We start from the raw sequence: 142,272 nt of genomic DNA on the forward strand, positions 1-142,272 counted from the left end.
ATATATCATAACATAAACTACGTCAACTGCATATAACAATATAAGCTAAAAGCTATTTAGAATGGAAATATATTGGTTTTTTGATCATACTCTAAACACTGTTAATACTGAATACGACCAACCAAATCTCATCCAATTTTGTACCTAAAACACAAACAAACTAAAACTACCTACTTAACATAATTGTCAGGATAATCAGTGGAGAAAGGGGAATTTTAGTAATTGCGTGTTGTTCTTGCAATTTCGGTACGGAACACTAAAAACAGTCATTATTGGCGCCTTATGTTGCAACAGTACTGAATGGAGGCAATCAGTGTTCCGAGAGATTGGATCCTTTGCTAACGAGAGTAAACAAATTCAGTTCTTATCCCATTCAAAATAGGGTCTAGCTGATAATAAAGGTGCTGTCCTGGATTAAAAAAAAACAAAGCAAATGTTTTATTCCAACCAGGAATTTTGGAATACTAATTTTGAAATACCTAATATTCTTAAAAGAGAATAAGGATACCGAACCAGAGCAATCAATATCAAATCGAATCAAAACTTTATTTATTAAAATCAGAATTAAATAAACCTACCCAAGGCTCTTTTGATACTTCTTAACTTTTCATTGTAGTGACATTATGGTGAAAACGAATCTTACATTCTCAAACTTAAAACATGCGGAATGCATACTGTACACCCAGAGGACTCACTACTATCGCTTGAAGTTGTTTATTATAATATTGCTGACGTTTTGTTACAGAAATTAAATTTATTTTAATATGACATCAAGATATGTCCACAGAACTGTAATATTTAGGCATAAGTACTGTTTTAAGCAAGTTCTATAGATGGTACAAGTTGGTGACCTCATCGTATTACTTAGTTCTAAAATATAAAGATATGGCTTCACAAATTGTCCAAAAACCCCTATTCGTAGACATCTACGCCGTGGCTGCTACGGCATCTACGCCTTCGTATCGTTTCTTAGTGTATGCCAAAAAAGTAAATTTCAGTCATGATAAGTATGATAAGTAATCCTTTCGGAAAAATATTTTCTTGCCCAATTATCTTTTTAATTAAATCAAGTTTAAAGTTACTTACCACCGTGTATATTCCATGTATATATTATAGGTACTAGCGGTTCCCCGCAACTTCGTCCGAAATTGATAAATAATTATAGGCAAAGCAATCGGGGCACGGAAGAACCCTTACTGCCCTCAGTAGTAAGGCACATACGGAGCCTCTGTACTCTATCGAAAGCATGTGTAGATTTAGTATCTCTTTTTTGTTTAAAATCCCTCAGGCATGTTTTCTATTCCCGGTATAAAATGTATCCTACTGTAGTCTCCCGGACACTTATTATATACTAGCTATTGCCCGCGACTTCGTCTGCGTTTGATTTTGTTTTTTGACGTGGCATTAAATTTATTTGTAGATCTAAAAAACTTTAAAGTATTCAGTATCGCTAAGCCTTAAATGAGGGGTTTGCTGCTGTCCGCTGAGGAGTTCTGTCCTCTATCTCCAATCACAGTTTGGGCAAAATTAAACACATATAACCTCTATAGTACAAAAATAATTATTAAAATCGGTTTTAATTTGTCGGAGTTATGGTGTAAAATCGTCAAACACTTTCATCCCCTCTCCCAAAGGAACCGAGCTTAATGTCGGGATAAAAAGTATCCTATATTACTTCTAACACTTCCAAGAATATTTGTATAAAGTTTCATGAGGATCGGTTACGTAGTTTTTGCGTGAAAGCGTAACAAACAAACCTACATTGACATTTATAATATTAGTAAGGATAAGATAAGGATATGCAAAATGAAACTAAGATCTGTTAAGTGTTAAAGCCTATGCATAAGGAACAAAACATCATCATCATATCAACTCATTACCGGCCCAATACAGTGCACGGGTCTCCTCCCACAATGAGAAAGGAGGGTTTAGGCCGTAGTCCACCACGCTGGCCTTGTTTACCTTAGAGTTCTCCATAATGTTCTCAAAGGTGTGTGAAGTCTCCCAAGCCGTACTGGGCCTGTGTAGTGGACTACGTCTTTAACTCCTTCTCGTTGTGGGAGGAGACCTGTGCCCTGTGGTATACCGGTAATGGGTAGATAAATAATAAATAATAATAAATATACTACAAAGTAAGCGTAGCTTGTGTTATGGGTACTAAGATGACAGTTGAATATTTTTATGAATAATATACATAAATACTTATAATATACAGATAACACCCAGACACTGAAAAACATTCATGTTCATCACACAAACATTTTCCTGTTGTGGGAATCGAACCAACGGCCTTGGACTCAGAAATCAGGGTTGCTGTACACTGCGCCACTCAGCCGTCAAATATATATGATGATGATGTAGATGATCCTATTTAAACCGACAACCCCTTACTTTCATAGTACACTATCTAAGCATATTGCTCAAAGAATTGAACAAAAAATGCCTTTTTAACACAAAACGTGAAATGTAGAACTAACTTTTTCCTAAAGCCAAACTCTGTCCATGACATATTGACATAGACGTAGCGTTTCGGCGCAAAGGATGTTATCGATGTTATCCGACCAAACAACAGACGATGCTAGACTAGAGTATTTTAAAAGTTTTCTATTCTAATTTAAACTGACAGCTCTGTTTGCGCACTTTCCGTCCGTCACAGACTCTGTTGGCCATGTATTTCGTCTGTTTTTTAGATTTTTTGCTAAAATTACTCGCCACACTTCTAAATCTTCCCTAGACTTACTAATATGTCCGAATTTTGTCTGTTTGTTTGTTTGTTACCTTTGTTCGGCTCAAAAGCATGCACAGTTATTGATGCAATTGGGTACATATTGAATAGGATGTGATCCTAGAGATAGACATAGGATACTTTTAGTCCCGACAAAACATTAAAACATAGGGAAGCATTTATGGCATTAAGAAGCGAGGCGAAATTTGAAATAAAGATAGCTTAAATTCTTGACACGGGCTTAGCATATTTTTACTATGAATGAAATACCGGGAATGTTAAAGGACTTTTTAACTCCAAAAAGCACACCATTATGTTACCGGTGGATTTAAAAATAAAGATTAAATATGCATCCTGGAGGATGGTTCCCGCAGGATTTGTGAAAACCAAAAAAATGAAGTCACGAGCAACAGTAATATAAATTTTGTCAACGAATTTTTTCATTTCATTTCTAATTATTGGTGTATTTGAATGTCGGGCATAAAAAGGTGGATTGTTCAATTTTCAATTTCAATATCAATTATTATTTTATACTGCTGGGAAATCAGAACTTACGGATATCTGTATCTTCTTGTTAAAACTTAGAGACTTAGGTACCTTAGGTAGGTAACGATTATCGTCAATTCCATCCATGATATAATATCGTTTGTATGTGTTTAGTTTACATTCACTTTAAACAATTTTACACTCAAACAAATCAGATACGATGGTTTAAAATGTGTAACCTTTTGTTGAATCCCAATTCAGGTACTAGCGTTCACATGTCATGATGTCGTAACATCCTTTCAAAATCATATACTTTCCACTTAAACCTGTTTACTTTGTAAGGACTGGTACTGGTTTGATGTCATAAAACTCTTTAGTACCAGCTTGGACAAAAATAGTCGTTTTCTACACCAAAATCTGGGAAATACATATCTGTATCAGTTTGGAGCAGCATGTATCATCTTGAAGGGTCTACGTCAATTAGGTTTAAATAGAGGTATGGATAATACGATACTAGATCTCATTTTAGCACGTCGTCATTTTAATATATTATCCTTTGCATTAATATAAATTTATAAATCTTTTTTAATGGTAAGTAGTAGTTTTTTGTGACAGAGTTCGTTCGGGATATTACTTCCGCTGTCAAAAAGCATTACTGAGCATTCGGTCTGAAGAGCGCTGCCACCAATGTAAATTTATACCCTACTCCGCACGACACCAGGGGAGCACTTTCTAGGACGTATTCCTTGGATGCCCAGCTAAATTTTTCTCGGTTAATAGGCGATGGTTTTTCAATTGCTCAATTCTTACTTTAAAAATGCCCTCTAGCATCTGACAAAATAAAATTTTAAGTTGGTTATGAAGCAGGCTTCACACTAAACCGCAAAACACGGCCAAAGGTGGTCCGTGAAAGAAAGAATTTTGGGAACCTTTACCATCCGCTATGTTGATGTACCTTGTCCGGTAGGATATTAAAAGTATTTTAATTTTAATGGTAAGTATAACGATTAAGCGCTGATTTACTATAGCAAAACTTAACTTTAATAACATTCAAAAAGTGAGTCATGATTACATGTTAGATTTAAAACAATCCACGCTATCGCATAAGTCACTGATTTACATCCACATAACATGAACTCGACTCGCATATAAATCAGAGATAATAACGTCTTGGGACATGTCAGAACTCAAATCTGCCGAGAGCGTTCCCTTTATCTTCACAAAGTTCGCAATTAGCTTAGTCAAAGAGACAGTCACTATTTTATTTTTGGGTTTCAAACAAGCAAAATATATCCCTCTGTATACGTTTTCTTGCTTATTTCTGCCGAAAAGCAGTATTGGTTCGCCAAGACGCATTGCTGTGTTCCGTTCTAAAGTGTTGCCGTTGTAATTGCAGGCACATGGGGCTTAACATATTCTGTGCCTAATATTCATGGACACAGGGTAGCTCTTTTCAGGACGTGTCCATCGCATACCTTGCGATGTGTTGCACTGTTAATAGGCGATGGATTTTCACTTATCATTAGGTGGGCATCTATTTTACCCATCAACTTTAACTACAAAAAAATGTTAAATTAACTTGTATAACTAATCCCCTATCGTCTCTTTTTTGTTGTACAGAAGAAGGCGGATTTTAGACGAAGGTCAGCAGTGCCCGCTGGTTTTTTAAAAACCAAAACAAACGCAGGCCAAGTTGTGGCCAACAGCTAATAAATTATACAATACAATTTATTCACATAAGAACGTGCCTGTTTCTTGTTAATTTACATTAAGCACTCTCGACATGAACTCGAAACATAAATAAAACACCATCTTGAAGCATGTCAGCTCAACCGTGAACGTTCGCTTTGTCGCAATTCATCATAACACAATTACTCATAGTCAAAGAGACGGCTGCAAGATTTTGTTTAGCTTCAAAACATAATTAGATTTGATTGATGTAATAAATGTATTTATGACTTTTAGTAAAAATATCTTTTGATGCACTTGCTTTTGCACAAAAATCCTTTAATAGAATAGCGCGTCCATTAGGCCTCGATATCCCACTTTTAGGGTTCAATCCCCCGATTTTTACACCGTTCAAATAAAAACGAAAGTAATGATCGTTTTCACAAACAACGAACAATGCAATAACTAAATAAGTAACGCCTAATCTAAGGAAATTCGATGTGGGTTCGATTCCCATAACTGGAAAATGCTTATCTGTATTTAATAAGTATTTATGTATATTATTCAGAAAAATATTCATCAGTCGTCTTAGTATCTACGAGTATAACACAAGCTACGCTTACATTGGGGTTAGATGGCCATGTGTGTACTATAGTATATTGCCAGTGAAACCAGGAAATCTGTGCGGTGCAAATATAAATTTCTTTAATCTTTATACTCCGCACCTAACAGATCTTGCAAAATGTACTCTCTATGCACGTTTCACTCCGACGCCGAGTTGCCACATGAGCATGCTCAGATTTCCGCGGAAATGAAGCTCAATGTTCTTCTTCTAATGTTGTTCTTCTTCTTTTTTTCTAATTCAAAGGTTGCCTAGCAGAGTTCGCTATTAAGGGATAGGCCGCCTCTTGTATTCTACTTTTTTCTTCTTGTTCCTGTTTTTTTTGTTTGTATAATAAAGAGTTAACTAATAATAATAATAATTTTTATTGTAGCTAGTGAAATAAAGAGCTTTGACAAATTCGAACCATAATGTTTCCATTTTGGTACGGAACCCTTAAATCTACACTCAGAAATAGTAATATAAGAAGGATCTGCTTTGAAACACTGCAGTTCTAAGATTAGACGAGGGATGAAAATCTACATTTACTCCGGCTATAAATGTACCTATCATAGTAGGGAACAGGAGAACAGCGGCTGTCGTGAAATTAAACGGAAATCGAAGGCTACGGTTTGCGGCGTCAACCTATCTATAGATCACTGTAGATAGGTCTCAGGAATCACGATGTCTGTTATTGCTATCGATTTTGTAACACAAATCTTTAAACTAAACTGAATTAACAAATCTTTAAAGTTGTGCTTTCCTTTTCACACTGGACAGCGCTATCTTTAGACGTGACAATATAGTTTTAATACACAAATGGTTGTAAACTTCGTATGTAAAATGTTGCCGCCTCGTTTATTTATTCCACTACAAGTTAGCCCTTGACTGCAATGTATGCTAGTGTTAGGAGATTATCTAGTTAAAGATGGTAGCGGGCTAACCTGCTAAGCGTTTATGTTAAACACCTATGGTTTCTCCGCGGCATCGTACCAGAACGCTAGATCGCTTGGCAACACATCTTTGTCTGTGGCAACTAGCCAAGACCAGAGCAGACTAGAGAAATACAGTAATTATAAATACCTGAAACTTCCCCGCCGGGTATCGAATCCGGACTCTCTCTCATACGACCACAGCACTCAGCACTGCATCGCTAGGTATATTTGACTACGGATCCCAAGATCCTGGGTTTGTTTTCTGGGTTAGACCAAGAGTCAAGCTGCATAGTGCTCTGGAGAGTAGAATTTATATTTTTTCTGAATATTCTCTAGAGTCTTGAAATAACAGGCTAGCCCACTACCATCTTAAACTCCATAATCACCTACCACCAGGTGAATTTGCAGTCAAGGGCTTAATCGCATTAGATTAATTTAGTCTTTCTTTCTTGATGGACTTTTTGAGGTTTGACATGGCTTGCAAATTCCCAGAAAGTTTTAATAATGGTGCCAGCAGCGTCTCGTACGGCTCATCACTAATCATTTATTCAAGCGTTAATAGTATGTTTATAATCCAAATTGGTATAAATGTACCGCAAACCGTTAGCTATCATATTTAATTTGATTTAAGGTAAATAAACCATGGGCCGCAAATACACGCAAATTTCGACTTCATTAACAGCGGTGATTTAAACAACCCATATAACTATTATTACTTAATCAGTGGTTAGAACAGGAGTTTTTAGAATTCCTATCTAATCCAATATGCTAAGTCCATATTAATAAAATTCTCCTGTGCTTATGCATAATTGTGAGCAATAACAATATGTATTTATATATGACATATCGATCTATCAGTAGTAAGTACACACGGAAATGACAGTTGCAGCAAAATGAAACGGAAATCGAAGGATGCGGCTTGCGGTAGCGTCCTGGCTATAGACAACTGTAGATCGCTTCGATATCTGAATATCTGACAGTTTATGGCTTTCCGTAACCAGTGTACGGTGGATTGTAGATTTTAACGATTTCTGTGGTTATTTTTGTCGGAAGCGACCCGTAAACCATTGCCCTGTGGTGACTGATCAGAATTTTTCATTTTTTACCGCCCCTCCTGTGCCACGGGTGTCGTGCCAGGTGACTAAGGGAATATAAAGGAGAACGGACAGCAGTATCCTCAGTGCTACTAATACCACCAACTGCAATCACCAACGTCTGCCCAGCGTAGTGATTAAAGCTATTCCTATCGTGCCAGGTGATAAAGGGAATATAAAGGAGAACGGACATCAGTATCCTCAGTGCTACTAATACTTGATAGCGCCAACTGCAATCACCAACGTCTGCCCAGCGTAGTGATTTAAGCTATTCCTATCGTGCCAGGTGATTAAGGGAATATAAAGGAGAACGGACAGCAGTATCCTCAGTGCTACTAATACTTGATAGCGCCGACTGCAATCACCAACGTCTGCCCAGCGTAGTGATTTAAGCTATTCCTATCGTGCCAGGTGATTAAGGGAATATAAAGGAGAACGGACAGCAGTATCCTCAGTGCTACTAATACTTGATAGCGCCAACTGCAATCACCAACGTCTGCCCAGCGTAGTGATTTAAGCTATTCCTATCGTGCCAGGTGATTAAGGGAATATAAAGGAGAACGGACAGCAGTATCCTCAGTGCTACTAATACTTGATAGCGCCAACTGCAATCACCAACGTCTGCCCAGCGTAGTGATTTAAGCTATTCCTATCGTGCCAGGTGATTAAGGGAATATAAAGGAGAACGGACAGCAGTATCCTCAGTGCTACTAATACTTGATAGCACCAACTGCAATCACCAACCCGTCTGCCCAGTGTAGTGATTAAAGCTATTCCTATCGTGCTAGGTGATTAAGGGAATATAAAGGAGAACGGACAGCAATATCCTCAGTGCTACTAATACTTAACAGCACCAACTGCAATCACCAACCCGTAGTGATTAAAGCTATTCCTATCGTACCAGGTGACTAAGGGAATATAAAGGAGTCGGAGAACGGACAGCAGTATCCTCAGTGCTACTAATACCACCAACTGCAATCACCAACCCGTCTGCCCAGCGTAGTGATTAAAGCTATTCCTATCGTACCAGGTGACTTAGAGAAAATAAGGGACAGTGCTACTATCACCTACTGCGATCAACGCCCGTCTTCACAACATATTGATTGATGCCGATCCTCCCATATGAAATGGCCCATAGTCAAGCAGTGGATTGCTTAAAGGCTATTGATGACCCGAACACCCAAGGTCTTCTTCCACCAGAAGGTGCAAAGGTTAAATATAAATAATTACGATACCTTGTATCGATCAATAAATGCGCGATATTAAAATTTACACAGATAACACTAAGATTGATTACGTTATTAGATTAGGTACACGCGCCTTACTCAAATGATCATCAACAAAATGGTATCTACGGCGTCGTACGGTCAAATTGGTGAGGCGAGATTCAGTAAGTGGGAATAAGAAAATAAATCTAATGGAGTCGTTAGGTCTACGACTTCGATGACGAGGTCCTATCTTGCTGTACTATTACATAACCCGAACAAGTTGTTCTATTGTCAAGGCTATAATCGTGAAATATGTTGAAGATCTTTAACAGGCATTTCGAGGACAGTACAAGTTACTACGTTTTTTTATTGGTAGGACTTCGTTTTATGGATTCGTTGAGCATTTCTGACTCTTTTGGAATGTTGTCCACCGACCTACGGATTCAAAAAAATACCTCTTGAACTTCGCTTGATATTCCATGTATTTATTTCATCAAGAAGAAGAATCGAAAAATGAGTTTAGCATAAAAAGCTAGTGGTTACTGATTGTGATGTCTATCAAGTTCAAAGCAAAGTTTTCTCTTATTTTTAGCATGAATAAAAAGATTGATCCCTTTGAAAATATATTTAGAAATCAAAAATAAAAACTAAAATTTCCAGGCTACGGTAAATGATATTTGTTTGCACATATTATCAAATATCAACGCTACACAGATTTTATCTTCAAAGTAGGGGATAAAACAATTTGTAAAACACTTTATAGGAAACTCTGTAGGTAAGGATTTGGTGTAGTAAATGCTATTAGACCCGACCCTCGGCATTTGGCCCATTCTTCCCTTAACGTCTCCCTCAGGATTCAAATAACTATTGAGTAACTTAAGTAAAAGCCTTGACCTCCTTTTGTAGTAAAATTCACTTCCAAACAAGAACTTATTTTGCAGGGAAAACTTGTCCAGAACTTTAATAGAATATTTCATACTTATATAATATGTCATAGAGGAATGAGGATATCAGTGAATATACGAATGGTTTAATATGAATTTTATAGGTATATATTTTCAAGAAAAAATGGCTAAGCCGGCAGTATTTTTCATTTCTTCCTTTTTGAGCTCTCTTTTTCAAACTAACTAAAGGCTGATTTTTAATTTTATTGTCTAGTGAAATGTCGTATTATTATCGGATAGAACTTGATTTCTGATCACAGAGATTTAACAAAAACCCCTGTTATCTTCATTTCCTTGTGACGTATATACTCTGCAATAGTTGATTTTTTAAAGTTTTAAAAATAACTTCGGGCTATTACTTGAAATTTTATTTAAAGTAAGTAACAAGTAAAGAAAAACAAGGTTAGTTTATGGTTGAAGTTGATTATATTCTGAAAATAAATGCTTAATACATCAGAAAATTAAGGGATCTGAAGATAGATTGGATCCAAGAGCCTGTCGAATTTGCTTTCGTTTTGAATGTGCGACAATGCATTTCTCTTTTATTCTTTTTTTATTTTGTTATAAATTATATTTTATATTTTTGTTATAGTGTTTTTACCTACACACAAAATATTCAATAATGTCTAAACTTATCTTAACTTTTTTTGTATGAAAGGTGAATCAGTCCGGAGTGTTCCTAGCTATGTTTGGCGAAAATCGGTCCAAAATAGTGGCTTTAAAATTTTTCACAACTCATAAGAATAATGCAAACAATATTAAAATCGCGAGTTTTTTAATTTTTTATTTCGTTGCGAAGGAGTACTTATATGGATTAGTTTTTCCAACCCCATTTAGCAATAATCAGCAAGTAAATTAAAATCAATTTAAATTAGAGCCCTGGTTGACAACGCTTGTACAACTTCTAACACAATGTCTATTTACAGCAGTACGTGCAACACCAGAGCCCCGCAGTCCGCCAACCATCACAGAGCCACCGCACCACGTCGAGTTCACCAACGACACAGGCGCGATACTGTCGTGTTCCACCAAAGGACAATACCAGGTATCAAAGTTTACTCTATCTGTATATTTTTATGTAATAATAAAAACACACAAATAAATATAAAAATAACAGAGAGAAAAAAGAAAAAAACAAAAAAACCTTACTTATTTTATTTAATGTAGTCAATGGTTCCCCTCCTCAGATCTGTCTTGCAGCCCGTGGCAGTAGGCCAAGGAATACTACAACGCTGATTTTCAGTAGGCACAATATCAAAGGGATTCTAATATCATAACTCACAAATTACCAAAGAGGATAAGGTCTTTTAATTATTCCGACCATGATTCCGAAAGGGTCTGTAATGATATCATGTAGATTCTCAGGGAGACAGACTGATTAAAAAGGAGTGACAACCTGCTTTGAACCAAAATATGGTTATTCCACCAACAAAAAGATTCCCAAAGAATGATGACGTCCAACATTCGATGTATTTTTTACGTTTGTTTAACATTTTGTCTTCCAATTTGTGACCAATTTTGAGGTCATTAGCAAACAAATCGGGATAGTCTCGGTGTCATGTTAGAACATAGGATCCCATGGAAATTGAGAAAAAGGCTCAAATTATATCTATATCTCAAATTCTACGAAATTCATGTAAAAAGTATTCGTTGAACTCTATGAAATGGAAACATTAATAATAAACTAACCAAATGGACAGGTCTGAAAGAAGGGCTATTCCATTCACACTGCTCCCTGTAGAAAAGGCCTTTGGTCTAAAGCATCAGACTTTTAGAATTTCGTTTAGATAAGAGATTAGTGTACAACGTATTCGGCACCAGTTCGCGGAGTATAGCTAATTGAGCTTAATTTTCATAATATACCAGTATATAGCTTGGTTAAGGATCTAAAGAATATTTACTAACAATAGAATGATCGGTAGGTGTATAATGTACGGACTTAAAGTACACACACAGCAGCTGGAGGGAGGGTGATACCGAGCAGTGGCCCGTCGGGAATTTTAGTATACTAAGGAACAATACTGCGGGCTTCGGCATTCTGCATGATATCGTCCGCTAAAGCACCGGATCGCCATATCCGGGCCTTTGTGTTTTATACTATTATTTGTACTATTTGTCTGTATAATTTAGTCTAGTATATCTATGATTCACGAAGATACTTTATTTAGTTTAATTTTATGATATTGTCATGACCTACGTCGGTGTTCCAGTGGTAAAGAAGGCGAATAAAGTACTGTATTGCGTCCAAAACATCGAGGAAACAGTGAGAATAGATAAGGAAAAAAAACTGCAGGCAGGTCCTATTTCTGCAATCAATCGTTTTCCGGTAATCTTTTATAAGAGGACTTACATCAAGACTATATGTCAAGATACTCATTAATATATTTGGAATCTCAGGTCAGTGGACGAAAGACAGAGATATACTATCAACGAGGAGATTAGAGTACTTAAAATCGAACGAAGCTGAAGTGGCAATATCCAAGATACTTGGAAAACTAATGGGCACACATCTAGGTGGGCATTTGACGCTGGACGCATGGGCTCCCTACAAAATACCTATGTCCAGCAGTAGACGTGCACCGGTTTATATGGTGATGATAGATTATAAGAATCGTGTTTTCTCTGGCACGCATATACCTTGTTCAACATTACAAATGCCTAAACAAAAAAAAACTACTTACGGAAAGAAAGTACTGCATAAATCTTGCAACAAACGGTCTTATTTCAGACAGCACTATATCATGTCCTATTAAGGTAAGAAAGAAACAGGCGAAAACAGGGCAAATAAGACGAATGTATGTACGCCTGTCCTTAGCCTGTCCTAGTGAGCTTGCGAGAGGATGTGACCTCATTTATTTAAGTTCCGCCTGGGACAAAGACAATACGCGACTCTTATTGTTGGTACACAAAGTTAAGCATTCAAACAACAGCTTTTTGTCAGGCCGAGTTACATTTTAGAACACAATATGTGTATTATTCAGTAATGAAAACCTTACATGTCGAAAAATTAAGAGACAGTAGGGATTTCCTCCTTTCTTAGTGCATGAGGACAATATTCACAATATTCTGTAAATGTTTCCAGTGACTTGTGGCACCAAAGCATGAGAGGGCAATGCTGAGGTGATGCGATAAAATCAGATATGAGAAGTTCCACAAAAGAACCGATAAAGCTCAACGATTAGCGATGCTGAAGTGAACTAATAGAATATATTCAACAAGGATTTATCGAGGCACAACTTCAGAGGCATAACAATGTAGAATGGATCTTCAATAAAGTTGACATTACTTTGCTGAAAAATGATAGACCCATCTCGCTTCTGAACCACATCTACATATTGTTCTCGGAGCCATTCCGAAACAGGCCGGAATTCCATATTCAAAATTTTTCTGATATTACCCAATAATGTCACCATACAAACGCTACGTCAGTATATTTTTACAGAAAACCGAAGAGTATTACCGGTTGCTTTGCTTAGCGTGTACATTTTTCAAATCTAAGATGGCTTAAACCACAAAATGTCGTATTAAACTTTTTTTACGCAACTCAATGTCATATCAAATGAAATTCGGGGGTTTTTAAAATGTATATACTTATATTTCATCTCCCGACCCTGTCAGTCATGCAAAACGAATAGGTAGATAGATAGATACCTACCTGCGTAGAGCGCAAACAATGAATGGAATAGTCCCGTATGCCATCTGATTTTATATTCACAGACCAAACTACATACTGCTTCGACAAAGTTTTTCATACATGTTTAGCCGAATTGTAGGCAGATTCCGGTGGGAAATAAGTAAATGTACAGAATTCTCATACGTAGGAATTTACAAGACATAAAAGCCCATACAGACTGCAGACTTTCTATATGCCTATAGTCTCATAGGTTTCTTAATCTAAACGAAGTTTACCCGTCACAATACCCTTTGGTTCAACACAGTTTTTTTTTTAATTCTATTTAGCCCTTAATTGCAATCTTACCTGGTGATCAATGGTGCGCATAGAGGGTATGCACAGGGTATGCAGATGATATAAAATGAAGAAAATCTCCAGTACGAGTTATAAATACTTAAGGGTAGGCTTTTTATAACTCTTATAATCTATATCTATATCGTGCAAGTGATGATGCAGTATAAGGTGGTTTCTAACCTGTTAGAGAGTTTATCAGTTTTATTAAACAGATACCCCTAATAAGTTACTACGCGACGTCACGGCACGTCTTTGTCGGTAACTAACCACGACCGAAACCTCCCACTAAACCAACAAGACAGAAAAAAATCAGAAAATATAAAAATACAGATATTTTAATTCCCAATTTTCCCCTGTCTAACCTCAAAACCAATTCGCTTTCCACTGCGCCAGAGAGGTCTTCAAAACCTGGTTTGTAACGATAATATTTACCATTATTTTTATATTCATGTTGTTTTCATATCACGTATAAATTACATACGCTGGGACGCTCCTTTCCAGCTGTCACGAGTGTAGCGGGCGGAATGTCATGGAAGTGTATGCAGCACAGAGCTCACTAGTACACGCACTAGCGAATATCTTGCGCCCAAGGGGGGTGAACGAACTCCACCATTGCAGGCATACGGTATGACGGAAAAGTCACTACGAACAGGAATATAGGCCTTAGTACACAATATCGATTCACCACCAACTCGACTATAATTATTTCTGCATTGTATACCTAGCTTATAATGTATTAAATCGTTGCATTGAATTGTAACTATGTATATTATGGGACTACTTGTACTTTTGTTATTCAAAGTTTGCTGAAGCTTATATTATTTTATTTTTATTTTTTATTAAAGCTCAAATCGCTTTAAAAAGAAGAATTAACGCGCAGAAAATTACAAACACTAAGCAAGTAGCCGATAGTAACCATAATCCTATAAATACGCTAAAAGACATGGCAAACGTAATCATTTATCAACAAATATAATCATTTATCTATGTATATATCAATACATATATACACTTATGTACTTTCCAATAAAGGCAGACATAGGCAGAGCAGAATAAAGGCCTTAGTACACGATATGAATTCAACACCGATTCGATTCAAATCTAAGTATTGAAATGGGAAAAGTCCATATTTATTTTGAGAAAGTATAATAAGAGGTATGGACCGCGACTTACGCAAATGCATACATAGACATGGCAAAAAGTCAAAAAGCGCGAAATTTCCTTCGATGTTTGTATATACCTGCAATCTGTCGCTTGCGATGTCAATTGCGATGGTCGCAAGGCGACGGATTGCCTCGCGTATTTATCGGCCAGTTTTGTGTAAATAGAATCATTTGCTTGTAATGACAAAGTCGTTTTGGAGTTTCGAAACATTATAGTTAAATTGAACTTTTTGTACTTGTATTAAATGAAGCTCAAAATGGTCTCCGATTCCACAGCTAGAGCTTTGACAGAAAGTTTGTAAAATAAAAATAAGCAGTAACAAAACAGCGAGTGATACCTTCATTTTATTATAAAGGTATAGTGTTTCGTAATGCGAAAGCGTCTCCACGTTTTTGAACGTAATAGTCGATGCTGAGTTGTAGACACGTAAATGCCGCGCGGTCGACTTGTAAGTGCGGATCCACTCTCTGGTTGAAGCGGAATCGAAAATTTGAGTTGAGGCGATGTAGAGTTGATACGATGTGCTAAGGCTTTAATAGTCATAAGCAATTTCTCACGTAACTCGATACATGGAAGTCTCATCCTACGGAATTACCCAAGCCTCTTATTGGTCTATATTGCCGACAAAAAGCGACAAGCACCTATTAGCATAACTACCTTTGTAATCCGAGCATCCGCGGGTATGACACTTATTTCGCTGAAAATAAAGACTAAATTGCTGCAAACAGTACTTGTTCGCGCTGTTGACCTCTTTGCAGAAGTTTTGGTCGGTGAAAACGATACCTGAGGGAAATTGTCCTGTATCGTACAAAATGTCGCAGTTAATTTTATAACTTCTACAACAAAGCATTTTTGTTTCGAAATTACCTTTTTTTGAAGCTTTTCTTTTTACTGCGACTCAGACTATATACATGGTATATATAGTATGGTATAATATACTTTTTCTTAATTTATGTATGTTTGGACACGCTTAGATATCGTATCCAGAGCGGCTGGGCCTTGATTGTATATGGCAGAGGTCTCCAAACTTTATTTCGTCTGTTTTGAGTAAACACTTCCTTACATTCTGCTTTACAATTCGAATTTCAAAATTAATCAACTTCTTAATGTGTCCATGACAGTTTGTTGACCCTCATTGCCGTCTTATAAACCCCGATTTCTTACTGACACGCACCGCTCAGAACTATGTGCATTTTAAGAAAAAAAATATCACTTTCTTTTTACCGGTTAAGAAGGTTACCGGTTTTTTGATGACCTCCCTGGCGCATCGGTGAGCGTTGTAAATTTAAGTAGGAGGTCCCGGGTTCCATTTCCGCAGGGGCAATTTGGGAATTTACTTATTTATTTATAAATTCTTAATTTTGTTGTGGCTAGTTACCATCCTACCGACAAAGAAAGATTTAGTGATCCGGTTCCATGTCGCGTAGAAACCGAGTAGGGGTATGACTACCATACTGCCTGACAGGTTAGCCCGCTACTATCTTAGACTGCATCGTCACTTACCATCAGTGAGATTGCAGCCAAGGTCTAACTTGCAGGAAAATAAAAAAAATGAAGTCCACTAAATTGCACTGGGCCAACGTGGCGGATTGCGACCTAAACCTTTCTTATTCAGAGATGAGACCCGTTCCTAAAATGGGCCGTTAATAGGGTACTTTTACGCTATAACTATCGCATTTATGATAATAGGGCAGAGTTTATTCCTAATAACTGTGTTACAAAAATTATTTTGTTTTGGGTCCGTCACAGTGGTAAATATTAGTCTCAAAAGAAAAGACTAAAGACCAGAAAAATAAACTTAAACGCATCTGTACAGACTAGGTTTATTTTAGTCCACTAAACTTCAATGACGGGCAACAATATCTTTCCAGAGGCGCCATGCTGCGTCCTAGTTTATTCCTTAAAAGGTCGCAAAAAATTGCTAAACAAAAGCGAAAGGGGTCACATTACCGGGGCTAAAGCAAAGCCCGGCAAAGCGAGAGCTTCAGACAATACTGAATGCAGGGCGTGTCAAAGAAAAACTAATGAAGTGCTGCTTTTAGGAAATTGAATATTACCGCATCTGAACAAAGGGGGTGAATGTCTTTTGTTACGAACTTTATAATAACATTGAATTGTACAAATTTCTCCAACGCATTTCGCTTTAAAAGTTAATAAATAATAATCATCCAAAAGCTTGGAAATGTAATCCTTACTTATATTATAAATGCGAAGTTGTTTGTTATTTGTTTGTTTGTCCTTCCTTTACGCCCTAATTTAGCAACCAACTTGATTTTTGGCGCAGAGTTATCTGAAAGGGAGAAGAGTAAGTTTAGTTTACAGGTTAGTAGTTTACAGATCCAACATGGCCTAGCACAGCTAGCTATACGTGGCATTTTCTCGTGTGTCCACATGCCTTAAAAAGTGCACTGCTTTGTATTAATGGTTAGTTATTTTATTTCTCCCGGCATAGCCTTAAGAATTGCCACGCGAACAAAGCCGCAGAAAAAGCTAGTTATTATATAAAAAAACATAAATAACGATTATGTATAAACATAATTAATCCATACTAAGGTTGTAAATTCTTAACTTAGTTTGTCTCTTACCAGACAGACAGACAGGATGCGCGAACCGACAAAACAAAATCTGTTTCGGGTTCTCTATTGATATTTAAACCTCTCGTGATAAATTTTATAAATAATATTAAATGTCGTCCGACTCGGACTCTGTCAAATGTTAACCGATTTTAATAAATCTTTTTTAGTTCAAATATTATATAATCAGTTTCAGCTCTACATAAATTTCGTTAACATACACCACATTTTTTTTTTTTTTTTAATAACCCCTGACCTTGTGGTAAGTGGTGATGCAGTCTGACTGTGTAGCGGGCTAATCTGTTACGGGTCTGACAGTTTTGTTTTTTAGAGAAATCGTAACGCTAAATCGCTGGCTCTTCTTTTTCGATAGCACAGGTACTTGCGTAGGTATAGGTATTACCTTTTATCAGAATAAACTAAGTTAGCTCTTGAGAAATACTTATTATAATTCATTTACATCCTTAATATTTATTACGGTAATTTTATTAAGGACCTTCAAGCATTATTAAAGCGAGCTCGTAAATTTACAAATACCCACTTCTTTACAAAAGGCTTAATTTCAATAATAAAGTTAAAACAAAGCACTAAGAATCGACCCACTTTGTTTTATGATTTCTATTAAACTGACTGTAAAGCAACGGAATTATGATCAAAGCAAACGATGTTCATTATAGATTGTGCCAAAATTAAATAATAAAAATAATAATCATTTAATTCAGACGTTTCCATCCATACATTGTTAGTATATTAGTTACAATTTTTCCTTAACCACTTAGTTAGTATTGATTAGTTTAAATAATAAAAATAAGTAAAATAAGTACAAAATTACACTCGCCCGATTGCTACTTTCATACAGTGGCACAGTATAGGCCATTTCTAAAGGTATTTGCTGCCAGTCGAATCTGGCAGCGAATGCCGTTGTCACTGATACGTAAACGCTGTAGGAGAGAGGCTGCTTTCAAATCAAATCAAATCAAATCCTTTTATTTGCATAAAACATTGTAGGTATACATGTTTAGTCATAATATTTCATATTTATATTTATTATCTTTGTTACGCATTATAAAAAAGCCTTATATTATAAGTGCTCATACTTTCTGAGCAGTTACATAATAAGTTCGTATACACAAACTTATTAAATGGATGGAGTCAGTAGGTATTTTTCTTTATTCCACTACATGATAACCCTTGACTGCCATCTCCCTTTGTGGTAAGAGATGATACGGCCTTATACGATAACTGTCTTACCAGTGGCGTGCACAGGATTTTGAAACAGCGTAAGCATAAAGAAGTAAAATGGCATAAAATGTCAAAATCCTCCTCTATTGCCAGCTTTATGAAAATTTTAGTGTATGCAGCGCTTTTGTGCATGTATAAAGTGCACGCCACTGTGTCTAACCTATTAGGAGCATGGCAGTTATATCAAACCCAAACCCCTAATCGGCTTCGACGCGGGATCATAACTTAATGCTAAATCGCTGAAAGGCGCGCCATTGTTGCCTAGGGCGGTAACTAGTCACTGCCTCAACACAAGAAGCCTCCCAACAGACCAGACCATAGAAAATTCGGAAATTATAAATTTTCAAATTAGTCGTGGAACGTACCCGGACCTCCAACTAAAAACCACAGCACTAACCGCTATGCCTGGGACGTCGTCAAAATAACATAAATTGAATATAAATAATAGTATAAAATCTCCTTTACAGAAGTGGGTTAAAACTAAAACTTGTAATAAATAAGATCGGAAAGAAACACATTTCAAGATTGTAAAACAAAATATTTCAAACGGAGAAAATGTCTCCTGTTTTAAGTTTCAAGATATTGGGGCGCGACATTTCTCACGAGAATCTCCACACAATATTGTGAAACTTTAATATAAATTACACCTAGAAAGATGACAAAGCGTATGCGGGCTCAGATTTACATTACGAAATAAAATCTTTTGTACTAAAGTAAAATTTTACCCACTAGAATCTAGTGGTTAACATGGTCGACAACGAATCATGAGGCCTAGCGTTCGATTCTCGAGTAGAACCAATAGTAACGATAACAGTAACAAAAAATCTCTTACAATAAGCGTTGCATTTATCTAATGCTATACGATTTATTTATTAGGAAAAACGTAAATATCAGTTTAGTGTTATCAATGCCAAAATCAATAAGCTTTAGCTATGGAGCTAGGAATTACTAAGGCAGGTATAATGTGCCTTTGACGTCACAAGTGCTGCCATAACATCCGCCGACCTGTTTATAATTCTTTTTTAATTTCCAATTGATATCAATAAACCAGTATTTTCTGCAAAAATGAGATATTAATTGGGGATAGTTTATAGGTACTTTAGAACATTATTTTATTTATTTATACTCTTTATTTGCCAACAAAAGAAACAGGAGAAGAATAATAAAAACGCAGACAGAAGCAGTATACAAGAGGCGGACTTATCGCTTAGTAGCGATCTCTGCCAGGCAACCTTAGAATAAGGAAAACAAGAGGATCAGACTGCACGTTAACTAATAACTACATACTAATACTTGAACATAATAAAATAATACATGATATAACAAATATTTACAAAAACTAATATATACTTTACATCATGTACCAGCCTCGTCTTAGGGAATCGGCGTTGTCTAAACCTGCGCCTCGAGGAGCACGCTACACCACCGGTCCCGACTACTATCCCTATGCGCTTATATTTAAATTTGATAATTATTATGAAATGAAAAGATCAGTGCAACCAAGTTGTACAAAAAGTAAATTTCCTCGGTAGATACCTACTTCACGTTGAGGCTTAAGAGCGTTGACGCAATGCGTGCTGGCCTGTTCTTGTTAGACATTTAAAACTCAGGATAAGAGGTATCAAAGTAATATTTTAAGAAAAGTTTTTTGACGTGACAACGTCTTATAATTCGATGGAGCCGGCTGCACGCACGAAAAAATATGACGTATGCGGCGTTACCTCGCTCTGAGGCGTTCCAATAAAGGCTTGAAGTGCAAGCGAGAGCGCGGAACGAGCGACAAAGAGGCACAGTCGGCCTCCGCGTTCGACATCATTCTCTCTCCTACTTGAGTGAGCGATGCGTCCGCGTGGACAGCTTCTATACAATAATACATATACATGTTTTCGGCAAGGATGAAGTTCAGTGAAAAGTGAATGTGGTGTCAATTGTTTATAGCAACGATAATATCTATCAAACAAATAAAATTAAAATTTTCTTTTGAAAAATGCAACCATTCCATCAGTATTTTCTTATGACGTTGTCACGTTCAACTATCGTCAGTAAGCCGACTTTACAGACAACCAATTTTTTTATAATCTCTCTACCAGTCTGCCTGTGAAAGTAACTGCATAATATTTAGCAGATGCTAAATAATAGGATAAGTATAATAAGCGGTATCATCATGCAATGCTCATTAATCAAACCCAGTCACAGTAAACGAGATTAATTTAACAAGAATATTGTTTGCTTAATTACAATGCAATAATACAATTCTATTTTCTGCTTAATTAAATTACGATCTAGATCTAATTACTCTATTATTAATCATGCACGAAACCTTATTGGTTTTGTGCACCGTATACTACTATAACCGTGTACTATTGATTAATTGTATAGAACGGTCATACGCATGGGATAGGCTATACAGATTTTCAGATGAAATTTAGAGTCCAGATATCAAACATAATGCGATGCATGTTTTGAAGAATCAGTTTGTCTCTAGCTTTTGAAGAGGAAGGTATGATTCCCTTTTTCTATTCAAATTATCAGTTCTCCGAGACTTATTTTGTGTACAACTTTTGATAAGTATTCAACCTTTCACCCGGCATGTCGACATTTACCATGAGATCAAAAGCGTAGCGTCATTTTCTTTATAACGTGCTATAGCGACCCGTTATTGGTCGCGTCTACCACCTGTTATGTTGTAAATTTATCGTTTTTAATAGACGGTAGTTGTAACTATTTCCAAAATTAGACGAACCCACAAGTTTCCATAACTTTCTATACCGTCGTCATAATATCTATCATTATTATTTTCAACTGCTCCAGCGGTCAAAAATCCTTGAGCAGTTGAGAAATGTAAAGTTGACTATCAGAAATGAAACCTCTGAGCTACTATATAATGAAATATCCAAGCCGTCTGCCTAGCGTGGTAATTATGGGCCAACCCTCTCGTTGGTAGAATACTTTAGTCAACCAGTGGGCCGTTAGACAAAGAAAGAAACTAAGAGTATCTGGGTCGTATGCTTCATGGATGGTCGTAACTCGTATGTTAGGAGTATCTGTGTGCGATCAAATGGGGAGATCTGTAGAAGAACTAGAGTTAACGACATAACTCAGTGAGTCGACATAACGCAGCGTAGGTCGACCCCCAACGGAGGTGGACAGACACTATCAGGCGAGCCCTGGGAGCCGCTGGAAACAAGCGGCCCAGAACCGTGGATTTTGGAACTCCCTACAAAAGACATATGTACAGCAATGGACGACAATTGGTCGAATTGATGACAATGATGATGATACTTTATGGTGTCCAAGTATAATCTCCTATAATTGATCCGGGCAAGAAAGTAATAAAGGGCGTGAGAATGAGAACACCCTGGCTACAAAACCCACGCCAATTGTTTAATAAACTTCTAAAGCAGCTGTGTCTAACGTTCAGGTTGTAAGAATGATCATCAACTTTCTTTAGGAGAGTAATATTAACTCTTTAATTTTATTTTTATTCACTTATATAGACGGTTGGCCAGTGATATATATATCATTCGGGTATGTTAAATCGCTTAAATAAATTATAAGTACTATAGAGACTGCACGAGCGTACGCAAAACAGCATAAACAAATATAAATAATATTTACACCCCCACGCTATCTGATTTAATATTCGCAAATCGAACGCTAACTCGGATAAAGTTTTCCGTGGCGGTTCCGCCGAAGTTTACGACAGACAGACCCCAATGGGAAATAAGGAAATGCGTAAATGCGCTCGGTTGTGAGCAAAGCTACCTACCAATATGAAATATGAAGGTGCAAAGAAATGTTATTCCTTTTTGTGTAATACGTAAGACCAGCTCCTGACCAGCTAAAGCTATTTTGAGCCAGAGAAAAAAAGAGACAAGTTGGCGAGTATTCCACAAATTATATACAATTAAATACCGGAGCAGGATTGTTTTTATTATGACTTTGGATTTATTATTTTTATCTTCCCGTGGTATCAATTCCGCGTCGGTAGCCCAGTGGGTAGAACTTCAACTTCATTCTCGGGGGAGCGAGTTCGAATCCCGGCACGCACCTCTAACTTTTCCAAGGTTAGTGCGTTCTAAGCAATTAAAATATCACTTGCTTCAAGGTAAAGGAAAACACAACTAAATCGCACCCGCAATCGCATTTGAGTTTAAGGATTCTAAACAACCTACCATATAAAGAAATATTACAATCATTGCAGAATTGTATAGATCTTCCATTCGCGTAATATTTGTAAAACAGGGAATCATACCTTCCGTTTCAAAATTTGTTTAAAGCTAGAGATAAACTGATTCTACAAAACATGCATCGCATTATGTTTGATATCTGGACTCTTGATTTGTTATGAAAATCTGTATAGCCTATCATGACCGTCATTATAGAACGGTCAAATAGTCCGCGGCATACACGGGCATTATGTCTAATGCTCATGCTCCGTTTCAACCAGTAATAGTTGATCACTCTTAATTGTCTTCGAATATGTATACCTACGTATGATCCTATGATCCAATTCGGACGAGCATCGTTCGGGAATAGCATGGAGCTGCTCGACCCAAGCGGCACAAGACCCGGTATTTGGAACATCGTACCGTAGACCAATGTCCAGAAATGAACGTCCATTGGTTGACATGATGATGATAATGACACTAGACAATCGTGCATACAGACCCTCCCAGCAGATCAGTCAGAGATCAGTGTGTCTCTAGCTTAAAGATGTCATTTAATCGTTAACTGAAATATCATGTGAAGCATATCTGAATTCTCCTAGATCCCGTTTATACTTGAAAATGCACATTGTGGGATAGGTCATATTAAATTAATTATTTCGACTATAAATTTCAACGAGTAGAAACATCCCTGTCCCTATCCCTATCCCTACTTCCCTACTAATATTATAAATGTCAATGTAAGTTTGTTTGTTACGCTTTCACGCAACAACTACTTAACCGATCCTCATGAAACTTTGTACACATATTCTTGGAAGTGTTAGAAGTAATATAGGATACTTTTTATACCGACATTAAGCTCGGTTCCTTTGGGAGAGGGGATGAAAGTTTTTGACGATTTTACACATAACTCCGACAAATTATAACCGATTTAAATAATTATTTTTGTACTATATAGGTTATAATGTGTTTAGTTTTCCCTAAACTTTGTGTAGATCTGAATGTGGTTGGAGATAGAGGACAGAACTCCTCATTTAAGGCTTAGAGAAGTATCTCTAAGACTTAAATGAGGAGTATTCAGTAGAATACTTTACATTTTTTTGAACTTCAACTTAATTGAATGCCACATCAAAAACCAAAATCAAACGCAGACGAAGTCGCGGGCAACAGCTAGTATAAATAAGGATAATTGAATTTATTTTTATTAGTACACGAAGGTATTTTTTACAAGTATGTCTCGAAACTTGCCACTTATAAAAGTACCAATTCAGAACCAACAGTTATCGGATTTTTTTCAAATTATATAAAATTTGCTGTATTTAATCATCATTATGTAGATACTTATCAAATTGCTTTCGTATATTGAAAGTACTGGGGTACTTGTTCAACAATCACCTTCATAAGAGCCCCGAAGTGGAGGAGAGCGGATTTTAAAACTTATTGCCGAGTCCATAATGTTCAAATTCCAATAAACGCAGATCGTCCGAGCTGTTGACCCGCTTTCAGGAATAATTATGGTCGATGAAAACTGTAACAGGGAAAAAGAATATGAAATCGTATCCTGGTAAAATTTCACGATTAATTTATAAGTGTTTAATATTGATAAATCTATTCGCGGTTTTCTCGCAGAGCATACAAAATTGCTAAATAATTAAATAAAACAGGAAATATTTTTTTATTTCATCTTTCTCTTCTTTTATTGTTGCTTATTTTAAATTCAAGTTCGCGTAAAAACTGTAATAAAACATTATTTATTACAGTTTTCTACAAATTCTTAGGCTATTTTTTTTCCTGGAATGTAAAGTAGCCTATGTTTCTCTATGAATGAATGAATGAATGAATGAATGAATGAATGAATGAATACACTTTTATTGTACACCACATAAACATAACAAATTAAAAGTAAAAATTTAACAACACGTATACAATTTGGCGGATCTCTATGTACTCTCCTTGCCTTCAACTAACTCTATACCAAAAATCGAGTCAATTGACTGCTTAGTTTGGGGGTGAAGTAAATAAACTTTCGCATTTATGTTATTAGTATGGATTATTGTAGAAATAACTAAACCCCCACTGCTTTGAATTTTTACAGTAGGTACGATTCTAAAAGTGCCGCGGAGGACAAAAGTCCACTACAGTAGCTTTTATTTATCTAAGTAACTACGAATTTTAATGTCTTCAATTTCAATTATGGCTTTCATATAATCTCCTTTTCACCCGTAAGGGAGCGAATTTCGAACTACCTCGAAATTTTAATGTAGCTTAATGTTAATAAAAACTTTGTATTTACGGACAAACATCTTCAAGATATTCTGAATCAGGAGTATATTAATTTTACGGAGCCCTGTCCCAATATTTCAGTTAATTCTGGCTTCAAATGATCAGCTTATCAAAGGCTATAATACTTGCAGAAGTATTACAAATTTGCCTGATCAATGTTTTGATTTAATGTGCCTCGAATTCAATAGAAACTCCAGTCCAAAATGCGAAATACGAATAACAAAGCAAGTTTTAAAACGTATCAAATAGCGTTCTAGTTTTATTTGTGACAGGTCGACAAAAAATTGCTAAACAAAAGCGAAGGGGGTCATATTGCCCGGGGTTAAAAGCAAGCCCGGCAAAGTGAGAGCCGCAGACAATACACAATACGGGTTGTGTCAAAGAAAAGCTAATGAACTGCTGCTTTTAGGAAATTGAATGTTGCCACAACTAAAATAAAAAAGGAATAATATTGCGCTAATTAAAATTATACGGATACATAGTTAATGATTAGGAGTATAAGAATGTTACGTGCAATAATGTTTACAGGATAAAATCATTTTGAAAAAAAACAAATTAAATTAAATTATAAAAAAATACACTGCCCAATCTCCGAAAAGCTGAATAAAAAATAAATCGTTAGGACCTAGGTACCGGTCATGAATCTAGAGTATGAATTAATGAATGAATGAATACACTTTTATTGTACATAAACATACAGAAAAATTGTATATAAAAATCTAACGAAAAGTATACAATATGGCGGTCTTATCGCTACATTGATATCTCTTCCAGGCAACATAGGGCCTATTGCGGTTGGACAAAATAAATATTTTCAAGTTATTAGTTTTGTTCATTTTGTTACTTAATATTCCTCATTCCCTTACAATACCTTAGTGATCATTATTTTACTGGCCATTTTGGGGTGGTGGCCATCTTGCAACGATTTTCGACAAACACGTAAGAACATTCCCGACTTATTCAACTTTCAAATTAAAAACTAAATCGTGGCCTTCATTCGGGAACTACGATGCTACAAACGTACCACAAGTACTCTGACACGACAAACTTATTACACCCCGTCATTTTTGCGGGAGCAAGCGTGATGTTTTGATTACCGCCACCGATGAACATCTGCACCAATTCACTTTGGTTCTCACTCCATATTTTAAGGAAACCCCGCAGTGATGGATGATTCCACAATAATTATAAAGTGCAAGCAAAACAAATATATCAGATTGGTTGATACAATCATCATCACATAAACCCATTACCGGCCCACTACAGAGCACGGGTCTCCTCCCACAATGAGAAGGGGTTGATATGGTGGAAGAAATAACTGAAAGAATAAATTGAATTGAAAATGAATGGAATTTCTTGAGTTTTCGACAACAGATACGAGTAGTTAGCTTGGCTAAGGGAGAGCAGAAGTACATAATATGCTGTGTTTAGAAGTAGGTCAGGAAACAGGGATTGTATGGTATTAATGCAAATAACTCTTCAGCACATTCCCCGCTATAAAGTCGATAGAACACACAAAGAGAGCTATTCGGACCATGCTCTCACGCCGAGTTTCAGACTTTGTAGATAAAATTCTGCAAAAAAAATATATACGGGTGATAGTGATTAAATTTATGCCCGTTTCTGAATTACTTTTAGGCATACCATGATTTGTAAATGCATTTTACTTTCACAATAATATTTTATATTTTCATTTGAAGACCATTTGATAGCATTTAAAAAATTGGTTGTCTGTAAAGTCGGCTTACTGACGATAGTTGAACGTCGTAAGAAAATACTGATGGAATGGTTGCATTTTTTAAAAGAAAATTTTAATTTTATTTGTTTGATAGATATTATCGTTGCTATAAACAATTGACACCACATTCACATTTCACTGCACTTCATCCTTGCCGAAAACATGTAAATGTATTATTGTATAGAAGCTGTCCACGCGGACGCATCGCTCACTCAAGTAGGAGAGAGACAGAAGTCGAACGCGGAGGCCGACTGTGCCTCTTTATCGCTCGTTCCTCGCTCTCGCTTCCACTTCAAGCCTTGAATGGAACGCCTCAGAGCGAGGTAACGCCGCATACGTCATGTTTTTTGTTGCGTGCTGCCGGCTCCATCGAATTATAAGACGTTGTCACGTCAAAACCAGATGTCAAGTTTTTAATGGCGGTCCATTCTTGAATGATGTACTGTGCTCAGATCGATAGGTACATATTAATATTTATATTATATAACTACAGTAAAGTGATTCCTGCACATTATAACTAACCTGTTCCACACATTTCAATAACACACTTTAAACAAGAGAAAACATACTTATTTTTACTTTAAAAATGACTTTACTTGCCGTTGCAGACACTTTGTTATTTAGAACCTTTCTCTATGTGTAGGTAAAAAAAGGTTCATAGAACGTGGGTGCCAAGCTAAGAAGAAAGCGTGGGTTTTAAATTTTCCACAAAGTATATATTTACATTTAAGAAAGCGATAGAGGTAAAATAGAATAGGTACATTATTGATTTGTAGCCATCGAGGGTCGCCATTCTCTTTTTATGTTTATAGGAGATACCAGGTTCGAATCGAGCCTGCAGAGGTCGAATATTTGAACAGGGCATTGTAGCTTCGCAGATACGTAGTTCGGGATGTGCCACGTATTTGCCGGGTATTGTATTCGCATGCAAATACTACCGATATTTCCATTCCACCTCAAGAATATTGCGGGATATTGTAACAAAAGGTTCTCTTCATGTAAATAAAAGTAATGCTAAGTTATCTCACTCACTGAAGTGGAATAAAAATGCTCCTTTTTCTATTAGTATTTTGTTGATCGTTTTCTTTTGTAAAGCCGCGACCAACCACGCAGTTTTCTTAAAATTGTTGGAACCAATATACCGTAATAGTAGTAGGTACGTTTAAAAACTGTGTCAATATCTGCTATCTTTATTAAATTCATTGAACACACTCTCTATTATACTATAATAATAATAGAGGGCAGTGATTGAAGAACTAAAAAGATAAAAACAAGATTTTTATTTGAATATTATATTTTGGTTTTGAATAATCTTAGTTGACAGTGTTCAGAAACGCAGTAGGAGGCATCTGCTCACTCCGAGATTTGTTGCTCTATCAATCTATCACCAAATTATCAGAAGATTGCTTCGCGGCACGTCTTTGTCGGTAGGGTTTATCCAGTCACGCCAAAAGCTTCCCCCACCACTCCAAACCAGACCAGATAAAAATCAGAAAATATAAATACCCATGTTGCCACCGCTGGGAATCGAACCGGTAATCCCCAATTTAAAACCACAACGCTCACGACTACGCTTAATTATCGCGCAAAAAAATCCGTATTACAAGGACAGAAGTTTAATAAAAAGATTTCATAGAACTGGAATCACGCGTGGTCGTGTTTTGGAAAAGTTGTGAATAAGGTCGCCGAACAATGCGACCGACTGAAGGGAGTACCGACCACAATAAATAATTGGTTCGCGGTAACCATAATAAATCTGAGCGCGTACATGCTTTGTCATCAACAGACTACAATTTATATTAAACTTATAAGATTCTGTGGGGCTCCCTGTGATTAGTTACGCTATTCAAGTTGGATATGAAAATAAGAACAATACTCCATCTAGTTTTCAAAAGGAAGAATAGAACAAGAAACTCTAAAAATATAGGCACTTGGTCAATGTTTTACTTTTAGTAGGTCTAGTAAAATTTAGTTCTATTTTTTTTATACATCGTGTAAATGAGAACCGAAATAATACTTCGCAGGCTTTAGAGGCACATTATGCACTGTCTCTGAGACTTATTCGTGAAACCGAAAACCTAACAGTTTTTGAGTAAACCACTGCCATAGTTTTTACTGAAATAAATCAGATACAGCCCTAACATCTCCTGTGACTCCTGTCACTTTATTAGGTACGCATCGCGTCGCGTAGGTACTATGCGCGTGTCGGTCTTTTATCTTCAATAGGGTTATCATAAGTAAACACTTAGAATGTTATGAATTCGTTTGTATGGAAAAATAAATATGCTTCTTTTGATTTAATATTTTTACAGGGTGATTCCTTATGGAATATACTTATGCATTCTTTAACATTATTTAGTAATTCGGTCACACGTTGTATAAAGCATCAATTGACGGACCAAGCAGATGACAAACCTGATGGCAAGTGGACAACCATCCCACCTTCCTGCATCGTACTGCCCAGTGTCCATCAACCTAAAGGCGTAGGTTGTACGCCTCGTGTGCCTGTAATTAAACCGACAACACACGCCCAGCGTGCCCAGCGTGGTGATTTCGGCAAACCCTTCTGTTGGAAAAGTCCAGCAGTGGACTGTTAGAGTAGTCAAAAAAATGGGTAACTAGAACGTTTATTAAAATAATGCCTATGTTTTGATTTCATTCATCATCATTTACCTCAGCATTTTCATTTCCCACTGTTGAGCACTTATTCTCTCTTGGGCGAGAGGAATTTAGAGCTTAGCTCCTCCAATCCGGGTATACAGTAATTAACGATTCACTATTTATAACCAAATTCTAGCCGTTACATGCAAGAAGCGGCAGTAGGCTGACCGCACTTCTAACTTTTCGAAATTGCTTGCCTTTTATGCAATTAAATAGTTAAAAAAACATAATGAGAAAACCTGTATGCCCGAGAGTTCTCCATAATGTTCTCAAAGACTTGTGAAGTCCACCAATCTAAACTATATCCTCATCTGCTATGATACCCGTTATCTATAGTGGACTGTAATGAACGTAAGTAATAACAACCGACCTTGCTGTACTTGCTCCTCGGCGCATAAAGGTGGACAGACCTATTTGCTAACTCCGGGGTGGTACTGACAATTTTTTGACAGAAAACTTCGATAACAGTTATTAGTCCAACTAATACCGGATTATTTAAGGGGCGGATAAACAAGTGTCTCAAAGGCAACACAAGCTAACGCCCTTTGATACTGTTTATGTTCATCGGAAGTTTTCACTTAACAACAGGTGACCCGCTTGCTCGTTTGCTCGCTATTTATTTATTTATAAATAAAAAACCGAGAAATCGATTTTGCATAAATAAATATACTAAATAAATATAAATATGTGCCTGTAATCATTTTAATAAAGAAATATTTCACTTTGCTTTGAACCCAGTACCTCGTAATAAATTTCCGAACACGCCAATAACCAAACCAACAAGGTGATTTTGAATTTGATTAAATACCTTGTTCTGTTCCTTGACAGCTCATACGGTATTTCACGTTATTTATAACCCCTAAGGGAGCACCCTAAACCGACATTACCGCCAAAATTTCCTCCCTTGTGCATCTTTTCGCATCGAACTTGTAGCTTCAGCATTTATTTATCTATACATGTGTATCTCAAATATTTACCTCGCTTTTGTATTCTATTATCTATTTTTATATAAAGTGTTTTAAATAATAAATTTCCAATGGGTACCAAACCGGATGTGGCTAGTAAATTACGTTATCATCATGATCATCATCTTATCAAGTTACTATCAGCCCACTACAGGGCACGGGTCCCCCAAATAAGAAGGGGTTAAAGCCGTAGTCCACCCAGCTGGCCCAGTTCTGATTGGTGGACTCCACACACTTTTGAGAACATTATCGAGAACTCTCAGGCATGCAGGTTTCCTCACGATGTTTTCCTTTACCGTTGAAGCAAGTGATATTTTAATTATTTAAAAAATCTTAGGAAAGTTAGAGCTGCGTGCTGGGATTCGAACTCGGCCTACCGAAAGTAAAGCCGAGCTTCTACCTACTGGGCTGTCACCGCTACCGATTATAATGACGTTATCGTTATTCATCGGTGGAAACTGAACCAAATGAACCTTTTTTTAAAATTAATAATAATAATAAAAATAAAAATAACAAAAACTTTTATTTGGAAAAAAAAACAACACATAGCAATTAACATATAAAGTACACGTTACACAAAAACTTATCATTGACAACTTAAACAATATAACAAAAAGAGAGGATCTTAAAATTATGTAACAAAATAAACATAAATAAGATCTAATTAATCTATTCAACTGCTGAGTTTCTTGCAGGCTCAACTGCTGGGTTTCTTGCCGGCTTCTTCTCGGTAGAATCTGCCTTCCGAACCGGTGGTAGAATCACTACAAACAGACAGACTTGACGTTTCAAAATTGCTTATATTAGGCCTACTTGAAATAAATGAATTTTGAATTTATTATTAACTTAATTTAATAACCTAACCTTTAATCAAACATGGAAATTTTCATTTTTGAGAGACCGTCGGTTTGTTGAATTATATCGGTAGGTACAAATAAAACGAGATCAAAGTGCAGTGAATAGCAAATTGATTATTCTAATTTATTATTTTAATGATTTCCTCAAATTAACATCAAAGCTAATATAAAGATTAACGAGGCGCGTTTTTATAAAGTCCATTGCGGCGGGATCCTAATTAATGAAACTGTATCAACTAGTACTTTTTTGTAGTCTCCTTTTTTTATTTCGGGTTACCTTTGAGTTGAATAGCTGGTTTATCAGATGAACGTAAGTATGATTTAAAAATTGATGAACCGATTTTTACAGTGGCTCAGTGGGCAGTAACCCTGTTTTCTGAGTTCAAAGCTGTGGGGTTCTATTCCCACAACTGGAAAGGCAGCCCCGCAGTAAGCGCAGCGTTGGTCGACAACCAATGAGGTGGACAGATGGCATTAAGCGCATCGCACGTAGCCACTGGATACGCGGCACAAAATACGGAACTCCCTATAAAAAACCCAAGTCCAACTCCACTGCTGGACTGATAGACGTTCACACGTCTCTCAAAGGAGACACGGTTTAAGAGCATAGACCCATCACGCTGCTCCAATGCGGTTTGGTGGGCTTTAACGACTACCATCACAAGTATGTGATAATAACCGGATCTGACGGCTTAATGTGCTCTCTGAGGCATGGGGGTTAACAATACCAATTTCCTAACTCCGGCCTGGTACAATACCTAACAATTCTTGGCCCCTGACCCGGGATTCGAACTCAGGACCTCGAGATCCGCGTTCAACATGGTAACCACTAGACCAACGTAGCCATCTAATGCGATCACCAAGCTGTTTGCGTAGCTTGGTGATTATGAGCAAAGCCTCCAGTTGAGAGAGAATTTTCGTCCTGCAGTAGACTGTTATAGGCTTAGAGGATGATGATGATGATGATCTTATTATTTTCAGAACTTTAGTGTTTTTATTTACATTTGAAGAAAAAATTTCGGAACCGACAGGATTTGAACATGCGACTCTCTGGCAATGGCCGCCTGAACATTTTAGCCACTAAGCTACGGTGCTCCTTCCGCTAAAGCCGAAATTAGTGTATGCATTTATATCAGTCTCATAGCGAAATGAAATAAATAACAAATAAATATCTAGTCCCAAACTATTGTTACCAAAGTTATGGGTAGTACCCATTACACAAGCTACGAGATAGCTGATGAATATTTTATGAATATAATACACAAAATACTTATAATATACAGAAATCCTTTCGGTTTCCGAAAATATTTATATGGATTTTAAATTTATAGAAATGATGATCTTATTAGACCCTGCGTGTTGTATTTCCAATCACATCCGGATATACATGATACATATACCCTTTGTATGAATTCAATCCGATAGCGAATGCAATAATATATCTCGAGGAACTCAAGTGTACGTCAAAGAAACACAATGCGAGCGACCCGAGACGCTGCGGCACCCGGTCTGACAATTCCTAGCACATTGAATAATTGGTTTGCTGAACCACAATAAATCTGGTCTCATCTTGTTTTGTCATCTGTCGAGCACAATTTATATTAGTCTTCGCTGGTTTCTGAGAAGGTCACTTTGATACGTTTCTAATATAATTAATAGCTTTTGTAGAACTAAGTGAATATGGTATTACCTACGCTTTTTAAAAAACAGCAAGGAATATAAAGATTCATCATAATCATATTACCAGTCCACTAGATGGCACTAGATAGCACGGGTCGCCTACCACAATGAGATGTGGTTAATCCACCACGCTGGCGCAGTGCGTATTAATGAATTCCTCATTCCACATTCCTTTGAAAATATTATGGAGAATCAGGCATGCAGGTTTCCCCACGATGTCTTCATTCACAGTTGAAGCAAGTGATATTTTAATAATTGCTTAAATTAAAATAGACGATGCTAATCCATCTCGTTTTAAAGATACCTAGGTTGTAAGTATTAGAAAACACAGAACTTGGAAGAGCGTTCCAAACGTAGAAGAAAAGACGATGCAAATCGCTTAGTGCGAGTTTTTGGGACTTAAAAGACGCAGGGATGAAAACCAGCCCGATAACCTTTAAAGCTCGCTAACCCGCATTGGAGCAGCGAGGTGGGTTTATGCTCTAAACCCTCTCTCATATGAGATAGGAGGACTGTGCTCAGCAGTAAGACATAATATACCACAGAGATCTCTAACTGCCCACTTTTGCTCAATATTTCAAAAATATACTTCGAGATGTCTATCCGACATCCCAACCCCCTCATAGTTGCGTTACGCTGTTAAAATCAGGATAGGATTTAAAAGCAATCCGAAAAATAAAATGAGATATAAATAGGCTGAAAGCAGTGACGGTGGTTTTATTCACACAGGTTCTCTACAAATTACGTGGGAACCGTTTGATTTCCTGGAATAAAAAGTAGCCTTTATTACTCTCCGACCTATCAACTAACTCATTGCCAGAAATAAAGTCGATTGGTAGAAGTCAGAGCGTAATGTCAGGAAAAACAAACAAACACACTCGCATTTATAATATTCTGTAGTACCTACAAAAATATATGACTTAGGTAAAGTGTCATACTTACCCCTTAATACGACTTCGTACCCTTTGAGTTAAAAAGTCTCTCCAGAAAAATGGTTAAGATAATCCCAAGTCACATATCTACAGAAAAAGAACTTTTAACTGACAAAGAAACTGAATCAAAGCTCCCTTGAAAGCTTTGAATTATATTCATCACTTTGATGTTATAAAACTTGCTGTGAGTGTGATATTTTATAGAGCAGGCCCGAACTTTTTTTCTACGGGATTCCAATTATAATAAATACTACTAGAGTTGCCCGCGGTTTCGTTTGCGTAAAATTTTCGATTTGGAATTAAGTAAATTTTCAAGAATTTTCAAGAAAAAAAACGCAGCGGTGTTTTCCGGGAATATTACAAAAAATCCTAATAATCATAAGCGATGGTGGTGATTTGTAGTAAAAGGTATTATCAGTGGCGTGCATAGAGGGTATACACAGGGTATGCAGATGATACAATATGCTGAAAACGTCTAGTAAGAGTTATACAAAACTTAAGGATAGGCTTTGCAAGAGTTATAACCTACCTAAACCTACCCTTAAGTACTTATAAGTTGTACTGGAGTTTTTCTTCATTTTGTACCATTTGCATACCCTGTGCATACCTTCTATGCACGCCAGTTGGTATTATGGGCTGAGTATGAAAAAGCAGTGATAACTGATTGGTTAGGACCTCAGCTTCAATTATATCGGGCCGAGTTCGAGTTTAAGCACTCATCTCTAACTTCTCTAAGGTGCGTTTATAATTAAAAATATCACTTGCTTCGACGTTGAAGAAAAACATAATAAGAAAACCTGGACGCCTGAGAGTTTTCCATAATGTTGGGCCAGTGTAGCTGACCTACCTAAACCCTTTTCATTGTGGTGGAGTCGCGTGCCTTGTAGTGAGCCGGTACTGGGTCAGTTTGATGATGATGAGTAAGCACCAATATATTACGTTATAAAAATACATTTCAGAAATCCAATGAAATCTACCCTACCATTAAATTGCAAAATATGACATACCCGAAAATATAACAGCATTAAAATAGTTTATTATTGCAAGTTCCCATCTGGCAGCCGGGAAATGCAAATGGCTCGGAAAAATGCAAATATGTGAATAGCACCGCAAACTATCGTACCCAATTTTACGTACTACAAGCTGCGGGGTTCTTCTTATTTGGTCTTTATTGAAATATATGAGAGAAAACACGTTCAAATTGGACGTTAATGTTTGTAAAGTTGGCTGACGTTAGCAAATCTGTGCCGGGTTTTGTAAAAATGTTATACAAGCTTCAAGTAACTATTTAATGCAGTGATATTGTATCTATACTTTACAGAGTTTAAGAAAGTTCTATATATACGGATTTCTATACGGTTCGGTAAAACCGAGCAGTGATAGCTTAGTTGGTAAGGCCGAGTTCGAATCCCCGCACGCACCTCAAATTTTTCTATTTTATGCTCGTGCCATTCGCGCCAAAATATCACTTGCTTTAACGTTAAGCATAACATCGTCAGGAAACCTGCATAACTAAGAGTTCTCCATATTTTTTTTATTATTATGTATTTAAACTGGGTCTTTTGCGTTTATAACTTTATTTTTATAATTTACCTACAATAGTTGTCAAGCTTTTATATTATGGTTTAGGTAAAATTTTATATACGCGATAGTTGTTTATTTATAATTCTCTTTATTTCCACACCAATACTAGTATTGTAGTATATATATATGCACCACCTACCTCTTTTCTTGAGCCTTTGTTCTACGCCATTGGTTGCATGAAGGAAACGCTATCTAGAGATAAGTACGCCAAATTGTTTCCGTGTTTGTTTTGCACTTGTGTTGTGTCATTTTTCTCTCCGTTTAAATGGTGTACATTAAAAGTGTATTCATTTATTCATTCGTAAATAACAACGATATTTTGTTTCAGCTGGACTGGCTATTCGCGGATAATAGCCCAGTGACGTCACTCGCGGGTCTCCGAAGAGTGCTCGCGAACGGCTCGCTGGAGCTACCACCCTTCCCCGGCGAGAGCTATCGGCGTGACATCCACGCAGCTACTTATAGGTGTAGACTGCGGTTGAGTAGCGGTTTTGCTATTCTGTCCAAGAACATTCATATACACGGTGGTAAGTAATCTGCGGTCGTCATAATCTTCAAATTAAAGCTAGAAGGCCTTAACACAAAATATGCTCGCTAGCAATCGAAATATACGATATATTTCGATTGCTAGCGAGATTGATTTGAGAAATGTTTTACTGTAAATACTCAAAAGATAATGTTTTCTTTAACATTTTTCTTAAACCAAACATCACAGAGGATGTGAATTAATTTACTTTTTTTTTAGGATTCCCTACTAATATTATAAATGTCAATGTAAGTTTGTTTGTTACTCTTTCACGCAATCCTCTCCTCATAAAACTTTGTACACATATTCTTGGAAGTGTTAGCTCCTCAGCGGACAGCAGCGAACCCCTCATTTAAGGCTTAGCGATACTGAATACTTTAAAATTTTTTAGAACTACAACTAAATTGAATGCAACGTCAAAAAACAAAGTCAAACGCGGACGAAATCGCGGACAACAGCTAGTAGTACATATTTTGGTTACAACTTGTTTACAAATTAAAGTTGATGCCGAATTATATTTATCTATGACACCATCCATACAACTGTCCCACAGCGTTTAAGAGAGTTTTTTAAGCGTGGCCCCAACATTATTACTATACCCGACGTTATGCTAGCGAGCTTGCGCTACATAACCACTTTTTTCACACCGAATTTGAAAGTCCCTACAAAATACCTATGTATTAACGTGCAGTTAACGTCAATCGGTTGATATGGTGATTATATTATAAGATTGTCATTCAATCTTATTCACTTTTAGTGCTAAACATGCCCTGGGAAGTGCACGTCCAAGATGAGTACGTGATGGCGGGCAACGCAGCAGTTTTGCGATGTATCGTGCCATTACACTGCGCGGAACGAGTCGACGACACCGACTGGTTCACGGATGATGACACCAGTGTGTTTCAATATTTAGGTAAGTACCCCGAACCCAACAAAGGAATTATTGCTCTAACCAGGTTGCTTCTCAAATAGTTTTAAAGGACAATGTGAGATGGTGATAACAAAACAAAAACTGGCTTAGTTTGTTGTTGGCTTCTTTTTTGACCAGGGCGCGTTTGGAACCCTCGTGGATTTAGTTTTAAGTCAACGAATTTAGTTATCGCCATAAACTCACTTCTATGTCATATTTCACATGTTATGTACGCATCAAAAAGGCCATCTATGTACCTCGTTGAATAAAGAAATATTTGACTTTGACTTTGACTTTAACGTAATACTTTGGCTACTCTGCCAAAAGCAGTTGTTAATCGTCTTGTAGACAGTTAGGAGTACCCAAGCGCTAAACAAGTAAATTTTTTGGCTTTATAACTTAGCTACTTAATACCAAGGAGTGTTGTATTCAGAAACTGAACGAATTTAACAAAGTTTGCTGAAGTGCCTATCCGGACTTTTAGGGTTCACCTTTTCTAATACTTGAAATAACGTAAATTATAAGTTACGTTTCGTATAATTTGTAATAAATAACTAGACTCAAATAATTATTTCAGAAAATAAACCCAAGACTCGCCGAATTTATTTTTGTACTCTACCTACTTATGTAGTACCAACGCTCAATAGTTAAACTACGCAACATTCAATTCGACTCATGTTTTATAAATATTACGGCACTCCTCCTAATTTAGAATGAACTATAAGTTTCCAACCCAATCTCGGAGCGCCTAAAACCTTGGGTGTGGCGTGTGATCTATTATGATTTAAAATCCTCAAATACTTTGTTGCTTTGTCGCAACACTTCATCTGGTTTCACAAAAGTAAAATATATCACAAGCGTTAATATTTGGACTCCTGAGACGAATCTATCATCGGTCCGGAAGATTGGGCTTACTGAAAGAAACCGCGAAACCGGTAAGAATATTCGTGTGCGCACAAAATATTCGGTTTTTCTTAAACACAATAAATACATAGTTCATACCTACCGTTCGCTTCATCAGCGGTGTAAATACTTTAAGTTGCTTTCTTAAATGGAGTCACGAATTACGTAGCAACATAAAAAAGATTAAGATCCAATATATTAAAGCCATAATTGAGTAACACTTTCAAATGCATACACACTTAAGATATGTGTGTATACACATGCAAAAGTGATAAGTTATTATTAACAGTTACAGTTTTTTTTCTTGAGGTAACTAATATGGGATTACTGTTATATACTTATAAGTTACTTAAAAGTATATTTAATTCTATGAATTGAGTATTGGTTATACTTCTTAAAAGTGGTGACCAAATACCACATTGCCATAATATGATCTCGTAAAGTGTTTTTTATGCGTTTAACTAAGTCGATTAATTTCCTAACCAGTCTTAAAAAGTAAACATTCTTGTCGTAAATTTGTAGGTATGTTAAATATAAAATACGTCCATCAAGGTAATCTCTATTTATTATATTTCTTTATAGTTATATTAACACAGTCATCTATTTTCGATAGTTGAATCACGATCATCATCATCACATCAACCCATTACCGGCCCATTACAGAGCACGAGTCTCCTCCCACAATGAGAAGGGGTTAAAGCCGTGGTCCGCTAGCCCAGTGCGGATTGGTGGACACCACACACCTTTGAAACAGAACTCTCAGGCATGCCGGTTTTCTCACGATATTTTCCTTCACCGCTGAATCAAGTGATACTTTAATTACTTAAAACGCACATAACTTAGAAAAGTTAGAGGTGCGTGCTCGGAGTCGAACTCGATCTCCCGAAAGTGAAGGCGAGCTCCAATCCAATGCGCTAACACCGCTTAAATCATACTTAAAACTAAAAAGTGGTGAAGACAGAATATAAATAATAAGACAGGTAGAAAAAATAAAGTTCTTTTATATATATATATATACGTATATACGCTGTTGAAACTCGGCCACACCTCCCCAGAATATATCGATGGAAGCAAATTGATATTTCTCGGGAAAAAAATCCCGCGTATTTCTAGCGTCGATCAATTTACAAATGCGAGCGACGTGAGGCGTACGTACGATCATTTGTCTTTCTTTCAATAATACGTTTTCAACGCCGCTGCCGTGTTTTAATTTTCTACTTTGTAATCTTTCACTTTTAACAGTTTAACAATGGGTCGAAACATTATAGATATATAAAAAAATCGGGGCATTCTTTGGAGACTTCCGATAGAAGAAAACTTAATCTATGTACATATACAGTATACACAAAGCACAAGCGTACGGTGACAATTACGCGAGTTTCACGCTTTTTGTTCACCCAAAAGTACACACATATACACAGTATACATCATCTCATCAGCTAATGGAGAGTGTTCGGTGACGATGACGCGAGTTCCATGATTTTTGTTCACGCAAAAAGTGATTGACGTACCTAAAGAAATTTTCACTTCAAATAACATACGTGCTTGGCCCCAGGGGAGACAGTCATGACGTAGTTTCTAAAGCTTTAACGATTTTAAAGCGGAGCTAGTAGTACCAGAGCTTTTGGTGACAGAGCTCGGCCGGGAGTACTACCGCCATGCCTATTCTTTTGCTTGCAAGCAGCGTTGCTGTATTCCGGTTTGAAGGAGTTGGTTCCGGTGTGATTACAGGCTCACGAGGCTTAATGCCTAAGACTCAGGTTGACCGTAACTAGGTAGCACTTTGTAGGCCATGTGCTTTGCTTGCCCTGCGAAGTGTTGCTCTGTCGATAGGCGATGGTTGTACACTAACCGTGAGCCGTGGTTTAGTCGGACAGTTATTACCAAAAAAAAATTTGGACCCTGGACAACTCCTGTGTCTTGGGATTGATTTTTACTGATAATCACCATATAGGTTGTAAACGCGACACTGGGGAATGGGGGCGAACGAAATGCTCAACAGGAGTTGAGCCTCTAGGACTCTAAGATATCGTGTTAGACATATTAGGACGCGTCGCAGGAAAGGCCCTAATTGCTGCGTCGTGAACCTGTTTCGAGAAAGAGGTAAACCGCCGAATCAAACTCGGATGGGCAGCGTTCGGGAAACTTCGTGACATCTTCTCGTCCAAAATCCCCCAGTGCCTCAAAACTAAAGTCTTCGAACAGTGCGTGTTGCCAGTGATGACTTACGGATCAGAGACATGGTCGCTAACTATGGGTCTCATAAGAAGGCTCAGAGTCACTCAGCGGGCGATGCAGAGAGCTATGTTAGGAGTATCTCTACGTGATCAAATCAGAAATGAGGAGATAAGTAGAAGAACTAGAGTTACCGATATAGCTCAGCGAGTCGCGAAGCTGAAGTGGCAATGGGCGGGGCACATAGCTCGGAGAGCCGATGGACGTTGGGGTCTTAAGGTGTCGGAATGGCGACCCCGCACCGGTAAACGCAGCGTAGGTCGGCCCCCAACGAGGTGGACAGATGACATCGGGCGAGTAGCTGGGAGCCGCTGGAGGCAAGCGGCCCAGGACCGTGCATTGTGGAACTCCCTACAAAAGACCTATGTCCAGCAGTGGACGTCAATTGATTGAGATGATGATGATGATGATGATGATGATGATGAACTTGTTTGACATGCCTACAAAAGGACACCTATTTAAGTAAATTGTGGAGTTATTTTTAGACCAGGGTGCATTTCTAAACTAAAGGTTTAACGTAACGGATGCAGTTGTTACGTACCATCACCTCACATTCATTAACACAATTTGTATTGTATTTTCGATCCATTGTAGTTGTGATCGACCTACTTGAAAGGTTTTTCTTTTATATTTTATTTCATATGAAACTAAAAGGCAATTAGAGATTTTTGTATGAAACATGTGACAAAGAAAACTCATTCTGTATGGCCATACAAGGGCCAAGTCAGCTAAAACAACAGACTGCACTGACGTTACTGGACTCTACTTTACTTGATCTTGACATTAATTGTATATTTGAAGTGATACATACTGATACATTATAAATCCAATAACGGAAGTGTTTCAAGATAATTTATTTTGAAAGAATAATCAACTATCAAAGTCGGTTGGCCTTCCTATAGTCCACCGAACATTTCCATAACGCGTTAGGCATGCTATGCGAGCCCCAAGTTGGGCGCCAATGGAAATGTTATATTTCACACAAACTACAATTTAGGTGGATTTCTAAAACTGTACAATCTGGCGTCCGTCGCAGTTAGTTATATATAAACAAATGCACGCACATACCCAAATTAACCTATACCGTAGGAGACCCTTAGTTTACACTCTATACTCCTGGAATATAACCTCCACAGCTTCGTGCAGTAATAAGTAATTTGATCAGTTTACAATTAATATTTAAATGGTATAATATGACAGCCTCCCTAGCGCAGCTGTGAGCACTGTTTTAAGTGAGAGGTTTCTTGTTCGATCCCCGGTAGGGGCATTTCAGGAGTTCATTATATCTGAATTTCTTTTGTTCTTCTGTTGTTTGTTCATGCTACGGCCGTGTCTATTTAACACCCTACCAACAAAGACGTGCCGCTAAGCATTTTAGCGTTTCAGTACAGTTTTGCGTAGAGACCAATTAGAGGTATGGTCTAATAGAACCCCTCACAGATTAACCTGCTAACATCTTCGACTGCATCATTACTTACCAGAAGGTGAGATTGCGACCAAGAGCTAACTCGAATTGAATTATAAAAAAAAAAAAAAGAGTTAATTATTCCACAGACTTAATCATCTTTCATACATCACAAACTATTGTTATTAGAAATAAATAACAATTTTATTCTTAGCTATCTATTTACTTTCCATTAGACAATCTAACATAAAATAGCTGTGTAAATACAACTCCATCTTTGTCAACTCATAGAATTCCTTGTCTATTGTGCTCCGAAAAGAGGCACCTACGTATACCTTATTGAAAGCAATCCCTTTTACTCTCAGTAGGGCTATTTAACAATAGATAATATATATGTATGTCCCCTTTGTTTAGGTTCAAAGTACTCTCGTCTGGACGACGGCTCTCTATACATAAGTGCCGTGAGTCCAAGCGACAGGTACACAGCATTCCGCTGCCGAGTTCGGGACCGGATCACCGGGTCTTTGTATTCTAGTAAATATTTTGGTAAGTCATTGTACAATACACCCTACTTGATGGACTTTAATATTCCGCTCAAATGAGCCTATTGAAATACAGTGGGCTTGTGAATTTACGTTTACATCGATGGTAATGCTATTTGTTTATGTTAAATTTTCGTAAACTGTTATTTACGGCTCTGGCGGATTTGATACGCTCGCTGCCCTAGGCTAATGAAAGATTCCCGCCGCCCTATTTATTTATTAAAATATATTTATTGCGTCGTACAGAGAAACTAAGAATACTCTTATTATTATTATTACTAAAAGTGATCTCTCCCAGGTTACCTAAAAGAAGGAAATTTACATTAAAGACTGCCTACTCCGTGAAAACCACGAAAAATGGAACGATAATAAGAATCAAATTAAAGTGCAAAATAACGAGTCTTTAAATTATAAAATAATGACCAGTATATTTATACACTGATGCATAGCGATATGCTATTTATTTGTGAGCAGCGGATTTGTTTATCATATCCTCGCAATCTAAATAGGTACTACAGTAACTTTGATTCGATGCAAATGATAGTCAGAACTCAGAGCATTCAACCTGTACTTGTTCATTTTGGAATACTAATAATTATAATATATGTTAATTGATATTATTATGAATATTCCAAAATAAAATACTCATAGAATCTTAGATATTATTAAAAATAAAATACTCATAGAATCTTAAAGCATAAACAAAAACCAAATTAGAAACACATTTCCGTTTTACCGGTTATATAAACGAAATCGAACCCTTAACTGAAATAATAACGTAACCATGGTTAATGATGGAGACCGCTTTGAATTTTGAACCGGTTCTCAAGCACCGGTAATCCAGGGCTTGGGAATCGGTACAAAATTAAAAAAAAAATGATTATGAGGTATTTTATTTTATTCAACTATTCTTGTTACGTTAGTTTTTCGCTCAGATTCACGGAGCTTTTTATTTCAGGTCACATCATAGTGACAGAACCAAAAGGCGGGGTGCGTCCTCGCATAGCGGTAGAGTCGCGCTCTCGCCGGGTGCAAGTCGGCCACGACGTGCGGTTACCGTGTGCAGCACATGCATGGCCAGTGCCTAGTTATAGGTAAGTAAAGGCATGGATACAATCAATAATGATCGCCATTCCGTCATTATTCGTTTAGTAATAGAAATGGAGCAAAACAAAACTGAAGAAGATGAACAAGAAATACTTTATTGCACACAAACAATACTGCGAGCAATCAGGCAAACTTTGTATGAAAACCATGAGAGTACTAATAAATATATATTGCCATATTTCTATACATATAAAACACTTTGTCCTGAATTACTGACTGACGGATCAACGCACAGTGCAAACCGCTGGTCGTAGAGACCTGAAAGTTGGAGGGTGTGTGTGTTCTTTGTTTTATGTTAGATTCAGATGAGAAAGAATTTTCAGAAATTTCGCCCCTAAGGAGTGAAAAACGGGGTTAATGTTTGCTAGGGAAAACGTGATTTCTTGGTACCATTTTACATATCATTTTAGAAAAAGCAGACCTCGAAAGTATACCTACATAATACATATTATAGTTCAAAGTTCAAATTACATTCAATTAATTATTAAGTGTAAATCGCTTGGCGGTACGTCTATGCCAAGGCTTGGTTATATAGCGGCCGCTTTCAAATTATGAGTTTTATGAATGCAACCAGTTGATATTAGCCGGACCGGCTTATAGAAATTATTAATTCCAGTATATAAGCAACTACTTTTATGTGGAATTTATTAGAATATAAACAACAATTTTTGGTCACCAGTGAAGTTTGCAGATTTAAAAAGATTATTTTACATTCTGTTGTAGATCACAATCTATTATAGAATCGAAATGGAGGAGTTTTTGTCACAATAACATTAACCTACCTGTAAAGTTATAATACATTTAGTTAGGAGGTTAGTAAAATTTAAGACTGTCTGTAATGTTTATTTGTGAACACCACTTTTATATAAGTAAGTAGGTAATATTTAGTATTTAAAAATCGTGTCAGTGAAATTCTACAATCCGTTTAAAATTTTAAATAAGTCTGAACAGTGTTTATAAATATTTTCTCTATAACATTTAAACGCAGTCCAGTTTACGTCCTCAAAGTGAAAATTTATGATCCATTTTCATAAAAGTAAACGCTCAGTATTAAAGACAAAGAGAACAGTAACATTTGCTGTGAACCTTAGTTTTAAATTTTCATTTATTTTATAGTAGTTTCTGAAAGATATACCTTAAAATATAAGCTATAATTTTTTATTTATTCATTGCTTCATGTGTATGTGTATACACACAGTATAAAGCACACGATACTGTAAATAGGCATATGAACATGAAGCCCCGTCAGGGTACTATTGCACAAGTGCCGAAATTATTTTATAATTATTCTACAATTATGTATAATTATTCCAAAACAGGTTTTTTGACCAAAGGTATTTCGTGTATGTCAGGAAAAAAAAGCTAAAAATTAATTTGATTTACAATTTAAATTCGTTTAGTAAAAGAGACGAAAATAAATGTCAGCGTGTTTATTATAATAATTAACATCTGTCAGAGTGTTTAGAGTCGAGACTTTGGAGCAGTTATAATGGTCATATATTTTACAACATCTTGTCATTCTAGTATTAAAGTTTAAAAATGGGAAATAAATAACCTTTTAATTTATATACCGAGCAGTTTTAACCGAGAAGATAGTTTTTTAACAGTTATTTTATAATTATAAATCTAATAAACTACTAAGCTTGGATCTTTAAAACTTTCATTTAAAAGTCGATTATCATATTCTTTAAACTTTTGGTATATTAATATACTCGTAAGTGGATTAAACCTAAAAAAAGTTAATTCATATTCCTAAAATTTCGGCACAAGTGAAATAAAAATTCCTCTCTTCCTGCGTGTATATCTTCTAGAATTCCTTTTCCTAGTCTCCAGAATAACGTCCCCACCATAATAGCTTCCACCTTTGCAACAGCTGGATACTGAATGTTCCAAAATTCCACGAACAGACTTTCTATTTTTCTTTGGCTGGTTGAATAAAAATTTGACATGTTGCAGATTTTCTCGTTTAAATCAGTAACCATGTTTCTATATATATTGTACAGTCCAAATATTGTATAGCCTGACATTAATTCTATATCCTCCTTCGAAAAACGTGCTTTTATAATGCACTAGTTGTGCCCTGCCACGCAGCACATTTTTTTGGAATGATTGAGAAATGAGAAACAAAACAAAGAATACATTACATATACTTAAGTTTAATTTTGCAATATTTGTGGATATAAAATATTTTTTTGTTTATTTATTAAATATAATCGACTATGTCCGATCGATTCGAAATTTGGTGCCATGATAATTCAATGATATTGAAAGTATATGGTAAGGTAACCATGACCGTTTGAAGATCATCAGCTCTTTTATAGTGAACTTTTTATGAACTTTAAAATTTTATTACTTGTTTATTAAATATACCTTACACTTAAAAAATATTGTTAAATATACATAAAAGCCTTAATAATTCTAGAACTTAAGTAGGTAAACATTAAACTCATCTATCAGTTCACAAGAAAACTATCAAAGTATATAGTTGAAGAGTGCCGAGCGGGTTTTGAATTGAAAAACTTTTGCACGTGTCGGTTACGTGTTAGAATGTATATAAACTTTGGAGACGTTTCAATAACCATCTACTACAAGATCCTAATTAAATACAAGTTTATCTCTTATCAATTTGACGGCCGACTGGCGCAGTGGGCAGCGACCCTGCTTTCTGAGTCCAAGGCCGTGGGTTCGATTCCCACAACTGGAAAATATTTATGTGATGAACATGAATGTTTTTCAGTGTCTGGGTGTTTATCTGTATATTATAAGTATTTATGTATATTATTTATAGAAATATTCATCAGTCATCTTAGTACCCATAACACAAGCTACGCTTACTTTGGGACTAGATGGCGATGTGTGTATATTTATTTAAAAAAAAAAATATTACTATAAGTACTTAAACGCTCGACTGCAATCTCAGCTGGCGGTAAGTAGTGAAGTGTTACAGTGACAGTTATACTAAACCCATATACAATCGGTTTCTTCACGGCAGTGATGCTTGTTCGCACGGTGGTAACTAGCCACGGCCAAAGAACATTGAGGAATTAAGAATTCCTAAATTTGCCCCGCCGAGGATCGAACCCGGGACCTCCCACTTATAAGACCACAGCGCTCACCACAGCGCCAGGGAAGTTTTTAAAAATTTCTTCGCGTAAATAAATATTTCTTTCTATAATTTCAGATCAACTTACTCTTATTAAATGGATAATATGATTATTTGAACAGAAACGTAAACCAAGCTAACGTTCTTTTTTTGTACTTTTGAGGTGTATAATCCTCCAAAGACCTAAGCGAGTAAAACGAGGTTTAAAAGTTGTATGAGGGTCCTTTAAACCGTATTACGAATATCAGGAAATCTGAATAGAAATCTCAGAGTCAACTATTTTAAAATAATTATATAAGCTTCACTTTTCTACATAAAATCGTGTTTATACCACTGAAAAACTAACATAGCTTCCCGGTAGGTATATATCTTACCCTAATACCGTAAACAACAAACGCAAACCGTGTTTGCAGGGTTCACTGAGTTCTGTTTACGGCTACCCGCAAGTTGTACAGAAAATTGCACGTTACTTGAACTGTGAAAATTGTTCCTTTTTTCTAACAGAATAAGTTGTATCTAAGCAACAAAGAGATAAAATACAATCACTGCTTATCCATTCGTATAAACTAACTGACTTTCAATAATAAATCTTCTAGTATTTTGTTCATAGATGTATTAGAAAGATAATATTTACAATTCTGCTGTATACATAAATCGTACTTAACTAAACTGGTAGGTTGAAAGTAGTCCTTTCCTTTTTACAAAAGTTGCGGTCAAAAATCAAATTAATTCAAAATTCATTTATATAAGCACTTTTGAAACGTCGTGTCTGTCTGTTTGTAGTGACTCTACCACCGATTCGGAAGGTAGATTCTACCGAGAAGAAGCCGGCCAGAAACTCAGCAGTTGCTCTTTTCCAACATCAACCATTTATATTCACATTTCAACATTCATTTTTCTATCTTGTGAGAGATAAAAACGGAAACTGATGCTTCCAAGCAACCTTGTCATAAACCAAGCAACCTTGTCATTAAAGTGTTATATTTCTACCAAGAAGCCGGCCAGAAACTCAACAGTTGCTCTTTTCCAACATCAACAATTTACATTCACATTTCAACATTCATTTTTCTATCTTGTTAGAAATAAAAGCGGAGCCAGATGCTTCCAAGCAACCTTGTCATAAACCAAGCAACCTTGTCATTAAAGTGTAAATCTAGTCGAATGATAAGAAGTATTTTTAAAATTGTAAACAGTTTCCGCAGGATTATTTTAAACTGAAACAAACCCGAGCGAAGACGCGGGCCAAAGCCTAGTATTATGATATATAATGAAATATTAGTAATTTAAACAACTGAGTATCCTTTTATTGCTGTGTTTTAGCAGATACCGTGATTATATGGTGTTTACGGCCCAAAAGTCCCTACATATATTAAGGAGAGGCTAACCCTTGCCTTTTGTAAAGAGGATAATACCATTGGGCGCATGCGAATTGCTTATCAGAGGAGCGCAACGATTTTCCATAATATACTAACTGCTTATGTTCCTTTTTTATACATAGCTAAATGTTGCTTGCGACTTCGTACGCGTTCATTTTTTTTTTAAAAAGCCTTTTATTGTTCCTTAAAAAAACATAATAAATATAAAAATAGATAAGCTTTTGCAAATTTGTTACGTTAGATTTTTTTTTTTTGACAAAATGAGTTATGAAACCGAGGGACCCCTTGTGGGTAAATGCCTCCTCCATTCTCTGCCACACAGTTCTGTTTAGCGCTCTTTCAAGCCAGTTCTTGCCAGCCACACTCTCAATTTCATCTGCGTCCGCGTTTATTATGGGTTTAAAAATCCTTTATTCTCTCTTCATTCTCCAGGATGCATAACTATAATAATTTCACCACGATAAGTTTAGCGGCCAAGCCATGAACGAGCTTCCCGCTTTTACGTAATAAATATCCATTTCCAAGATACATGTTGCCAAATTACATCAAGATCGGTTCAACTGTTAGCTGAACATAAGTACGAGTAACAAACAAACAGACACAATCGCGCATTTATAACATTTGGATTATATTAATCATCGGAATTAAATCTTGAGACACAATAAAGAATATGCAAAATAAAACAAACAGAGCCGAATTTTGAATTAAAAATATAATATGGATGAAACAACTTTTAAAGTAAAATCGAGCACTAAAACTGAAATAACTATAAACTTCAAAGAATATCGAAACAACTACGAAAGCGTAGACTTTGAAATAACGATGATGTAGGTATCTATATATATAAAAGGCAAAGGTGACTGACTGACTGATCTATCAACGCACAGCTCTAACCACTTGATGGATCGGGTTGAAATTTTGCACACAGATAGTTATTACAACGTAGGCTTCCGCTAAGAGAGGATTTTTGAAATTTCCATCCCTAAGATGGTTCAATGGTGGTTGAAAGTTTGAATAAAATCTAACTTGAAAAACTTGAATTTGAACTTACTTTGATTATAGGCAAAGGCATCAAATTTAGATGAAAGTTTCTGATTTTTTAAATAATTTTCGTTCATATTTTTCTATTAGCAGCAAGACTTTTTTTTAACCCTTTGTAGTTAAAATTTACCAATTCAACAATTTAACTTAACGTAAGCGAAGCCGCGGGCAAAAGCTAATTGGATAAATTACTTTAAAGAGTAAGTACCCACCTAGCTACTTAGGAACTACTTATTCTTGTGCCTTGCACCTGGGAGAAAAATGTCTCCTGCCCATTCTCAGTTTTTGAATATTCAATATTCCATTCGTTTGGAATATGATACGTTTCAAATGATAAGCTAGGAAAACTTTTCGCGGAGTAAAGCAAATTAAGCAGAATTTTCATAGTAGCACTTTAGTTTTATTAAACCGTACAGAAGTTTGTTTATATGATTAAGTGACGGTATTTATAAATCCCCTAAAGGTATTTGAACAAAGCTGTTCAGTAGCAGAGCGTGTTAGAGACAGCAAACATTGAGTTACAGCCTACTAGTCGAATGATCAAAGTAGAGTAGTCAAACACGAAATGCACGTGCGAGTCCCAGAGGCTTTTCTATTTGTGTTTAGACAGTGGTGAAGCTAGCCCTAATACCTATAATATGCATCAAGACACACGATAGTGCGTCAGCCAAGATCCAGCTGAGAATATGAACTGGCGTCGCAGTTATCGTGTGTAATATTATATGTACTAGCGGATACGTCTGCGTATTTATGATATCCTTGTGTCCAGAAACAACGATACAGGTAAAGCTAAAAGGAAATATACACAATATACCTATTACATCCGCAGCCTATTAACTTCCTACTGCTAGACAAAGGCCTTGCCTTTAATAGAAGTGACTGTTTTAGAGCATGACCCACCACGCCGCTCCAATGCGGAATGGTGGGCAATATACCTAAAGAACTAAAAAAATATTATTTTCTACAAACTTTTACTCCCTACTTGACACTTTTGGGAGTAGTATTTGTAAAACTGTAATAGTGCCCCTTCTAATCTTCCGCCTTCCAAACCGGTGGTAGAGTCACTACAAACAGACTGACTTGATGTTTTAAATGTGCTTATTTACTTGGCCTACTGGAAATAAATGTTTTTTTTTTTTAATTTAACGATGGCAGGCGGGCACTTAATTTTTAAAGACAGCAACTCTGAAATAGTGACCGGTCGGCGGTCGCTTTCATAAAACCACCGGCGTAGGTTCTTTTGCCAGGAGTTTTTTTCCTTCCTACACCCCTTTTACCGGATACTTTTACTGGATATAATCATTTGTAAATGATCATACTTTGTAACAATAAGTTTATGACCCAGACACTCTGACATCTTTTTTTTTAGTAAAAATAATCTTCCGTTGTTTTCCGACATGCTGCATTACCGTTTTATTTTTAACATTGTCTCTCCAGGATAGCATTCTTCTGTTCAACCACATCTCGAATCCTCAAGCTTCTTACTCGAAGCTTCTGTGATAGCCCTCGCTTCTGCTCTGTACAGATGAATGGAGAAACTAATACAAGGCGGTATAAACTGACAGATGAGCTTAATAACTTTCTTGAATTCAAAAATTACATCGGTTTTCAAGCTTGCGCTACAACTTTTATTATAAACCACGCTCGGAACCACTTAGAATGCAAATGGCAGCATTTCCAGTCTTTTGAAACTATTTCTTCAAGGAAACTCACTGAAACATTGAAAATGTCGACCGCACCACATTTCCTTCCTAAACATTAAAAGAATCTAAGGAGTTAAAAAAGAAAATCCTCCTAAATGGTAACTGCTCGATCTAAAATTTACCCTTAAAAATTAAATATGGAAATGTTTGTCTTCTTTTGATTATTGCAAAATACTGCTTCTAATTTTAGTTTTTCTTCTAATTCATTCATGTTTCTAAAGTGATAATATAAGGCTGATAAGACAGAACTGATGGGAAAATGTATACGTAGGTATCAATTTAATATACTTAAACATACTAAAGTATTTATTATTATAATTGATTATTTTCATTTACAAACCCAAGTTCCCAGTGATCTTTATACTACCTGAAGGAAGTCATGTATTGAAAGTAAACCGAAGTGGCAATTACCATTCAAAAGAGATTTTCGATTAGGTTTTTCCTCATTTTCTTTTCTTTTTAATTGTATTGAACAAACTGAACAAAAACAGAAGTCCATGTTATTTGAGGCATTCATTTTATCTGTATATACTTAAATATTTATAAAACAATCCGTGTATAAGGCATATAAAGCAAATAAAAAAGTTAGAAACATAGTGAAGATAATATGAGAGAGATTCAAAAAGGTACATTATATTTTTTGACATCTAGCGGATTATTTTTCTTTCATTCAACTATTTACATTTGCCTCTACTAGCAGTAGATATCTGCTCTGATTTTATAAAGAGCTCTAATTTGGGTACCTCATTGTAAAAACCTTTGGAATAAGAAGCCAAATGGTTGAAAATGTTATAACAAATTTACAATATAATAATTTACGGATGAAAAAAAATGTACCTACTTCAAACAAGAATTTTTCGTAATACGCCTATTACCACAGGGTTATTGCATAAATGAATTACGCCGCTTGAGGGTAACAAAATTGCATTAAAAGCCTTCAAGCAAATCGAATCAACTAGCGACGCTATGAAACGTTTTTTATACGCTATGAAAAGTTTATATCATATGATCAGATACATCGTATTTTATCGCTCTAATTTTAATGAAACTACAATATCAAAAGATCACACCACTTACAAGTATTATTTCTTATCAATAATCAAACGCATTTCCCAATTAATGGGGAAGGAAAACTTCGTTAGGAAATTCGCATGGCTGAGAGTTCTCTATAATGTTCTCAAAGGCGTGTGGAGTCCACCAATCCGCTCTCGACCAGCGTAGTGGGCGTACCCTGTAATGGATCGGTAATGGGTAATATAGGAAGGTATATAATTAAGTGTTTTGATTGCTAACAGCTAAAATATAACAGGCATCAGTGCACTAAGCATGCGAAATGAGTTAGTTCGAGACATATGTACTGCTAATGCTAAATGTGCCCTGGCCCGCTCAAATCGTAGATCGTCAGCTGCGACTAAGTAATTGTACAAATTAAGCTTAAAAGTACAAATACAACAACTCGGTATTAGGTAAATATATCTTGTTATTTAATAATTACCAAGCTGTTCTTGATATAAAAGTTAGACCTATTTTAGATGCATCGAACACTTTATCACTAATCCCAACTATATAACATAACTATGTAAATAATTATCTTGCATTAGCCCAAATCATATATTGATTATAAACAACGCCCACGACTCTCAGGGAAATAAAAAACGAAAGAGTAATAAAATAAAATATGTTATAGCTATAGATTTAAGTATAGGCATACAGATGAATTTAGAATTTTTCGGGATTAGATGTTACATATGTCAAGGTACAAGACTTTCCATTCGAGACGTGAAGAAGAAAAGTATTTTTTACCTGAGAAACAAACAACCTATAATATTAATATTTAAATGATCCCCTTTCTGCAGATGGTTTCGTGAACACCACGAGTTGTTAATACCGATAGAGAAGACATCGCTCTGGCCAAGAGCAACGATACTTGGAGGTCTCCTCAGCATACAGAAACTGCAACGAGAGGATGCCGGCAGGTTTATTTGCTGGTTAAACAATACTGCTGGGGGAGAATCAGCACATTTCACAATCATTGTAACAGGTTTGAAATGAAAATTACCTTCTCGCATGTATTTGTTTATGCAGCAAATGTGTCAAATAATGTAAAGTAAATATGTGATAATGGTTAATAATGTGGTTTATTTGGTGGTAAAAATAAATAAATTTCAATTCGAATATTCGAATACTTATATGTTGATGAATGATACTGGTGCTAATTCTTTTGCACACAAATTTGTAACGAGTTGCTTATTTTAAGAAAAAGATTTCCGAAAACTTTTAGATAACTTTTTACAGAATCTTAGTGCGAGTGTTTAGGCACTCGTTTTTGCATAAATGTGTCTAGTGCTTTATGGAGTTTGCTGTTGTACACCTTTTTTCGATATTTTAGAATGAATGAAAACATAGTAAATTATTTATTAATTGAATATAAAATAACTAAATTAATAGACACGTTTACTACATTATCCTACTACTAAAAATACTGTTATAGTTTTCTATTTTTGGAAAACAATAACAGTGTTTTTCCTATTCTTTGAGACCTGTAAATCATTATAATATTTGGATTTGTGTACGACAGATTTAGCGCCATATTAGGCTTAGTTGTTTCGTTACGGTAATGTTATCTTTTTTATCGGTGAAATTAACGAGCCGATACACATTAAAATATCTTATCTCAAGTGGCAAAGTCTAACGAACACTTTGTTTACAGAACGAATATCCGTCCGAATCAAGCCAGAAATATTACGAACGAAATTCAACGTAAATGTCAGTTTCGATTGTAAGGTATCGGGACACCCAGTTGAACTGGTTTACTGGATACACGATGGGAAAGTTATGAAAAACTCAGACAGAGTTAAGCTGTCGGAAGACGGTTTAAAATTACATATCAAAAACTCACAGCAAAACGACCAGGGCATTTACCAGTGTTTTGCGAGTAACACGAGAGATCAAGCCTACGGTACCGCGGAATATGTCTTTACAGGTAACAATTAATCTGTTTTTCCAAAAATTTGTCGTAATGTTATTTTTTTTCAAAACAATCACAATATGTTAACGCAAGCGAATCCGAGGGCAAAAGCTAGTTTCATATTTATTGCCATCCGTGCGCGCCACTGGTAAACAGAGTATGAATTACAATTAAATTAACCATAGTCGGTAAAATATTTAGAAACGTATTTACGTTCGTGCTTCTGAATAAAGTATTCTGTATTGTTATTATTTTCAGTCATAATAAAGCAATAGAAAATAAATAAATGAGATTCAATTGGTTAAAAGAAATAATAAAGATTTCCGACAGAAGTTTTTACTTCTTAAAGTTATTGTAAATTGGATCTCGTACAGTGGATCAAAAAATTAAACCGAGTTTGGCAAACGAAGTTAGTGTATAAACTCAAATTAAACCTTAAACAACCTTGAATAAGAATCATTTTAGACGAAGAAAACTAATGTAAATGTGGGTTATCTTTTTTTTTTACAAGAATCGAAATTATAATTTCATGGACATCTTACGTTTAGAAACATAGCGTAACATGAGAGAGAGAAAAGATTTCAGATAAGAAAAGGAGAGCTTTTATTTTATATTATGCCTAATTAATGCAAGTTTTTTTTTATTGCTCATGGCTAAGGTCTACGACGGCAATTGGAAAAAGTGTTTGCTTCTGAGTCGCTTTAGTTTAACAAGGATTGCCAGATCAAGTCTACCTGATGCCCTAAGCAATGGGCCCCTATCCAGACACAGTAGTAAACTAGTATTGCTATGTAAATAATTACTTACTTAACGTCTTGATTACAAACTCAGATCATTTTTATGACTAGGCCTTTGTTAGATCTCGCCGTAGAGCACTAATGTAAATAAGGGTGATTTTATCTTTATTTTACCTTGAACATGTAAGAAATACGAAAAAATATATGTTTATTAGGCATTACAATAAACAACAAAGAATATTTTTTTAATTTACTAAAATGCTAATCAATTCAACCAATTGACGTCCACTGATGGACATATTATTTATATGGTATTTTGTTGAGAGTTCCACAATCCATGTTCCTGGGCCACTTGCCTACAGCGGCTCCCAGCGACTTGCCTGATGTCATCTGACCACCTCGTTGGGGACCAGCCTACGCTGCGAAAAAGCTACGCTGAGTTTACCGGTGCGGGGTCGCCATTTCAGCGCCTTAAGACCCCAACGTCTATCGGTTCATCGAACTATGTGCCCTGCCCATTGCTACGTCAGCTTCGCGACTCGCTGAGCTATGCTTAAATTAATGCTATAGAAAAAAATCTTAGTGTATATATTTTGCAGTGTCAGAAAGCCGGACGCGAAGTTTGGGGAATAGGTCCCGTCGGGCGCCCTACGCACGTAGCACCCACACACATGACGCTGACTGGAACTTCACTGGCACTAGAGGTATGAACTTTTGCATATATACGAATGTCTTTAATAAAGATATATTTTGGAAATACAGACCCCAACACCCATTGAGATACACAAAATTTTCTCACTACTATCCAAACTGCGGGTGCAATAGTTCTCCCCAAATACGCGCCGACAGAGTAAAACTCGGCTACGTCACATTAGAATTAAACCTTAATTAAATCTATATATTTATAGCTACAGCGTAGTGACATGCGCTTCATAAAACTTTGTGCACGAACGCCAGTGTTTAGAATAGGTAGAGTTAGACTGGGACTGTTTCAAAATGCGAAAATAAAAACACCCTGCTCTGTATTATGCTTTAGATTTCTCAGTAAAAACCAATACAGCAACGTGGATTGGCACGTGTCTCGAATCTTACCTTCACACCCCCTCAAATTTTTCCTTATTGATTGCTTTCATATAGAATCTGCTTTCCGAACCGGTAGAGTAGACACATGACAGTTGACGTTTCAAAAGTGTTTATAAAGTAGGCGAGCTTACTTGAAATAAATGAATTTTGTTTCTTTTTTCGTATATTAAGTTCAAAAACAGGAACGCACACTTGTATATTGTAATATCCGTTAGTTATTAGTAAATGGGATCAATATGACTTTTCTATAATGATACAGTTTTTCCATCAACGGATGCTGCGACAGTACTCAAGCTCTCGAGAGCAGCGACACCAAATAGCGGGGGAGGTAATTCATAACGGAAACAAAGCGACGCATAACTAACCAAACTATATTCCAAAATACACCTTATAGTGACGTGATAAAATCTTAATTGGAAAATTCATGGTTTAGTATTTAGTCAGTCGAGACAATGCGACGTATATAATCGTGAGTGCCATACCAAACTGTACCTTAGCATTACGAGAGAAGATTGAAAATAGGGTTTACTGAATACTAGTAGTGAGTAGCGTTACGGTGGATGCGCCCGCGGCATCGTGCTCCGTCACTAAAGCTCTTTGTTTGCGCTTAAGAGCTGGCTGTAATAGCTTGCAACGGATCCATAAAAATGGACTCTTAATATTTTATGATGCAACGGGAGCGGGTAAAGCATAATATGTTTCTAGTACGATTAGTTTTGCTTAGTTTTGTTTGTAGTCAAGGTTATATTGATTCCTTCATCATCATCATTATTACCAGTCCAGCCTAAAAACGGCCTCTCAGATTGAAAAGTGGCATAATCAAACACGTGAGGTTTGCTTGACTTCACAAGCCTTTAAGAACAATATACAGAACTTTCCAGCATGCAAGTTTCGGCACGATGTCTTTCTTCACAGCTTAAGCAAGATATATTGATTTGTTTAATTCTTGATTCTTTACTACACCGTTATAGCAATAATGTAATCGTCTACTTAAAACTACCTACCGAGCCTGACGGACAATGCACAGCCATTGGGTTACGGGCTTACTCCAAGAGAGGAATCTTCGAAATTCCTTAAGTAGGTATTACTATTAAACTTGGTTGGTAAGTATTTCATCGACATTGTAATCATCACCACAACAGTTTGACGTTCACTGCTGGACAAAGGTATTTTGTGAGTTCCAAAATCCAGGGTCCTGTGCTTGTTTCTAGCGGCTCCCAGTGACTCATTTAAAACAGAATTTAGTTTTCTCCTGAATAAAAATAATAAAGTACGTGTTTCATATATTTTTTTAAATTAACGCTTATAAAAGATCGAGGATGTCATTATATAAGTGAATAACGAAGAAGTGTATCGACTAAGTTATATAGTAAAAGTAATTAGTAAGTATAACTTGCTAAATAACTTTTTGGCTACTTAAAATATTTTAGTTTCATCGAAAACAAGACATTTAACGATGATAAAATTGCGGGCTTCAGTTAATATAATCACATTAAAATTTAAGAAAGTAAATGAAAAATTGGAAACAATATTCTTTAAACAAAGTAACTAAAACGCCTTAATCTTTACAAATCCCGGAATAAGATAAAAGGGATGGCGTTAATTTATCAATGGGATTACAAGGAAAAGCATAATCAGAAACAGCTGTCAGTAGTATTCAATAAGCTTTTAAGAAAAGCCGAAGCTTTGTTGGCAAATCATTCACAAATACAATCCATTTATTATTACTTAGAATAAGTAGGTATACTATAAGTACCTTTTCTATAAAAACACGATGAAAACATAGCAAAAAGGATGTCAATGATTTTTTATGTTAAAAAATCAATTGACATGCGTGTGTCCCGCAAAAACTGGAAAATGGTTCTACCTTGCTCAAAAGATTTAAAAATTTGTCTTTTATTTCGTATGCCACAATACGGCGGTGATTATGAAAATAGGAAATTAAGAAAACCTCAAAGAAACAGCTGAGATGTCGAAGAAACCGAAATTGATAATTTTGTATGGGAATTGCTACTTAGGATTGATAGTTAGAATAATTATTTTAGTTGATATTCTAATTCAAATTCAAAATTCATTTATTTCAAGTAGGCCTAATATAAGCACTTTTGAAACGTCAAGTCTGTCTGTTTGTAGTGATTCTACCACCGGTTCGGAAGGCAGATTCTACCGAGAAGAAGCCGGCAAGAAACTCAGCAGTTGCTCTTTTCCAACATCAACAATTTACTTTTTGTATTTTAACATTCATTTTTCTATCTTGTGAGAGCTGAAAGCGGAGCCGGATGCTTCCAAGCAACCTTGTCATTAAAAAATTCATCAATTGTATAGTAACCTCGCTCTAATAAATGTGTTTTAACAAATTCTTTAAACTTGTGCATTGGCAGGTCCAAAATCACCTTAGGAATCATATTATAAAAGCGTATACTCAATCCCACAAATGATCCCTGTACCTTACGCAGACGATATGCAGATGACACTAATTTATGACCATTTCTTGTAAGTCGACTGTTTATGTCCACTTTTTGTTTATAAAGACTAATATGTTGTCTAATATGTTGTCTTACAAATACTATACTATATGATATACTAAGTTAAACGGGTGATGGGTAATCTAGTCTTTATATCGTTACTTACGAGTACTTAAATAACTTACATAGTATATATTCGTGAATTCTACTCAATCACTGATGAGTTATTCATTACTAACTAATTACTAAATCTCTAGATTATATTTAGAAGGATACAGACGCCAGGGCAGGATTGTACGATTATTATAGAGGGTTCGGTTTCTTTTAAGTCATGAATATTGGCATTTCGGTTAACATTTTCGAAAACTAGCATATGCTTTTTCGTTTTCAATAACCTTTTCAGGGTGGAAAATAGTGGATGAAAAATGTATATTTTAAGGTTAAGATTTAACGGAGACATGCTTGGAAACACCAGATAAAAACTAATTGAAAACCTTCTCTTTGGAAGTGGGCTATAAGCTGTGGGTTATATTAATTAGGGAATATTCACTTAAATTTTATAATATATTCAACTAACGTAGAAGCACAAGAGTAAATGTAACGGAGTTAGCTTCTAATTAATTTCTATTCACATTATAATTGTAAAGTTATACAATTTCATGTTATTAAAGTTTTTCAAACGAAGCGTGCTAGAGAACACGTTTTAAGGATTTTCTCCAACTCAATCATTCTGGATATTCTCTTCATTCTCCGTTTATTATTAAATGAGAATAATACCAATGCCGTATATAAATAACAATTTCACAGCTACACTATCGTTATATTAGTATGTACCTTGTTTCATTATCCTGATGATTGTTTTTACTTAAAACAAAATCAATTATTGGCAATTGTTCCTTGAAAATTACTACAAAATCTTCAAAGGGTTAAAAAATAGGCCGAAAACGTAAAGACAGATACGAACGAAGTACGTCTTAATGACAGATTAACATTTGCAAAAGTTAAGGAGCAAGTTAAGTTCAAAAATTGTCCAAATGTTTCACTGGCGAGTTCATCATTCGCATTTTGTTAACTTATGAACCGTAGTACGGTTCACCTGTATGAATTTTGTTTTCGAGGTGTAAGAGACACGCAGTGTTGAACTTGCAAATAACTCAGCGATAAATAAGAACGTGCTTCCATTTTTTCTACTTAATTGTACACTTACTACTTAACTGGCATACTGTCCAAACCACGATAAGGACTTAACTCGCTGGTTATGCAAGTCAACTCGCTTTTTAACTTATGCAAATGTAAATCAGGCTTTAGACTATTTACTAAAATTTTTAATACTACTACTAAGTTGTTTATCGCGAGGAAAAAACAGAATGCTTCTTAGAAAAATAAACTCGTATATTTGCTCGGTGGCACACGTGCCGAAACGGTGAATCGTCGGATTTGCGACCACTTATTTCTATAATACCTCTCCCACTTATCCCGATTAAAGCTTTAAATACAGAACCAATTATCAACCGTAGGTATTGAAGAGATTAAGAGACGTAGTAACATGTAACAACACACGCGAATTAGAAACATTAACAGCAACTAAAATAAATAAAATCGAATAAATGCGTGCTAGATGTTTAGATTTAATAACTGCCATACCCGTCTTAGGTGTCAGGAATAATTACTGATGCATTCTAAGAACGTGGTACGTTCTTAGAAAGCATCAGCAATTAAACGGTGAGATAGAAGTTCAGATCGCGACAATACAGACCAATAAGGGTTCAATTTCATCATAAATTTTATTTATTTTTTATAGTGTTCTTATACTCGGAGGCAACCATAATTCAACAAAAATTGTTTTATTTTTATTCTATTTAAAATTGTATCATTTAACTAAGTTAATCGTGCTTCAAATTTTCTCTATGGGTAATTATTTACTTTCTTTCTTTCGAGAAAACTTTATAGAGCAAACCGAAGAACCATTAAGTCAAGAAATACATAGATTTTTAAAAGTTTAAGTTCTTTTACCTCACATAACGGCTTACCTTTTACCTCAATACCCGTATTCACATTTCACAATTTATTATACTTGAATTAAAAAAGTTATCTAATATAGGGTTATTTAACGAACAGTTTCACTATTTAAAGGAATGTTGCCTTAAGCAAATATAATCAGCCTTGGACAATTTAACGTGATCTCATACATTTCATACCCCGAGCCCGCTTTACAAATTAAATACCATTACCTTATCTCTGCACACAAGCTATTTTTCCAGCGGAAAACAATAGACTCTGAAGTTATTGTGTTGCCCGTTGGGTATACAATTAGGATGAATAAAGATAATGGGGTATATACCTATGGTTAGTACTTATCCTTCGTTAGATCGTAGGCATAAGAATATTCATTCGCTAATTGTTTAATTTTTTTCACAGAGTCAAAACCAGAACTAGTTTATTGGTTCTCAGAGCAGACTCTACAACCTGGACCAAGTGTTTCACTTAAGTGTGTAGCCATGGGTCATCCGCCTCCACAGTTCTCCTGGCTGTTGGATGGTTTTCCCATACCTACAAATTCTAGGTAAATAGAATAAAAGTAGTTAATCATAGTGTTTAATCGAAAGAATATGAATGTAGGTATATTAATTGTATAGTAATAAATGAATATGGTTTACCGAATGTGGGACTACAAATCTTGAAAATGGCCCCTTAAGATAGAGTAGCGCGTAATTTATAAATATGTTTTTAATTATTATCACTGCAGATTAATTATTTCCAACTGTTAGCAGGTCAATCATTTAACAATGGAGAGAAAATACAGCATAATCTTTTTAAATTCAGGTTCGTCGTAGGCCAGCACGTTACACTCCAAGACGATGTTGTCAGCCATCTTAATATCAGCAGAGTAACAGAACAAGATGGCGGTGAATACGCATGTGTAGCCAGCAATACTGCGGGTAGAGCACTTCATGCAGCAAGAGTAAATGTGTACGGTCTTCCGTACATAAGGGAAATGCCTAAAGTGACAGCAGTTGCTGGCACCGATTTAAACATTAAATGTCCGGTAGCGGGGTACCCTATTGAATCGATTACCTGGGAAAGAGGTAAGTTACTTACGAGTACCTACAGTGATCTAAGGTTAGTCGTAAACTGTAAAAGAATAAAGTTATTTTGTTGTTTGATGATTTAAAAAAAACAGGTTCCCTGACCAATTTCCATATTATAGTGCACTAGTGCGTGCGAAAACACAGATCTATTCCGTCTATTTTCAGCTCTATTCCGTCACTCCCATAGTACGATGGGATAGCAGCTCCGACACGACCGGTAACCTAGTAGGTACCCCCGAGGACGTTATGTAGCCCTGTAACGACACTATGGGATATCCGAAACAAATCTATTCGAAACCGTAATCAAATCTGAAATGAAAGTTTCAAATAAGTTCATATAGGGTTCTGGCTTAAAAAAGAAGGGTAACAGGTAGCCCCATGGGTTCTTTGCCATGTTTAGATAATTTTCATTATCTCGATATTCTCGGTAAACTACATTTACATTGCATTTCATTAAATTATAATAGGCATCCGTAACTGAAACCATTAGAAACTTATTACCCGTAACCGTATTTGGAACCGGTGTTATTCATACTTGTATATCAGTTTCCATACCCTGATCCAGAATTTCATATTCATAACATGAAACATCCCTGGTATCTTTAATAAATGTAGGCATGCTTAGAAATCTTTGCGGTTTATGTTACGGATTAGTTACCACCCTTAACCGTTCATGTTGTTTCATCGTCTACAGTAATGGATACATTTTTGCGTCGTTTTGAGCCATTACGTTGGGAAATAAGATTTTCGTCTTATTACCTTTTTAATATGTGTAACAGTCGTCTCACCAAATTCTTATCAGACTGTATCTTTCTTTTTGCTGCAATGGGCTATGATTAAAATCATTATATGTCATATAACAAACAGAACGTTTCATAGTTTTAACAAAAAACATTAGGTACTACGAAACCATCAAACGCAACAGCCCAAAGAATAACGCGAACTGACGAGAAAATTCAACAATGCTGAGAAGAAAACGCAGGAATCAAATATATCTCCGATTTAACCAAGCGTTTGAAAGGACACTTTAGTGAAAGAGTATCGAATTAAACTCGAGGGAGAGTAACTTTCTCATAGCAACAGGTCGTTAAGGAAACTGGGGCAAGTAAGCGAAGGCAAAAATACACAAAGAGTGTCATGAAAGCTTCTGTGACATCATCGTTCTGGAGGATTGTTGACATTTCTACAAATGCGACAGTCTTATTGTGACCTAACAGCCTAGATTAATATTAATTTCATACGCATCTTTACTTTAGCGTAAAATATTTATATCAGAAACAGTATTTAAATTGCACTAAAAAAAATATTTTCGCGTCTTCGTTCGTCTAGAGAGTTAAAAAATATTTAATTCAAATTCATTTTTCCGCCATCCGTTGGGTTGGCGTTATAAAAGTTTTACTGAAATGTGACGTTGAATCTAGCTCGCTTTTAGCTGTATAACTTTTAATATTAAAAAAGGGACAGGTATTTGTAAAATAAGTAGGTGTTCTAACAATATGAAATTTATAATATCTTTATTATTAATATCTTATTTCACATTGCTCAAATAGTGGGTAAAAAGTGTTCTATCATCATAATATTTTATTCACTCTATCTACATGATACCAACATTCAAATGATGATTAAACATGATCTTTTAGTATAGAGATGATAGATTAATAGAAACACAACAAAGCTAAGAACCAGCTAAGTATATATCATACCATGTATAGAAGACCTTTAAAAAAAAGAATACTCGATTACGTCATATTGTTTTGTATAATTATACCACGGAATTTGTACATTGAATAGTTGCAAGCGAAGTGTTCAAATGAGAAATAATAAAGCCATTTAAAGATTCCGGCTTAATGAGATCTCCATGAAAAGATAAGATCGTTGTTGACAAGGGTCGCAAAGGAAACGGAAAATTACGGGGGAGTGACCGGCGAGTCTTAATTTGATCTTACTCGGTAATTCTGTTAAAGTGACTGAGGATTTTACGTTCTGATATTTTTTTTATATCCCTTTGATCTGTGGACGACGGTTGAGAGTTGTGGGAAAGAGTAGTTGTTCTATTTTAGTTAGGAAGGGGTTTGCGATACTGTAATATCTTCAGCCTTTTCATATCTCAATATTGAGTACTCCCTCTTATCATATTACAGAAAAGCTGAGATGTGGATATTCTTGTTTTATTAGACGTTCAAATTTGTTAGAAATGTTATAGTACATTATAATTCTTGTCGATAGATGGTCAAACGTTGCCTATAAACCGGCGACAGAAAATGTTTCCGAACGGGACTCTAATCGTTGAGCAGACGCAAAGAGGGGAAGACGCTGGCACGTATACCTGCCAAGCGGCTAATCGACAGCGCCATATCGCGCGACGGGATGTTGAAGTACAGATATTAGGTAAGTGTATCCCGGAAAGATTTTTATTAAACCTAAGCCATTTCAGGAATTTCTTTATTTACGTAGTTACATAAGTTTACAAATCATTTTTTTTTCAGTTTCACATTAAAAAGGTCACAGTCATAAAACCCATAACATTTCGGTAACATTACAACTCATATATTCATTTTTGTGGTTGTATATTACAACATTAAGCTCATTATTACACGGGCACATTGCCAGAGAACTTTATCAACTACAAACATATATCAAAAACCTAATAGTAAAGTTTTATTCTGGAGCCCGATTTCAAACATTAGTCGCTAAATTTTTACAGTAACTTTTCGAATTTAGTTAGCGAGCTTTAAAGCACCATAATAAATAGCAGCCAAAGTATTCTTCCACAATACATTACAGTGTAATATGTTATAAATGCAGTTAGGTGTATATGTAGTTTATAAATACAATTTAGGTCGTCGAGCACACGAACAACTCAACACAATTTAAACTGACATCCCCAATGTTTGCATTCTACATATTCGTACAATATAAGTAAAAGTGTGCTGCGTTCAAGGAATTCAGTCAGCGTAGCGCGATTACAATTCCCCTGGCATCTACGAAACTTTTCACGGTAAATAGGTTCATGAAATAAAAACAAAGAAAAAAGATTAAAGCGGCGCCGCAGACTACTTAAGAATTCCTAAACGGTAGCCAAAGATTTTGCACTAATTAAACGTAAAAAAGAAACGAGGCAAAAATGTTATTTTGTGGCTGCCAAAAGTTTTCAAAGCGTATTACTTTCTAAGGCTACAAAGTATTTACATACATTAAATTAACAAACGCCTCGGTTTCAAAAAAATATCACTCGTACTCTTACTCAGTATGAAAGTATTTTTTTTCTTTTCAGTGCAACCAAAGATATTGCCTATTCAGCCGCTGACGAATTTACTAAGGGAGGGTATGAGAGCGGCTATTTCCTGTCAGATATTGGAGGGTGATTTGCCGATTGCATTCCGATGGGAGAAAAATGGTCAGCCGGTGACGTCATCCCCATATGCACCGAGCGGTATAATAACTAGGCGAATGGATGAGTACAGTGCATCGCTTGTGATAGAACATATCACTTCGTTACACAGTGGAAATTATACGTGTATAGCTTCCAACGTTGCAGGATCTGAACGTTTTACTGTACCACTTACTGTTAATGGTAATAATATGCATAACTTATTAATCGTTATTTTTAATATTGCCTGTTTTCTTGGATTTAGTCTGAAGTACTTAGATACTACTTGACTTAAATTATTACTCACAGTTCCCCCTCGATGGCGTCTGGAACCCAATGACGTTGCGATTGCAGCTGGCCAAGACGTAACTCTACAGTGTCAAGCGGATGGGTACCCGAAACCTAACATTACTTGGAAAAAAGCAGTTGGTATGTGTTAACTTCCAAAGCTACTGTAGCTACTTCGCTCATTATATATTTTCTCATTTCTCTTAACTTTAATACCTCAGGGAACACGCCCGGCGAATACAAGGACTTCATGTTTGAAGGAAGCTCTCGTGTCTTGGATAATGGATCACTAGTCTTCGAAAGAGTAGCAAAGGATAGCGAGGGACATTACTTATGCGAGGCCAGAAATGATATAGGAGCAGGGCTCAGCAAACTTATCTTTTTGAAAGTTAATGGTAGGTACCTAATTTTTATTCTCGTACTTAATAACCACCAGCATATGGTTGTTCTGCTATTCCGCTTAACTTGGGTATGTATTCTGAAGTCAGAAATAGGTATGAGCTCATTAGCTCATTAGTCTTCATCTTTGTGGTAAATCTATACAAATTTTTAAGCTTTTTATTTACGATTCCAAACATCTTAACAAAGTCTTACGTCTTTGTTATACTTATTAAAATACCTAAGCGCACCAAAGCGTTAACTATACCTTTTTACCGATATAGACCAAAATAGCATTGTGTCCTTGGAAGTGACTACTGTGAAGATAGCATGTTATTTGCCATCGATATTATAAATTTTCAGTAGGTTTTTTTTATACAATTAAAATATTTGGGTCATTTGTGGTATACGCATACTTACTTACTATATTACTGCAAATGGACTGAGTCATTGAACAAAAAAAAACGAAAACGAAGCAATGGTGCTAATCGATAAAAGAGCGCCAGCTCACGTAACTTTAACTGTACAGTAAATTTAACTGTACTGTCTGTTAACCCGCAGTACATATTTTCGTATAGCCGAACAAGGCTACAAAATTTAAAAAAAATGTCTTTAAATAAGAAGAAGCGTAATTATTTTTGTAGATAGATAATAGAAGAGAAGGATGTAAAGAAAGTTAATAAAAATATAATAATAAATGGAGAATCACTAAAAATGGAAGATTCCACAGTTTTTCTGGGCATGACCTTGGATTGTAAGCTTCAGTGGGGTACCCATATAGATACACTAGCAGGTAAACTAAGCTCGGCTGCCTACGCCGTCAGGAAAATTAGACAGATTACTGACGTAGAAACAGCAAGACTTGTTTACTTCGCGTACTTTCATAGTGTGATGTCTTACGGGATCTTATTATGGGGCAAAGCTGCTGATATTGAAACTATATTCATATTGCAGAAAAGAGCTGTACGGTCAATATATAAACTTAAATCACGTGAATCCCTCCGTGAAAAATTTAAAGAAATTGGTATACTTACGGTAGCCTCACAATACATTTATAACAATATAGTATTTGTAAGACAACATATTAGTCTTTATAAACAAAAAGTGGATATAAACAGTCGACTTACAAGAAATGGTCATAAATTAGTGACATCTGCATATCGTCTGCGAAAGGTGCAGAAGTCATTTGTGGGATTGAGTATACGCTTTTATAATATGATTCCTAAGGTAATTTTGGACCTACCAATCCATAAGTTTAAAGAATGTGTTAAAACACATTTATTACAGCGAGGTTATTATACAATTGATGAGTTTCTTAATGACAAGGTTGCTTGGAAGCATCCGGCTCCGCTTTCATCTCTCACAAGATAGAAAAATGAATGTTAAAATATAAAATGTAAATTTTTGATGTTGGAAAAGAGCAACTGCTGAGTTTCTTGCCGGCTTCTTCTCGGTAGAATCTGCCTTCCGAACCGGTGGTAGAGTCACTACACACGGACAGACTTGACGTTTCAAAAGTGCTTGTATTAGGCCTACTTGAAATAAATGAATTTTTGAATTTTGGATGTTTGAGTTAGTCTTTCTTTTAATTAAATAACCAATACGTTGCGGTCGAAATGCGGAGGTTATTACAAAGGCAATTAAGACAAGTAGGTACGTATTAACTCAAAATACTATTCTGAGTTCGTTGGGTACAATCAACCCTCTGTTAAAGGTCACTGAACTCATTTACTGTAACATTATTTTATAAAATAATATAATAGTCATCAATTAATATTGAATTTATTTATTGATTCATGAATGCCACCTCTGATAATCGGTTTGTTAATTCTATCTAGAAGAACGCCTTCTGGGAATATATTTTTCACTATTAACCTAGCAAAACCAGCAGAACACAAATACAATCTTATATTTCCCTCAGTATTATCGCAAGCCATTATTTTCCTTAAGATTTTGTTCATTGTATATTGTGCTGCGTTTTATTTATAAGCGAACGCCCCTTAACGCAGCGAAAAGCTTACGCCAACGTAAATAGTAAGCATGATTACATAGATTTGACGGCAAAAATATATCGGGAAACACACACGTCTAACTTTTTACAGAATATATATTTGAGTATCTTTTCTTTTAATTGAATGGATACTATTCGTTGTTAGTAATAAAAGCTGAAACCGACGTAGGTAGGTACCTATACTAAATTCTCCAAAGTGGGTCCTATTAAATTACTGACTCCAGTTAACTTTGTTTACTAAACGCTTACTGCTACTGCCACACATCTCTCAAATAAACTATTTCATGGCATGCTTTAAAAACAAAAACAAACGCGGACGAAGTCGCGGGCAACAGCTAGTTGTAAATAAAGACGTTGGTGACTTAAAACGTTTCCGAGCACTAAACCCAATGGAGAATGCCGCAATACATCTGCCCTGCTCCTTATTGGAAAACTAGACAGTTGGCTTCAGCTAGAATAACTCCGTACACGTGTTTGTATTCCGCGATATTGGCTTTGCGACAAATATATCTTCATCCATTAGGACGGTGACATTTTACAAACTGTCTCTGCGCTATCAGTTCAATGTAGATTTCGGCTGTTTTAGACGATTGGAAATAAATAAAGTTCTATATATCCTAAGTTGTTACATGGATATAATCAATAACGAACAATTTTTCAAAATGAATCAGTCGGTTTTTAACAAAAAACCTCTGTTCCAATAGCTACTCTAATAACGTAATATGAAGCTACTAAGCTACGAAATAAGAAAGAAACTCAGACACGTGTTAACAGAAATCTAAATCAGCAATCAGGCACTCAGCAAACAAAGCAAAATTAGTTCTGCGGGGGTTCGCTTTGGCAAGTATTAGCAAATATTGGCTTTGTACACCAGAAAATAAAGCTAGATAATTTGGAAACTAAAAAGGAGATCTGCCTGCATATCGGAGCATGCAGTCTGAGATTATAAGATGATTTAATTCTACAATTAATTGTATGAACTTAATAGAAATGCTCAATATACCTACTACTTTCAGTAAGAATAGGCAAATTGGAAATGCAACAAAGAAGTCTTTTCAATTGTAACGGTCGGAACTCGGAAGGCGGCCGCGTCTGTGCATAACTGAATAGACATACCGACGTTGCAATACGTATTTCCTCTTAAAATAAAATGGAAGTAGGTTTGAATTAGAATAACGAGACATCTCGTAAAATATTAGTTTTTTTGTTTTAAATTTATATTTTATCTGTGAATTTTTCTTATCGTCTTTGATTTATTTTCTACAAACGGAATGTACACAGAAAAAGCTTCTGCAAGATTTGTTTACAATAGCGTTTCGTTTTATGAGGATTGAATCACAAACAACTACCGTAAATAATAAGGATTATTGGCGGACCCGGAGCGAAACAAGGGTTCGGTTTATGCAAAACTAACAAGTTTCTAGATGCCTCGGCACTCGCAAATAGCTTCACTGCTTACTTGGGTACGGTCACGTTCCGGCCAGTTTGTAAACATTTAAGTTTGTGAAGCTTTCAAACGAAATCGTGTTCCGCTAATTTTATTTCAGCGGATAGTATTGTATTTTATGATTAACAACTTACATTTGTTTCAATGTAAATTATCGTATTTTTCTAAAAAAGTCATTCAATGATTTTAATTAGCAGCAAGATGTTAGAAAGATAATATTTTGCAGCACCAGCTAGGTTTCCTATGAAAAGTAAAACAGTACAAGTGACCGCTGGGGAAGCCGCTCATTTGCAGTGTGCAGCATCTGGTGACGCTCCTCTGGAAGTAAGCTGGCGAAGTCCTCACCACCACACCATTGCTCATCACTTAGACCAAAGGTACTAGATTATTTGGTGAGAAAGACATAAAAGAAAGTCGATTACCTTACTTTTATATGATCTCATCCTGAAAAGTCAGAAGTGAATTAGGTACACAAAAACTAACATTTTTTAGATACACGATCCGAGAACAAGTTCTCGATGATGGTCTAGTGTCAGAATTAAGTATACTGCAGACGTATCGCCAAGACACGGGTGCTCTAACATGTCGTGCTTCAAATGCATATGGTCAGGATGAGATGCTCATACATCTCGTGGTACAAGAGGTTAGTACTTGTTTAAAAATAAGAATTTTTTGCTTAAAACTAAACTTTTTTCTTAAACTGTTCTCAATTTGAAATAACAACAACCTCTAACAAACAAAGTCAATCATCTAAAAGAAAACATTTCACAACTCGGCAGGTACCAGAAATGCCAAAGAACATACGAATAATAGACCAACAATCGCGGTCTATACAAATATCTTGGACCCAGCCGTACGCTGGGAATAGTCCAATTATCAACTACATAGTTCAATATAAAGAATCCCCTGGTAAGGTTTTTTTATATTTAAATCAATGAAAAAGACGCAGGATAAAAAATTCCCAAACTAAATCATCAGTGTTATCCTTCTAGAACCATGGCCAACAACGCCTCAAAAAGTTATAGTCCCCGGCAGTGTTACTTCAGCAAGCGTTCAAAACCTTCAACCTGCCACTTCATATCATTTAAGAATCATCGCTGAAAACCGTCTGGGACAGAGCGAACCAAGTCAACTTGTGCAAGTTACTACAACAGAAGAAGGTATTTTTTACCATTCACCACACATTTTATATCGAGATAACAATTATTAACCTGATCCTTATTTTCTAGTACCGAGTGGTCCGCCATTAGACGTACGAGTAGAAGCCAAAAGTTCAACAGAATTAACAGTTAGTTGGGATCCACCACAGCGGGATTTATGGAATGGGAACATCCTAGGATATTATGTGGGGTTTCAAGAAGTAAGTTAACATAGATGTTCCTAACAATCAAACAAAATTCTGAATCTGAATTAAAGTGGAATACAACATCAGACGAATGCCAGAACAAAAATAATTTCAAAATTTTTCTTCTACAGCTAAATAGCAATAGCACGGTCCTCAGCGCAAGTGGTCCAGGTGGAACATCGTATACCGTAAGAACTGTAGAGGGTACTGGAGTGGCGCGAGCTCGTACCACCTTGTCAGGTCTTCAAAAGCACGCGGCGTACGCCATCGTTGTTCAAGCATACAACAGCCGAGGCGCGGGACCTGCTTCACCGCCTACCACTGTTACTACTATGGAAGATGGTAAGTGTACTTATCTCAGTACTGCGCAGTTTTTGGTAACCATAATAATAATACCCCTTTTAAATGGAAGCTTTCGGTGGTACTTAGTTCTATCCTTAGCAAGCACCTCTAACTTTGCGGAGTACATTGATAGAAATATCAAAAATTTCTAGGCTTTAATGGTGAAGGAAAACGGCCGATTGGCGCAGTTTGCAGCGACCCTGCTTTCTGAGCTCAAGGCCGTGGGTTCGATTCCCACTACTGGAAAATGTTTGTGTGATGAGCATTAATGTTATTCAGTGTCTGGGTGTTTATATGTATAATGTAAGTATTTTATTTATAAAAAAAATATTCATTAGTCATCTACATATTTTGGGGCTAGATGGCGATGTGTGTATTGTCGTAGTATATTTATTATTATTATTATTATTAAATATTATGAGGAAACCTGCATGTCTAGGAGTTTTCCATACCTTTCTCCAATTCTAGTCGTGTATAGTCTACATATCCACATTTGGCCAGCGTGGTGGAATACGACCTAAACCTTTCTTATTCCCAGAGGAATCCCATGTCCTTTAGTAGGCCGGTAATGGATTGATGAGAAACCATATTTATTTATCTAATTTTTAGTGCCCAGTCTACCTCCCGGGTCGCTACAGTGTACAGCATTAAGCTCGCAATCAGTCCGTGTGACTTGGGAACCACCTCCAATGCGAGGACGTAACGGCGTATTGCAGGGATATCGAGTTACTTATGCTCCTGTCACCGACTGGTATGGTAAGTTCAAATGTTTTACCTTAAAAATGTATGTGTTCATAATGTAGCCAAACTTTATATTTTTCAATTACCTTACATTTTAAGAGTTAACAGTTCATTCAAATTTGTAGGAAGTGAAGAAGCAGTAACCAAGCAAATATCAGGATTGCACACAACACTATCAGGTCTGCGTCGCTACACAAACTATTCTGCGACCGTATGTGCATTTACTGCTGCGGGCGATGGTGTGAGGGCAGCTCCCGTCTACTGTCATACCGAAGAAGATGGTATACACACTTTTATCTTTTTCAAACAACCTTTTGTTTTAATAAAACAAAATTATTTCGGTTATTCTCATTAGGACATATTTAATTTAACAAATCTTTATTTGTAGTTCCATCGGCACCAGCAGATATAAAGGCGGTAGTATCATCACGAAACAAGATTTTGGTATCATGGCTTCCACCTGCTTCTCCCAATGGCGTTTTGGTTGGATATACTCTCTATATGAGTGTGATTGAAGATGGGAGGGAAGTGAGTACTGCACATGTGTTGCGGTCATGTGAAGTATGTTCGGTCTAGCATCTAACCATGAACTTATCATTTTTAGGAAGGCACCCACAAGCGCATGCTCTCACCCAGTACCTTATCGCACGATACATCTAGATCTCCACCTCGAGCCACCCACCAGTTCTGGGTGTCAGCTTCCACTCGTCTTGGCGAAGGAGATGCTACGAGAGTTGTTACTGTACTGCCCTCTGACTCAGGTAAATGCTTTTTAACATTGTTGTTAACTTTAATATAGCCTTTAGTTTTAAGGATTGGAAGATGGACTTATGCACTGCATTGTTTTCAGTGCCCGCAAGAATAACCTCGTTTAGCCGGAGCATAGTAACGCCTTGGAAAGAGAACATTTCCTTGGCGTGCAATAAAGTTGGTGTTCCGTCACCCTCTACGACATGGAGTATGAATGGTGCGCTTTTAGAATCAACGTTGAGAAAAAATGTATCACTCGATGGCACTCTTATAATCAGGTCAGCTTTTGATTTCTTGACTCAGTGGTATTCGAACTCTTTTACGCTGTAAATTTCACTGCACATTTAATATTATATTTTGCCTGCAGCATGACACAGTACGCAGACAGTGGTAACTACACCTGCCTAGTGGAAAACCCACACGGACGCGACGAAGTTACATACGGTGTAGAAGTTAAAGTGCCGCCTCAACCACCAGTTTTGGCGGTTGTAGATTCTTACGCAGACTCCTTGCATTTGCAGTGGAGCGACCAGGGAGATGGTGGCAGCCCCATTTTAGGTAAGTCCGTTTGTTCTCATGTAAACCTTTAAGTACTTAGACAAGCGACTGGGTTTAAGTAAATATATATTCTTTAGGCAATCATACTTCTAAATCATCATTGACTAATGATCAAAAATTCGGTTATTAACTTTATATAGTTCAGTATTTTTTTATATAACATTTTTTTTCCTATATTTCATTCATTTACATATATGCTTGCTCACGTAATATTTACGAATCATAAAAAAAAATTATTAAAAATTCCAGACTTCCCTTATTGATAGGAAAAAAAAAATCTGTACATAGAGAACTTGACAATTCTACCGTCAGTACAGTCAGTTAAATAGGTCCAGTTGTAATTTTCAGGCTACGTTATAAACTACAAGCGTGAGCACGGAGACTGGGAGGAACTGCAAGTAGAGGCCGGCACATCAGAACACGTACTTCCAAATCTTTGGTGCGGCACCCGTTACCAGCTATACATAACAGCTTTCAACCGCATCGGCACAGGGCTACCCTGTGATATTGTGCATGCCTATACTAAAGGCACAGGTATGTTTTCTTTATTAACATTGTTTTTCAACTGTCAAAAACTGAGTTATGCCCTTAAAGCAGTTCTGTATATCACAATCATACTTGATCGAACTGAAGATAGCTTTTCGAGACGTAGGCGCCGAGACGCTGGCGGATGTACAAACGTCAGCTCTGGACTACTACTGAGTTCTTAAAATCTGTAACTGTGCAGCCACAAGTGAATTATGTCAAGCCAACTTTGATCGCGCTACTGTTCTAGCCTAACACGATATTCATAATAACTTTTTGTCCAGTGCCTGTAAAGCCAAAACACTCGCAAATGATAACTCTTAACACAACAACGGTCACCGTATGGCTCGACTCATGGGGCGACGGTGGATGTGGAATTTTATACTTCGTCATAGAATACCGTGAGATCAGCCAATCGCAAGTGAGTAAACGTCGTATTAAAAAAGCTTTCTTAACTCATTTTTATCGATTCTTTTAAAATAGTCATCATCGTTAACAACCTATTACCGGCCCGCTACAGGGCACGGGTCTCCTATCAGAATCAATTTATTTACGACATAAAATTATTCCCGATTAATAACCAGGGAGTGGTTTAAAATGTAACACAAAGTGTCTTGTAACATCAGTTATCCACCTTGCCTTGTACACCTCAGTATCAGTAACTTCGTTGCATTAGTACATGAGCAATGAATGTATTTTTGTATTATTTGCATATTTGTTTTGTTTGTAACTTTCTGACCCGTTTTCAAAAAAGGAACAAGGTAATCTCCGCACGAATAGTGTAAGGATATTCGACTAACCTATTCTGTTATTTTTAGTGGCGCCTAGTCTCGAACAGTGTGCAAGCCACGGAGCGCGTTTTCAGCGTAACAGGATTATCGCCGGCCACACACTATCAGCTGCGGATTACGGCACACAATAACGCCGGACACGCTCTCGCACTTTACAACTTCACTACGCACTCGCTGAGTGGCAGTAAGTAAAAAATAACATATTGAATTATCGCTGGACAAAAAAAAAAATTATAGTATTGAATCCTCACAGCGAGAAATTTGTAGTTATGATAAATGAAAAAGGAACCCTGTACTTTATTTCTCAGTAGCAGCAACTTTTTGAACCAACCTTGCAGTACATAGTAAATAATATACTTAAAGCACGTTTTACAATGAGTTATTTTACACATCATGAGAAATTTTTAAAAAAGGTTGAAACCAAACACATTATTATTAATAAAATGGATATAAGCGATTTACTTACTAGAGTAGATACGGCAATAAGCAAAATTAGCATAGCGAATGTTGCAAATATTTTCTATCTTAATCCAGAGAACAAAGAGTATTTTAGCGTTACTAAGCAAGCATAGTGCAAAACAATAAACCAACATTGATTCATCCAAAATAAGCATCTAAATTAAAACTAAGCTGTTTCTACGGTTGTAGTGCTGGAAGGCGAAGTGTCACCCGCAGTCCCTGCAGCGGGCACGAGATCGTTTGGGGGTGCTCGTGTTTTGTTGCCCGCAGCGCTTTCTCTTCTAGTTTTAGCGGCATTGGTCGCGATTGTGCTTCTAGTACGAAGAAATAGTGAGTACCTAATTCATTATTTATGTCATATAAAAAACACAAAAATTGCGTTTAGTGTGGCAGCACAGTGCCAGATATTTTAAACGCTGCAAAAGGCATTTCATGTGTCGAATGTAGCTAATTCGAATTCAGTCGGGGTGGGGATCGGGATCTTCCAAACAAATATTCAAATTAATTTTAATAATTGCACTATACAAAATGATTCATTAATCCTCAGTTTATTTGTATATACTCAGTAATGGATAATATTTAATAAAGTTACTAGGACTGGCTGTTTTAATGTTAGCAGTAAGCTAACTAGTTCAGAATCTTTTATAGAGGATACAAGATTCCGGGTGTAGATAAAGTCTTGCATGCAACTGTTGATAATTAGGTATTATACATAAGTTGCATAAATAACTATCAAGCATTTGACCATGAATCTTGTTAGGAATATTCAATTCGCTCAATCATTCATCATAACGTTTCTTTATCGTCAGAAGCGGGTCCAACGGAAACTGCCCAACCAGAAAGCGGAGTCGGTGAATCTCCATCAGTCGCTCAGCTGCAAAACAAAGTTAATCGCGATCAGCAATACTTGGCTACCCGAGCGCAACATCCGGCACCGCAACACCATTACAAACACGCTTCAAATGGTACGCTGCTCACTAATTTAGCAACTTCCTAAAATCAATAACCGTTCTACTCAGAACTCAGTACGTGCTTAAGCATGATTTTGAATTTAGAATGATCAATTGGTTTCAGAATATATCGAAGATATTTGCCCATACGCAACGTTCCAACTCACAAAGCCTAATGCCTACAGCGAAAGCAGTTACAGTGGGAACGTTTACAGTGGACCATACCACTCCGTGCGCGGTTCCTTCGTCTACCACGACCTCAAGCAAAACGATAAATATAAAGTAGGATTTTATTTCATAATATGTATTGTAGACAATTTATATTTATTTATTTAATATATTTGTGGTAAACCACGGTATTGTTTCCGATCCTGTCTTCCTTATATCTATATTGTCGTCTTCACTAAGATTTTGTTTCTTGTCATTCACTTTTTAAAGCCATTTTTATTACTGGTATTAAGATTATAACTCTCAAAAAAAATACTACATAAAACATTTCCGTTTTACAGGGTAAAGAACCAGAATATACAAAAGTACGAAGAAAAGGAAATAGACTTAGAGATCCACATTCCGAAAGTCAAGGTACGCATTCCGTAAATAACCTAAGTCGAATAAAGCTTGTTTATAAGTAGTTAGGTACATTAGTTTTATTTTACGTAGATGCACTTTCTATAAATTAAGTTTAATTTAACCCATTTAAGTTATAAGTATTGATATTTAAATTTGACAAAATGATCGCCTTTTATGCAACCTGATGGGAGCGTAACTGGTGTTGTAATTTATAAAGGTAAGCATGCACATAATGTATTGTATTATCCTTATTAATCTGGTTTTTTTATCATTATATGTATTTATGTATATCTAGAACTCTTCTTCTCATAACCGCCATAAACTAGATCTATTGAATGTAACCGTTCATTTCCTCAGCTTTTAAATATTCAGCATTCATCCATCTGTCGTCGATGTTACATTTCCATTGACTCTAACAAAAAAATACTATCACGTCATACATCTTTTTCTACTCAGACACTCTTTACGTGCTTTTTTCGCTGTGTTAATGATATTACAAAAACGACAGCAACCGTAACTCTACATGCCATTCTCCTTTCATATTGAGCATGACAGATTAGTCACATACAATTGTGGTATCTTAAACCTCAGTTTCTGAAAGCAAGCTAAGCAAATTATCTAAAATAGCGTTTAAGATGATAAATAATTAATGTTACTGTTGATCAAACGCCAATCATCTTTACGACACCATACTGCGAAGAATTGCGTTGCAAAAAACCTTAATGACCCACTAGTGTCGGTAACCCAAAATTTGTAATGATTAACGATTAAGACTAATTCCATTAAAGATCGGCGTTTTCATAAACTGGGGGCAATTTTTTAAAATTTTGGACCCAAAAAATTATTTATTGTCGTTTACGTGATATCAACACAGCGTCATGTCCTAAAGTAATGAGCTTTTACTAATAGTATTGTTGTCGTTACGTTACAGAGTCGGACAACTTGGGATCAACGGACTCGGAGGTGAAGAAGATACTAACGCTGCACCTGCCAATTACAGAATACGAGGACGATGCGAGCGACGACGCGAGCGCTCCTCATTCTGACAGCGAGCCGGGCGCGAGGTTGCGTCCTGCACACCCTACCGCTTGTAATTGAAATTTAATCTAATAATCGCATTAAAAGCGTGTAATAATCGGATTCGAATTCGGCTTGTTGCAATCTAAAATTCACTTCCTGTGGGTGTAGTACGAGAAGTCGAATAGAGCATCCTACCCCTCTGACCAGCGTGAATGGGCAAAACTTATGCCCATTCACGCTGCCTTACTTCAGCAGTGTACTGTTTATAGGCTAACTGCTTCCTGCGTTGCTACCCAAGGCGAATAAGTCGTTCAGTTGCTATGTTAGTACGCGTAAAAATACGAATGTTCCTGTCAAGCACCCTTGGGAATTTGATGGTTTATCCAGGACCAAAAGTAGCCTATGTTACTCTCCATACTTTTAACTAACTTTGTACCAGAAATCGAGTGGCCTGGTTGCTTTGTTAGGGCGTAAAATAAGGACAAACTTACGGCCGATTGGCGCAGTGGGCAGTGAGTCCAAGGCTGTGGGTTCAATTCCCACAATTGGAAAATGGTTGTGTGATAAACATGATTTTTTTCTGTGTCTAAGTGTTTATTAGTAAATAGTATTATTAAATAGATAATAAGTATTTCAAAAAAAAGAAAAGTATTTATTTGGGAACCACAGAAATAACAAACATTTTTAAATAATAAAAAGAAAATAGTTAAATACAAGAGAAATAAATGTGTTTTGACCGAAATTGGTCTCCACTTAGCACACACTACGCCTTTGGGACCATAGGACAATGCCATAGCGCTGGCGGCATAATATAAGTACATAAAAATTTTGATCAGTCATCTTAAATAAATATATATTTACGCGACGCGTACCTAATGAAGTGACAGGAGTCACGTGATTTTAATTTTGCATGCGTATCTGATTTCTTTCAGTAAAAAACTAATAGGTTTTCGCTTACACAGATCGGTCTCAGAGACAAATCCTTTGAAGTATTATTTTGGTTATTATTTACGCTTTGTATATTTCTTTAAACACACTTACGCATTTAGCATATTGGTATGGATTGAAAATGATTATTGTAAATAAAGGCAAGCTAATATGTTGTACAGACCCGAGTGTTGAGCGGGAGGAGTCGTCGTCGTCATCAGGCGACTCGGTGGGCGGCGTGGTGCGGAAGGCTTTTCCCTCGCGTAAAGGCAAGGCGGGTGCACTTGGCAAGAGGCACGTGCGGTCCTCGAGCGGCTACAGCAGCCATAACGACGAGACAACGTTTAGGTGAATCCATTCACACTTTGAAAAATACACGTCAAAATAGTTTACACGTTATTATATGAGACATGGAATCTAGATCGAAGAGCGTTTTTACAAAACGTTACCTCATAATAAAGTATTTTATCTATTTGATATTCTTTGGAGAGCTTGTAATTTTATATGACATTTTAATTTGCGAAACAAATTGAATGGTGTATATATTCGCTAAACCATCTTTGATACTAAAGTCCCCAGCTTTAAGAAAAGTGCAAAAACATCTACAAGATTATAGGTTACTTTGTGAAAACGCTCATCAATTATTGTATATCTAGTTTAAGTTTCAAGTTCTTTGAAGATGAACAGACGCAGTTACTTTACAGATGACAATGAACGACAAGATTAATTTGCTGCAAACCACCGATAAAATCTTACAACGACAATGACTAAGTACTTTTTATTGTTTACATAAAATTAATTAAAATATCAAAGAAAATTATTTTATTAATGTGGAGTTAAGAAACAGCTACTCATATAGCAAATGCGATATTTAATCGGTTGGCAGTGTATCAATAAATTAATTGGAACCATAAGACTGCTAAATTGTATACAATGTCCTGCTATGTATTTTTAATTTATTATAAGTATAATCTTTGCATGGTGTACCTACAATAAATCTTTTCAATATGCGTGCACTGCCCGCTTTTCGACTAAAAGTAATCAAGAAAATATTAGAGATATCACCATCATACACTAATAGTATAAGCGGTGATAGCCTAGCGGTTAGGACTTCGGCTTCAATTTCGGGAAGACCGAGTTCGAGCCCCAGCAAAAACCTCTAGCATTTCTAAGCTATGTGCGTTTCAAGCAATTGAAAACCACTTATTTTAACGGTGAAGAACGATATCCAGAGGAACCTGCATGCCTGAGAGTTCTCAATAAAGTTCCCAAAGGCGTGTGAAGTCCACTAATAAGCACTTGGCCAGCGTGTAGGATTAAGGTCCAAATCCTTCTCATGTCGAAAGAAGACCCATGCTCTGTAGTGGGCTTGTGATCGATATGATGATGATGATGATTTCACTTCTATTATTCAGTGTAAGTCTGTACGGGTAGTCATATTACGGTTTGTAGCAAAGTAAACACTCGTCGTTCATTGTGTACTTTTCTAAAGTGATACTTTAACTGTCGCAAGTACCTACTCATTTAGGACATTTAAACATTGCATTTACGTTAAGCTACTTGTATCTTTTATAGGTGGATTGGTAAAAGCGACAGTGAAGTCTCATTTTTGGGCTTGGTTCCCTTTGCGCACCCCTATCTACCTTATATATCAATTTCAAAAACCAATAAAAGTTTTACTCACTTAATCAACATTTTGATAAACAAAATACACATACAAAATGAACACCTTGTACATAAAAGTGTAATTAAAATGTACCTAAGTACCCTCACTTTCAGGCAATTCGAAATACTGAAAAAATATGCACACTTCTTTTTTTGTAAAAATAATATTACGTTTTATGCACCACTTGTACATAAGTATCTCGTTGGTCTAGTTGTGAGCATGAGATCCTGGGTTTGATCCCTGGGTTGGGCATTGAATAGACATGGGTTTTTCTATCAAGAATTTCTTAGTACCAGCCCGAAATCTGGAAATTGGCGGTGATTCGCCCCCGTTTCTCGGGGAGCTCGATAGGATGTCTATCCAGCGCCTGATCTCCTTTCGGTCGTGTCGTATCTACCGTCCGATCGGAGAGTGCAAATGAGTTTGCATACATGCTTGAGCACTATAATATCTCCCGCTTAGTTGAAAAATACCGCTGGAGTTTGACCTCCGTGGCCGAAGTCGGTTAGGAAAAACTATATACATAGTCACCATTTCGAAATACTGGAAGAATATTTCACACAGTGTAACACAATTGGCTTTAGATATAGTACCAAAATAACTCCTGGTATTACACAGTAGCAAAATATTTCTCGATCCAGTATATCGAACTACCCGTCGTACACCGAGCACATCCACCCTCCGTCGCGGTTTTCAGACGACACCGAGCGAGAGGGGCTCCCCCGCCGCAAACGCGCCCACGCCCTCGCCAGCGACCCCAAGATGACACGCGAAGCCTTCCAGATTAACGTGTGAAACACCCCTAACTAAAGGTAAACCCCATATCACTGTGGAGACCTGACTCCTAGTGCCAAATTTTGTCAAACTGTTAAGCGCCTCGCAAACGGAGACACTTTTATTGGACGCTGTTTTATGTTGGATATTACCTTTATTTATTTTTATGCAATACAATATCAATTTCTACCTGTGCAGGCATATACTCAGTTATTTCCAGCGTATCTTATAATGTTAACAACGTTTTCATTTTAATGTAAAGTACCTTTGTTTAAAAATAGAAAAATTAAAAATTGGTTTACTATCTGTGTTGTATTATATAAGAACTTAACACGTTAAAGTGAGGTAAAAAATCGTTTACATTATGAGACTCATAAAATCTTTACTAACTGTCAATATCGGTTTCCAGTTTATTTCTTTTAACACAAACAACTGACCTCTTTATTACCACTAGACTACCTGTTCTTATACAAATGGCAGCTGAAATTTAGTCTCCATTTGAAGCGCCATATTTAACATACGGAGAACTGTGGGACTATTACAGTGCTTTTGGTAATTCGAATTTGTATACTCGTAATGCAGCATTACAACTTACAGCGTCATAATGGCGACAATTTGAGACGAAAAAAGTGGCAACAATCTATTAAATGATCAAAAAAGATCAAACGGATTACAAATAAAAAAATGGTTCGTGCAAGGAACTACAAACGAAATATTTTCCGTTGTAAATACATACAATATAAATAATCCATGATATTGTACTCAAACACTCTAGAAACATTGTAGTAGTATATTACATCATGCAGCAACCTGCAATCATCGTAAAACTGACGAAAAACAGTCACCTACCAAGTGTCCAACTGTTAGTAGTATCCAAGAATAGCAACTTATAATCGTGCCCAGTTGCTGTTACTGGACACAGAGACCAGAATTTTTTACGATAGTGTCTTGTGTTGGTAACAAAAAGTGTCTGCGTTTGCGCATCGCCTAACGTGTTTGGATGATAAATGCACTGTTTGCAAAATAATATGTAGATACGCTTTCACTATTCCAAATTCTTAAGTAATATCTTAAGAATTTGGAATAGTGAATTACCATTTGATCTGAATTATCAGAAATTGGTTGGCTACAATATAGCGTATCTATATATTCGTCAGAATAACGTTGAAATGTATTTTTTGTAGTCTCGTTACTTGAACAAATTATTCCTCAATTTTTATGGAATTAAAGCTGAAAATATTAAGGATTTTTAACGAAAATTGTGATGATTCTACATGACAATTGTAGTCTGATTTTACTTATGATGTACTCTGCTTTTGTAATTTATTTGTGGGGTCATATCTATTGTATACATGTATTATTTGAAAAACTCAAAGTCGTTCCTATTTACCTATTTACTGTCATTTTTTGGCAATTAAATGGTAATTAGTTTTATTTATACTAACATTTTTCTGGATTTACGATGCACACTAGGCTGACCCCACAAAAATTATTGCCAAAGTAACATAATATTTCTAGTTGTGTAAATATACTGTAGATAGATAGTAATAGAAAATAATTATTATCAATGCGAGACGGTCGTCAAAAAATCTATGCATCGAAAGAATATCGGTCTAAAATTTTTTGGTACGTTGGAGGGATATTATACAACGTAAATGTATATTCATTTTAAAAATAACGATTTTTCTTTCTCAAATTCATCTAAATCTTTAGGTACATACCTAATTATGTTTTAACTTAGCCAGTTTAAGAAAATCTCAATTACTTATTATATTTTATGCTAAAAAAGACCTCCATAATTATGCCTATTTCTTCCCAGAATACAGAAGAACCACACCAATATTTATTTATTTTCAACTTTGGTGAAAGCCAGAACTGTGGAAAGAATTACAAAAATTGCGTTAAGGGTTTATAATGCATCCATACCGACTCAACCGACACTATAATGGTTTATAAACTAATATGCATGCGTAGATTTCTTACGGTCGTCTCTTGGATTATTATAGTATTTCTATTATAAGAAGTCCCTTTAAAAAAAATCGACAATGTTTCCATTCTAAAAAATCAACAACATTCCCGTAATTCGAAATAATATAAATAAAATATTAATCAACATTTTCAAATAAAAAGAATGATTGAATACTCTGATATGAATTGACATTTCACTAAAAATTTTTCGAATATTCAACTCTTCAAAAATAATGAAAATATTCCTAATATTTATACGGAAACGTTTACAAACTAGTAAGAAAATGCGACTTTAATGGAAGTGAATTGATTGATCGTGATTCAAGAAAAAACGATAGTAAGTAATTTGTAAATGTTTATTTTTGTGGACTTTTTCTAATAAAAATGTTATAGTAACACATAATATTACAATAATCATTTTGTACTCTGTACTCAAAACTCCCGAGTTATATAACTTTATGGATACGTTATTGAGATTGTATTATTACAATAATATATTCATGAACAATGAAAGAGAAGTGTCGAAGAGTTTAAATTAGAAACTCGAATGACGGCGTTTTGTAAATATTGTTATGATAAATGTGTATTGGATATCAAACTGTAAAATTAAGGAGAACAATAATTAAAGTAAATTTATATTTTAAAAGTTTATACTTAATGCCTTATTGACCAAAGTCGTAAAACTAGTTACAGATACGATTCAAGAGTATCTCATATTTAATTATTGGTCTAAGAGCCGGTGGACGGTTTCTTCTTAGTGCATTACACCGGTGCCAATTGAAGTGTATCCAAGAAACACTGATCCTTTAATCAATGAAATATACACGGTGACTTTATTTTTCGTCATGCAACAGTGACCCAGTAAATGATTCTAATGTGTACTATTGGTAAAAATAAAAAACAAAAAAAAAATGAAAAAAATTAATAGTTTGGTGTATAAGGAGCATCCCATATCAAAGTTTCAGCGACGCAGTACAGCGGCGTTATTCATTCAATCAGTTTCATGCAGAAAAACAATATATTTGAAAAGTTATTAAGCTACTTCCAAATTTCTAAATACTACTAGGTACAGAGATAATTTTCTCATTTCTGTCACTGGTGTAGTAAATAAATATTGCTTAGAGTTACTTTAGATCGGATAGATAAAAGGGGCTGTCAATGTTCGACGATAACAAGAACACTGTGTATATATTATTGGTATTTTAGTTTATGTTCAAATTGTAATCGTGAAAACTGTTTGAATAAATCGTTCGTCAGCTCTCAGTCTATATGGATTGTTTCATTGTTGTAAAGTTTATGAAAACATCTCGTTTTCATTGGGAGAATAAAAAATCTTATCGCTGTCTATAAATAATAACCTTAAGACGTATGTAAATGGTAATTTTAAATACCCTACCTATTTAAACGTAGATGTAATATGATCGAATGTATAAAATACGAAAAAGTGTTTGTTCTCATGTTTTCACATACCTAATTAATAATTCTTAATGTCTAAATGAAAGTATTTCAACGTATTTTAATCCATTATTAAGATGACATAATATTTATCTAAATTTATTTAAAAACATCGATTAAAATCGTTTGAATATTTTTATTTTTACGTGAATGTTGAGCGAAGTTACAAAAATATGTGGTCATAATAATATTCAAATGGGCAAAATTGTATTACATAATATAAAGGCGTTTAAATTGCCATGGCAAACATTTGTAAATTTAATATAAAGAGGGATGTATTTGTATCCCGTTATTTATTTATTATCTAGAATATCACACCTATAAAATCTCCAAGCTCCTCATAAACAAAATGTACACCTTAAGATTCAATATTCCAATGAATATAGAATAATTTTTAACATAAGTGTTATGGAAGTTTGAATCTTAAGTACTGTTGAATAACATACCTTATTCTATATATCAGCTCTTAAACTACAATAAGGATGTAAAATAACGGTGTTAGAATATACAATCCTCATTAACAGTAACACAAGACAATACACTTACCTATAGTTTGGTGAATACGGCAGAAAGTTAACTTTATAATATTGTATTGTGGAGTGGTATTGGAACAATTGTTTGAGATGAAGTCAGAACATGCGTAATACCTAAATTCCATAGTTGTCGAGAAGTTACCTTTATATATTTAACCTACATACAAAGGCAGATTTGCTAACAAAAGTAAGTATGTCCATTCAATATTTGATCGGCCTAAAAAATTAAAAATATAAATCCTCCAACAAATAGACAAAGACAACAAAATGAAACAGTTTATCAAACAGTAAATGTCATCATACAGTTTTTGTAGTGATATAAAAGGTTTCTTCATCTCGAACGCGCTTTTCGTAATAGCACTCTCACTTTACCGCGTAGTTCTAGATTGAGTGTTGCAATACACGTTTTGTACGGTACGACACGATTTTTATGTGGGATTGCGTGTTTTTTTTATATAATTTACAATCGTTTACGTTGACTCTCTTTCGTAATTCCAACGAAGACTGCCCTATATTTAATTGAGATCTATTTTATATAATATAGTCACAAATACCTAATGCTAGTTAATCGAAGTTAATCATTTAGTAGTTTTTAGCAAATGTAATTAAGTTCAATGATAATTATTTATATCGAAAAACAGTCATGGATATGAGAAATAATCTTTAAAGTTTTCCAAGCAAATTGTTGCAGATTATATCGAGTTATGAGTACATACGATGACATTGGACTCCTCACATTGGAATTTGCTTAATTAAATTTAATAATGTCGGACACGTACGATGCTTAGCAATAGGTTAATAAATATAAGACCACAAACGCACAAGAAAATCAGGTTACGTTCACTTTTTGTAAAAACTTAGATTTTGTGTACAGATTATTAACTGCAGTACTTAATTCATTCACTTTCTAAGTATAAACATCAAAAGGTCAGGTCTTAAGTTAGTTATTTATCTATTTATAAAATCTACAGCCTTATATAATGCCTAAAAGCTTCTAAGCAATTTCAAACAAAGCGTCCAACATTTGTAGTTGCATTCTCTACATGTGCGATCAATCCACACGGCTCGAAAGTTTGAATTAATCTTTTAATTGGTGGAAAGCTACAAACGATATGATGCCCTGATTTGACCTTCTCTGTTATCGCAGCGTTTCGAAAAAGACCTAGAACAAAAAAACTAACACTAACACCCGAAACTTCTTGACACCTTTTGCATTTCTTATCCTTAAACAATTCTCCTATCAAACATTTTCTATGCGTACACAAGCAGTTTTTATACTCGCAACACTTTTTTGATGTTGACCCTATTATCAGGACCTGAACAGCGTCTGTAACTTCTCATTGAAAGTTATGTAACGAGAGCCAACTGGATTGAAGATCCAAAGACCGACTTCATCATTATACCAGCTCCATAGACTCTATGGTACTGTAATATTACATTATCCCTGCAACCAGAGAGTTAGGTCGGATGCCAAATTTTGGTTCAATTGAATGTCTGGTCTGCAAGTGCTTGACAAAATAAAGTTTTACAAACATTAACTGTTTTACTGTAATATATACTTACGAGGCAAATTATATATAAATGTATAAAAAAAAATATTTACGCACACATTTACATGCAACGCAATAGACAATGTAGCAAAACCATTGTACTTCTATAACATGTTTTCGAAGTTACCAAATGTAGCAGTTTACAGAATGTGTTTATAAAACTAACTAGGTATACCGAGATTAATATGCAACTGAATACTTTTGTCTGTGCAATATAATACTTTTGGCAGCAGTTGGCTCCGCTTTCACGTCAGACAAGATATTAAACTTTATAATGTTGATGTTGGCAACTGAGTTTATTTGATAGGGTCACAACAAACAGACATACCTAAAGACATACCTTTTCAATAGTACAAGTGGACCTACTTAACGTAAAAGTTTTTACTGTTTCTTGCCGGCTTTTTCTCGGTAAAATCTGCCTTTCGAACCGGTTGTAGTCACTACAAAACGACATACAAGACGATTCAAAAGTTCTTATATAAGGCCTACTTGAAATAAATGAATTTTAAATTTATATATATACATTTAAAAATTAGCTGGATTGCGCATACCTGTTAATGTGAACGTAACTACCAAATTCATAAACTGTTGTGACATTAAACTAAGCATATTAAAGACTACAACGAATACTCGCACATCAAGGCGAATAATTGCTCACGAATTTTCAAATCAATCCATGTCGCATCCACACGAATTTCATCATTTTCGATCTAGTCAATGTACCATATCATTTTTAATGTTATGTTAATAATTATATACATTGATACACGTGCATAGATTAAGAAGTTAGTTAATCATGTTGTTACAGATATGTTTTTATAAAACCAAATGAGTTATTAGGAAACAGTATGATGTGAAAGAAAATAAAAATTCATTTAATTGAAGTTGTTTTGTCTTTTATTTAAGATATTATACATTCGTGAGTGGCGCTCTTAATTCTATGAACCTTTTAATCATGTCTCATCATCATATCAACCGATAGACGTCCACTGCTGGACATAGGTATTTTCTAGGGAGTTCTAAATTCCAAGGTTTTGTGCCGCTTGGGTCCAGTCCCAGTCCAGTGCTACCTGCAACGCGCTTGATGTCGTCTGTCTAGCTCGTTGGGGGTCTTTTAGTTGGGGGCTTTCATTCCAGCACCTTGGGAACCCAACGTCTATCCGTTCTCCGAGCTATGTGCCACGCCGACTGCCACTTCAGCTTCGCGACTCGTTGAGCTATGTCGATAACTCTGGATCTTCTACGGATCTCCTTATTTCTGATTTGAGCACGCAGAGATACTCATAGCATAGCGCTCTCCATCGCCACAGTGACACAGAGCCGTAATCTTGTCTGGTTTATATAAAATTATATAGCATCGCTGTTACCACATGAGCTGCAAGTCTTTTGTCGCATTCGCACTCACAAGCATTATATATTTAACTCATCAAGGTAGTGATGAGGTGCGCGAGGAATGAAAATACAGGATAAGACAGTAGATAACGCAGGTCTGGTGGAAAAATGCTAGAAGTGCTAGGCTAGAAATGAGTGCTAGATGATCCGCCCACACCCATTCGCTGCTATCATCTGAGCTGTCTGGCTTACTTTTTTCATCTCGCTCGCACTTGCTAGCGCTGAGGGAGCGAGGCTGTACTTTTGACCTTCTTCTTAGCAAACGTTTTATCAAAAGCCCTGAGGTAAAGCATTGTAGGCAAATTTGAGCTTTAACTCAATGCAAATAAGAATCATTTTCCTCAGAAGTTTAAGTATTTCCACACTAGAAAACGACTTCTCGAGTGCTAGCGAGCAAATCATGTTCTAAGGCTACAGGGGTCTAAAGCTCCCCAATATGTTTCACAATATTAATCATATGCTTGGTAGCACATTGACGATTTCATTACGAAGCAAGATTAAGTATGTAAACTAACAGACATTTCAGTTTTTTTTAAGTTACGAACATCTGGACCATAAATAAATAATAATAATTGTATCTATATTACAAACACATAAATAAGTACTTTGTAATTTTGACATAACTGTGTCTTCTCAAGCTCAATCAAAAAAAAAATTATAAACTCTCTCTTTTGTACAGAACCGATGAACGGTCTTTAGAGACTTTTACAGAAATTTGGAGGTGTATTCGGTTATTTTTCTAGACTCCAGAGATTCAAAAAAAATAATCTTAAAAAACATTAGTACATAAAATAAAATATCGTTTATTTCTATACAGATAAGGTATACATTGAAATGATGTTATGCATTATAGAAATATGTACTTATCGCTGTAGGTACGATAAGATATTACAGATCATTCGGAAAAGTTGACCTAATATTTACTCTCAGCACTAGGTATTAGTGCCACAATTTAATTATCGCAACCATTTGAGGTACCGATCCGATGATGTAGAAGTCTACCGATCAACATATTACCGTCCCACTACAGGGTACGGGTCTCCTCACACAATGAGAAGGGGTTAAGGCAGTAGTCTACCACGCTGGCCCAGTATGGGTTGGTGGTACTCCACACTACTTTAAAAATGGAGAACTCTCAGGCATGCAGGTTTCCCCACAATGTTTTTCTTCACCGTTGAAGCAAGTGATGTATGAATTGCTTAAAACGCACATAACTTAAAACGTAGAAGGTGCGGGATTTGCTGCACCGCTACATGGTAGTATATATAATAATTCTGAATTCGAAGCTCACATTCATGTCACCTAAGTACCGTAATTGAAAATATACAATATTGCCTTTTTTTGTTAACCGCGGAATTGAACGTTGTAGAATGGTTTGTATTATTGACACTATAAAAAAAACTATTGTCGCTTTCACTAACTTAGTCGCTTTCACTCACTTAGTCGCATTCGGTCGCTTAGTCGCTTTCACTGTCACTATCTTCGGCTGTGAAGTCGAAGGGGCGGAACTTTTGCCTGAACGCCGCAACGTGCGAATCCTCCTCTTCGCGGCTAAGCAAACACTGCCGCCAATCGGCTTTGTCCTCGCAGTTGAGTATCGGTGGACTTGATAGTACATCTCTGGAATTAAAAAGAAAAAATAACAGATTGCTGTCCAACTGGAAAGGTAGTAGTAGCATTTTGTGGCAGAGCTCGTCCGGGGAAGTACTATCGGTGTGCTTATATCTGCCGCTAAGCAGCATTAAATAAATAAATAAATAAATAAATAAATATACTACGACAATACACACATCGCCATCTAGCCCCAAAGTAAGCTTAGCTTGTGTTATGGAAACTAAGATGACTGACGAATATTTTTATGAGTAATATACATAAATACTTAGAATATACATATAACCACCCAGACACTGAAAATATTCACGCTCATCACACAAACATTTTCCAGTAGTGGGAATCGAAGTCACGGCCTTGGACTCAGAAAGCGGGGTCGCTACAAACTGCGCCAATCGGCCGTCAAATCATTGTCGCAATGCTGTGTTCCGGTCTGAAGGGAGTGGCTGCCGGTATAGTTACATTCACTTAACACCTACGGCTCAAATTGATGGACACAGGGCCACATGTTGCAGAACGTTCTCCTTGCATACCCTGTGAAGTGTTGCTGTTTACAGGCGACGGTTTTCCACTAACCACCAGGTGGGCCATCAGTTTGGTCCATCAATTATTACTACAAAAAACAAAGGTCTATTAAAGCTTCGTCTCCAGGTACTGAGTCGCCATTCCAGAATCATGGGACCACAAAATCCGTCACTGTGCACCCCAACTTATTAATGAGTAATTTTACACAAAATGCGTGGCGTCGCTGGAATTGCATAAATTCAAATTCAAATTCAAAATTTCTTTATTCATGTAGGCCTATCACAGGCACTTATAAAGCGTTCATACATGTATACATGTTTACATAATTGTAAGGATGGTGATAACTTCGTTCGCCAACTTAAACCAAAAGCTACGAGGGTTCCAAACGCGCCCTGTTCTAAGAAGAGCCCGCAACAAACTTAGCCGGGTAAATTTTTTTTTGGTTATCACCATCTCACAGTAAATTTATATTAAGCTATGAAACTAGAGCAATTCACACCCAAGCTTTTTTATCGATAAAACATAGATCAAGTGACACAAATAAATATATTGCGAGAGTACATCTAGCCCAAAAGTAAGCGTAGCTCGTGTTATGGGTACTAAGATGACTGATAAAATAAATTAAGGAATAATATACATAAATACTTATAGAATACAGATAAACATCTAGACACTGAAAAATATTCATGTTTATCACACAAACATCTTCCAGTTGTGGGGATCCATACCATGGCCTTGAGACTCATAAAGCAGGGATCACCATGGTCAGTGGCGTGCACAGAGTTTTTGACCAGGGTATGCATAAAGAAGGAAAATGGCATAAAATGGAAAAATCCTTCCCCTTTATGAATAATACAAATATTTTAGGGTAGGCAGTGCTTTTGTGCATGTATGAAGTGCACGCCACTGACCATGGGTGGCCAAGTTCTTTAATATCTGGGGTGGCTTAGCTGGGTTGAAGAGCAGCAGACATTTGGTTGAGACATGAAGACCTACCTGCCAAATTGTATCGGGAAGTGCTTACTGGTTTTGGCATACAACTGATCGCCGGACGGCAATTCAGCATGGAAGTAAGGCGCGCCGGGCAATGACACTTGCATTATCTCCGTGAACGGCGGAAGTACTTCCATATGAATACTGTTAATGCCCGCTTCATCCTGGAATCATATTTCTATCACAGACACACAGTTTGAACGGTTCTAAGTTCTTGGCATGGAATTAAAAACATACAGAACCCTCGTTCAGCCATTATTGCAATAATAGAATAAACAAAATAAATAAATAAATATACTACGACAATATACACATCGCCATCTAGGCCCAAAGTAAGCGTAGCTTGTGTTATGGGTACTGAGATGACTGATGAATATTTTTATGAATAATATACATAAATACTTAGAATATACATATAAACACCCAGACACAGAAAAACATTCATGCTCATCACACAAACATTTTCCAGTCGTGGGAATCGAACCCAAGGTCTTGGACTCAGAAAGCAGGTCGCTGCAAACTGCGCCAATCGGCCATCATAATAGAATAGAATAGAATAAATTTTGTTGCTTTAACTGTGTACATTTCTTTGGTGCTGTAAGTGGGTATAGTTCCAAAAGTTTGCCACTTTCTGGCGTGAATTGAGTTATTGAGTTTATTTTACATATGACTATTAAAATTTAAACTTTAGACACTAATTAAGAACTGTCACAAAAATATTCGTTAATATTATAATAAGACTAACTTATTAACAAAATTCTAAACCTATTTTTAAAAATATTTCCGGCGTGAAGTGCATTTTATCCAAAAACAGTGAAAACGGCCCCGTGCATGTCTGACTTCACACCTACGGAATGTTGCTAGTTCACTAACTTTTCTCATTTTATGTAAAACACCGCCATCTAGCCCCAAAGAAAGCGTAGCTTGTGTTATGGATACTATGAAGTTGTATAATTTTATGAATAATATTCATAAATACTTATAATATACAGATAAACACCCAGACACTGAATAAAATTCATGTTCATCACAAACATTTTCAAAAGTAAAATAATTACTGCCAAATACAGAATGAATGAAGTGACCGCCTTTCGAGAAACACTACTAAAGTTGAGTGGTTGTTGATGCTTCAATATAAGCTGTGTACACGGTTTTTGTATGTTCTTAATTCTGTGATTCCTGAATTATTTAGATCTTTCCACACTTTCCTTCGTGATGTTAGAATTGTATCTGATTTCTTTAAAAAAAAAAAATGGCAATGGTTTACTCAAAAACTATTAGCATTTCAGTTTCACAGATAAGTCTCAGAGACAGTAAATAATATACCTCTAAAGCCTCTGAAGTATTATTTCGGTTTTCATTTACACTTTGTATAGATTACGGCTCGATTTAATATAGAAAATGGCCATACGCAGTTTACAATAAATTTTCATCTTGAATTCTGTATGATATTCTAGTTACAATCATGATATTCTGGACTGCTCATAAAATGGTGTAGGACATAAAACTTTTAAAATACCTGAAATACTTCCAATATCTGAGCGCCGCACACCTTCGGCACCGGCACACATTGTATCTGCATGTGTGAAGTGCGATAGTTCCTCTCAAAGAACACGACTAGCTTATCCATCGCTGTGTAAAACTTCTTCAATGCTTCTTTGAATCTTTTTATTTCTTTTGACACTTCATCGGGCGCCTAAAATAAAATCCCAATTATATAAACTTAAACTAGCTGTTGGTAGCGACATAATAAATTTATTTAAGGCTCATGTTTAAGCGTCCTAAATGGGTACGAGAGTAGTGTGAATAAAAACCTTTAAAGTTTATTTTTCTTTTAACTCTAATTATAAATTAATGACATTTATTCAGGTGTGGAGTCCACCAATCTGCACTGGGCCAGCGTGGTGGACTCGGCCTTAACCCTCTCATTATTAAAGTGACATAATAAAAATCTTATATTACCTTGGTAACACTCTGATGGTGTGCAATAGGCAGTATCAGCACGTGGTAAGGAGTGAGAGGTCCCTTGGGTAGCGCTAAGTAACAGTGTGTGCCCACACATATCACCAAGTGTTTCTCCACTGAAGGAGAAGATAGGCAGAACCAACAGGTATCTAAAAAAGAATCCATATTTCCCTTTATGCATACCTGGTACTTAAATAAACTTTATTTTGTTATGCTACGTTGGACCTTGCGAAAGCGAGCGATTGAGATATTAGAAATGGGAATATCCGTAGAAAACCAATGGTTTACCAATATAGCTCAACAAATGTGAAGCTAGAATGAGGTTCCCATAGGGGGCACTCCCAGAATTCATGCTCCAATTACAAGAAAGAGTATGGAACAGAAACTACTATACTACTAAGTCAAAATAGATAGATGCAACAAACCTGGGTCAAACTCCTTTCTTTTCCTTTCTGGATTATCTCCAGATTTTCTTTTTCTTTTCCCATTGTCGTCATCCGCAGCGTCCATATTGAAAAAGAACTGCCCGTTGCCCGATACCTAATACAAAAATTATTGACGAGTCGATACAGTGGTTCGGGTACATCATATTGGATAGATGAAACTCATCCGAGTTTTTACTATAAAATATTGTCAATCTTAGCACACATTTGTCTATTCATTTGTTTGCATGTGCACGCTAATCTTTGTAACTAAGTCTGATTAAAATCTTTACATTTAATAGAATTGCAAATATTTGCATTTAATAGACCAATTCTTGAAAACGGTGCCTGGACGAGTTGATGCGGTGGTTTGTTGAACATTGTGTTGAATAGATATTAAATTTAAATGAGAAACTTATCAGATGATGTACGCGAGTGTATTAACAAGCGACCGCAAGTCCAGTGTATATCCTTATATTTTAGTACTCCTACACTTTACCTTGACCACTTTTCCTGGTTGGTGTTGCTTCAACATATCAGGATCATACGGACACGGAGTTTCGTCTGTAGTGCTTTGCAATAAGTCTGTCATTCGCATCTTTGTGATTGGCTGTAAGGAACATGCGTAGATCCACTTCTCTTTGTTTTTGTTGCCAACGGGGGCTACTGCAAAAAATCTTGTTGCACCTTCCTTGTAGTCCTGATGTACGCTTTGATTTCTGCAGAATTATAATCATAGATCTTATAAAAATTAAGAAGGTATTAGTACAATACTAAACTAAGTACTTTTCTACTACTACTACTGTCATGTTTCCATCTTAAACTGAAATATTATGCCTAAGATTAACCAAGACGGCAACAAAACGGTTTATTGGATTTTGTGACAACACTAGGTTATCAAAACATGAGAGTATACAGTAGAAAGGTAGTCTTAGTATTATAGTCTTTTAATTTCATAGTTTCAATACACCAGCAGGAGAATTTGGCATTTTACATTTTTGCTCATTTTTTATTTTGCTTTACTTGTTTGTAACTTTAAATAAAATAAAATGAATACTTATACTATACTAATATGAATATAAATAAATAAACACATCTTAAATAGAAAACAAAATTTTAATAAAAATTATGACTTTTTCATTATTCATTTAAGGCTATAGTCGTAAAAATGTAATAGGCCCGTTTTGACATTTGTCATCGCGACGTAACTAGTATGGAACCATAAGACTCTGTACTCGATACTCACGATAAATCAATTCAAGTTTGTATCAGTACTTGATTGATATTATTATGTATTGTAAAGTGTTCGTTCGTTCAAAGTATTCCTTTAACTTCACAACCAATACGCGTGACTGGCTGTTGATTATACGTCCACTTTTCAACATGTTGAAAGTTGAAACAGAGTTAGTACTATATAACAACAAACACAAAAATCGAGTCAAATCACTATGTTTAAATTAATGTCCAAAATAGAAGAGCTATAGTTAACGTAATAGTAAACAATATATATCAAACTTAAACGAGCGCACAGTCAACTTTACAAGATGAGGAACGAAAAACTGCGAAGTTGCGCGGGGACGCTTCAGTCATGAGCCGCTTGGTCAGATACATCATCTCAGACTCATTATTTAGAACCCATTTTGAGAACCAAGCTTATTCTTTGCAGTAAAGATAACTATACAATATTTAATTTCGATATTCAGTAAAAAAATGGTTACAGCTCTAGTATAAAAAAAAAAAGACTGAGAACGTCACTGTTTTCGGAACGTTTCGCAACAATTATAAATTGCATGCTACTATGAAGTAAGCGCAAAAAGAATACTCGCGATATATTCTTTCATATTATTTAACATCCCAAAAAAATTTACGTATTTTTTAAAACACTGTATGTAGTTGATTTTTATTTTTTTGTTTCTTTCAGTTTCGTTCCAAGTTACATTCTATGGTCTTGCACAAATGTCAAAACGGGCCTATTACATTTTTCCGACTATAGTAGTAACTTCAAAAATAGTACTTGTGATACTACACTATTTTTAAACTGTGCAGACAAAGACGAAATAATATTTTCTCTCAGTCAACAGACAGAACCACTTCTATATAAAATGTCAAATTCTCCTGCGGATGTACGCCGCAAGCGACGACATTTGATGGCAAAGCGGCGGCTTTTAAAAAAAGCCGGCACAGGCCAAGAAGGCACGGCACAAAGGCGACCGTTTCGAAGTGAATAGACTTTGAGAATATGTTTTCTTTCTGTTCATTTTGCAAAAGCTTTATAGTTTCCAGTCAAAAGCAAAGTTAATAATATTACAATTAACATTAACTAACCTGTATGGTTGTCTTTCAAAGTACTTATCGGCGGATGGAACAAAATGATACCTCGGCTTTATATGAATAGAAAGCCATGCTATTAAATCGGATAAACACTCTGGTTCCACATCAGCCTGAAATAATATGTTGTATATAATAAAAAGCTTCAATTTGGGTTGGGCCAAAAGTTTATAATTAAGTAGCAGTTGACACTGCAGTAAGTATTTGTAATATGTATACCATTGTGTAATGTGATACTTTGTTGTTTTTTTGTTAACTCAAATAAATAAGTAGCAGACTATTCTGTAACAGCACAGAGTTAGGTTAGTCAATGGTAATTATCTGCGGCTTTGGTCATTATAAATTATCAAGAATTCTTATTAATAACTAAAGGAAGAAACTTCGATATCTGAGGATTTGTTGCACAAGCTTTTGTCCTGCAAGCATAACCCAAATCTGGCAATCTTTTGCAAGCACAACTTTAGGAGAGGGTTTTAGGAAGATTTGTTATTTATTGTTACTTAAGTTCTGCTCAACTACAGTAAATATCTTAATGAAAGGTATCATATATAGCTAGCTTGTATTCCGTAGATGGATATATGTTATTTTTTATCATGATAAAATACCCTAGACACAGCTGTATCATATTTATCAACCAAGGAAAATAAAATGTTTCTGTGGGACTTAGAAAACTAACTAGTTATGCATAAAATTGTTTAAACAAACCTTTTGCAAATTATCCTGCTGTATGCCCGCAGGCCATAAGGTAGTGATGAGTACATCAACTCCCCTGAACTCACTCTGACCTCTGAAACAAGCATCCCTGACGGCACTGCAGTCACTCGGCTCAAATGTACACATTGGTATTTCTTTCCCCAACTCCCTTCTTGATGGGCCAGTTAAATAAGCTATTTTAACTTCTGAACTTGTAGTGAAAATTCCTCTTTTTCCTAAAAAAAGGTAACATATAAACAAAAAAATCCTTTAAAAACAACAGGCTTGTACTATTAACTCAAACAGTCAGTATAATGTACAATATCAGTTGTTAAAAATTTGTTGTTTTAAGAAAGTGAAGTGACAAACAAATAAGTGTGCAGGTAATTACTAGAAGAGAATCATAGAATAAACCTTCATTAATAAATTTTTATTAAAAATTATTAACTCACCCATATAGATAACATTTGGAACAATTTCTGCACCTTCCTCGCAATAATATTGAACATGTTCGGCACATGATGGGCCAAAAACATATGTCGTGACTGGCACTGCAAACAAACAAACAGTAATATTAAATGTATTTCAAATAGTTAATGGTACTGAATTTTTTCTCATACTAATATTCCTGTGTCCTGTGAGCACAGAATGAACAATAAGCTGTCACTCACAATTCCTTTTTATTATCCCTATGCGCAATAAAATACATATGTATATATCTATAGCACTACAAGTTAGCCTTGATGTATGGAGGGTAGAGGTAAGGAGAGTCATCTTATATGGGAGAAAAGTTGAAAAAGTGTCCAGTGTATGCGCTAAATAACAGTTCATAAATCCTCCACAATGGCGCTGGTGGATGCACAGGGTATGGTATGAATGTAGCAATCGTAGATGAATTGAAGTATGCCGAGTTAAAAAATTTAATGTCATTATCGACTAAAGTAGTTAATTATTGAGAATTTCAACAACTTACGTTGTACAAAATATTGTGGTAAATATAACCTTACTTCCTTGTATCTCCATACTTCCTTGTTTATTTATCAAGCCTACTCTAACAATATTTATATTTGGCGCTTCTTTTAAGAGTTACCCTGATGCAAATGTGGCGCCATCCTAATTTAATACATTTTGACGACACTTTTTCATATACACAGATGACTCAAGTCAAGCAGTCATGATGTTGTCTGAGATGGTAATAGGCTAATCACTTAGCTGCACAACTTAGTTGGTAGAGTGGTAACTAGCCACAGCCCCATCCCCCCAAACAGACCAGAACAGGGAAAATTCAGAAATATATCAAAAATTTAATAATAATAAAAAATAGTAAGTACATCTTTGGAGCAGTGTGAAAAGAATTTAATTCATTGTACATAATCTAACCTAGCCCAATGTCTCTGTTACCTAAAAAATTAATTATAATATCTGTTACACAATTGCTAACATAGAAATATTACAAAGTCAATTATGTTAAACTTTGTATGATACTTTACCTTTCCTAGTTCCTATACGATAGGCGTCGAGTTGCGAGTTATCAGCACCAAAGAAGTTCCCCACGCATAACAGAACTTCAAATGTTCCTGACTTCCTAGCTATAGATTCGACGCGGGAAAACAAAGTATTAAAATTTCCATTCACATCCCCACATACAAGCCTGAAAGTATGAAGTGCACGTTATTTAATTGTTCTTTTTTTAATATCATCTAATATATTTGAGTTGATACAATATTTTTTTTTAAATAAGTTTCATTACACGAAACATTTGAACCCACGTCTTTTGCTTCTCTGCCATTGTTGTTATATGTATGTATATAGATCAGATGATTCCGTTCCAGTAATAATCTTGATTAGTTAATTTAATGTGGTCGCTATAACGTTTCTTCTCATTTTTTAACACTAGATTATTTTTTTATGGTGCTGCAAAATAAGTAACAATCGTATATAAAAATATGAAAATGACATTAGAGTATGAGACAAAACTGACAACTGACAAATGTAAATTGTTTCTTTTTTCATTCTTTACAAGGCCAAGGTATATCACCGTACAGCCATTGACAACAGACAACAAGGTGTTTGCAGAGGAAGATATGGTTCACTAGAAGTTTTACGAGTTCGGTGCAAAGCAACTGTCAAGTAACCGATGAGGATAAAGTTGCTACTGATGTAGAACCTAGCTAGAACCTAGAGCTGTAAAGCAAGTTAAAAACAAAACTATTTAAATTTTTGACATGATTTGATTTTGACGTTTGTTTGTTGATGATGAATTGACCCGCATTTTTTAGTTTCCTCTGATTTATTTACTAAAATTAGATTAAAAAGCCCTTCTCACTATGGCATCATCAAGTAAATTACCTGGCACGGGGTTAGAAGATGTTGGAGTGCCCGGACAAACGTTTCTCCGAGATGCCCTCACCAGCTGCACTGATCCGCTTAAGGCAATAGAAGAATTTCAACTTGAAAACGGTATCTTACTTCCATCTTTAAGACCTATGCTGCCTCTGCTTGATCTCCACGGCGTCCGTCGCCTGGACTTTCATACATCCGTGTTAGAAGAATTAAGAGATAAGCTCATATCACACATAAATTTGATGTGCCCAAAACCAAAAAAGGAACATAACGAATCGGCCTCAAAAGAGAAAAAGGAGCCCGTAATTGAAATATCACCAAAAGAGAAAAAAGAAAATGAAAGAAAACTTAAAGAGTTGCTATCAAAGAGTTTTTCTGTGGTCAAAGTTAAGGCTCTCAGGCCAGTCATTATGAGTATTCTAAAAAACACTCCTCATATTGACGATAAATATTTAAAAGTACTGGTTCGTGACAGAGACTTGTATAATGATACAGAAACAGAAGTTAAGAGGCAAATTTGGCAGGATAACCAGTCTTTATTTGGTGATGAAGTGTCCCCATTATTGAGTCAATACATCAGGGAGAAAGAGAATGTATTATTTGACCATGAAAATTTAACAAATCTCTTTTTCTCTAAATCACCAAAAGTCAGGCGTCAAGGAGGTGTTGTGCAAAAGTTGGCACATATGATAGGCACTAGCATAAAACTCTATGACATGGTTCTTCAATTTCTCCGTACACTGTTCCTCAGAACTAGCAATGTTCATTATTGTACATTAAGAGCTGAGCTCCTCATGGCACTACATGATTCTGAAGTGCAGGAAATTATATCAGTTGATCCTTGTCACAAATTCACATGGTGTTTAGATGCATGCATAAGAGAAAGAAATGTTGACATTAAAAGATCTAGAGAACTTCAAGGGTTCTTGGATAATATAGAAAAAGGCAAAGAGCAAGTTATTGGCGACCTCTCTATGACATTGTGCGATCCTTATGCGGTTAACTTTTTGGCAGTGTCGGCTATAAAAATACTGCAACATTTAATAAACACTGAAGGGCTTCCACGCGATAATCCAATTTTGATTTTATTATTAAGAATGTTAGCATTAGGATTGAGTGCATGGCATATTATTGACACTCAGACATTCAAGGAGCCAAAGCTTGATAGCCAAGTGGTTACAAAGTATTTGCCAGCATTAATGTCATTAATGGTGGATGACCAAGTCCGAGCATTGCATAATAAACTGCCACCGGATGAACGAGAGTCTGCTATCACAACTATAGAACATTCTGGTCCACCACCAGATGCTTGTGAAGCTTACATGAGGGAGAGCCCTGTATGTGGTGTTCTTGCAATGTATTACACACTTCATTCAGCCAAACTTCGAGATAGGGGTGCTATATTAAGAATCTTGAGTATTCTAGGCAGTTGTAAAGACGGCAGAGCCTATGAGGATCCGTTTTTGCATGCACTCGTAGGTCTGTTGATACAATTGCCAGATGAATTCCAAGGGGAAGATTTTAGTACTGTTTTATTTGATGAGTTCTTCTTTGCTGGGCTTGAAAAGGACAATGTAACAAGACATTTATTAAAACTTTTGTGGTATATTCATCCAAAGTTGCCTGACACAAGAATACAAACATTGATGAAGGCCCTGCAGCCTGGAACACAACACACTGAATCTGTGCATAAATTGTACGAAGCTCTGCAACAAAAATTGCATACACAAGTGGAGCCAGCTCCTGCTGCCAGCGAGATGGAGTATTTAGACTCCCCTTTGATGAGTGTCCCTACTCCTGCACCTTACCATATTGCTTAATTTTAAGTCAAACATAACTGTATTTATGGACTATTAAATTTTATCAAAGAGTTTGTGCAACTATTTCTTTAGAGTCCTCCAAATAATATAACTCTCATCATGTACCAATAGATGGCCTTGCTGGGCTTAGGTCTTTTTTAAGGAAGTTCCATATATGGTCTTGTGCCACTTGGGTTAAGCGTCTTCTGTGAATGTGACTATGTATATATGAAGTCTATAGATTATAATAAAGCCGCAAATATTAAAACATCAGAGAAGATACCTAGTTAAAATAATAAAATGCTTAAGTTATGTACTGAAAATTTTCTTGGAAGCTCCAGCAAGCTTTAGTTAAGGAAATCAATAAACAAAAAATCAATGATCACTGTAAAATAATTTTATTTATTAGTACATACTGACTTACAATAAAATCTTTAAAGATAGAATAGAATTAAGAAATTAAATAAAAAGTATTACTTATTACAAATAATTAAGATCTTTGGACGGATTAGAAACTGAGCACATTAAGGCCGTTAAGACTTATTGTAGTTAGTGAAGAATGTAAAAGTTTATTATAAAAGTTAACATATTAATGCTAGCCCATCATAAGAAATATTACCGCGCGATTTTGCTACACACATAGTCAATTTGAATGAAATGAAGATATTTATGGTCGCTATCATCTGTGTAAAGGCACGGATAAACTTTGGCGTCTAACTTTAGCTTACAAGGTTGCGTCTAATGTGCGACCAATCACCAGAAGCGCGTTTTAGAGCTACTCTTCTGATTGGTCCCACGCAGGACGCAAACTTGAACGCGTCTCTGGCTATGACGCGCCTTAATTCGAGGCAAATTGAATTGTGACCACATGATATCGACAGCAATAATTCTTCAAAAAAAACCAACCCTATTTCGTTTACTTAACACGTGGATTTTTGTTCAGTACAAATTATCGTGCGCGGTTATATTTCGAAATGCTGCTGAAATGTAGTTCATGTTTTCATGCACGATTTTCACAGCGATCTGGTTTCAAGTCCAGTGAATGCAACGATCGTAGGGACCTAGACCGTTCAAAGAGCGAAGGGTCAGTGTAAATAGGCTCACTGCCATCGTCGAATGCGTTCGCCAAACGTCCTGACGATCCCGCTTCCTCGCCTATTTCGGAGAAATTCCTGCCCAGTCCACTGTAAACAAAACTAATAGTTAGGTACATTAAATCTTTATGTGTTTCTAATAAGTAAATAAATTTAAAATTTAGAAACCCACAACGCTAAATAATAAAATAGTCTCTAGTCGGGTGTTAAAAATCGCAGCGCCTTATAAACATCAATTGCAGTTTCTATCATTTTTTGCTTATCCTTTTTTGCTAATATTTTCAGTTCGTAATTTTCTCTACATTTACTAGGAGGGTAATTATTGAGATTACATAGAACTGCGCGCCCAGGGGTCCTTTTTTATATAGAATATTTCTGACATCGTTCAAATTTTAGAAAAACGCCTTTAAAGAACCTGTAAAACTTATACCTAAGTACTAGAGCAAATACAGGTTTTGCAGGTTGGTCGAGGGTGTTTTATTGCAACGTAAATAAAAATACCCAATTGACAATTCATTTGAGTCCGATGTAGAAATAATACAAAAGAAAAGTGTAATAGCTTCGCAAATATTGCAAAAATAAACAAGAAAGCACAAAACCAAGCTGAGTGTTCGTAATTTGAGTTTGGCAAATAAAATAAAGTCGATGACCTAATTAATAAACAATCTACCAGCGAGCCATCCTATACCTACTTAAAAATAATGTGTGACTAGCCCCAGTATTCTGTAACTTCTAGCTATTGGCAAAGTAAATATACTTAACATAATTTATATAAACTACAGTTTAATATATTTACTGCTGTTGGCAACCAATGGCTACCCATCTTTTCCATACGAGGCTAGGTTTGTATGACGACCATTGTTGCGAGGTTGGAAGTGCCAAAAAGTAGGTATCTATATTAATTAAACAGAGAAAAGGCCAATTTTCTCACTGCAGGGGTGGAGTTTGAACATGTTAACGTAACTATCGCATAACATTGTTTTATTCAAGTTGCCTTCCAAAGCTAACACAATATCATGATTTTGTTACCTTAACGAGAAAGGCTTGTGAAGATGTGAAGCAGAGAACAGAGATGGTCTCGTAGGACGGGGCATGGGCGCAGCCGCTCGGTGCATGGGCGCCGAAGTCACTTCGATGTTCTTACGTAGCACCCGCCAATACCGCCTTTAATGCAAAATAAGTAAAATGTCAAAAAGTTGAATGCTTCTCCTAATTTAACATTCATAAAGCCTATAACAGTCCACAGCTGGAGTCCTCTCACAACGGGTGCGTTTGCCCATTATCACCACGCTTGGTAGACGGGTCGGCGACCCCAGTAGACGGAAGTAGTAAAATTTAAATTCCCTTAGTCGCCTCGTACAGCACCGGTCACCGTTAAAAGCCACAAGTAACATTACCGAGACACATATTAAAAATACTTACTTGTAAATGAACAGTGCAGCGGTCAACATTGCCAACAGTAGGGATAGAAGAACGCATAGAGCGACCAGAAGGGCTCGGTAGTGATACGGAGACACGCATACTCCGACTGCAGCTACTATCGGGGAAGAATCCGCTGGACCGTTCTCTTCCAGCAACTCGTTACGGTTGTCAAACACCTAGGTAATTGAAACAAATTTTATATTTTTATTCCGTTGGCAAGAAGTCCTTTTTTGATACAATGAATCATAATCATGTCAACCAATGGACCTCCACCGCTGGGCCTGGGCATAAGTCTTTTGTAGAGCGTTCCAAATACATAAATGTCAGCTGTCCACCTAGCAGGGGGTCTACCAACGCTGCCGGTGCGAGGTCGCCATTCCAGCTCCTTGGGTTGGGACGCCAACGTCAATCTGGTTCTCCGAGCTAAGTGCCCCGCCCTTTAGCTTGTTTAGTGTGTTGGTAACTGTGGTGTTGGTTGGGTCTTCTACGGATCTCTTCAGTTTTGATTTGATAACGTAAAGATGCAATGAATATTAAATTTAATTCGCTATAATCCGCGAAAACCAGGCAAATATCTAAAATTTGTATTATATTGTTACGATCGCTATGCTGACACTATCCCACAGTTGGCTAAACTAGCTCCTCCATTAAAAATAAATAGATAGTGAACTAAAACCTATAAAGATCCTGAACTGTTAACTTGTTTTGAATTTAACGTTCTCTTTATTGCCAGAAATAATATATTTCTGTTGTGATTTTCTTTACGTAAAATTAGTTCACTCTGCAAACTTAAAGGCATATTTTTTTTAAATTCTTTGATTATTCTTCCAAGAAGAAAGCAAAATATACTTAGTTAATTACTTACCTCAATCATCTTCCTAACATGACTGGGGGTCTCAACTTCATTCTTCAGATACTTATCAACCGTTGCTTCTTCATAAGATATCTTGTATACGGACGCCTCGCTCTTGTTATCTGTCGTATTCTTAGTATCTTCATCAGGTTTCATAGTTTCAGTTGTATTGTTCTTATCAGCTTCAATAGTTGAGTTGACGTCTCTCCGTCGGCGGCCGAAGGATGGCTCAGATCGGCCGGTGTGGCTTGGGCAATAAGCCTGTAGTACAAATCAATAGTTTATGATAAATGTTATGTTTAATCTTCTCTTTCATCAAGTCACACAACATTAACTACAATAATTAAGAAACCGCAGTACGGAACCTAAAACTTGGCACGACTTTGTCTTCATTACTTTTCAGAGATAAACAAGCAGCTCCATCGAGACTTGGCTAGTTTTTAACACAATGTTTTGGTGGGATTCATTGGTCTTATCCATCCATAAATTATGTAAGTACTTAGTTCTATCTAGTTAGTGTAAGTGACCCTGCCGCACTAACAAGATGTTAAATAAATAATTGATTACCTAGATCACAGTGAACTTTGTAGTTTGTACCACCTAATCGCGCCCATTTTCCAATTTTTGGGCTTTTCAGCTTTTCCATTGTGGTTACCTACATATTTACCACCCCAGAACGGCTAGCATGGGCAAGCTACACTATCTACTAGTGTTGCCCAAATGCAAGAACAAGACGAGACTTAGCCAGTCTTGGTCTTGGTCTTGCGCCAATACACCTGGTCTTGGTCTTGGTCTTGGTCTTGCGCTCCCAGTCTTGGTCTTGGTCTTGGTCTTGCAGCAAGAGTCTTGCAAGTCTTGCAATTACCTATTAGTCTATTACTATTTATTAAAGTTTACTTTAAATCTTAGAAAAACGTATTAGAATTGGAACATTGTGAGCTTGAATTAACATAGCCATAGTAAAGATCAAGCAGATTAATAAATAACTGAAGATTTGATAAGAAATTCGAAAAATCAACTGACCTATATGTCGTTTTCCATGGAAGTAACTGTTTCTTAATAAACATTTATGATTTATAAGCTTACATTTGCTAAAACAACTTGTAAAAACTTAAGAAATATAATGACTAAATGTACAATAATAGTACCTAAGTAATTAGTTTAAAACCATATAAGTAATCAATATTATAATTACTTACTAGAATGAATTATTATGACATCTACTACCTATCCTCACCATTTTATCCTAATCATAATACTACTTGCGTGATCAGTATAATGTATTCATTTTCATTCTAAGCACTCTGAAACTTATTTATTCTTTGGAACACCTGTAGGTACTCTTAAAATTCGAAATTATTTTGCATGAATAGTGTCAAATGTTATGATTTCGGCGCGGCGGCAACGATTGTTTTAGATTTCAAAAGAAGCCGCCGGCGCGTGTATCATAACCATGTACTTCCGAAAAGCGGCAAATTTCTTTGAGAAGTAAGTACAAAACCTTTGATGCCGCATTATCAAAGTGCCGATGGTTAAAACATAACTATGCATGCACTCAGTTTGATTTTAATAGATATTTTTTTATTCGCTATGTTTATGGTATTAGTCGTAATGCGCATAGGTCCAGTTTTTCATATTCTTTGATATAGTTTTTTGCGTCTCATAGAATTCCTAAGCGTACCTACCTACCTATACACCGAACTGTTACACCTAACTACTCCGTGAAATAGCGCTAAGTCCTAGCTGCAAGACGCAAGAGTCTTGCAGGCTATGTCTTGTTCTTGCTCAAGTCTTGCACGGTCAGTCTTGGTCTTGGTCTTGCTAAAAATACGCGGTCTTGTTCTTGGTCTTGGTCTTGCAAAAACGCAAGAACAAGACCAAGACTGCAAGACCAAGACTGAATTTGGGCAACACTACTATCTACACGGGGCAAGGACAAAAAGTTGAAAGATATTGATAGATGATAGATGGATATTTATTATGGAAGATACTATGTGTTTATAGTAGCAGTTATCCATGCCGGTACCTATTGTATTTTCTAAAAGAATTGGTAGGTAAACGTGCTTTGCCCGCACAGCAATTCTGTTATAAGTTTATACACAAACATTTTGAAATTGGGCAGTACCTAAATAACAATGGGAACCAGACTTTCATTTCAAGTTATTTCTTATTTAACGTTAGTGAGCTTGATACTTAGTTTGAGTTTTATATTTTATTAACTTTTTGGAGTTACTGCGACAATAATACGACAATACCAACATCGCCATCTAGCCCCAAAGTAAGCGTAGCTTGTGGTTTGGATACTAAGATGACTGATGAATATTTTTATGAATAATATACATAAATACTTAGAATATATACATATAAACAAACATTTCGTTCAGAGTTCACAATTATACTTAACCATCAATTAATTAGGTAGTTAAAAACTACTTAATGTTAACGGAAAACATTTTCGAGCGTTTTTTTATAATTTGAATAGACATTAGATGCTATACATAGATTATTCATTATTTGAATAGATAAAAAAGAAAAATAGAGCTATTAATATAATATTAATGTGATGTGAGTTAATTAAATATGTATAGGATAAGTTCACAAATAGATAGCCGATAATGCCTACATTATATGGGACAAACAAGCATTATAGACTAGATAACCTAGACTCAACCCTAACTAGCTGGTCTGATAACAGCACACATTTATTTTTATTAGTACGCATTGACGTAGGTAAATTTTTATCAATTTAAAATAACAAAAACAATGTAGAAGTACTTGCGCTTTGAATTGAACAAAAGCAATATTGTTTACGAAATGCGAGAAGAAAAGAAGGTAATGCTACCTAGCTGATAAAAATGCATTCCTTGGATGCTTGGATCAATCAAATCTTTGTAAAAAAAATTAGGATTGTAAAGGAAAGTATACATGTAAACTAAGAAAGATTTTGCCTAATTTTATTAAGTTTGTGACCAAAATGCAAAAAGAGACCAAAAGAGAGAAGACCTACGAGTATATGCTCAAAAGTGGTAGGGGCAGTTTCTAATCGACTGAAAATGATGAATAATGTTGTGGTTCTTACGGGTTGGCATCCATCTCTACATGTTCTAACAGTAGCTTCAAATACCAAGAAGTTAGATTCAGGAATCTTAAATGCATTAAATCTAGCTTCTAGCGAGTCTCCGTTGCGTCCTTTATCTAATTCTGGGAAAACGTCCGGATCGACAGGGCATCTGAAAATATAATGAAATTTTACACCACAAACAAAAGATAGTTCAAGGATTTGGCTAGTACAAAAGATCACGAAGGGTCGGCGTGCATCTTCCAAAGCAAGCTCCCCGTACATCTCTTAGCTGATATTGTTACACATAAGTTTATTTTATTTCGTTTATAAATATACTTAATTAAATGTGAAGTTGCCCTTCCTTGCATGAAATTTTCACAACTAACAATGGATCATTTTGCTTCTTCTAAGTTTTAAACAAGATGCTAACTAATTCCCGTAAATAAAAAAAAAACGAGAAAATACTGCACTTACCCTACTCTATCAATGAGCTGTACTGATCGTCCCGAATAAGGATCTCTGGCGATCACATTCGTTGCAAATATATCCGTGGCATAATTATATCCATCCTGTGCTTCAAGTCTAAATGTCAACGGATCTCCCACGGCGATTGTCGTTGTCGGTCTGCCTTGATACAAGATTAGCAGCCTGACCTTTGAGTTCAGTGAACTTTCCTCTGGCAAATACTCTATTGGTATAGGACTTCCAGACCTGTCAACCAAATCATAGCCAAATCTACTGTTAGACTTTAGACGAGTTATTTTTAAAGATTTGATGACTTTGAATGAAACCCATTTAAGCAAAGTAGTGCATCGCGCGCGTAAATAGTTGTCATAACTCATAACACGAACAGGAAACTAAGTTTTATCTAAATTGAAGAAGAAATAAAGGATTTCATTCAAAGTCCTAAGTTAGTAGCTGTTAGTTAATAACAGCACTCAAATCACATAAATAAAATAGACCCATACATATTATGCGAATCACTCAAGTAACCTATTCTAACTACCTAGCAAAGACAACAAAAGAATTCAAACACACACACACACACGCAAAATTAACACTAACAATTAAACATAGACACTGGACAAACTATATATACTTTTGAAACCCTATACCCAAAACAAAAAAAAAGATTCTAAAATAATAAGAATCACGCCAATCAATAAAATTACACCATGAACTCGGAAATACTCAACACAGCAAGCTTCACAGTAAATCAAGCAAACTGTTAACTGTTAATATACCTAACTATGAAATTTAAAAAAATCTTTGCGTCTATTTGAAAAATAGATTACTTTCTCTTTTAAGTATCATCAGAAATAACCTATAATTCAAATGGACACATTTTTTACACTAATCTCTCACCCAGCTCCAATGTAATTGGAAGTGACAACAGCCTCAGCGGGTCCTCTGAATAAGCAAGTCAAATTGAACCGTTTATCTCTGGATGTCTGAACATTATCACTAAATTGCACGACGACAATGTTCGTCATCGTATCACCGTACTGAAATCATCATTAATCATTAACATTTTATTCTCTTTTGAATCTTGTGAATAAATGTTTTATATCGTCGGGATTATTAGTAACATAAGTGTAAAGGGTCCATAACGTATTAAATAAATGCTCTAGAATAGAATGGAATAGCCTTTAGACCTTTTGCATGTCAAAGCGCGACAAACTATTTCGACGATATTCCACGTTTATTTGCTAGGTACTAAGAATATGTATTTACCCGCTGGGTACCACATTCAGGATATCCATGAGCTCCAGTAATCCTCAATACATTGGAAACACCACCGTTACCACGGAAGAAACATCTGTCGTAGAAACCATAAGTGTACATGCGTCCATAGAAACCTTCGGGTAATCGAAGAGTGAACTCCATTCCATCCTCATTACAAACTTGCGACACTGGCGATAACAATAACAAACGTTATGAAACAACTCAGTACACAAATCTATTTTATTGATGATGCAATAATAGGTTTCGTTTACCATCTAAGCAATCGTCAGCGCTCCGTCCAAGTGCCCTTTCGTAAAAATCGTACTCATTTGCTGTGTTATCAAAATGAGCTGGATTTGCTGCATCGAGTTCTCGTGTATCCCGGTCGCTAAGTTCACAATTGTCACGTGGTTCCGCTCCGTAACCTACTTCCCTATAAATGTGTCCATTACATTAGTAACGTTTTATATCACAGATTACGTAAATCCAAAAGCTATTAATAATGTTATACCTGTAGTTGAATGACCGACAAATGAAATCGCGAGCTTCAATACACTCTCTTTGGCAATGTGCCAAAGATTGAGCAGTTGTGAAACGGCGTACAAATCGGCGTTGCATGCGTTGCCTACCAACTTGTCTAAAGCTATCATCTTCACATCTAGAGCCTTGCCATGGTCTTTGGCCAATAGGAGGTCTGCCACCAATTGGACCGCCTATTGGACCACCAATCGGTCCACCAATAGGGCCACCGATGGGACCTCCTATTGGTCCTCCAATTGGTCCTCCGATATGACCACTAATAACCCCTCCACCACCACCAACTGGAGCATTTACTGGTATTCCAACAGGACCTATTGGTCCATCTGGTTCATAACCACCATAACCGCCTCCTCCTGAAATGAGTCAGTTTATGAGGTTTTGTTAACAGTAATATTATTATGGAACTACTAAAAAAAAACGATAAAACGCTAAGAACATGCACTTACCTAAGGGTCTATCTATTCCCGGTGGTGGATAACCTCCACGATAACCACCTGGTCTTTCAACAGGCCTTCTTGATCCAAATGGAGGCCTTGGTTCTACAGGGTATCTATAAATCAATGGTAAAACTGTATTCAAAGAACAAATGAGAAAATACATAGATCCCTATCCATTTCATTAATTTCACTTACCTGTCTGTTCCAGGACGAACTCCTCTATCTGGATACCGGTCTCCAGCAGGGAATCTGTCCCCAGCTGGGTAGTCCTGCCCATAGTAACCCCCCCGTCCATAGCCTGCTTATAAAGTAACTAATATAATAAATTGTTTAAAAAAATGTACGTAATTAATGAATGTCATTATTTCCTATGTTAAAGGTATGTTCAATATTTTAGTGACTTCCATTACACATAAAGACAATTTGAGAACATCTGGTTACTCTAATGACTCTAACTTTCTCGTCAAGTAAGTACGAAGGATCAAAGAAAAATATCAAATTAATCCCTCAACACAAAGTGAAAAGTGCAAATAAAATATCGTGCTTACCAGGATATGATGATCCGGTCGGCGGATATTTATCATACATATCGGGATAACGGTCACCACCCAAAGGTACAGGATCTCGATTGACACCAACAGGGTATTGACTGAACGGATACCGTCCCCAATCACCAGAACCAGAGTACCGGTCCTGATCGTATCTGTCAGGATATCTACTAGACCAGGGTCTAATCGGCCTTCTGTCTGAAACCGGATACCTGTCAGCTGGGTATCGGTCTGCGGGGTATCTGTCAGGGTAAACATCAATAGGGTATCTACTGACAGGGTACCGATCTGACGTCGGATATCTACTGCCGATGTCGTTTGGTGGGTCGTAAGGAAACCGTCCTCCGTCAACTGGGTATCGGTCTCCCACTGGAAATCTGCCACCTTGGTACGCTGGGAATCTATTGTCTACTCCTGGTGGATACCGGTCGATCGGTGGAGGGTAGCGGTCAATTGGGAATCGATCTGGTCCCACGCCAGGTGGGTATCTATCGTCCGGATATCTGTCTGCTGGATACCGGTCACGATCCCCGGGATATCTATCAGGGTAAGGTTCAGGGCCGACCGGATACCGGTCATCTGGGTACCGGTCGGGCCGTGCAGGGTAACGATCGTCTTCATAGTACCGGTCGTCATCTGGATAACGATCCACGTCGGGCGGGTATCTATCCCGATCGCCTCCTTTACTACCACCTTGAAGATAAAACAGATAATATTAATGATTAGTGCGTATGATATATTTTTGTTAAAGTGTTAGTTACTGATCTACTGATCTACTAATAAGAGCTTACTACATTACGTATACTAACTACTTCAACTGTTAATAACTGCTGAATAAACTATATACCCTCAACCCTCAACATAATAATTGTCTATATATCTACATTAAAATTTTTAATAATATCTATTGGAACATATAGTTGTAAATAAAAAAGTCTAAAAATATGCATAAGCTTTCATGCTTTTGAGGACGATATTTTCTGATCAACTTTTGTTTACTTACCTACTAAAACAGTAAATCAATGAGTCAAACCTGCTAAAACTCTCTACGATAGTTCATGCATATATCAATGATTATGCTACATAAGACCTCTAAAGAAATATCGGTCGATCATGCATTAAACAATCTTTTTGCTACAAATATAAGCCACGAAGACCAATCCGAATACTTAAATTTAAACAAATTTTCAAGTTTACAAGTGCATCGAATCGAACCTGATGAATTAGACCCCCAAGTCGATTTTGTTCCTCCTGTCGAGCCCCCTGCCTCGTTTTCTCCACTTACTAGCTGATCTAATAGAATAATTTTTCTTTCTTTAAAAGCAATAATAGCAATTATATTTTAATTGCAGTAATATTTGGATTTTAACTTTACGATTATAATGTTTGTTCAGTTATTTATTTGTAGCTAGAGCCCTTAAAGTTTTGGTATTCATAAGTACATACAATTTTGGTATAGAGAGTAACGAAGTGTTTATATTTTTATGTGGTGTCCAAATTTGACAGGGATTTTATTTATTTTTCAGGTTTTTATCACTTCGTCTATCTTTACGTTTTCTTGAAGGGATCACAATAAGAGTTCCTAATCTATTTCCAGCTTCAAAGGTTCAATGTCACGACTCTACTTATGCCAATTGGCCTTTATAAATGATAATAAGGAGACAACGTATGACTTGTATTGAGTTACAGATAACAGTCCTCTCTATACTGTTACGTATCCGAGTCCGACAGAACATTAGCTCTATTGTAGAAATCTATAAATAACAATGGTCTTAGGTATCAATTATTATTGTTTTGAATTATTTCAATAAGCTCTATGTTCCAAATTTCAACGCTTAGCATACGAGTTTTTTTAAAACATCAGTGGTTTCTTCGAATTCAAAAGAATAAAAAGTGGAAAAATAAAAAAATCACACATATATGATTAAAAACGTAAAATAAAATATATTTAACATAGGTACCCAAAATGATTTCTTCTTTGCTGAAACTTTGCTGATGTTTGGAAATTTTGGCAGTCATAAGATGCGTTAACAGATTCCACTATACTATAATATCTCTATATCTGTATGGGTTCATTTATCATTTCTTAACTCTTAAAGAACGCAGATTTTCCGAAATACGTTCGTTTCGCTTCGCCACTGGAGAATAATCAGAAGATGCTGACTTCACGATATGTCTAGTGGTATTTATACAGATTTTAAAAATAAGTTTGTACAGATTTGTCTAATTCTCACGGATTATAAGTAAAAGAAAGATTAATGTTTATTCTAAATCATCAACCTCCGCCTGTTCTATACATCCTTTACTTACGCATAAGATTTTCGTAGTAATCGAAGTCTGGGTCATACAGAAGTCGCATGCCGTCCTTCTGGTTGTACCTGCTGAGTCTGCATGTCCTTGCGCGATCACTATACACTGCAGACCTGATGGACAAATATGCACATTCAGAAAAGAAAATTTCTATAACTCTCTTTGCAGTTTCCTAATTTAAACTGCTTTGGCCTCATACACAGTATGATTGGCGTCGCCGCAGTGATTTTAGGTACTTAACCAACTTTTTGTGACGTTTGTGTACTACTACAGTTATTTTTAGAATGATTTGTTTCTGGTCTGGATCCTTAAAGATATTTAATGAAAATTTAATCGTGGTTTCAACTTAAGAATATCAAAACTTTAAAGGACAGATATATTTATAAAAAGGTCAATGGAACCAAAGTTCTATATCAGGTAAGTAGGAAAAAAATACTATTTTGTCAACGGACGGGCATCGACTTCTGTAAATTAAAGTTCGGCTTAAAATATGACTCTGTCAGTAAACGCCAGGAAATAAACTCAAATAGATACGTAGCAGGGTTCACAACTCACACTACAATATCGTTCAATGAACTTTAAGAGATTATTTAAGCATACACAATACCTCGCATTACGACATTTCTTTTGTAGGAACTACATACATGCTAATCAGGTTTTGTACATGCCTTTGTACTTAGTCGGAATGCTTAAAAAAAAAAGGTATTGCTCGATAGATTGAATTATGAATACACAATACCGATTTGCAGAATACAAATAAACAATTCGCGAGACAAAAACATACAATGAAACATGAAAATATGTCGTAGGTACGGGTACTTCTGAATTGGGCAAAGTGACATGCTACTAAAAAAGGTGTGGTTATACTTCATCCATGTAAATTTCTGTTATAGTTACACCCTTGCAAAGTTTAAAGTAAATTTTGCCTGTGCAGAGTATATTATGCTTCTTCAAAATTTCAGCCAAATCTGTTTAGTTTTTTGATGTCCGATTGGCGCAATGAGCAGCGACCTAGCTTTCTGAGTTCTCTGTGTGTGTGTGTTCTGAGTCCTGGCTATGGGTTCGATTCCCTCAATTGGAGAATGTTTGTATGGTGAACATGAATGTGTCTGGGTGTTTATCTGTATATTGTAAGTATTTATGTACATAATGGATAAACATATTTATTAATCGTCTTCGTATATATAACACAAACTATGCTTACTTTGGGGCTAGATGGCGATCCTATTTGTCTTGGTATCTATATATTTATTTCTTTATTTTTAGTTATTTTGGCGTCAAGTATTAAACCAATGACTAAGCATTCCTTATAAATTAAAATAAACATACAAACATACTACTATATTTCTCTCTACTAGTTAGTTAAGGAGGTCCGTCAGTGGATGATGATGGATTACACATAATATTATTATTATCTAAGTAGGTTTGTCGTAAATTATTTTAGTATATATTTAGTTACCCCGCACGAATAATTTATCTTTTGTTGTTGTAACTGTTATCTTATGCGCCTCGCCCAAAAAATCATATCTATGTTTATACCTAAATATGTACTTACGCTTACTTAATATTGTATAATACAAAATTATCTGTTTACACACGTTATTAAAAAAGACTAAACACGTCAACAATCATGACGATTGCATCTGGTATCAAGGACGAATGTGGCCGCCATCGTCCTCGTTGCCCAATGCAATCTGCACAGACCACACTGTAGTGTAACTTTAGATCACTAAAAATATTTGATACCTAGGTTGTAGTGTATTTTGAATTATTTCTCCAGGTTCGAGCTATACATGCGTCGTACAAGGAATGTGCCCTTAGGTTCTCTGATAAACCCGATATGTGCCAAAGATGAGTGGGGATTCAGTGATTAAAATTCCACATCATTTCATAATAATTTCGGGTATATTTCTCCCCGCTAAAATGAAACTTTATAGACGTTATGTAGAAACTTGTGCCGTTAAAAATCTATAATGAATGACCATAGTACGGTCATTCATTATGGAGAGTAGAACCACTCACATTTCATGCCACCTCGTATAACAATAATTACCCTATTATGTACTTTTACCCTGCTACTGCTTTGTACGCGGTTTTTTGGTTATTTATGAATCCTGCGGAAACCGTACATTTTTCCGGGATAAAAAGCAGCCCATGTGTTAATCCAGGGTATAATCTATCTCCATTCCAAAATTCAGTCAAATTGGTTCGATAGTTTTTGCGTGAAAGAGTAATAAACAGCCATTCTTACTTACAAACTTTTGCATTTATAATATTATTACAATAAGTATTAATATTAATATTGTAAATAACGTCGTTACGGACTCACTGATTTAATATTTAATAACACTTGCGGATAGCACCTGTAAGGGTGTATCATAATACAATTTCTCGTGGTTAACAAACGACCCTCGTACAAAATACATAGGAACCTTATTACTCGGTACTCTACTAATATTTCTAAAATAATAAAGTTAAGAGTGGGGAAAATAAAGTTTATATTTTCTCCCCGTTAACAATAGAGCATTTTTTAGACTTTATGTAGAAACTTGTACCGTTAAACACTTATAACAATTTACGAGTTGTTTATTAATGATGGTTACTAAAAGTAGATTGTAGAAAACAAATCAGTTGCTAGCCAATATGGTTACGATACAAATAACGTAGGTATCTTTAAGTCTAACTAGGGCCCTGTTCATCATCATCACTATCAATTCTTTCTATCCAGGGCACGGGTCTCCTCTCAGAAAGAGACGGGCTAAGGCCACCACGCTGGCCAAATGCGGATTAATAGACTTCACAATCTTTATTTTTATTTTTTATTTTTTTTATTTATTAGCTTTTCAAGGAGAAACAAACAGTATTATTACACATAAAAGTAATGCCTTATTTTGGTATCACATAAACCAATGGAGTTTCCACAACTTGGTTATACATATAATACGATAACATTAACCACAATTGCTTAGTAATAAGTGCCTAGCAAGCAATTATTATACAAAAAAAAAAGAAAAAAACAATAATTTAATTCAAACAAAAATAAATAACAAAAACTTTAAAGCTTATAGTATATACTTATTTTGTCATAATAAATTTCCTAAAAGTGCCAATTTTGACATGAAAAAGAACTTTGAGAACATTATTTCCAAAGCTTATTGTGACAGAGCTTGTCCGGGCAAGTATAATTGCCATGCTTATTTCTGAAGCAGCATTGTTGCAATGCTGTGTTCCAGTCTGAAGGGCATTGCTACTGGTGTTTAATTGCAGGCACACGAAGCCTCAAATTGATGGACACAGGGCGGCATGTTAAAGTGTTCCTCCATTTAAAGGCGATGGTTTTAACTGACCATCTGGACCATGGTGGGCCATCTCCCTGGTCCGTCAATTATTACTAGGCATAAAAAAACTTTTATTTCCTTCAACATTAAAGCATGTGATACTTTAAAACGCACATAACTCCGAAAAGTTCAAGGTGTCTTACCTAGGGTTGTACTAGGTCCCACTGAAATCCCTTTCAGTGGGACCTAGTATCACAAGTCCTCGCCACTGGGCTTTCACTACTTTACTTTAAAATACTTTGAAAGTTATTCATACCTGCATTGGAAACTGGTTTGCCTCAGACATTCGTCCAAGCATTCGCTTAGGGAGCGTCCGGTGATCTCGGAGTGAAACTCGCCGGTGATCCGGCTGTTCCGGTACCTCTGGAAGGCGGTGTCCGGTCGTCTTCCGGGCGAGAACAAGTGCGACGTCACGCTGTTGTCAGGGTACTCGGTCCCGCGAGCTGTCACCCGATGGGAGACTAATCATTAGAGAGAAAACCTTATTGTGGTTTTTTATAATGTTAATAACACGTTCAGCTGGGTACAATAAAGGTTTCTTTCCGTTACCGTTCATGTTGAAAAGATTTAGACACTTAGCCAATAATTTATCATTTTTGACCAACACTTCTCATTCTAGGGAGACCTCCTGCAGGGTGCCAGTAATTGTTTTATAATGTTGATGATCGTCGAGTAAAATTATAAATAGGTAAAATAGCTAAGTAAGTTTGAAAGTCCAATGCCCATAGTGGACTCGGTCAAACTTGAGGGTCCTTTGGTCTTTTAATTAAGGAAATGGCTTGTTCAATAAGACATCTACTATTTTACCAATATAACCAAGTTTCACAGTTACGCTGCTGTAATTATTTATGTTATGTTAATTCGTGCTAAGCCTTGATCATGCAGATTATTTCCTATTTCAAATTAAAACAAATATATTAGGTATATTTGTTTATTTTAACAACAGCCCTCCAGTTTGTAGATAAACAAAAATACTTACGATTATCTAAACAAACGAGATCGTAGAAATGGTGTGTAGGTGATGCGCTTACAGTCACGTCGTCTTTTTGAGAAACTGAATCTTCTTCGGAGAGAACGCATTGCTTTGTCATAGCGTCGTGTTCAATGGATCGACAGAAATATCTGCGGTAACATTAGCACATGTATTTATTTAAAAAGTTGATATTTAAATATTGTGTACTCCAAACAACGAGCATTGACTTACTTCTCAGCACGAACGCACATAGATTGGCATTCGTCCAACGTCATATTTGAAAAGACATCAGCTTCAAATGGACCTCCGAGTCTTTTATTTTCTTCTTTTATAAACACAGCCAAACCGTCGCAACGACGTTCGGCTACAAAGAAAAATACAATCCGTAACAATTTTCAATACGTACTCTTAGTACTTACCTATAAAATTTGTACGCTTCTAATCGAAGGTCAATCAATTTCGAGTATCAATACTCTATATAATCACGTCAGAGTAAAATGGAATGAATTCATAAAATTTTAAAGCTCTACGTCGTCCACACTGCTTTTTTTTAACCTTTGTTAAAAAAATACAGGATTACAGATTATGAGACTCTACCACGATGGACATTATGTCACTTTTGCTTCGACGTTATAATGTTTGGCTACTCTATAATTTATTACTCTACGTTTCCGAGCATGCAACGTTAAGGCTCAGTGAGTAGGATTTAGTCTTCAGTTTCGGGGCGGTCAATTTGAATCCCAGCACGCATCTCTAAGTTTAAAGCAATTAAAATATCATTTGTTTCAACGGTGAAGGAAATCATCGCGAGAAAACCTGCATACCTAAGAGTTCTCCATAATGTTGTGTCCGCCAAATTGTATACCTTTTGTTAAATTTTTATGTTTATGTGGTGTACAATAAAAGTGTATTCATTCATTCATTCAATGTTATCAAAGGTGTTTGAAGTTCACTAATCCGCACTGGGCCAGTGGCCGTGGTGGACTAAGGTCTGAACCCCTTCTCATTGTGGGAGAACACCCGTGCCCTGAAGTGGGCTGATATGATGATGATGATGAAAGCATAAACTTAGCTTTTGTTTTATATTATATGAAGTGTAACGATTAGTTAAATTTAATATAAAAGTGTAGTTCCACCGCAATTATCTGAGTCATCCCAGTTAGCGCTAATGAGTTCAAATAAGACAGATTGATAAAAAATATGTAACCAGACGATTCATATGATAACAGCGATTCGGTACGTTAAACTACAGTTATTCTTACCGTTTAGACAAGTGTTTTCCAAATAATCAGCATTGTGGTCGTCCTCCAAAAGTTCCGGATGAGTTCTTCTAGTAAATCGGCTCAGAGAACACGTTCGTAAAGCGGAATCGTATGTCGCTGATCGGCATACAAAACTGAATTCACCCAAACACTTATCCTCGCACTCTGTTCTATTGGCAACCATGATTTCTTTGAGATCAGATGGTGGAAGCTTCAAGCGCTTCCGAGCATGACGTTCAAAAACATAGCGACGGGATGGACATTCCCGTTCCGGACGATTGGCTACAAGTAAATAATGGTATATTAAAAATGTCCCTCTAGAATCTTGATCGCGCAAAATACAGTTTAGAAATTGACATCGTCATTATTTTCGCTATTTATCTTACCAACGTAGATACGGAAAGTAAAGCTATTTTTAACCACATAATAATATCTATTGCCAATAATAAATTGGTTAAATCATTACCTGATAGATGGATTGTAATTAAATATTTTACTTATAAAAATTTCATTTTTACTTTGTGGTTTAAGTATCGATAGCTACAAAGTAGGTATAATGATATTTCCAGCAATTCTTGTAAACTAAATATATTGTGAAACGGTTATAGCTTAGTGGATAGGACTTCGGCTTCATTTTTGAAGGCCCTCTTTTAATTCCTAGCAAGCACCTCTAACTTTTCTATGTTATGTGCGTTTGTGCATGCCTGAGAATTATCCATAATGTTCTCAAAGGCGTGTGAAGCCCGCCAATCCGCAAAAGGCCAGCGTGTCGGACTACGGCCTAAACCCTTCTCATTGTGGTACATTGTTGTATCCGTGCCCAGTAGTGGGCCGGTCATGGGTCGTTGAGAGGAAATATAATGTGAAGAAATATGTGTCAATCGAAAGAACAATATAATCATTATTCGAGGCTAGGTAATGATTGATTAACTAAGTATTTCTATGATAATCTTGCAAATACGTTTCGATTGGAATAAAAATATGCGGTGTAATATAATATCTGTCGATTTTATTCCATATTTTCTCTTTTATATATTTTTCCAGTATCACGATGTTTGTCCGGTGTGAACTCCGAAACTACTTAACAGATTTTAAAATTTTTCTTAAATTTGTGTTTTGTTTCTACTTTAGAGATATAGTTTTTATCTCAATTTATAATTCCAATATTTTGAACTTTCATGGTTCTTTACCAATCACTTCCTTAATAATACCAATAGTACCTATTAATTTAACAAAATACAAGAAAAAAACGTAAAGCGCAGCCGGGTCTGCTAGTATCTAACAAAAAAAAATATGTTGACAAAAAATATTGTATCTAAGAGAATTAATAAGAATATCAACTCTACAATTACAAATTATGGCTACTATAATTTTCTTACCTACATGTTTTTATATATGCAACCTATAAAATTATTTCGTTCAGATTATTCATAATAATACATAGAAATTATTGTGAATAAACTGCACGAAGTAAGTATTTCATTTACTTAAACGCATTGTTTCTTCTTATATATTTAAAGCGTACTATACATATTTATAAGTTATTTCACATAATAAGACAAGTTAGAAAAATATTACCTTCAGATAAATTATTTAAATCGAATGTAGGTAGGTATGTTAAGTTTTCCAAATCCCTAATGTAGGATTACGTTTGTAAACAAAGCATTCTTCGAATTCTTTATCTTTCTCAGTTGTCCTGAATATGTTACGAGCCATGAATATTGAATACATATAAATATTAAACAAACTCACACGTCAGACAAATTTCATTGAAATGCACACTGTTTGGCACGATCATGAGAGTGCCAATGCCCTCCGGAGCGGCCTGTTCCCTGGTCAAATAGCACGTCGACTCCTCGTATTCCGGTTCAGGGCTAAACGCTGCAATACGCGCTCCAGGCTGGAAGTCTATTGAGTTGCAAGTCCTGACCAAACTGTTCCCGGAACGGTCCCGTAGACAAAGATCCTGACATTTTTCTAAAACCCGAAACGGAGGTGCTGTTTCGCGTATCTGATGAAAAGAATACCATTTTACTTGTGATATGACAAATTTTTATATGTTATATATGTATTATACAACTTAAACAAATTAGTATTTGTCATATATACAAATTTGTAATTTTGATTGTTTAGATTTGGCAAATTTGTGTAGGTATGTTATATATACAAATTTGCCAAATTTTCGGTTCATTTTATTTTAAAGAATTCTTCATCGGCTTAACATTTGACACGTAGATATATAGTTGACACGTAGGTAACTCAGATCTTATTCAATATTATCAAATGGAATATGAGATTTTCATCTGATATACGCACCACATCGTCGTCAAAGCCGTGCAGTTGCTGATTTGGTAATCTCTCGTACATTACTCGTCCCATTCCTTGGTTGCAGGTTGTTTGTGCTGAAAGCGAAAGATTTGATATTATATTAAACACGTCTGTGAGCACACAGGGTCCCCTTGAACCAGTGCCGTAGCTCGCTGCGGCTTCGTGCTGAGCCGGAACTCTATTTGTCTACATGCTTGGCGTAAGTGATTTTGTGGAAAAATATAAAATTTCATTTAATTTCAAACTCAGTGATTATATAAACTTGGGGCAAAAATAATGGGTTCAAAATCATATTTAAGTTTAACCAGGAAAGAAGTGCACATTATACAGGCCACCTATATCATAAGAGATAGATAGATAAGGATTATAACAGCTCAGCTGCTCCAATACGAATTGATAGACTAAGGATTGATAGCTCATGCTAAGGCATGGGGGCGAACGCCTCCAATGTTCTACTTATGGACATGTATGGAAAATTTCAAAGAATTAACACAATTCCTAACAATTATTGAATTGATCCGGGAATGAAGCCATGGGCATCGAGATTCGTGTTCAGAGCACCTAACTACTTAACTAAGCTAAGAGTTAAAAGCTGGCCAGTGCCAACTAAAAATGCCAAAGTCTGATGCTATTTCTGAAGAGAGATTTTTATGGATACACTTGAACTCCTTGAAAACACTCGCGTCATAATAAAGTAAATAAGAAACCCACCGTTGGCCATCGTCAGCATAGTCAGGGCAGTAAAGGCGTGCATGACGCTCGCCCCCCGGGGCTTCATCTTCTTACTATCTTCTTCTTTGCGTCACCGACCGCACATAAGGTCCTGTAAACAAAAACATAATGTTTAGCACCTCTTTTTGATGAAAAGAAAAAATAATTTTCCTATTGACTAATATGCCTAAATTCACTCATGCTTTAGTTATAGTTATCATCATCATCATCAACAGCCTATATATAATTATAACAGTCCACTGCTGGACTAAATGCCTCTCCAAACAGGGTGATTTACCCACAACCACATCGCTTCGCAGACGGGCTGCTCGCAGCAGATAGTAATTGTAGCAAGGAGAACACTGCTGCCCGTTCTTTCTTACATTCTCTGAGTTGTCTCGTAAGACAACGTTGGGAACAGGACGGGTAATAACTGCATTTTGATCTGCCGTCGCCACGTGGCACTCACCAGAAGGCATCTTATAGTTATATGAGGAAAATACGGGAAGATCCTTTATTATTTCCTGGTTAAAGACAAGGGTTTTTCCCGCTTGCCTATCCTACAAATAGAATATCTTCATTATCAAGTGAAGATATTCTATTTGTAGGTTTTAGACCAATCCGTTGGTATGCAATATACTTCCTCTTACAGTCATGGTTACAACGATTATATTTTGTTTCTAAAATTGCAGCACTCATCTTTGTTTCCATGCCAAGATCAGCGTGCTCTGTTTGCTCTATTCATATATTAACAAAGAAGCAGGAGATCGAGATACGAGTAAAATCTATAAATACTTTCTTGATAAGTGCAAAACGTGATAAAAGCGTAACTATTTGTTTCAGCAGTAGGTATATTGACGTTAGATAAGAATTTGTAAACCTGCTCAAAATAAATATTTTGAATCGAGACGAATTATCGTTGAAATATTCATACATGCCCATTTTCTTTCAGAATTACAAATGTAGAGTTACCCATCGGGATCGTGGTCAACAGGGGCGAAAGACCTACAGTTTTGAGATATGCTCGGAAATTTCATATTTGTTGTCATTTAGAGGTTCAGTATAAATTACACATAGCGAACTAAATTCTCTAAAAAACTACTTTACCGAAGATGGATTATGTAATAATAATATTTTCTCCACTATCTTCCACTTCACTCAACAGATTAAGTATGTGCCAGATGAGTTTTTATACTTTTAATTTAATTTTTATTATAGTCACAGACGGACCAAGCAAATGGCTTTTCTGAAAAGTGAAAACCAGCCGATAAACAGGGCAAGTCACCCAGTGTCCGTCAACCTGAGGCGTAGGTGTAACTCCTCGAGTGCCTGTAATTACACCGGCAACAAACGGTTTTGCGGCAGCTATAAGCATAGCGGTAGTACTTTCTTCTTCACAAAAAGCTCTACTAAAATTCTGATCTATACCCGGTAGGCTTAAATATTTATGTTGCTATATTTGTTTTATAGATGTAATTATCAACTTCGTCCAATCGATATTTTAAAAAGATTTACGTATCTTTATCCCCTTGGGTTTTCAAATTTGATAAAAAAGTATATTTTAAAACAAATAATGCATCGGCCCTATCAATTTCCTCTCTATTGATATTAAAAGAAGTTTGTATATATTATGCATGATCATGACAATAGCTAGGAAATAGATAAAAAATATACACGCAAAATTTTAAGGTTGAGTGCAGGGAAAATTTATTTTTAGCAAGTATTTAAAAATTTTAAAAAAAAGCTAGTTTATATATATATGTATAAGAGGTATCTTCAGCCCTTTTATCTATGTCAATGTCTTTTTTAAGGGCTATAAAAATCCAACTAATCAATGTTTATTTGATTAAAAAGCGAAAAGTTCGCTATCTTATATCTTTGGAATAATGAATCTGGGTTCCTTCTTTCTAACTATACCAATATTAAAAGCTATCTATATTTCTCTAAATTGGAAGTGAGATCTCTACAAAATAAGTCTTGTTTAACGTGTCTATTAACTTATTCCGCATCTTTTTTCTTTGATTTATTTTCAAAACGTTGTTTTATAAAATATGACGCCATGCTCACGTTAAATCACTAATATCCATGTAGGCATAGGTAGTAGGTACCCATTATAAACACGATACAAAATCATCGGTTCGCTGCACCAAATGAATGTGATGAGACAATCGAGAACAAGGTTGAATAAATATCACTACCTAACATTAAATACCTATACCTAGACAATGCAGGTTCAGAAAATTATTCGCGAATGCTTTTAGGTCATTAGAATTCTTTGTTTGATCTCATAAGTTGGTTGACCGATAAAGGTAAAAACAAAGTAAACTGGACTTAACAGTGTTTCAGTGTCCTGTATGTTGTTTATGTTATCGTAGTTATAATTGTGCAACTTTGGTAGAATTATCTTCCTCGTTCCTTATTATAATGAAGAGCTAGCTAGTTTAGCGTTTCGAAATGTAGTAAGATTTAACCATTGCTCGCACGTTCATAAGTAAAGCAATTATCGGATGTTTTTCTTTTATCATGTTATTTTGACCTATCATGTATTGCTATTCTGGTCCATATTTTTATCCAAGATACCTTCTAACTGTGGAGAATTAGGGAGTAAATATTATTCACTTCTTTTTCTCTTCTTGAATTACTTTTATTATAACAAACTCTCAATCATATAATGTTTATTAAACAACTAATTTAGAAAAGCACTTCAAGCCAAGTGTCATATAATCTTGGGAAATTGGACTGTGTATGTTTTTGGAAAAAATAATTTCTTGGTGTTTAGATTTTTTCAAACTAGTAGGCACTAGTATTGCATTTCAGTATTTTATTTAAAACATCAACTTTCTCTTCGCTTCTGGCCTTAAAATTAAAATTGATAATAATAAAAGAACGAAATTATCCAAACAGCGAGATTCAGTGACCATCACCATTATCAGCAATGATATCGCAATGCAAATAATGACCGTCATTTTATTTGCCATTTTTTATTGACACATCATGTGTGATCAACAATGGATCGGTCGTTATGATTTTTAACTAGAAAGGAGAATATGCAATGGATAGCAATAATTAAAGTACTGTTAGGCTTTTGAGTGTAGGTACTGATGCTTTAGACTGCACCGTTATGACCTTACAGGTAGGTACGTTAATATAATGAAACGAAACCTGCTATTAGGTAGCATAATTTAATGACTTTAATCAGGATTATCTCTCTGCAGGGTATCGCAATACCTTAATAATTTTGGCTAAGTTTGCACTTATACGAGTACGTGAGTGTATGTTTTAATTTTGTGCATGGAATTATTTTGTCTTACTTGTACTTTGCTATGTGACCGAATTGGTCAAGGTAAAAATGATTCAGTATAAAAAAATCAAAACTAAACTATGCTATAAATTAATAATAAAGTAGAACTGAATCCTTCAGAGTTTTTTAAGATCTGATTTACACTAATTTTTAACCAACGTCAAAAATGTGAAGGCTCCTTTTTCGATTATGGTTGATTCCTTTTATTAATGTATCATTGTAGCTTTTTGTGTAAAAACTCGTCCAGGAAAAAACACCCGGTCTACCGACACGCTTCTTTCAGCTTTACTTAGTGAGTTGATTGCTCAGCACCAACAAATTAATATAAGCTAAGGTTCATAATACTATATAATAATTAATAAGATAATTATCGCAAAGTATCTGAAAATTATTTAATATACGCTTTGGTTAGATGCATTTTGGTTATATATTTGGTTTGGGTATAAAAATTATCATTTGTTTTTATAATTTTATTAAAATATTGGTCTTGTGATTCAAAAATAAGAAATTTTCTTTAAAAACTTCAAATATAGAAGAGAATTTTTATCTATAATCTCCTAAATTATAATTTTCGCATGAAGATATAATAATAAATAAACGGCGTGGGTGTTAGTGTATTGACAGGCACTACGCCTCCAGTTGCTGGACTCAGGACGGCCCAAGTGAACGCTCTGTTTATAGGCGATCGTTCTCTACAAATCATCAGCAGTGTTTATAGGCGATCGTTCTCTACAAATCATCAGCAGTGTTTATAGGCGATCGTTCTCTACAAATCATCAGCAGTGTTTATAGGCGATCGTTCTCTACAAATCATCAGCAGTGTTTATAGGCGATCGTTCTCTACAAATCATCAGCAGTGTTTATAGGCGATCGTTCTCTACAAATCATCAGCAGGGCCACGCTTCGTCCGTCAATCCTAACTATAATATTATAAATGCGAAGGCGTGTTTGTGTGTGTGTGGCCTTCCTACACGACCTAATTCAGCGACTAGTCAACTTGATTTCTGGCATATAATTAGACGAAAGGACGGAGAGTAACATAGACTTATGCTTTTATCCCGAGAATACAAACTGTTCCTACGGGATTTAAACGTAATAAACGCAGAGACTGCTAGAAACTAACTTTTTCTAATTTATTTGTTTTAAAGTCCCCGCGCATTGGAGCAGCTCGTTGGTCTACGGGTTTGTTTTTTCGCTACAGGTCACGAAGACTTGGGTTTGAGAACTGTCTTGACTTTCAGTGCCAACCAACCTGATTTTTTTTTAAATTATAATGAATTAAGATATTATTATTGCCGTCACGTCAGCGAAGCCGCGGGCAATAACTAATTATTTCCCGCGGCTTCGCTGACGTTAAGTTAAATTATTGTTTTGGTTCTAATTTTCCACCCTTATTTAATGCCTTTGGAGTTTGAATTTTTAAAATTTGTAAAACAAATATTTCTTTATTTTTAAGCGAAAACCTAAAATCAAAGTTTCATGGATGTAAGTTGAAAAAAAAAATGAAGGATTACTACACAACGATTACAGACATGATTACTAAGTCTCGTTAAGTCCCCGCGCATTGGAGCAGCTCGTTGGGTCTTGATCTAAAACCCTCTCTTCTGAGAAAAAGGAGGAGGTTAAGTATTTGTAGTAAAAATTGTAAAAAAGCCTTTTTTCTAACAAACACTTCCTGTGCATTTCATTATATGAGTCATAATAATTCTGCTCTACGCATGCGTGTCTAGGAGTAATTATGACGGAAACCGTTAATTGAATATAATAAAGCCGAATAATTCTATTAAATACCATAAATTTCAAGATGAATCACCCACACCTTTTCGAAATAACAATGTCAGTACGTATAAATTAAAAATCTACATGACAAAAGCCGTGAAGGCCTGCGGTTTAAAATTTTGGCGTTTCCAAAAATTGTACCGATGGAAAGCGGATGGCCGTTTCCGGCGCTTTGTGGGCGACCGATGTCCTCGTCGGAGCAAATTGTAGGTAATGGCGCAGTGTGAATTTATAACAGTTATCTATGTCGTGAAATCTGTGGAAGCCTTCAGAGGGCAAGAATTTAATATGGGCATTTTTCAGAAATATCTCGTTTGTCTAGAGGTTGGATTTTTCACTACAGGTCACGCAGACCTGGTTTAAGAACTCTCAGGTTTTGAGTTTTTCGGTCGAGATATTTTCAGTGCCGGTTGGGAAATTGGTGTTATCTACCTTCAGAGGTAGGCTTATGATCGTGCCGCTAAGTCATCGGTACCGGTTACTATCAGTAACATGTGATAATAATTGTTACAAGTTGAAATAAATGAATTTTGAATTTTTTGAATTGATTAATAAGTGACCACTGACACTATATGACCCTTTTATATAAGCACAGCTGATGCTGAGTGATTGTCACGGTGCAATTTTATGACAACTTTATAGTTATTTCTCTAAAAGTAATATACTTGTGGATGATGGGGTCCCAAGGTGGTAGATTGGCGACCCCATATGGGAAATCACAGTGTCGATTAAAGCACACCCTAATGAAGTGGACGTACGATATAAAACGAGTCGAAGAAGTCGTAGTAGGTACTTATAGGTATTATACCAACCTGCATATTCAAAAAAAAATTATAATGAATAATTGTTAGACCAAGCAGACCTCCCACCTGATTACAAGTGAAAAACGATCGCCTAAACGCAGAGCAATATTTTGCAGGGCATGTGAGAAACACATCCTGCAAAGTGTTGCCCAGTGCCCGTCAACCTGAGGCGTAGAATTAATCATGTGCCTGTAATTAATTGCCTGCATTGAAATAGTGGGGTGGGTTTATGTTCTCTTTCCTATGAGAGAGAACGCCATGCCCAGCTTTGGCACCTTGATGTACTGAGCATGATGGTGATAAAATTTCACATATTAATCCTATATATCATGGAGAAATATGCACAGATACCAAAATTGGTATCCATGGAAAATTATTAATTTCTTGCCCCATGTATTTTTTCAATTATTGTGGCAGTTATACCGATATACCATTATGTTCGTGTGAGTGTAATAATTAAAAGACTGATGGACTAAAGCCCGAGGCCTTTGCCCTGTGTGACATTTCCCACTGCTGGGCACAAAACTCTTCTCTCATACGAAAGAGAGGTTAAGAGCTTAGTCTGTTTATCCAATGCTATGCCCTGGTTATTTCCTATTACTTAAGCCAAACAATTATGAAATTACCTACTTATTCAATATTCCATTCTTATAATGAACTAGTTGTACCCTGCCACGTTTTGCTGTGGCACATTGTGATTGAATGGTTGAGAAAAATAGATAAAAACAATCCTTGATGCGTATTATAATATCATGCTAAAATTTCAGCCCGATCATTGCAGAACTTTTTGAGTTTTGAAGCTTACTCAAACCAACATAACATTTTTATATATATAGATATGTGTTTTAGGTTTAAAGATGTCCCTCGTACTTCCAAAGGTTACCACAGCTGGTGGACCACATCATTTATTACTATAAAAAAACCTTTAAAATGTTGTCAACAATTATAATTATAAAAATAATTTTAACGCCCCCACAATCTCCTCTAGGGCTAAAATTTTCTCATGGGCTCATGTCTAAAAGAGCTAAAATTCAAAATTTAGTTTTTTATGATTTTTTCTAATCATTAACGCCCCCGTTATACACTTCGGAGATTTAACACTTATAAAAAAGTTAGCCTATCCATTAAGGCAATGTATCCTCTACATGGGTGCAAAATTTCAATTCAATCGGATGTATAGTTTAATAGTTTTAAACGGAACAACCATAAAAAACTCTATAGATTTATATATTAGTACAGATAGGGTGTTTTTCAAGTATTGTCATAGAATCGGACTTATATTATTTCGCATGGAGAAAGTTAAAGAGTCGGGATGTGGTGGGGTGTATGATTCCGTTTATCTCGTAAGATACTTAATTATTATTAATGTCTTATTATATTTTGATTTAACGCGGTAAAGGCAATCGCATAAAATAATACGCACTAAGCAAACGTGTGAGTTATTAAGAAGACAAAAGTGGCTCTAAATGGTTCGTGTAATGCTGCATCTAGCTAGCTAGCATTAGCTGTCCTTACACACAGTAGCTGCGTCGCCAATTCCTTATTCTTGGCTGGATCTTGGCTGACACACTATCGTGTGTCTTGATTTCTTCAATTTTCATAATCTGCACCAAACAGATCTTCCGCAATGTCTCTACGAACATGACACCGGAGCATCCTCAGGAGATGTTGGCTTTACAATTGGGAAGAGTCAATCTAATAATTTTAAAGGAGTACTGAATCAATAAATCATAATAATAATACTTCTAGTAATTATTAATAAGAGGCATCTAAATGTAAAATATAAATGATATAGTTTATCGGTAAATGAGTCTGTATGCGAAAGTTGCAATTGATCGTTGACATTTCCTCGTATCGAACACGGAAGTTCATTCATCTGGTAACTACTTAACGGGACTCTTTCATGAGCGATCACGCACGACGTCATAGTGTGAAAACTGTGCCTATTGTAGAGTTGGCCGTTGGGATTGGCTAGGATGGGCTCGTGGGAAAGTATTTCGGTTTCTCCCTGTCCTTTCGCAACATTTTGAATACCTATTACAACCATGGGCGTGGGTAGAGCAGCCGTGTGTAATGTAACTAATTCAATGGCTCCTATTTAATAATTAATTATTTTTTTATTTTACTACAAGTTAGCCCTTAACTGCAATCTCACCTGGTATAGTGATGCTGCAGTCTAAGATAGTAGCGGGCTTACCTGTTAAGAAGTATGATAGTTATACCTCTAATAGGTTTCTACGTGACATCGCACCGGAACACTAAACCCTTAGCAGCACGTCTTTGTCGGAAGCGTGGTAACTAGCCACGGCTAAAGTCTCCCACCAGATCAGACCAGAGGAAGTTCAGAAATTATTAATTCCTAAATTGCCTCTTGACAACCGGGACGCCGGGATTCGAAACCGGGACCTCCTACTTAAATTCAAAGCGCTCACCGTTGCGCCAGGGAGGTCGTCAAAAGGCTCCTACTTTTTCGTTCCATACTAACTCATGACCTTTAGAGCGTCAAAGTTAAAGTGTTCATTACACCAGAGTTTCTTTATTTTTCCATAAATGGCACAAAAATGGGGTCTAGCAATTGCCTGTCTGGAAGATAAATAGAAAATAGAGATTTAATAATTAATTCTTTTATAGGACCCGTTGAGCTAACTACAGAAGGTACTAGAAATGTTTTATTCTCAAAAAGAGAGAAGATCTCTACCGTGGTGTTTTGATCAGCTAAAAGGCTGTTGAGGTGTAAGTGTTTGTGCCAAAAGATTATAGTAAAGTCCCTATAGTACCTACACTTAGTAATATGATACCTCCACAACTCTGTAATAAGGGGTGTAATGTTAGAACCAGTTAGCCTCCCAAAGCTACCGGCCGGTGGTGCACCCTGCCGACTTACTATTAGACTACTGGTGGTATAACCATTCTTCATAAGCTGGTCCAAAATCCAGTGACAGGTAACGGGGCATTAGTGTTGTCGGTGCGAGAAGACCAGCTCTTCGATCACCAACCCGCATACCAAGTGTGATTAATATAATTACGATGATGGTTTGTAAAATTCCAACACAGCCCCTAGTTCGAAGTGTTCCCGCTAGTTCCAGGTGGTCCCGCTATTCCTGGCTCTGGCTGCAATTTTGCTAACGGAAAATGAGAATGTTAAGGATCTCCAGAAGAGATCCATATCTTTATCGTAGAGCGTCTACTTAGTCGTTGGGGGAATAAAGTATTCATACTGGTAAGTAATCTTATTCTCAACGCCATCATCATGTCGACCATAGGACGTCCACAGGTCGACACAGGTCTCTTACTGGGATTTCAGTCACTACCGCGGTTTCATGTCTCTTGTATCCAAAGTCTTCGACTCGTTTTTTATCGTACGTCCATTTCATTAGGGTGTGCTTAAAGTAACACTGTGCTTTCCCGTACGGAGTCGCCACTCTACCACCTTGGGACCCCAACGTCCACCGGTATATTACTTTTAGAGAAATAACTATAAAGTTGTTATAAAAAATGCACCGTGACAACCATAGCATCAGCTGTGCTTATATAAAAGGGTCATATAGTGTCAGTGGTCACTTATTAGTCAATTCAAAAAATTCAAAATTCATTTATTTCAAGTGGGCCTAATATAAGTTTTTAAGGGCACTTTTGAAACATCAAGTATGTCTGTTTTTAGTGACTCTACCGCCGGTTCGGAAGGCAGAAGAAGCCGGCAAGAAACTCAGCAGTTGCTCTTCTCTAATATATTCAATAGCAGATAGGTTATGTTTCTAGATAATATTAAAACTTTAGTATATGTAACTTTATATCTAAATTCACATACAAGTTTATACGCACACAAATAACCAGAGCTGAAGTTGTCACCTTTTTTTTTGTAAACTTATTATGGTTATTTCAGTAAAGGATTGGTCCTAATAAAAATCTCTAAAACAAAAGGTTTTCATTACCATGATCGCTGCTACTGGCTTCAATCCCCGGCCCGCATCTTTAACTTTTGGAACTTATGTACAATTTAGGAAATTCAAATTCACCTCTCTTAATGGTGCATGTAAACGTCGTGAACCTGCATGCCTGATAGTACTCCATAACTCTCAAAGACGTACCCACCAATCCGCACTTCGTGAGCGTTGTGGACTAAGGCCTTAAACTCATCACATTCTGAGAGGGAGATCCGAACCCAAGCCTGATGATGAATTGATATTGATATGTCTACGAATACTTTTTAGAGAGAATCTTATAAACCTTATAGCGTGTTTATTGCGTTTTCTATTATTAAGCTCTGTTTTTAGGATTTTTATTTGTATTTAAAATATTCAATGTTTAACGTTAAAACCCACGCGTAGGTATACTATTTTAATTTGTTGTAGAGTTTATTGTAGGTACACACGTGCTCACAGTTGCATAATATAACTTCCTACCAACATCCGACCTATAATTAGAATGCGCATGCGTCACATTTTTATCACTCAGGCACGTCACAAGGATTAATAAAAAGGCATCATAGAAAACACGAGTTGTTAAATAGAAAATCTAACACAAACTAAAGCTAAGATACAGTTTATTATTTTTAATAATTTTTAATGAATGAAAACCTTTTACCCAAATAACCATAGTAAGTTTTCAAAAATAAAATGCAAAAGGTGACAATATCAACTCTCTTTATTTGCGTGCGTATACACTTGTATGTGAATTTATATATAATCTAACAGTGCTCATTCGGTATAAACCCACCCTATGCTAAAATATTTTAGTGACCCAACTGACAGGTCCAAATGTATGGCAATCCTTTCTTAACTGTTCTCTATTAAAAATAACCTGCTAAAGGCTAAAACTAATGTTCTACTGCATTAGCAGGTGGCACCAAACTGTTTCTGAAGATATGTTTATCTGCATAAAAAAGTTCTTATCTATTCTCTACCATAGAGTTAGCATGTACGTAGTTAGCTACCTTTTTGATTTTATCCAATCTGATACAAATGAAATTAAATACAGCTATTGAAATCAGTGTTTGTAATATATACATTTTATGTTATCCTTAATAATATTATAAATGAGAAAGTGTGTTTGTTTGTGCGTCCTTCTTTCTCGTCCTAACTTAGCAACCATCTAGTTTGATTTTTGGTATAGAGTTAGTTGGAACTTTGGAAGGACAGGGAGTAACTTATGCTATTTTATCTCAGGAAAACAAATGGTTCCCACAAAATTTGTAAAAAGCTGTAAGAAACACAGGCGAAGAACGATGGCAAAAACTAGTTTGATAATAAATTGCATTATTTAGAAAGCCACCGAAATAATGAATGCCGAAAAATAGAAAATATATCTAATAAGATATATTTAGTAAGAGACGTGTTTTATGTATATAACGCTGTTTTGTAACGATGCACCAGATCGGAAGAAGATCCTCAATAATTCCTACAACAAGCGCCTATAAACCTTAAACAGAAAATGGCAGATTCTAGATAAAGCGCAAAATGTAGGTAATACGACGGAAAGCTGGTTTCTCTATTTGCTTTTTTCTATTCTGGATCTATTTAATTATGTGAGCTGGGATAAAAAGTACACATCGGTGCCTCTTACCTCAGATTCTCAATATTATTAATTAAAAAATAGTATATTATGGTTTACAAGAAGGAGTTTATATCGATGCGGCGGGGATTCCCCTAGCAGAGTCAGCACATCTACTACAGCTATTTTAGAACGCTGTTCTAAAATCTACTTAAGATGCGACAAATACTTACTCAATTTAAAAAACTTTCCAAAATAAAATGAAAATTACAAAGTAGATAGGTACTCCGCACCCAGGCGATTTAGTGGAACTAGTTTCATAAACACCGTAAATTGAACGTGCCCTGGCTATAACTGGGCTGCCAATAACACGTAATGTGTACATACATACCTTTACCACAGATGCAATAAAAAGCTCCATAACATAGTTCAGATTCTTTAAGTAAATTTCGGAAACAGCTTCCCTCTGTATATTACAAAGTTCTATAGCTGATACTGCTTTAGTGGTGGAGTCAGGTATCTATATATTATACTATAGAAGTAGGTACTGTTCAAAGTATTTTTTTTCAACTTGTCTAAAAGTTTGTACATATGAAAACCGATGAGAAACTAAAGTTAAGTTAAGTGAAATAAATTTATTACAACTTAAATTTCAGTTCACTCACTTGAGCTTTCAGTGAAGGCGTAGAACGTTTCGTAGCTTCTCGTAGCACTTACAAACAACCACACTTTTCAGAACAACAGTCTATATGTCCACTTTGGTGTACCTCGCGGGCGCATCACTGGCCAGTCAAAACTATATTGTGACCATTTCTACACCATAATTCAGTTAAATTACATCAAGGGGGGGACTGACAATGGGAGAGTAGTATAAGCGAATCACACCGACGTCATGCATCGCTAATTTTCCATAGATATGCTGACACCGATGACCGAGCCGAAATCATCATACTTGATGGACACTAGTCACAGTAATCTCATATACCACATGTTTGTGAAATGTAACTACTTAATACTTATTTCTTGTACTAATTCATACGAACTAGTTTAAACTCCTAGTAGAACTAGAAAAATCACGAAGCTGCTCGATCAATGAAAAAAATAACATGAAGGATTGTTTTACAAAAACTGTTCCTTTCCCCAGGTGTTGCAAAGAAGAGATAAACACCATATTCAATATGCCCTATGAATAAAAAAATAAGCCTTGCAAACAGGCAATAACGCCAGTCTCATGAGTAGCATGGCTATTAGTGACTATTTCGATAGCATATATTTTTTTGTAAGCCTTGTTTCAAATCAAATAACACTACATATCTCAGAGCCTCAGATTAGATAGGATCCTCAGTTCCATAGTTTGCATAGGGTAAGCATAAGCATAATACTCCAAGCCATATTGTCAAAGAATTTATTTAACTTAACATAATACAGTTATATTCTTATTCATTTCTAGAATCAATGTAAGTCACAAACATGAAATCTAAAGCCTTTACGAATAGTTTGATACGTTTTACTTAATAATAAAGCTTATTTTCCATCAAACTACAAACCAGACAGCAATAAATTCAGTGACCCCAAACCGCTTTTCCGGAAACCGCGTAGGTACAGAGCATAACGTCGCACGCTCTTTCAATATGGCGGCGTGGCGGCCATATTGTCATGCACCTACCACAGATTATAATCGAATTAATTATGATCATATTGTTTTATGCCATGACCTTGAGTGCGGTCGCGTAGTGTGATCGTCCAATGCTGATCCTTATTTGCGATTGCAGGTCGTTACGTCGGTTCAGAGATTTTTTTACACGAACCCACCAAATATGTTACAATGAAAGTTAGATAATATTGCTTGTTCAGAAGTTATTAACAATCAAAAGGTCGAAAAACCCGGTAGTGTTAAATTAACGTTAAATGTATTAAAAAGTTCATTGAATTTATGCTGATCACTACAGTTCTGAAGTATTGCGTATTCTTAGCGTAAGATTTCATGTAAACTAGTGTTACATCCATCATCAACAGCCTACAAAGGTCCACTGCTGAACATAGGCCTTTAGAAGAGTGCGCCACCACACTGTCCCCGCCTTTCTCGCCTTTTTCGACGGCCGACTGGCGCAGTGGGCAGCGACCCTGCTTTCTGAGCCAAGGCCGTGGGTTCGATTCCCACAACTGGACAATGTTTGTGTGATGAACATGAATGTTTTTCAGTTTCTGGGTGTTTATCTATATATTATAAGTATTTATGTATGTTATTCATATAATATTCATCAGTCATCTTAGTACCCATAACACAAGCTACGCTTACTTTGGGGCTAGATGGCGATGTGTGTATTGTCGTAGTATATTTATTTATTTATTTATTTCTCATCCAGCATTCAAGTCATATGTGCAGTGGGCTCCAGCCCTCCAGGTTGACCGACACTGCGTTAACAGATTCGTAGTCCGCTCCGCTCCAGAACGCGTCTGCCTGTCATCGGTCCTACGACAGACATAGCCCGCCTACCGCCACTTTTACTTGCTTGTTCTTCGAGCTACGATTTCTTCGTTGCGTTAGTTCGCGTTTCACATCCACATTAGCGTAAATTTATCATTTTTTTAAGGAGGATCACACGTCAGTCTACCTCATACTGACTGTTTTGCTTAAGATCTTATTATTAAGATACTACTAAGATAAGTTTGTTATACCTGTTAAGTAACAATGGGATCTTTGTATAAAAAAAATTATAATAGAGAAATACCTAGTGTGGAATTTTTGGTTTGTGGATAAAAATATTAATCTTGTCCTACTTATAGATAAAGAAAGTTACTTGTCAAATCGTAAATCAGATTGCATACCTTGTTGTCAAGCTGATGAATACAGTTATCACTACAACCTCACAAAAGTGGAAATATGTATACTTATTATGTAAGAACGCTTCGAAAAAACCGTGATTTTACAGCACTATTCTATTGATTATTATATGATAAACCTTGACGTCCTTAAAATCCAATGATTTTAACTTAACTCTATTTAGAACTAAAGATCTTACTCGTCGAACGTTTTCTCTTTATTTACAACCACAAGTCTTTTTGTTATCAAAGCGATCAATAACTAGCAGGCAGCTTAATACCCACATAAGATGAATCGATAGCGCTAAAATGGATAAATTTTTGCATCAGCAATATTAAAATTATACTTTTAAAACCCATTCAAATTCAAAAATTCTTTATGGATGTTGGCTTATCACAGGCACTTATGAAGCATTCATACGTATATGTTTACATTATTTTGATTTTTCCGCTGTGAATTAATATTAAGCTACGAAGTTAGAGCAGTTCATACCCAAGTTTTTTATCGGTAAGTAATCCGTAACATTATAATAGGAATTTTGTAAGCCTACGATTTATATAAACTTTGAACTTATTGAGAGACATCTCAAAGATTTAATTCGGTAATTTGTTAAATAATTACCCTTGACAGAATAAGCAATTTTATGGAGCCTAGTAAACTGCACAAAGAGTTTATATTTGCTTCTTATAACAATATTGTTAAAGTCCATTTTCTTTTTAAATTTTGTTATTTTTTTATGGACATAAATAAAATTTTCATCATCTACTGAGCTGCAACTGAGCACCGTCATTATTTTAACTTCTTTAAATTTATCATTTAATGACTCTCTTGGGCCCATTTTATATATTGCACGAACAGCCCTCTTCGGACAAAAAGGCAACTTCATATGAATCCCTATGGATATTTTAATATTTTTGAAATTTAATAATATCTGCAAATAAAAAATTCAGAAATTGATCGGTCAGGTCACGTATTTTGATTGGTGACAGGAAATCGTGTGATGGTGTTATCGTCGAAGTAATACAGCGGGGTCACTCATGAGCCGTAACGATGTAAATAGCAACAACTATAAAATGAAACTAGTAGGTACCGAGATAAGATAGCTACAAATTACAAATAAATTACTTACTCTTTTACCTTGGGGTAAATCTAAATAAAGATCGGACATTCTTAGGGACAAATCAGTTACGCGGGAGGTCCTACCCAATGAAACCCCTCGTTCCGTGGCCTGAACACTTATCGGACAGCAACGTGCCGTTTTGGACTGTATTTCTGCTCCAAGAAGAAAGTTCGTATGGAAAAGTTTAGAGACGACGAAGTTGCGGGGAATCACTAGCAATTAATACATTTTTTATTACAATTATCTTATCAATATAGGTTAGAATTTGCTATTCAGATATGTTTAACAAATTATCACAGTACCTATTTCGTTACTTAACCCATATTATATACATCATTCATCATTGTCTTATCAATTTTTAAGGTAATAATATCTTAATCCTTATTATTGGTTTGTGGGGTATTCGGATAAAAGTGATTTTTAGATAAAAATAAAATAGCTACCTTACATTTATGCCCCTACACGTTGGCCCTTCACTGCTCTCAATCTCACCTGGTGTTGTCATGATGCAGCCTAAGATGGTAGAGGCCTCTAGCAGATTATTGCTAGAGGTATGGCAGTTATATTATACTCATAACCCTAAGTGGTTTCTATGCAAATTTTAGATCGTTGGCAGCATGACTTCGTCGGTAAGGTGGTAACTAGCCAAAACACTTCCACAAACCAGACCAGAAAAAATTTAGATTCCCAAATTGCCTCTCGCACTTACCCCCTTTCTGAGGCCAAGGCAGTGGATAAGATTGCCACAACCAGAAAATGTTTGTGTGATGTTGTTTATCTGTATATTATAAGTTTTTATGTATATTTTTTATAAAAATATTCATCAGTGATCTTACCAACCCATAACACAAGCTACGCTTAATTTGGGGCTGGGTGGCGATGTGTGTTTTGCCGTTGAGTTTATTTATTTATTTTTAATATTCCACCGAGAAGAAAAAAGGAGAAAACTCTGCAGAATGACCTTGAATTGCAACGAAGTGCAATCCAATACCAGTTTAATAGTGCCTACAGTAATTTTAGATTAATGTTATATTATTATTGTTAACACAAAATTATCTACTTAACTTATGAAAATATGTGAAAGTTATATTTTATCGGTTCTGTACATGAAAGTAATGCGTGCGATTCACGCGCATTTTATCTTGAAATGACGGAATAAAGTTATTTGATTCTAAGAGCGTACGTATTAAATAATCACTCTCTCTAGATACTTACCACAACATTTACAGTAATATTCCTATACCAGCGATCTACTGCGTGATGCTAATACAACACTTTAAGAAAGGATTAGCCTCTAGCTTTCAAGGAGACCACATCGTATTAAGGTATCATCACAGAATTTAGAACAGACAGAATGTTCATTCAGCCATTATGGCATGCAGTGTCCAAAAACAGTAAAAACAGCGGAATGTTGCTAGCTCACAAACTTTTCCCATTTTCCCCATTTTATGGTAAACGTTTAGAACATTAGAGGTAAAATAATTACTGGCAACTTGTAAAGTGGAATGGTTTTTGTTGCTTCAATATAAGTCGAGTACATGATTTCTGTATATATATATATATATACTCGATTTTGAGAAATTATTATTATTTCAAGGACCTACCTACGTAACTAACGTAAATATACGGTAGCTATGGTGTTTCGCTCAAGCGTAACAGTAGGAAGATCTTCCTCCGAGCTGGTGTTTTGAACTCGTGGAAAGAGGTTCAACCATTCGTTTTTGAAAATATATCGCCCTCATTTGTGAGAACTTCGATAGCACTCGTGGCGCCATCTAGTTTGGTAACTTAGAGACCGCCCCAGTAGCCGTAGACTAAAAATAATATCGTCCAAATTTTTATTTGTTTTGCATTTTTTGTTATTTTGAATTTTTTATTATTCAACAAAAGTTATCAGTTTTAATGATAGGAACTACAAGGCCACGAGCTTTCTGGTATTTTTTATTTAACCCTGTAATAAGTTAGTCTTTTTTATTGCATATAATACCCAAATTCTTTGACTGTCTCTCAAAAAAACACAATCGTCTCACTGCTACATTAGTTACTGCGTAAGAGAAGGATAAATCAACAATTTTCACATTTATAATAATTGAATGTATAAGTTTCCCTGATTTCGGTCAATTTCCAAATAGATTTTCCCACAACCGGATTTTATTTTTGTGCGATATACATGAATGTTTTTTCAGTGTTTGGGTGTTTATCTGTATATTATAAGTATTTATGCATATTATATGAATAAAAATATGCATCAGCTATCTTAGTATCACAAGCTATGCTTACTTTGGGGCTAGATGGCGATGTGTAGTAGTTGTATATTTATATTATTATATTATATTAAGTCGTCATTAGGTCCTATCTACTACTACCTATCCAATTGAGACGATGGGCAAACCTCAGAGGCTCAAACCCAAAAACAGCCAGAAAAAACGGTAATAGTTTTATTTGGACAGGTAGGTACTTACATACTTACCTGCTTACTTTTTGTACCTAAGAATTCTAAATAATTACAATGCAAACTGATACTCGAAGTTCGAACCCAATCTTTAACCTTGGTCAACACGATTGGCATGCGTGGTTGGCGATATAGGTATCTACCCATAGGCAAGACTAATGCAAAACATTCCGCGCTATATTTTCCGCCATTTCATATATAATATCATTTCATAAAATTGTTTGATTTTCCTCGAGTACAGTTTGAACGCATTCCTAATTATTATTCTTGTCGAAATCGTTAAATATCAGCTATAAATAAATAAATAAAAAAATGGTATACTTACCAGTAACAAAGCAAAAATAGTCAATATATTCAAAGCCTTATCTATACTAGAAATCAGTTTTATTATATTATTGTCAATATGGAGAATATCGTCGAATACGTAACACGTACACGTACACGTACACCTTACACACGTAGATATTACTACGTGTGTACGGTGTTACGTTCCGTCGTCACATGTGAGATTTCTTCACCTCCATTATATATAGGTACAACTACTTAAAATGTAAAGAAGGTACTTGCATGTGATTATATTACTATATATTTACTGAAAAATTATTTTTTTAAATTATTATTATTTTGCAAATTTTTTAAATATAAAACAGCCTGAAAAGTAGGAAACTTCGTTCCGGAAATCTACAGGAAAAGTGACAAGTAGGTACAACAAACATCCTTGAAACACAACAAAACTGTGTTCGGATCGTAGCCCTAAAATACGAATACCGTTATAGTGCAAATAAATTTATTAGAAATAAATAAATATACTACGACAATACACACACCGCCATCTAGGCCCAAAGCAAGCGTAGCTTGGATGCTAAGACGACAGATGATAATTTTTTCAATGAATAATATACATAAACATTCCTGTTCATCACACAAACATTTTCCAGCTGTGGGAATCGAACCCACGGCCTGTGACTCAGAAAGCATATCAGGAATCATTTATTGGATTGAATTAAATTGAATTGAATTGTGAATCTTTTTTTAAGAGAAACCTTTGAATTCAATCTCACCTGGTCGATATGATGATAATAAATTCTAAGATGTGCTACCATCTTAGAATTTAGGGTGCCTGATCCCTAAACGGTTTCTACGCGGCATCGTTCGGGGACGATTTTTTCATTTATTTATAGTAATTACCGCCTATAAACAGAGCATCAATCAACGACCACAGGGCATGCAAGGAACACGACCTGCAACGTGTCGCCATGTATCCCTGAACTTAAGAACCATGTGCCTTTAGGTTATTACATCGGCAACCACGCCCTCACCAAAACACAGCAATTTTCCTTGGTGGCAGAAATAAGCAAGACGGTAGTTCCTACTTTCCCCGGACGCGCTCTGTTGTGACAGCTCTACTAATATTAAATTGCTTTGCGGCAAATCTTCGCCAGAAGGGTGGTAACATTTCCCCTGCCCCAACACTGCGCCAAGAAGGTCTAATTAAAATGATTGATATTTTTGCTACTCCAAGTTTTACTATTAACTTTCTCTAACAGTTATAGAGCTAGTATATCTACTTATGTGTGCATATATACAGGTAGGTAATAAACAACTTGTCAAGTTGTGTTTTCCATTAAATCGCATGCCAACATGTAGTGTAAACTTTCTAATTATCTATATCAATCCTAAATTCAATAACATGGCACGTTATTCTAATATGATAAATATTAGCTATCCTTGATACGAGTAAGTTTAATTTATTATCAAGCAGGATTCGTCAATATTGCCCGCATTAGAGTAGGGTGGCCTATCTAAAACCTTTATATCGCTCTCTCCTTCCTGCGTATGATAAGGGATGTGCCGTGATTGTGTAGTGGTATAGATAAAGAATGGTTTGTAACGATTTGAAATCTTTGGAAAATTCGCAGTATAAATAAAAACTAACTAGATACATCTAATAATACCTCTGAGGAAATGGTTATTTTACATTTTTTTCTTTTAACTTATATTATTACCTACAAGTGTGTTTTTAAAACATAATTTACTAGCTTCCCCGCGTTAGCCTGCGACTTCGTCTTCGTAGACTTCAGAATCGGGTCTAAAGCTTCGCTCGTTAACAATTAACAATTTTCCCTCAGCAACTTTCCAATTTTCCTCAAGGAACCGGGATAAAAGGTAGCCTATATTCTTTTCCATGACAAAGGCGACATGCATGCCAAATTTCATTGAAATCCGTTCAGCCGTTTTTGTGTCATTGAGTAATAAACATCCACACTTTCACATCTACGAGTAAATATATAAAAGAAAGTTGTGTTAGTTACACCACTTATAACTCAAGAACGGCTTCACCTATTTTTATGATATTTGATTTTTTGGATTCCTCTTAGACTGGAATAGGATAACAAGTATGAAAATGAAACATTCAAAAAAAAATTATTCGCGGTACGAAGTTCGCCGGGACAGCTAGTTTATAATATTAGTAGAATAATGTACTTCTACTCTCTACACTACTACTCTTAACAAAAGCTTAAAGAGCAGTGCAAACCTCGAGTTTTACTTATTTTTGAAATTGTAGGCATGGCAACTAACGTCATAAACATAAATCCTAATCCACTTCGTGGTATTGCAGTATAAACAATATAAATAGGCGTTGCACGACTGTTTGCTTGCACAGACACACCTCCACAACAATCAACATATTTTCCAAAAAATAATAAGTTGAATAAATTGTCGTGCTATTTGAGAAACGTGACGTCACACACGATATGTCTAGAAATAGCTTCTTGTGCATACAAACAAGAATATTAAATTATTTTCAAGATGTAGGTTTATGTAATATCACTTACCCACGTTATATTTATTCAAGTGTGACGTTGATATACGAACTCTGAAAGTATTTTTACTCGTGTTACTTATTGACGAAGACTTAAAATATCTCACCTGCATCGGCAGGGCTAGCACAAATTATATCCCCCGATTGTATCTCGATTATTGGAGAAGTTACCCTGAGTAGGGTTTAGCCAGCAGTCCACGCTACATTTCGCAATTAAAACATTATGGAGTGCTCTCAGGCATGCAGGTTTCCTCACGATGTTTTCCTTCACCGTTGAAGCAAGAGATATTTTAATTGCTTTAAAACTCGAAAACACTCAAACGCACAAAAGTAAGAGGTGCGTGCGGGGGTTCGAACTCGGACCCCGATAGTGAAGTCGAAAGGGTAGGTCGACTGCGCTATCACCGCTAACACAAAGTTTATTATTGCACGTATATTATTTGGATATTATTTCCACACACGTGCCAATGCCAGGAGAGTGCTAGAGGTAAAGATGTGGAATAATATAACATTTTGTCATTTCTACTTATTTTGTCATCTCCGGGGAGAAAAATGTCTCCTGACCATGCTAGCCATGAAGATTGCAAGACGAGAAGTATTGTCAGGGTGCCATCAGTTGACGACAGTGTGGTGAATACGCAAATGGATCCATTACTCCCGCCTTTACAGGTTCAAAATTCATTTATTTCAAGTAGGCCTAATTTATTGCCTACTTTTGAAACGTTAAGTCAGTCTGTTTGTAGTGACTCTACCACCGGTTCGGAAGGCAGATTCTACTGAGAATAACCGGCAAGAAACTCAGTAGATTGCTCTTTTCCAACATCATTTTAAAGTTTAACAATCTTTAGAATTTTCCCTCTTTTGTGAGAGATGAGAGCGGAGTGGCTTGCTTCCAAGCAGCCTTGTTGTTAAGGAATTCATCAATCGTGGAGTAACCACGATTTGATAAATATGTTTTAATATATTGTTTAAACTTAGGTAAAGGTAGATCTAATATAACCTTCGGTATCATGTTATAAAAGCATACACATACTGAGAAAAGTACAGGAATCCTTTGTGGGTTTGCGACCCACAAAGGATTCCTGTACTTTTCTCAGACGATATGCAGATATCACTAATTTATGTCCGTTTCTAGTAAGTCGACTGTTTATATAGACTTTTTGTTAAGTAAAGATTATATTATTATAATATAATGCGAGGCTACTGTGAGTATAGGCTATTTCTTTAAATTTGGCACGAAGGGATTCGCGTGATCTAAGTTTATATATCGATTGCACAGCTTTCACCCAAGGGCGTGTTTTTTTTCAAAAAATAATTGTCGGACCAAGCAAATGGAAGTTGAAACCCATCGCCTAGAAACAGAGCAACACTTCGAAGGGTATGCGAAGGACACGTATTGCAAAGTGCCGGCCTTTGGCCATCAATCTAAGGCGTAGGTGTTGTCAGACCCCTCAGCATTACAGCATTGCAACAACGATGCTTGGGACAAATAAGCCTGGCCGTACTTCCACGGATTAGCTCAGTCACAAAAAGCTCTATTATGAGGTACTGTTTGAAGGTCTGCCACGTTGGGATTAAAATATTTAATATAGGTATAAAAAGCACTTATCGTTGGTTAGAATTTTTAAACAGAGTACAAAACTATTTATTTTATCAACTTGATTTTAGAATTGACGATAGATAGTGTTGCGCTTAAAAGATAAAAATATGTTCTGTGCTTCGGATGCCCAAGGTTAACATTTGGGTGATACTGTTGAATATAAAATTAATTTCAATTTGAACAATGTAAATGGCTTTTGCTTTAACGGTGAAGAAAACATCTTAAGGAAATAATGTCTGAGAGTTCTCCGTTACGTTCTCAAGAGCGTGTGGAATCTACCAATCCTCAGTTGGCCAGCGTGATTGACAACTAAGAGTTT

The 142,272-nt window shown here is 36.0% G+C and overlaps 4 protein-coding genes across 5 annotated transcripts; 2 read left to right on the forward strand and 2 right to left on the reverse strand.

The window, feature by feature from the left end:
• Window positions 1-10,631: 10,631 nt before the first annotated feature.
• On the forward strand, window positions 10,632-79,604 carry LOC120633183 (Down syndrome cell adhesion molecule-like protein Dscam2). Its single transcript, XM_039903314.1, has 37 exons — window positions 10,632-10,706; window positions 35,805-36,003; window positions 36,760-36,915; window positions 41,870-42,001; window positions 42,956-43,091; window positions 52,184-52,368; window positions 53,038-53,300; window positions 54,616-54,736; window positions 59,999-60,143; window positions 60,404-60,666; window positions 62,896-63,057; window positions 63,944-64,243; window positions 64,349-64,468; window positions 64,549-64,722; window positions 68,390-68,540; window positions 68,656-68,806; window positions 68,943-69,072; window positions 69,156-69,323; window positions 69,393-69,523; window positions 69,640-69,850; window positions 70,460-70,606; window positions 70,717-70,872; window positions 70,980-71,119; window positions 71,196-71,352; window positions 71,442-71,619; window positions 71,709-71,899; window positions 72,248-72,433; window positions 72,709-72,845; window positions 73,243-73,399; window positions 73,864-74,004; window positions 74,484-74,639; window positions 74,749-74,906; window positions 75,134-75,206; window positions 76,126-76,284; window positions 77,324-77,489; window positions 78,315-78,322; window positions 79,429-79,604. The coding sequence occupies exons 3-37, from the start codon at window positions 36,768-36,770 to the stop codon at window positions 79,593-79,595; spliced, it is 5,568 nt and encodes a 1,855-aa protein (XP_039759248.1). The 5' UTR covers window positions 10,632-10,706; window positions 35,805-36,003; window positions 36,760-36,767; the 3' UTR covers window positions 79,596-79,604.
• A 6,357-nt stretch (window positions 79,605-85,961) lies between these two features.
• On the reverse strand, window positions 85,962-96,979 carry LOC120633242 (CWF19-like protein 1). 2 transcript variants are annotated; one of them, XM_039903400.1, is made up of 11 exons: window positions 96,786-96,979; window positions 96,507-96,667; window positions 95,469-95,567; window positions 95,029-95,252; window positions 94,321-94,436; window positions 92,495-92,714; window positions 91,999-92,113; window positions 91,571-91,722; window positions 91,128-91,304; window positions 89,640-89,772; window positions 85,962-88,099 (listed from the first exon to the last, which is right to left on the reverse strand). In XM_039903400.1, the coding sequence occupies exons 1-11, from the start codon at window positions 96,803-96,805 to the stop codon at window positions 87,915-87,917; spliced, it is 1,602 nt and encodes a 533-aa protein (XP_039759334.1). In that variant the 5' UTR covers window positions 96,806-96,979; the 3' UTR covers window positions 85,962-87,914. The 2 variants fall into 2 exon arrangements, with proteins under 2 accessions (XP_039759334.1, XP_039759333.1); XM_039903399.1 differs by having other exon boundaries at window positions 89,612-89,772.
• Window positions 96,980-97,257: 278 nt separating this feature from the next.
• LOC120633340 (negative elongation factor B) lies at window positions 97,258-99,232 on the forward strand. Its single transcript, XM_039903531.1, has one exon. The coding sequence runs from the start codon at window positions 97,344-97,346 to the stop codon at window positions 99,177-99,179; it is 1,836 nt and encodes a 611-aa protein (XP_039759465.1). The 5' UTR covers window positions 97,258-97,343; the 3' UTR covers window positions 99,180-99,232.
• A 372-nt stretch (window positions 99,233-99,604) lies between these two features.
• Window positions 99,605-119,827, reverse strand: LOC120633391. The gene is made up of 22 exons (XM_039903596.1): window positions 119,761-119,827; window positions 119,038-119,123; window positions 118,474-118,732; window positions 116,722-117,003; window positions 115,691-115,823; window positions 115,466-115,608; window positions 114,743-114,929; window positions 111,149-111,261; window positions 110,054-110,131; window positions 108,839-109,531; window positions 108,486-108,588; window positions 108,300-108,403; window positions 107,825-108,206; window positions 107,586-107,746; window positions 107,323-107,501; window positions 106,954-107,093; window positions 106,063-106,299; window positions 105,607-105,757; window positions 102,540-102,788; window positions 101,675-101,850; window positions 101,282-101,416; window positions 99,605-100,342 (listed from the first exon to the last, which is right to left on the reverse strand). Exons 1-22 carry the CDS (start codon window positions 119,825-119,827, stop codon window positions 100,159-100,161), a joined length of 4,242 nt encoding a protein of 1,413 aa, XP_039759530.1. The 3' UTR covers window positions 99,605-100,158.
• Window positions 119,828-142,272: the final 22,445 nt, after the last annotated feature.

This window comes from Pararge aegeria, chromosome 21 (assembly GCF_905163445.1).
Source record: "Pararge aegeria chromosome 21, ilParAegt1.1, whole genome shotgun sequence".
Classification (NCBI taxonomy): domain Eukaryota; kingdom Metazoa; phylum Arthropoda; class Insecta; order Lepidoptera; family Nymphalidae; genus Pararge; species Pararge aegeria.

Bases quoted from the DNA above. Each gene is read 5' to 3' on its own strand.
- LOC120633183 (XM_039903314.1), top strand. From the start codon at position 36,768: ATGCCCTGGGAAGTGCACGTCCAAGATGAGTACGTGATGGCGGGCAAC. The intron at 64,723-68,389 runs GTAGGTACCTAA...AATATTTTGCAG, and splicing joins TATCTTTTTGAAAGTTAATG to CACCAGCTAGGTTTCCTATG. The intron at 76,285-77,323 runs GTAATTGAAATT...TATGTTGTACAG, and splicing joins TCCTGCACACCCTACCGCTT to ACCCGAGTGTTGAGCGGGAG.
- LOC120633391 (XM_039903596.1), bottom strand. From the start codon at position 119,827: ATGAAGCCCCGGGGGGCGAGCGTCATGCACGCCTTTACTGCCCTGACT. The intron at 108,207-108,299 runs GTAAGTGCATGT...GACTCATTTCAG, and splicing joins GGGAATAGATAGACCCTTAG to GAGGAGGCGGTTATGGTGGT. The intron at 101,417-101,674 runs GTAAGTATTTTT...TTTGCATTAAAG, and splicing joins GCTGCACTGTTCATTTACAA to GCGGTATTGGCGGGTGCTAC.
- LOC120633242 (XM_039903399.1), bottom strand. From the start codon at position 96,805: ATGGCAGAGAAGCAAAAGAC. The intron at 92,715-94,320 runs GTTAGTTAATGT...ATAATTCTGCAG, and splicing joins TTTGAAAGACAACCATACAG to AAATCAAAGCGTACATCAGG. The intron at 91,305-91,570 runs GTAATATAAGAT...ATTTTATTTTAG, and splicing joins ACCATCAGAGTGTTACCAAG to GCGCCCGATGAAGTGTCAAA.
- LOC120633340 (XM_039903531.1), top strand. From the start codon at position 97,344: ATGGCATCATCAAGTAAATTACCTGGCACGGGGTTAGAAGATGTTGGA.